This window comes from Oreochromis niloticus, linkage group LG11, assembly GCF_001858045.2.
Source record: "Oreochromis niloticus isolate F11D_XX linkage group LG11, O_niloticus_UMD_NMBU, whole genome shotgun sequence".
Classification (NCBI taxonomy): domain Eukaryota; kingdom Metazoa; phylum Chordata; class Actinopteri; order Cichliformes; family Cichlidae; genus Oreochromis; species Oreochromis niloticus.
Genome location: NC_031976.2, coordinates 17,209,982 through 17,346,343, shown reverse-complemented (window position 1 = coordinate 17,346,343; position 136,362 = coordinate 17,209,982). Strand labels below are relative to the sequence as shown.

At 39.7% G+C, this 136,362-nt stretch overlaps 5 protein-coding genes, 3 long non-coding RNA genes and 3 pseudogenes across 18 annotated transcripts in view; 4 read left to right on the top strand and 7 right to left on the bottom strand.

Annotated features, from left to right (window-relative positions):
• The window catches only part of kcnn4 (potassium intermediate/small conductance calcium-activated channel, subfamily N, member 4), a 22,434-nt gene extending 18,644 nt beyond the window's left edge, over positions 1-3,790 (bottom strand). Inside the window, exon 1 of one of the 2 annotated variants that reach the window (XM_025911463.1) lies at positions 3,103-3,790. In XM_025911463.1, the coding sequence (XP_025767248.1) occupies positions 3,103-3,390 (288 nt within the window). In that variant the 5' untranslated portion in view covers positions 3,391-3,790. The remainder of the gene's footprint in view (positions 1-3,102) is intronic. The other variant, XM_003458419.5, reaches the window with a different exon arrangement.
• A 661-nt stretch (positions 3,791-4,451) lies between these two features.
• On the bottom strand, positions 4,452-18,305 carry si:dkey-79d12.5 (maternal B9.15 protein). Of its 4 annotated transcripts, XM_019366159.2 has the most exons (7): positions 18,240-18,295; positions 16,326-16,395; positions 9,695-9,800; positions 7,385-7,562; positions 7,148-7,285; positions 6,627-6,969; positions 4,452-5,662 (listed from the first exon to the last, which is right to left on the bottom strand). In XM_019366159.2, the coding sequence occupies exons 1-7, from the start codon at positions 18,278-18,280 to the stop codon at positions 5,465-5,467; spliced, it is 1,074 nt and encodes a 357-aa protein (XP_019221704.1). In that variant the 5' UTR covers positions 18,281-18,295; the 3' UTR covers positions 4,452-5,464. The 4 variants fall into 4 exon arrangements, with proteins under 4 accessions (XP_019221704.1, XP_025767249.1, XP_019221705.1 ...); XM_025911464.1 differs by lacking the exon at positions 16,326-16,395 and having other exon boundaries at positions 18,240-18,305; XM_019366160.2 differs by lacking the exons at positions 16,326-16,395; positions 18,240-18,295 and adding an exon at positions 10,217-10,343.
• Positions 18,306-25,845: 7,540 nt separating this feature from the next.
• Positions 25,846-52,474, top strand: LOC102075973 (uncharacterized). Of its 6 annotated transcripts, XR_003222319.1 has the most exons (5): positions 29,012-29,363; positions 29,481-29,629; positions 41,234-41,295; positions 49,611-49,856; positions 50,414-52,474. It is a non-coding gene; the product is annotated as an uncharacterized LOC102075973 (long non-coding RNA). The 6 variants fall into 6 exon arrangements; XR_003222320.1 differs by lacking the exons at positions 29,012-29,363; positions 29,481-29,629 and adding an exon at positions 25,846-25,919; XR_003222318.1 differs by lacking the exons at positions 29,012-29,363; positions 29,481-29,629; positions 41,234-41,295 and adding an exon at positions 49,181-49,451.
• A 1,238-nt stretch (positions 52,475-53,712) lies between these two features.
• spaca6 (sperm acrosome associated 6) lies at positions 53,713-59,856 on the top strand. 2 transcript variants are annotated; one of them, XM_003458420.2, is made up of 9 exons: positions 53,713-53,989; positions 54,079-54,165; positions 54,350-54,421; positions 54,648-54,671; positions 54,778-54,855; positions 55,345-55,448; positions 55,713-55,869; positions 59,279-59,459; positions 59,618-59,856. In XM_003458420.2, exons 1-9 carry the CDS (start codon positions 53,776-53,778, stop codon positions 59,694-59,696), a joined length of 996 nt encoding a protein of 331 aa, XP_003458468.2. In that variant the 5' UTR covers positions 53,713-53,775; the 3' UTR covers positions 59,697-59,856. The 2 variants fall into 2 exon arrangements, with proteins under 2 accessions (XP_003458468.2, XP_025767142.1); XM_025911357.1 differs by lacking the exon at positions 59,618-59,856 and having other exon boundaries at positions 59,290-59,454.
• A 15,168-nt stretch (positions 59,857-75,024) lies between these two features.
• LOC109204392 (hyaluronan synthase 1-like) lies at positions 75,025-77,993 on the bottom strand (annotated as a pseudogene).
• A 2,895-nt stretch (positions 77,994-80,888) lies between these two features.
• Positions 80,889-82,020, bottom strand: LOC100704117 (trypsin-3-like; annotated as a pseudogene).
• Positions 82,021-87,205: 5,185 nt separating this feature from the next.
• Positions 87,206-89,449, top strand: LOC112848260 (uncharacterized). The gene is made up of 3 exons (XR_003222284.1): positions 87,206-88,048; positions 88,523-88,738; positions 88,940-89,449. It is a non-coding gene; the product is annotated as an uncharacterized LOC112848260 (long non-coding RNA).
• A 144-nt stretch (positions 89,450-89,593) lies between these two features.
• LOC109204397 (uncharacterized) lies at positions 89,594-94,798 on the bottom strand. The gene is made up of 11 exons (XM_019365228.2): positions 94,555-94,798; positions 93,758-93,894; positions 93,188-93,494; positions 92,458-92,540; positions 92,248-92,300; positions 91,865-92,025; positions 91,448-91,774; positions 91,154-91,332; positions 90,699-90,868; positions 89,953-90,167; positions 89,594-89,853 (listed from the first exon to the last, which is right to left on the bottom strand). The coding sequence occupies exons 1-11, from the start codon at positions 94,739-94,741 to the stop codon at positions 89,615-89,617; spliced, it is 2,058 nt and encodes a 685-aa protein (XP_019220773.1). The 5' UTR covers positions 94,742-94,798; the 3' UTR covers positions 89,594-89,614.
• Positions 94,799-95,630: 832 nt separating this feature from the next.
• Positions 95,631-96,637, top strand: LOC112848261 (uncharacterized). The gene is made up of 3 exons (XR_003222285.1): positions 95,631-95,784; positions 96,010-96,211; positions 96,323-96,637. It is a non-coding gene; the product is annotated as an uncharacterized LOC112848261 (long non-coding RNA).
• Positions 96,638-103,552: 6,915 nt separating this feature from the next.
• LOC100705460 (complement C1q-like protein 4) lies at positions 103,553-107,040 on the bottom strand. Its single transcript, XM_003458421.5, has 3 exons — positions 106,798-107,040; positions 104,669-104,800; positions 103,553-104,565 (listed from the first exon to the last, which is right to left on the bottom strand). Exons 1-3 carry the CDS (start codon positions 107,006-107,008, stop codon positions 104,288-104,290), a joined length of 621 nt encoding a protein of 206 aa, XP_003458469.2. The 5' UTR covers positions 107,009-107,040; the 3' UTR covers positions 103,553-104,287.
• Positions 107,041-130,661: 23,621 nt separating this feature from the next.
• LOC100703848 (hyaluronan synthase 1-like) lies at positions 130,662-135,867 on the bottom strand (annotated as a pseudogene).
• Positions 135,868-136,362: the final 495 nt, after the last annotated feature.

The window sequence follows — 136,362 nt, the reverse complement described above, 5'->3', positions numbered from 1 at the left end:
GAAAAGGTAAAAAAAAATAAAATCTTGCATTCTTAACATCAGAGAGATGTTGCTTTGTTTTTACTACCTCTTCATCCCATTTTTTTTTTACATTCCTGCTGTCTAGTTGGTGATATACATTGAAATCTCTCTGTTGTTCCATATGCCCATATGAGTTCAGAATATATTATTTAGAAACGGAAAATTATAAAGTGAATGTTTGCTGAGTAAGTCTTAAATCAAGAGTAGGTGAAAAATTAAAGCATTTGCTAACAAATGTTTAAAGAAATAATAGTAATTACCCCCAAAAATTCAACCAAATGAAGGGAAGCATCCATTTATCTTCTTTAACTTGTCCAGTTCAGGGTTGCAGACAATCATTCATGCTCACATTTATAACTACGGTTAATTTAGAGTCACCCTATGCCCACCCTGGATCTGAAGCCAGGACCTTGATGCCATGAGGCAACAGTACTAACCTCCAAACTACCATCCCACTAAAGGAAAGCAGTAAACGAAATAAAATCCATCTTAATCAAGCTGCCACCTTTGTTTGAGGTCTACATTATACCTACCAAGCCTCAGGCTCACCACCCATCCTGATGATATACGCATGCTGTGTGTTCATATTTTCAAAGAATGCCAGTGACTGCCCAAGTTTCTTAGTGCAAAGGGCATAACCATGCAAACCTATGTTCACTATCAGCAGCTAATTTGCAGGCAATGTAGATTCATAAAAATGAAACAGGAAAAGCAACCACCGAAACATTAAACTCATCACAGCAAAATAATCAGCAAAAATGGATCATCTAATCAAAGATCAAACAAAACGGGGGAGAAATTCTTTTTTCACACATGCAGGGCACCCACACTTGGTAGCCGTGACCCAATCCCCATAGTGGAAATGACTTCTGTGTGAGTTTTGCTTTTGATTGATATGGGTTAAAAGTGATGTAAAGCTTTCTCTTTTGAATTTTACTTATGTAAATGTAGGCTGTGCAAGCCAGCTGTGTGGGTGTGCTGCAAGTACTACACATCCTGTTCTTTAAAAAAAGTCAGTGTAGTTAGTGGATGAAATGTAGCCACGTTAAAGTTGCGATAATGATATTAACATTCATTATCAGGACTTTCACCTGCTTGGCACACGGGATGCTTTTTGACTAAGTTTAAATATAATCTGCAAAGTAATGATTAGTGAGAGGTGCTGTTTCTTACAACAATAGGATGCTATAAAAATGTATGGGCTGTCTAACCAAATGATGTTTCCTGTATGAGACAAAAATCTCCCATTTATGTTCAGGCGGACCAATCTGTCACCAACTCTGACTTTTTTTTTTGACCTGCAATCTCAGAATCACTCAAATGCGTGCAATAATGATCGAATGCTCACATTTTCAGTCTTGGTGCATGGAACTTGTTTCAAACTGTAAAAGCCAGTTAATTAAAAAAGCAGCAGAAAAGATGACACAAGGTCACATCCAAGTCAAAGTGCACCCCCCTGGCAACTAGAACAACCGAAGTCAAGACAGAGAGACCATTAGACTGGCCATGCAAACGCTGTAATTATACACTAAATGATGTGGAAAGATCGCCTGAAGTACCGTTAACAATCATGCTGCAGGGGAAGAGGAGAAATGTGGAAAAACGTTCCATAAATAGCCTTGTTTTTGTGCATAATCACGAAAAAGGTTTGCTTGAATATAACTTTGTAGACGATTGTTAACTTTAATAGGACTGTTCCAAATATATGCTGAAGCATACATAAAAATGACATAAAAACAAATAATAATATATGGCGCACTTCCAGGGAAAGATATAGATGCTATGTTTGATTAACGCTGCTGTTATATGATCAAAAAATCCCAACCCCTCCCCAAGAGTCCATGGTGCAGCTCACATTCATGACTTTGGCACTGTATGAAGCTACAAAAAAGTATGAATCCTGGCATGAGTTATATAAGCTATGGTTAAATCAGAACTAAAGCCTCTCCAAAATAATATGCTTTTACTGTGGGCAGAGAACACTTTTCCAATGCATCAGCATTTCCATCATACCAAAGCCGATGCCTGCTGTTAGGAGCAGTTGAACAGCACCTGTTCTTGGTTCATATTTGTAAACTGAAATTCTGAACTCATATTTATGCCAGTACATTTAGTTTCACCATCATAATTTCTCCAGATCAATCTCATTGAATGTAACAGACAGAGTGGTGTACCTGGTGTGTATTAGAAATGTGAGGCTCTCTGACAGCATGATCAATCCCTGACTTCACAGCATGGATGTGGTCTGATGTTCTGCAGCACACGTGGTAGCTTTTTTCCACATGTGGAACTGGCGTGTACTGGGGGAGGGGTCAATCATTTGCTGATTGTGTAGAGTGGCGTTGTTATCCACTGAGATCTGCATGTTAATGTCATGAGTCTGTGCTACCAAATAGACTGTCTGGAAATGAACTAACTAATCAGCAGGTCACAGAGGTTCAAAGACCAGGTGCAGATTATGCTGTTGAGCTGCAAACGGTTTGTGTTGTCTGCTAACCAAGAAATTAGTCATGAAAAGCTGTGTACTGGAATGTGCTTCTAAAAAAAATCTAATCTAGGTGTGTATTATTGTTTTTGACATTGATTTGAGGTGGTGCTTGCCTGCAGCAGAACAGGTATTTACAGGCTTTAGTTCCTCTGAATTAAGGTAGTAGTGTTCATTTGTTAATTTATCAACTGAGTATGAGTCCAAAGGCAAACAATAATAAAGCGAGCTCCTGAAAATAGAAAGTGGGCTTAATGTTGCTGTCAGAGGTTTGTCTGCTCTTTCCAGAGAAGGGCTGAACAAGAGGAGGACTAACTTTGCAAATGCAGAGTAGGTGCTATCATTTAAACGCTTTACAACATGCGCAAAAGAGCAATGTGTCACATCACTTCTAGCGTGGGCTTTAAGATCTTTTAAGAAAAATATTCACATGAATCCACATAATAAGAAGCTGACATAGACATGACGAAGGTAGCGAACTATACAAGATAAAGTTTTATGGTTAAACATTTAGTTTAATTTCAAATGTAAGCTTTGGATTTCGGTGTGGATATAATGTCTGAAAGACACTGGGGTGTTTCGTGTCTTAAACCTACCGGAGTGTAAACATAGGGACATATTTCTGCGTGGATTATCATGAGCAGTATCCCGAAGAGAGCGGTGCCCAGAGCCCACGCGCACAGACGCTTTTTATCCTCCAGTAATAATTTTCTGTCTCGAAGTCTGTAAAGGTCGTCTCCCTCCATGTGAGTTGTCCGTTTCCCGGGGAGTGTCAGTGGCACCGACACGTCTGCGGAGTCCCCACAGTTTCGGCTGATCAGGCCATCGCAGCTCACGCAGTCGACTTTGGAGTCGCCGTGTAGGCTGCGGTTTGTCATCTCCATCTCCGGAGCGCACACGAGACGCCCGCTTGCTCCCCTCTCCCTGTCGTCGCCTTGAGCTGTCCCGTCCTATGCTCTCCCTGTTGCTCTCCTCCAGAGGTGGGTAAGGCATAGTCCGATGGGAGAGTCGTGTAGCAGGCCCTTCTCACGTGCGTTCCTCATCCACGATGCGGGTTTACCAAAACTCTCGGGTCTACTCCACAATCACCGCTCCAGCCCAACCGGCGCGGAGCGGTTACGCGCACTGATCGCGCGCACCGCCATCAACACACTGCAGCGGACTTTGCGCTCTTATTTGCATGTCTTATTATTTAAGAGTGTGCGCTGATCTGATACAAACGCATTCTTTGTGCGCGGGTGGACGCGCTCGTCACGTGCGTGGCGCACTCTCTTTGCAGTGAAGCACAGGAAGGTTGCAGGTGCAGTGAAATGAGATAAACCTTCGTACATTTCTTTATTTGATGATGAGGGAGTGGAGAGAAAAAATCCAATGATTGTTATTTTAATTGAGATAAAACGGCAAATGTATGGAAATTCAGTTATGTAACCTGCGTGCTTTCATTTCAATCTTTTAATTTGATTCTGACGCAATGCAATCTGGAGTGCGCAAGTTTCACAATAGCTACAGAGCCATGGCGGGGATGAGTTGCACTAGGTTATATTATATTCTACTAGCAGTAGTCAAGGTTCACTAACATCGTTGCTGTCACTATTCCATTTCTACCTGATCATGTTTTTTTGTTTTTTTTTTTGTCATTTTGAAAACATTCCTGTAACTGTGCCCTTTGATTTCGATGTCTCCATATTTCCTAAACTGCACAGGTAAGTCCCCAAATAGACTACACAAAAAGTGAGAAAAAAGCCTTTCCCCTAAAACTCTTTCAACTGACTCTGGAGGAACAGCGTCATGACCTTGGGCAACGTGACGCATCCAACGCACCGGAGTACTTCCGCTAACCAGATCCTGCTGTTCCGCTGACGGTAGTAAGAGTTCTACCCGAGGATACACTTTATACAGGTGATTTCCCAGCCAAGTGAATAAAAAAGAAGAAACACAAACAGGATTTAAACGCAACAGCAAATACTTTACTGAAAAGTACAATTCATGTCAGAACAATGATTTCAGTAAAAGCTGTATCTTATGCAATAAAACAACCGGCTCAAGCAAGAACTAAGAACAAAATCAATAACGCGTAAGCGTGAAATGTAAATAAATAAAAAATGAAGCGTAACAATTCATGGTTTATAAAGCTGTAGCAGGACATCATAGCAAGCAAGGAACAATAAAAAAAAAAAGTCACGGCCTTAATAGCTTAAACGCTTTCTGCTGTAATATACAGAACGCTTATGTCACTGTTTTGTTTTTTTATTTGAAATAGGCTTGCTTAAATAAACATGTTCACGTTTGGAAAAGTGAAGTTTCTAAAGTACAACCAAAGTTTGAAATATATATATAACTGACTGTATGTGACTTGACTGCCATCCATTGGTGGCTGAATAAATTACAACAAATATACGATTATAAAGTGCTCATCAGATGTGGTAATATTTACAAGCAGCTTAGTAAAAAAAAAAAAAATAGCCTCTTCTACTTAATATACAGATATTGTCACTATTGCTACAGTAGTTTAAAAACCCTGAATCACATTTCACAGTGATTAACTGTGACTTTTACACCCTGCAAAGATTTACAGGTGGTAGAATATGGTTTTTTTTAAAAAAAAGACATACTTTGGCATTAAACATATTGCTGAGAATTCCTGAGTTCAACTTCAAGCACCCAGTGACTGATGTTGTTCTTGTTGAGTACAGCTCATCAATACAAAAGCAGCAGTGCAAACACAACAGATTCAAAGAGCAGTTTTCACTTGAGCTGTGGGGTATCCCTGTGCAGAGTAACAGCCGTCGTTGACAAAGGAAAATAAAGAAAAAAAATTCTGATTATAAAAGGAATAATTAAACTGTACAGCTAAACCTTTTGGTCCGAGTAGATCTGTACTCAGGCCTGACATCAGACGCTCAGCTTATAATGCTAATAATGCCCCCAAACTTGCCCTCCTCATAGTTCACGATTGGTCTACTCCTTCCCTGCTCGCCATGGTTGCAGGGGAGCCTGAGGGATGATGAACTGCGGAAAGGTGCGCGGCACAACGTAGTATCCAACAACCTGCTGGGCTGGAGGTGGTGGCACGGTGCTAAGGAAAACTGGAGCACGCTTCTTGTACTGAGGCCACGCTGGTGTAGGGTGGTAGATGACCTGAAGGTTAGGAGGCACCTGAACAGAGACAAAGATTGGATTGAGTGAAATTTGAAAGGATGGTAACAGACACATTTTTTCCATATGTGATGAATCCTTGTGTGAGCGTGAGTCAGTTAATCCAAAAGAGATAAGGCCAGTTTCAACAAAAACAAATCCAATAAATCACAACACTGGACCTATACGGTTGCTAACAACAAGGCCATAAATCCTTAAAACTGGATCATGTATAATTCACATACAAGTCACACTTATTTCATACAGAATTTTTCAGCTGCATAGGTTATTAAAGCCATTAATTCTATATAATAGGTGAATTAACTAAGAGGGAAAAAATAAAAAACAAAAAAAAACAAAATAGCCTCAGTGTCCTCATTCAACTCTCAGAGGTCGTTCCATTACTGGAAATCCTCATCAACAAGACCTCATGAATGGCCAGCTAAAATAATTTACAAAAGGTATGGAAACAGGTTCTTCCTGGGTTTTTCCTTCCCACTCTCACCAAGTGCTTGCTTAAAGTGGGGTCATCTAATTGTTGGGGTTGTCTCTTTATTATTGTGGGGTCTTTACGCTAGGTGTTTGCCTTGAGATGATCAACAGATGTTGATCACTGCTGATGGTGAAAGCGCTATATTAAACTGAATTGAACTGATATGTGATGAGAGTCTGTAAGTGTATGTTTGTGGCAGCTGGATGCTGCATGTGGGTTTTTCTGACTACAGACTACTGTACTCAGGTTCATTGTGACAAAGAAGTCATTTCCTACAGCACTATTGTTAATTAGTGTGCTTTTCTTTTACTAATGTAGACACGGGTTTGGCCACCTAGATAATTGCTCTAAGAAGCATTGTGGTAAACAGATGTCCAACAGATTGTTAAAAGAAAAGAAAAGAAAAGAAAAGAAAAGAAAAGGAAAGAAAAGGAAAGAAAAGAAAAGAAAAGAAAAGAAAAGAAAAGAAAAAAGAAAGCAAGAAAAACTTACCATATTTCTTGGGTATTTGACCCTGTTTGATCCATCTTCATGTGGCTTTCGAATCCTGGGCACCATGGTTATTTTGCAGCTTTCGTCCATCTTTCCCTTCTCGGCAACCCGCCCTTCTTTTTCTTTTTCTCCCTGCACATCCCCGTCTTTTGCCTCCTCCTCCGTGTCGCTCGATGCAGCTGAACCACAATCCGAAGATGTGGCAGAGTGGTAATCTGAAGTCTCCTGGCTTAGCGAGTCCAGCGAGGACACATCCAGGTCATCCTTCACACACTCTTCATTCTCATCTTCCTCCTCTTTGTCGAAAGAAGCAACTTTAAAGGGACTGTTGTTCTCTTTGGATCTGTGAAGAAGGGAGTAGATGATTTTTAAGTCATGCCACCCATTTTCCAGCCTGTGACTTCATACAAGTTTGCACTTATTTTTTCATATATTGCATCACAACTGTGACTCGTTCACAAGAGAACAGACTGAGAAACGGCTGCTTCTTTGTCTGCCTCTGCAGGCACCCGGTGACTCACCTTGCAGACACCTCCAGCGGATCAATCCACAGAGTCATCTCGGATGGAAATCCCAGGCTGGTGGGCATGATGTTAGTCTCTTTGCAGGCCTGCAACACCACTTCATCACAGGGTATGCTTCTGTTTATGCGAATGCATCTGTGAAAAGTTCAGGAATTAAAAGTTAGGCGCCTTCTTTCTTTGCAGGAAAAAGTCACTCACTGACCACTGTGTAAATGTTTAAACAGCGATGATTACCTAAATGCTTGGCCTTTGCTGGGACAGTCGGGGTACCAGTGGTCCTTGTATTTTTCACATAGAAGTTTTTGAAGATTTTCTGCAAACAACTCTGCTTTGGCCCCGTCTAAGTCACCACGTGTCACAGCCATTCGTTTGAGGAAGTCCACCCCGGCCTTGATCTCTTGCTTCATGGTGACTGTAGACAAAGAAGGAAGAAAACCACACAATTTATCCATGTGATTCTGTGCATGTGTTTTGCTATGACTTCAGTGTGGTGTGGAAGACCGTGAACTTCAGTTATCACACTTCCCTGTGCAGTTGTCCCTGAAGTGTATATTTATTTTTCTTTGCCTTCAGGGGAGTGTTGAGCGTGGGTGAGATCTCCTGAGTGAATTTTACATATATTGCCATGCTCCGTGCCGACAAAAAGATAAAGTTTGTACACGGGCAAATCAGATGCAAACTATTGCCGCCAAGTTGACATCCATGTAATTTGACAATGCAAATTCAATGAGGTCATTGTGCTGTTTATTTTCTGATAGCATGTCTGTTTTGGGTTGAGTGTCAGTGTCAACTTGACCAGAAAGAGAAAAAATGTGCTCAATTAGGCCAAGGCTTTGGCCAACTTTGCAGACAAACCAGCTGACTGTGCTAACATCTTCCTGTTATCCCTGACAAGAAAGTCCATCCTTGAACTTTTGAGGTGCAAACTGTACTTTGTTATTGCGGCTTGTAATGCGCCACTCTTCAGTCTGGGTAATGTGTTGTCACAGAAAATTATTATTTTCTCTACTACATGGAGCCACAGCCTTCCCTTACGGGTACCCGTGAGCCTGTGATGCAAACAGCAACTTTAAATCCCTAACAAATGTTTTGCTGTAGCATGAACTATGAGAGCATCGATGTGTTATCACCGTCAGATGATAAAACACCAGTTCGGACGTTCCAGTTTATAATTTGTCCGTGAGGTAAACAGGGGTAGGCCAGAATCTTTAGAACCGCAATGAAGAGTCAATATGGTTTGGGTGACCGTGCCTGGAGTAGACCCTTACCAGCGCTAAGAGACTTTAAGGCCATTAAAAACAGCATAATATCTTAAGAATTGCTTCAACGATTGTGGTACATGCCACCGCAACAGCTGTTTAAACCACACATCTGCAGATTTGAATATAAACATTGTTTTCTGGGGGGGTTTTTTTAGATCAAACCTCAACGATACACATTTTCCTTTTTATAGCAGGCCTACACCTTCATTTTTAGACACTTGAACCAGTGATTTTAGTTACTGTCGAACAATGAGTAAGTAATGCCTGTAATAACGCTTTGTTTTATTTATAAAAGGTTGTTTTAAAACTGATGTTCTTATTTTAAATCCATGGTTTATCTTGAACTTTTGTCCTTATAATTGGATGATTATTGACAAAATGTAACAGCATGCTACTGAAGACAGATGGTCTTACACGTTCATTTGGCATTATACAGATGAATGATTTACGTTTTGAAGGAACTTAAACGCGTCACTCGGGGTGTTTGTTTCTCTGATTACTTCTCTATAATCACAAGTTAGGTGAGCTCGAAAATGAGGTAGCTTCTCAGTCTGCACACCATGTTTACTGTGCTCGTTTAAAGGCGAGCGGCTGTCATTATCCGCAAAACTCTGATACAGTTTTGTTTGGAACAACTTGACCTATTTTCAGGCGCTGGCTTGTTCCAGCTGCTTATACTGCGGTCTTTAATGTTTAACTACGAGGGCGAAACTCTGTTAAAATGTTGCCCTGTTAAGGAAAGATTAGTTGAGCCATTTTTTAGGAGCGGTTTCGTCGATATTCTCCCCGCGCCCGCAGATGAGAACGCGGCGCAATGCGTGTTCACGTGCTTGTGGGCCGTTGGGACAGAAAATGAAAAAAGGCAGACAAAGAATATAAGAAAGCGAAAAATGTATATCCTCCAGCCAGCTGTGATGAAGGGAACGTCACACTACTTAGTGGAAATAACGCGCTTGAGTTTTCAGGCGGTGCGGAAACCCCCAAATGGAAATTCAGAAAGTTTGTGACGAGAAGCGTACAGCTGTAGGCAGCTCAGTTAAACGATGTACTAATTAACAATTAATAAACAATGTATTTTTTGGGTGGGGGTTATTTCCGGAGATGAGATTAGATAAATAAAATGTTTAAAAAAACATTAAGTGACCGGATAAAATACAATCAAATAAAATTTACAACAACAAACCGACTTAACACAGCCGACAAAACTTCACCACATTAAACAACTAAACGCGATAAAATTAGTTAGTGCCAATTAGTTAGAAGTACAGAAGTGAGTACTCACGTTTTAACCGAGTTATTGTCGGTGTCCTCCTGCTGTAGTTTTCTGCCCCTCCGTACTGATGCGCTGGAACTCTCGTGGCGGCACGTTCCTTCCTTGTTCTCTTCGGCTGTAAAGCAACAGAGACGTAGGATTACCGTCAGCGTGACTCACTTCCTTCGCTCTGTGTCGTGAGCAAGCAGTGACGAGTGCCCGCCCGGCCCAAATATGGAATACCGGAGTAAACAGCTGATGAGCGTGAAAGAGAGCGAAATCACTCATCCTGCTGCTTTTCTAGGCGGAAGAGGTGTGTATGGGGGGGGGGGGGGGGTACCTAATAGTGTCCTCACCTCTTAAAGGTGTGGTTTCACCCAAACTGTGAAGCGCTTAGCAACTATGTCCTATACAAACAAACCCAGGATTGTAATTAACTGTACCCCACAGCCACATACATGTCACATAGGGAATGCGTTCCTGTGAATCATATAATCATATATCATTATGAAGTTACTTTTTTATGGATTTACATGTTTGATTGTTACATACCTGAAGCTTCACTAGCAGCAGACTTAATTAACTGTTCGTAGGCTAATTATTACTTGTAACCGATTCTAACGGCGGGCTGCATTGCTATGGTGACCATTTGCATAAGTAGTACAGTACTCCCCCACGCCCACGCCTACCACCTCTCTCACCCTCTCTGTCTCGGGAAACTGGAACTGATTTTGGAACTGAAGGCCGTGCTACATTTGAAAATAACTTAATTAGTACAATGATGAGCTTATATAAGGTGAGATGAACTTGACGAGTAAATTTGAAAATCACCTTAATAACTGAGCCAGTCTCTGGGTTTCTTAAGTAAACGGGTCGCTTAAGACCGTTAAGGTGTTGTTGCTGTTAGAGGCTGATTTATCTTGTAAATTTGTAGAAATTTTAAGTGTGTGTTAAATTTAACTTACAGTTTAATGCCAATGAGGGGTAAAGGCTTGTGATTTTGGAGAGATTATTGTGGCTTTACATCTGAGATTTTTATATAATATAATTTTTATATATGTCACGGTCAAGTTTTACTGCGATTGAAATCCTGGACAAACCTGGATAAAAGGGCCGCAGTTTGTAACAAATATAAACACAAATAAGTTGGAATACATGTAGTAATTACCCTGGCCAACATAAGTACTGAAAATGGACTGGGACACCCCCATAATGACCAGTTCTGTCAATTTCAGGTCCTTACGGAAAGTGACATACCCATATAACATATAGAAAACCAAACGCGCATGTCTGAATGTGGCTAAGACTAAAAAGTCCGACAAAGTGTGAATGATAACGCAAATTAATGACTAAAGAGTTACAGGAACAGAGAAGAAGTAAAACTATTGGTCTCGTGCAAGACAGTAACCAGGGTTGCTGAGACGAATCTAAAAAACCTGTCTGATAGAACCGTGGATATAATGATAGTATATCCAGGTTCACACGGACATGAAAAGAGGACATTTTCAAAAGATAACCAAATGAAAGAAACCAATTAAAAGTGTTTATCACAACTAACGATGGAAATCAAAATTTTACTTACAATCGGGAGCAGAGATTTAGTTTGAGGTGAGCGCTGTTTGTCAGTGTTCCTCTGGTGGAAAGTGACTTGGCCGGTATCCTACAACTATTTAACTGCTCAAGAGGTTGATTTGCATAACTGTTACACACCAAATAAACTAGAATGGGTGGGTGGTGCTATTGTGCTGAACTCACTTTCACTGAAGTCAAACTTGGATATTTTTAATGGTCATTTACAGATTAAAAATGTGGGATGTTAACTTTTTCAACTTTTAATTACATAAAAATATAATTAAAACATTAGACTCACTGGTCTGAAGCAATTGTGGACCGATCTGAAAAATGTTAATGCCCAAAATGCTGACTTTAAGTAATTTCATCACATGTAGATCTTCTGTGAAAATTTGGTACATAAGTACAACGGGAAACATTAGATTTAATGTAATTGATCAAATGAAATGTATCATTCATTAATTTTATACCAAACATTTTCTTTGGTGACTAATTATTTAAGCAAATTAGTATTTTATACATTTTTCTTACACTTTAATTAAAAATTATTGGCTCAGGTCTATGACGGCCAAAAATCGTTGTTCTTTTTATTTTAGTTTATCTTTTAAAATTTCTTTATTATTTTTTTTTAAATTTTGCTTTAAAGGAACTCTGAGGAGGGAGATCTATACTAGAAATTTATTTATTTTTAGGGTGAAGTTGTCAGTAAAGTCATGCAAGCTTGGTTGGTTAAGCAGCATCTATAAAGTGACTGACAGATATAGATAGATGCTAATTAGTCCTAAGGGAAGTACAAATGTTAAACTATAAGCTTTAACAAAAATCAAAGTTTTAAGATTGATCTGGAGAAAAAACAGAGTTTCTGTCTCCCAAACCCCAAACTGGGAGTTGGTTTAGTGTGTGTGTGTAGGAGGGGGTCTTCATGAATTTTATACATTGAAGCCATTAAAACAAACAGGTTTCAGGTTTATTTAGGTCATTAGAACAGCTCATTCTAACAGCTTAAGGCTGGAAGGACGTCAGTGTATAAAATTCATGAAGACCCCCTGCTACACACACACACAACCAACTCAGTCATAGCATTTCTAGCTGCCAGTAAAACAGTTATCTCTTGAGTTTGTTTCAGTTCTAAAAGCTAATGGGAGGTCTCAGATATTTAGCCTTTAATGGGATAGTTGTCTTTAGAAATGGTCGTCTTGAGAGTCGTTGACCCACCCTGTCATCATTAGGGGTCACAAAGCCAGTTAAAGGGTGGGGTAGCATGAACCCAGGTGTGAATTATCCATGAGACAATTCACCACCCTGCCATCACTAAAGTCGCATAATTCAATGTGTGAATGGGGGTTATGAAACACATAGAAAGAGATCTCAGAATTGTTTTATAGGTGGCTGGTATTTGGTGTTGTAGACTATTAGCTTCAGTTAGTTCAAGTGGATATATAGTTGGGTCCATAATCCCTAAGACAAAGACACAGTTTATTTTTGCCTCTGCCCACCATCACAGTGGATTTTAAATCAGCTGTTGAACATGTGATTGAAGTGCAGATTTTCAGCTTTGATTATTGACAAGCAGTTTCATGGCCAGTTTCATGGAAGCAGCCATATCAATGAAAAGTGATGAATTAAAAACTACCATAGCGACAGCAAAAACTTAAGGAGTGGTCAAAATTACAAAAAAGAAGGCATGACCTGGTCATTTCAAAAACACCAAATGGCCGAAAGCTCACAAATGACAACTAAAATGGATAATGACAGAATGATTTCCAACATCTAATCGAGTTGAGAACTCAAGGAGGTTGAATTTATTTGTTGAATTTAAATGAAGAATTACAGCAAAGTGCAAATCACTGGTTACACTTAAGATCAAGAAGATTTTTTTTGCAGGTAAACATCAGAACATATCAGAAAAACATATTTGAAGACATTAAATCAGGATTAACTTGAGAAGAAAGAAGTACAAAGAAAGAATCAACCCAGAAAGAATCAAAGAATCAACCCAGTTGAATCAACCCACATATACCACATCATTTGGCAAACATGGTGGAGGCAATTTTATGTCATGGGCATGTATGTCTGCCAGTGAAAGTATTCACTGATAATAATGCTGTTGATAGAAGTAGCAGGATGAACTGTGACGTGTACAGGGTAATAGTCTCTGATCATACTCTGTGAAACGCAACAAAAATGACCAGATAGAGCTTCACAGTGGAAATATACAATAACCAGTGTTGGGACTAACGCGTTATTAAGTAACGCGTTACAGTAACTACGTTATTATTGTGGTAACGAGCACGGTAACTAGTTATTATGCCAAAACCAGGAACGCGTTACTCGTTACTGGGATTTAGATAGGCTCGTTACTCGTTACTTCGTGTGGTGGATATCGCGGAGCTTCCACAGATTCAATAACATTAGCAAGTGGTGGAGGCCAGCAGGTGGATGAAGGAAAAGGGAGGCAAGAGGAGAGACCCGAAGCGGCCGCCGGTCCGCGTGTCAGGTGAACTGAACTTCAGGTAAGAAGTTATGACCTGCAGTCTATCGGAGTCAGATATAAACCAAGTTTAGGTGGAGTTTATTTTCGGTATGCTGACATTTTCGTACTGCGTGCTAGCTAGCATGACGGAGTTTCTATACAGCTGGGTGGGTGCTATGTTACTGATGTTGAACTTTATTTTGTTCATACGGTTAATTATTAGAGTTGCCAACCGTCCAGTAAAAAACAGAATCGTCTGGTATTCAGAGAAAATATTACGCGTTTCGTACTGAGGTGAAAAGGAACACAGTTTGTCCCGGACTTCAGCTACAATGAAAAAGACACAAAGCTGAAGCTGCACAGCTGCCTCTTCTTCTCTCATTCTCTCCCGTTTCTACTTCAATCATGAAACTGATCAATGATCAGCTGATCGGCTTTTCTCTCTTGTTTATTTATCGCCCACTTTGCGCCAGAAAGAAGAAACCAGTGGATGTCGTGTTAAACAACAGCAGCACGTTTAAGCTTGATCAGCTGTTGTTAGAATTTATTTAATATTAATTTCTAGTATCAGCTGATGTTTGCTGGAGCCACAGCTGTAAAGCTGCTGGTCATGATATCAGTTTGGTTATCTGGTGAGAGGGAAACATGCAGATGAAACCAGGAGATGTCCTTACTGAATCATCAGAGCTGAACAGGTGATGGAGAAACAGGTTTACCTTTTAGGTGACATGAATGAGTTGAAGGGAAGTTATGAACTGTTTCTGAGAGACAAATAACACCAGGATCCTTTTCTACGTAGCTGACAGCTGGTAACTGTGCAGGGGCGGGTCTAGCAAAGTTTTGCCAGGGGGCCAGGTAGTGCATTAACAGGGAAAGGGGGGCACAAGGAAATACTTTTCTTTATTATTCTCATTTAAAATGTCTCTCTTTTAAAAAAATAATTATCTGAGTCTTGCAACAAACAATTGATAGATTGATACATATATACCATCAGAACAGTGTACATCACTGTCACAACAGTGTTTGTTTTCATTCAAAGGCTTTATGATTTTTCCTATAATGGTGGGCCGGTCTCTAGTCAAAATGCCCAGGATGATTTTTTTGTCTCAGTCCAGCTCTGTATGCAGCTCATCTGCAGTCTGGTGTTACCTACATCTTCCTATTCAGAAGGCAGAATTTCCAAGTTCTGAGTACAATCAAAAGCATCACGACTGCAGTTTTTGTGTTGGATGTAAAAAGTAGGCTAGAATCATGGCGGCGGTCAACGACGGTCCAGGCGTGGAATTTCTCTCGTGGAAATGTGCACATTATTTTTTCCTTTCTGTTGGTAGGTGGCACAGTGCACTTGTGGCAAGTAAGCAAGCTAGAAGACTGGCAATCTGGCTGGGTATCCAGTTACGGAAGCAACACATTAACAAGAGAATTCTGAGTAAAACCAAAGTTACTTTCCCTAGTAACTAGTTACTTTGAAAGTAACGAGTAACTTGAAGTAACTGAGTTACTTTTTTAGAGAAGTAACTAGTAATGTAACTAAGTTACTAATTTAAAGTAACTTACCCAACACTGACAATAACCCAAAGCATACTGCAAAAGCAACACAAGAGTTTTTTTTTAAGGGAATGAAATTGAATATTCATGAATGACTAAGTCACTCATTTGATCTCAACTCAAGAGAACATGGTTTTCAGTTATTGCATAGAAATCTGAGTGCAGATAAACAAGCATCAACTGAAGGTAAAGGCTTAGCAGAATATCTCAAGGTAGGAAACAGTATTTGATGTCCATGAGTTCAAAACTTCAGGCAGTCAGTGATTGCAAAGGATTTTCATTCAAGTGATAAAACAATATTTACATTTATATTGATGTTAGTTTGTCCAAATATGTTTGAGCCTCTGAGAATAAAGGACTATGAATAAAAATGACTAAAGACTTAAATCCTAAAGTCCTGAACTATTTTTTCTTACTTAACCCATTCAATTAAAGCAGAAAGTCAGCACTTCAACCACATTTTGATTGTTTTATACAGGCAAAACTACAAACATTGTCACTTTGTCTAACAAATTATGAACTGTAGATGGACTCCTTTACTCCTTTCTCAAACCACCTACCTTCTCTGTCCATGTGTCCCTTCTCCTTTAACCTTCAGCCTATCAACTGGGGTCTGTGCAAACCCCACAAGTACATTTTTCGTCATAATCTTCAAGGAGCTTTTTAAAATTCCAATTTAAATATCTTTGTTCCTAATCATGTCACAATATTGTTTTCTAGTTCTGCTTTGATTAGTACTTTAAAAATAAGCATTAATCAAAAAAGAAAAAAAAAAGCAAGTTCCATCCATGTAGCATTGATAAATTGAACTATTTATTCAGTTGAAGTTTACTATGGGTCCTAAAAGAAACCACTGAAAGTATATTGAAAGAGCTGTGGGAGTTGGGGAGAGTCCTCTGAAGTGATGACCAATAAGGGGGATGTCTAGACCTGTTGTATTATGAATGGTCAAGGTGGTGAAATGGGGACGTGGGTGAAAAGTACTGGGTGGAGGTTGGGAGTCTTTCAGTCTTTCACTGTGTTGACTAGATGTGAATTGTTGCTTGTGGAGTGGGGATTTAGGCTTACCTGCTTGAGGCCTTTCCAGACATGAGCGGAAGTCGTTTTCCGAGAACTGGTGTCGCTTCTTTGAGCAGGCCTAAAGATAACGATAGGATTAAACTGGACTGGCTGTACCTGTGTGTTCCCACTTCACAAAACTTTCTCCATTCCCAGTCTCTGCCTCCCCAGCTTAGCTGTGAACCAGTGCTTATTAATATTATAACTGATCCTTGTGTGTCATGGTATACAGCTTTCCAAACAGAATGTGATATATGATGTCATAGGATGACTGTTGGTAGCATTTCTGAAAACCTCTCAGTCAGTGCACTCTATGCATTGCAGTTCAACCTCCCAGTTTCTGTCTGAGGGTGTTACTGGGTCTTAAGCTCAGGACCACCACAAAGTAACAGCTTCATTAGAAGTTAAATACCCTGGATCAGTTTTCAGAACTGAAGAAGTCTTTTGGATATGGGATGAAGCATCTTCAAGAACCAGCTGCCTTCAGTTCAAGCATTCAAGACTCTTAAGATGACTATTATATCAACAGTGTTAGGCCTCAATTGTACTCCATTGTAGGCACAGACACAGCAGGAGACCCAGAAATCCTGTAGTCATTTCTGTTATACTTCCTTGAAGTACCTTTGAAGTAACCTGCCAGGGGTGCATGCATAGTTTGTTAATTTTAATGTAGATATGTCACGCAGACCCGAGTGGAGCCAGGGACACAGAAAATATAATCCCAGCCTTACTGAGAACCTGCACTGACACACAGCCACCTTGACAGTTTTTTTTAAATGAAATAAAATTCCTATCCCCTGAAATGCAGATACTTGCTTCAAAAACTAAATCTAAACATACATAGAAAATACATTAGTAAGTAAGTAAGGTTGCACTCTTAGAGCAAAAGCTGTGGAACAATACTATGTTACTATGAATCACAACTCAGAATGAACTCATTTTGTTTGACTTGTTGTTTCATGTTGTGAAAATGTATTTTTAGCTAGGCAACATGAAGAGGGCCACCCAGAGTGCTGTTTCCATTCCTAGCATGAAGCCTGATCAGTGTCTGCTCAAGCCTTGTGAAGACGAGCTGATCAGTGGGCTGACGATCACACAGCTTCTAATACAGAGGAAAATTCTTTAGTAAAATTCAAGAAGAGAGTATGAACAGAGGGGAACTGTAATGAAAAGTGCTTAATCGAACTTGTTCTTGCTGATGTATGCTGGCCATTATAAAAGTTCAGTAGGATTACAGAGAATACAGTTTTGTTTATTTTTTAATTTCAACATATCTGGATGATGCCTGTAGCAGTTAGGTGTTTTTGGACACACTGGTTGATTTGATTGAATCACTTGTTCAGCCTTGCACATGCATGATCCACAACAAAGTCAGCTACAGTGACTCTGCTTCAATAAGTTATACAGCTGTGTTACTAATTCTTAGTAATCTTCTTCATTCCATCTTATTACACATCTTCCTTTTCCTCATCTTTCTTCAGATATCCCCCTTTACTATTTGTCCAGAGTTATCCAGACAAAATGTTTGATTGGTAGGTAAAATCATGCTTTTACATATGGCAATGTGGAAGGAAAGGCCTGTAATTCTTGCAGTTTTTCTAAAACTGTAGGCATGGGCCAGCAGGGTTTTTAGTTTATACAGTCACTGCATAATTTGAGCTTCATGTGCTAAGTTCATGTCACAGTCGGGTGGAAGCTGACTGTGTGGAGTGAGGAGGATTATCCAAATGCAGTTATGCAAAAACAAAACTTGACTCTAACAGAAAATGCGCCGTTTATTATGGCTGATTAAGCAGTACAAAAATAAAAGGCGAAATCAATTTGAAGCAAAACAATAACCTAAGCTGGGGAAAACCAGAAAGATAACATGAAACATCCTAAACATGAAAAAACCTGGCGAGGAGAAAATAAACATGAAAAAACCTTAAATGTGACAACTTGACTACACAAAGACCTGGTAGCATGGCATGACATAGCAGACGACCGGACAAGGAATGAATGAAACTCACAGACTAAATGCACACAGGAGGTGATCAGCGGAAGTGAAAACACATGGTGAAACAGCTGATCCAAATGAACATGACATCACAGGGGAAGCAAAACTAAACGAGGGAACATGGGAACATGGATAAACACGATAGGCAGGAGACAAGGAATGAACATAAGGGGAACATGGGAACAGAAAAGGGACATATGCACATAAACACAGAGAGGGAAACAGGACAGAGACACAAGCGGAACCTAAATGGACAAGGAGATTACACAAGACAAACAGGGCAGACTGAATGAAACACAAACATGTAAACAAGAGGAGACGGCGGGAGGAAGACAAAGACATCATTGAAACACACGAAGGGCGAGGAAGACTTAAACACAGAGGACACTGCACTATAAACAACATAGTGGGGAGACAGACATGAGAGGAACCTAGATAGAAAAAACAGAACTCAAACAGAGCTAACTGAAGTTTCAACTATACAAACACAAACTTCATAATACAAAGGCATGAAACTCAACATGCTGGGTCAAAAGACCCAGCCCATGACAGTTTGTTTTTTACAACACATGCACAGTAACTGATACTGTGCATGTATAGTAAAAAACAAACAAACACATTTTTAGAAAGAGTTTGACACAAGAATTGCATATAAGAGCTGTAAAAGCTTTTCTCTGAAGTGCTAAAAGCCTTATCCAACAGTTGCTGCAATATTAAAAAAGTGAGTTATTGGGACAGTCTGCATAGAATAAAAAATATGTAACAAATTTATTCTTGGAGCCTCCAAAACAGACCGATGCTGACTCTACCACTGGGTGACAATCAGCCAACATCTTTGGCAAAGTATTTTAACCTCAAGAGGGTGCTAAAAGTTAAAAAGCCAGAGGCCCATACATAGGAAAACAACAGGAAAACTTTAATGAAATTATCAAAGAAAACAATCTGGAAGAAAAGACAAAAAAGGGAATTCTAAATTCATAGTAAATCAAACTAGAACATATTTCAACTGTTACAATGTTGAAAAGTAGACCTTTTTTCCTAAAATATGATGTATAATAAACTAACCATAAAACAAAATCTTTAGACTTTGAAAAACAGACCAAAGAATGTCATAAACTTTCCTTTTCCACATGAATCACAAATGGCAGAAAATCCACCACCCGATTCAATCTTGGTGGTTTAATGTTTTGTTTTTTTTCATCATTTTGATGTAATGCAGTGACTATTTTCAAAGCACTGAAGAAATTTTTGCATTTGTTTTTATATTGAATTAAAAAATATATATATTACAGAGAGAGCATGAAGTGTTAAAATTGAGATTTTTGTTTATTTTCTATGTATATACCAGCAATGCTAAAGAAAAAAAAACTACTAACAAAGATGAAACAAAAGACTTAGAATATGCATATAAAGGTTATATTAATGCTGAAAAATATATCAGTGAAGGTCTTGGTTATTCCAGCAATTTAAATAAAAATGTATATACAATGTTTTTGACTATAATGCCAAATTATGTGCAAAAAAGAAGATAAACTCAAGCAAGAAGTGCTTAAACACTCCAGTGTGTTTCTCTTTGTGACCAGGTGAGGGCAGTGTGGTATTTTCTTTCAAAAGAAGAGTCACTGGCCTGTTTTACAACACTGAGCCACATTTGAAATTTCTTGCCTTGCTTTCTTTATCTTCATTCTCACATATTACTTCCTGAATTATCCCCCTCAAACCTTATCCACCCATTTATCATTTTCAATTTTTTGTGCAACCACAGACTGGTACGCCCCACCCCCCAAACCACCCTTAATCAAATCAGATCAGGGTTGTTTTAAAAACAATCCGCTTTATAAGATGTGTGTCGGTGTGTGTGTGTGTGTGTGATGAGAGTTTGTCTCATTTGGGTTGATTTTTCTTCACTCCTGCCTTTAGTGGGTCGAACTCACTCACCCAGATACCATAACAAGAGTCAATTATTACTGTGAGTATGCACGAGAGAGAGATAGGCGAGGCAAGGCTGAGAGGAACAAATCTGCTGAGTGGGGGTTGTGTTTTGTATTGATTAGCATTGTTTTGACAATTGACTGGAATTCAATTCTCTCTTTGTTTTTCTTTGTTTTTCTTTCGCTGACCTCTGCCCCACTCCATATTCTCCCATTAAGCCATGCAGGCAATCCCTGAGACTAACTGAATTGTATCTTTAAAATTGACTTTTCTCCGACACTCACAGGTCATTTATCTTTTCCCTTCCCTCCCGTGTTTCTCACACACCTCACCTAGTATAACTTTATCCAACTGAAAACTATTGATTTTTCCCCCTGCCTGTGTGTCATCTGGGCTCTTCAAGCATTGAATGATATTCTGCTGTGATAACAGGAACCCAAACTGGGACTCTTCAGACACACTTTGCCACCTTTTCCCGTTATATGGCTCTCTCAGAAGCGTTGTCATTTTGTGGAAGTATTGGAAATGAGACCACTTGACCTCGAAATGTGATTCTTTTTCAGGAACAGCTTCCCCCTGAATGCATCTGGCCGTATCAATGAAGCCCACACGCATACGCCACATGCAGTCTGCCTTGCCTTTAAAAACATATTGATTTCTCTCTTTCACAGGGAGCTTAATGCCATCGATCGTCCAGGCTCTTTCAAGATCAGCGCCAGTATAAGGATCTCTTCTTATAACACACATGCTGGCTCTTTCCCTTCAGCTAATGATTGTCCTTGGCCTGAGGGAAGAGTTTGTCTGCATTAAGACAGAGAACTGTTTCTCTGGGCATCCATCCCCCTCCTCCTCCTTTCTCTGGTCCCCAGTAATGCGGATGAGTATGGAACTTTTAATTTCCTCTTTAACAAAAGGTATGGCAGATGCAGCACACACATGCTTTGACCTTTATCAATCCTCACCACACCCCACTCCTTCTCCCCACCTGTCAGTGGATCGATACCTCTTTGTATTTGCAATGCATTACACCCTTTCCCTCTTTTTAGATTAAAAAAGTTGGCCTTTCTCAAGTTCCCGTCTTACAGGCAGGTTTGATTTTAAATGAATGTTCAGAATTTCACCATTAAAATCAATTGGAAATTAAATAAATAAACAAATAAATATATTATACACCCTTACTGCCTCCATAGGAATTAAGACTTTAAGTAGCAGCCAGACGGTGCTAATCAAATGTTTTTTGATTAACTGATTATTGGGAAGTGTGAGCACTTCAGGCATGTGTTAACACAATGCCACAATCTCACCATGACAGTAAAATTAGAAAAAGACTGAACAAGCACGACTTGTTTGGAACGACTACCAGGAGAAAGCCTCTTTGAAAAAGTACATAGTAGCACAGTTTAAATCTGCAAAGCTGCATCTGAACAAACCACAAAACTTCTGGAACATTGTTTTTGGACAGGAGAGCAAAGTTGAGATGGTAATGCATGGTGTCATGTTTGGTGAAAGCCAAACACAGCACATCAACACAAACACCTCACAGTAGCTGTCAAGCATGGTGATGGGGGACTGACGATTTGGCAATAGATTCTCTGTATACCAAAAGTATTCTGGAGTCAAACGTGAGGCCGTGTGTCTGACAGCTGAAGTTTAGCAAAAACTCTATCATGCAACAGGAAAATGATCCCAAACACAGAAGCAACAGAATGGCTGAAAGTAAGAATCCGGGTGGTGCAATGGCCCAAACTCCAGATCTCAAACTGACTGAAAGGCTGTGGCAGAATCTTAAGTGATTAAGCAAGATGTGCTTAAACAAATGCCTGCAAACCTGAATGAAGCAATGCTGTAAAGAAGAGTGAGTCGAAATCCTTCCACAATGACGTGAGAGACTGATAAAAAGTCATGAAGAAAATTATAACTTCAAGTTACTGCTGCTAAAAGTGATTCTCAGCTGCTCGATCCTGGAGTGTACTTTGTTTTTCTCAGGACAGCGGTGTGAGGTCAACTGTGTTTGTTAATTTTTAGAATTAGAGTCTTCAAATATCGTGTCCTTGTAAGATTTTTGTGTTAAAAACTGTAAAAAATTGCTCTATTGCTTGAATGATTCATTCAGGTGTTGGGGGAACCAGGACACAGTGATGAGAAGTGGACTATTGGAACAAGAAGGCATAGATGGACAAGGGATGAGAACAGGATGCTGTTGAACTGCTACTATGCAAGGAACCCCAGCGGAAGAGCGCAGTCCTAGGAACAGCAAAGATACTGTGCAGGATCCTCAAACTCCCAGGCCTCTGGTGGAGGACCCGAGCTTGAAGGATGAACAGGTACTCCTCGACCGTCAAGAAAGGTAGGTCAGCAGAAATTTGGGGTTCCTAGAGATGAGCAATTTATTTACAGTGACCTCCATCATATGTGAAACTTTTTTTTTTTTTTTTTTTTTTGCCTGTCCCGTTTGGATCTTTGGCCATCAGAATTGTTGTCTGAAGGCCAAGAAAGATGCCAAGCAGATTTACTTTACTTTACCAACTGGATCATCAGGGCCTTGCCATATTGGTCCATTTGATTGACCTTTATTATAATTATAATATTTATTTTATTTGATTTTTCGGTTGTTACAGACGGGACAGACATGACTGGGGGATAGGACAGGGAGAAAAAATGAAAGAAGGAGAGGGAGAGAAAGAAAAATAGAGGGGAGAAGAGATGGTGAGAAAGGGGGGAAGAGAGAAAAAAAAGAAAGAAAAATGAACAAAACACCTGGATCACCTGTATGGGGATAAGAAAAAACACACGAAAAAACAAACAAAAAAGAGCAACATAATAAATACAACACCATCACAATAAACTAGCTAACAGTAGATAACAGTAGATACTAAATATTACATGTTATTGTGCAGTACGCAAGATCGACAGCGCACAATGTGCTTTGAGGTAGCAGCCAAGAAAGGTGTAGCTTGTGTCTGTGAAAACCCATGTGTACACCTGTGTGCACACCTGTGTGGATCAGCACGCTTGTATTCAAAAGGTTTCTCCATGTAATGATCTGCTAGGGAGTGTGGGGAGCCATAGCCCCGTCCCCCAGGGCATGAAGCAGGTATGGAGGAGATGCAGGCCCCAGACATCCAGAGGCCCCAGAATACGAGGACCCAAGGAGGACCATCGGGGGGTAACCGTGCCACCCTCCTGGGAAGAGCTGAGGAGAGCCCTAAACGAGTGGTCACCCAGCGGCCACGGAGCAGAGGCCAGAGGGGATTGCAGTGAGGTGCCCGCGGGCTCTGCCGGCAGCCAGCTGTGCCATCATATGTGAAACTTAACAAAACTCCCTCAAATTAACTTAAGTAACAAAACTCAAACGCACATGAATTCAGTAACACAGCTTACCTTTCCTTCCTCCTCCGAATCAGGCAGAGACTGACTATATGTAGGGCTGTCAATTTCCCTTCAGTTAGCTCCCCACTCTTCTGATTGACATCTTTACACAACTAAATGGCTCTATATAAGAAAAAATATTCAATAAATCCCCTTGTATCCTGAAACAAACAAAAGGAAGCATTCCTATGGTAAAAGAAACCCCTCCTCTTGGTTTAACCTGCTCATCTCAGAGATGACATCATCAGTACTTTTAAAAATCACCAAGACTGAAAACAAATAAAAAAAACAAAGTAAGTATGCACAAATGAGTTAATTATGCAACATAATAAATTATAAAGCAACATGTAACTGAGTATTTGCTTTCATTTGCTGAATGTTTGTTTTGCTGGCAACATAATGCTTACACAAACAAACCCGGGATAGTAAATGCAGCAATGTTACTTTGACAATAGCAGATCATAGCAAATAAATATATAGAGAATAATGTGCATAGTGTGCAAAAAGTCAATAAGTCAATACTTCTAGGACAAGTGGAGAGTATTACAACTGATCATCCACTTTGTCACAAGCCTCCGCAGGGTGAGATGGAACTTTTATATATATGTATACACATTACATATATGGGTAAATAATGTATATTTCAAACCTGTACTCCTTGTAGTGAGATTGGGCTGCAAAACTGGAAGTTTGACCTAAACTGAGAAATAATAGGATAAGAATGTGAAGGGAAGGCCAATCACTGTGTTTGGCAATAAAAGGGGTTTGTACCAAAATAGGTGCATGGAGTAATAATGTAGAAGACAAACTTGAACTCGCATTACTTCATCCCATTGATATTTTAACTGATTAATTATAAGTAAACACCATTTTTGCTTAAAGCATGCTAATTATCCTCTAATGCTTTGAAGAAGGCTCAGCGTCTCTGACGTGTTTGTGTTGCTGCTTCACTTCTGCTGTTCTGGGCATGTCCTGAGTCTGATGATGTAGTTATAATCATTACATTGTTCTCCAGCAGATGCTGAGACTTAAGCAGTAAAGCTCGATCTGTGCATGTGGGTTTCCGGTACCTCAAAGTTAGGCCTCTATCAGTGTTTGGTGAACAATGCAAGATAAAACATCTTCAGATTTTTTTATTTTTTTCTCTCTGTTGCATTGATGTTTTGATTGTGACCTAAATGACATACTCCTTTAAAAGGAGGTCAGGATTTTGCACTCTTCTTCCTACATACAGAAAATAACAAGTAGAAAAGACAAGTAGAGTTCACATGCTGAGCAAATCATGTTGGTATTTGTCTTATGTTTTTTCTGTAGCTAACACAGCTTTATCCCAACCCTCATTTCTTGCTTATCTCAGGTTTAGATAGTTTTAAATCAGCAAGAAAGTAGTTTTTAATGTATTGCCTTGTAATTCAGTCCCTCTCACTGGTTCACGTGGTTGTTTTTTAAACACGGCATACAATAAAGCTCCAGTCATACATTAATGGACAAACATTTCAATACAGAATATCATTTTGAAAAAACGAAAACCAAAATAACTGTTCGTTCAGTTTGACTTTCTGTTTGGAGAAAAGTTCTTCTATTCTGGTTCTGTTAGAAAAAGCTTGCAAAATATATTTCCTGTTTTTTAAAAATAATTTTCAAGAAACACCCTGTTGAATCCCCTAAAATTTCCTCCTGTACAGTAGCTCTCTGCTGATGGTTTGAAGCTCAAATGTGAATGTGAATCTTCAGTTCCCATGCCAACTTTAAGATTTCTGATGAGAGAGAAAGTAAGCTCTGGGATTTATACATGTGCATATGTTTACATATAAATGTATAAATTATTCTTGATTCCGGATAAATACAACATCAATAAACGAAAGGCTAAATTAAAAGTAAATATGATTTTTATTCAAAGCTTGTCCCTGTATCATGTAACTTCTTTTTCCCTGTTAATTATTTTTCAGGACACATAAGTTATAAACCTATATCCATGTAAAGTATAAAGGTTTAAGATGTAGTTTATGGTGACTCTTTTTTTTATTGTGTTTTATAATATTATAAAATGTCTCCATATACATAATTATTGACATACTGTGCAAATTGCAGTTGCTCTAGAAAGGTATTATGTAACCGACAATGTGAAAATTGAAAAATTCTCATATACTATTTACAAGAAATAGCAGCAATAGTTTAAACCTACCTTCTGTCGTCCACACGGGGGCGGTGCTAACACTCTCTTTCCATGGTAGAGTTGTTAGCCAAACCATGTACACGCGTTTATCTGTAACAGAGGACGGATGGATGTGGAGTCGTCATCTGAGGTAAGTCCAGCATTTACTTGTTTATTTGTTTGTTTGTTTTTTAAGCTCCTGTCATTTGCTTGTAGTTCTCCAGTAGTTTCACCAGCTGCTATTTGGAGATGACGGTGGGCTGTCTTTTTTTGAGAAGACCAGTGAGAGGAGAGTAAAGCAGTTGGGCAGAAAAAAAGCAAAAAGCGAAGAAGTAAAAAGACAAACCTATTAAAATGAGGGAAATTGTAGAGCCACATGTGCTTCATTAAAAAAAAGATAATTAGCGAGTTACAAGCTAAAATTGTCTGGAGCAGTAGTAATAAAGGGAGCACCTGATATTTTAGCAAATTAGCTAAGTCCATTACAACACTATGCTGAAAAATTCTGCCTGTTTCAAGTGACCTTCAGAGGCATTATTTTGGTTGTGCAAGTAGTGCGGAGCTTTGGGGAATTTGACAAGAAGTTTAAACTTTTCAGAATTTGTTGACATGTGCACAGCCAAAATGATGGAAAAAGTAATACTAAATAGAAAACAAATTTCCCCAGTGACGTAGAACAGTTAAAAAAATAGAAAGCCATCTTTTCTAATTTTCTAATTAAAGATAGGAGGTCAAGGAAGTCAAGCAAAAAAAAGAGAAGAGAATCCAGATTCCAGCCCGTCATAAATGATTTAAAGCTGTGGAAGAGCGAAACAAGCCTTCATCTTCTCCCTGAGGGAGGGGCTGTGTGGCTCTCAACCTGTGAGTGTAAAAGTTTTGGTCTTTGAGAGGTTTTTAAATGACTCGTGATTTGAGAAGGAATGACAAAAGAAAAATGCTCTTAAAATTTCGCTAAAGAAGACACGATACGTAATTAAACATACATTTGTAAGCCACAAGGGGGCAGTGGAAAGAAACTTACAAGAACGCCACCATTAAATTACGCGGTGAACTCGTTAGAAAAAGTTTGTTACCACATCTGACTTTAAGAGTGGAAATCACAAATGGCTCATTATCTGGTTAAGTCCAACGGTCCCCCTCTATTTATTCATTTTTAATAGAAGGGTCTTTCACAGCAATCCTTGATGGTGCTGTAGTGCTGTGCAGGTGTGTTAAACATAAGGCCCGGGGGCCAGAATCGGCCCAGCCAAGACTCCCACCTTGCCCACTAGACAGCTTTAGAAAGGATTTGCAGCTTTTACAACTACAACACCCCATCCTCTTAGTTCAAATCATACTACACAACATACTTAACTGATAGATTAACAACTAAATGACAGAAAATTTCAATTTTTTCCACTATTTAATATAAAATTATCTTTTTTTGTTTTGTTTTCTTACAGTGAGTCCAAGAAGGGAAAAATGAGATTTTAGGTGAATTAATCAAATCCCTGGGTTTGTACCAGGAAGGATATAAAAAATCAAACCTGTGGAGATATCTGCTCTTGGGAATAAGGAAGAAGGCGAAGTTAGCACCAGTTCTCCACAATATTTTCTAAGTGATTCCTCACTTTATTCCTTGTTTGTGGACAGATAGTGTTTAAGTTTCAATAGGTGTGGCAAATTAGGAGGATTAAAGGAGTCCAAAAGGAGTAAGCTGAAAGACAGTCCCGTTAAAAACGAGTGACCGATGATCAATAAATAAGTAATTCACACAAGAAACAATCTGAGAAGGGAAAATACTTCATAAATGAACATTTCCAGGTGGGAAATATGGTGGTTGGAAAACCTACCAGCCTGCAAACAGCACGATTCAAAAAGCTTGCAAATTGCATTTCCTGTTTTTTAAAAATAATTTTCAAGAAACACCCTCTAAATTTCCTCCAAGCGCTCTGCTAGATGGTTTTTAAATTTACATGTGAATGTGAAACTCCAAGGTCAGGGCTGAATTTCACAAACCTGAGAAGTGAGTTGATAAGCTTTGGGATTTCAACTGGTTTAAAGTTAGGAAGATAGGATTTACATATGGAGATTTGTCATTGTTTAGATTATGTTTATGCTATTGATTCTTAAATGAACCCTATAACTTCTAAAGCACCCTCTAGTCACAGGGTGTATTTAGAACCTGTTATGCAAACTGGAAAATGCTGAGGGACTGCTGTAGAGTAATTAAACATATGCAAGTCTGAGAGGCGGTGCGTAAGGTTCAGTTTACTGTGTGCCTCCATGGCCTACGATGGAGTCCATTATGTCCACCCCTTCCCCCTTTTTTGCTGTCTCAACAATTAAACCAGTCAAGGTGAGGTGACTGTACACTCTCTTTCTTTAAAAAAATGGGCAAGTGGATAAAAGCATAAGCTGGTATAATAGTCCACTCTATGACCCACAGCACAAATGAGTTTTCTTATTATGAAACATTTCACCTGTATGTCAGCAGTTGCCATGGAGATTTTGTGGAGATATGCAGGGCTCTGCTTAATGGTCTGACCTTAACCTTGCACTTTCTCCACTGTATGCTTCCATGATGTAACAATCACAGTGGAATACTTCATATTGTAAATCAATATTTCAAAAGGCAGCCTGTTCTCCCAGCTCTCCTTCACATCTTCACACATATCAATCGTTATTTTAATATCAGAGAAGCCCACGAAAATGAAAAGAGTGCTCGACCTCGTTTCATTTTCACGTCTGCACGCTTTACATGCTGTATTTCTCAAACTAAGTCTTCCATAGCCTTGAACCACCATTTAAAAATCCATTCCCATCCCCCATCTGCATTTGTCTTTCTGCCCCTTTCTGCCCCTCTGTCCTGCTCTCTCTCTCTCTCTGTCTCACTCTCTGTCTTTCTCTCTCGCTCTCTCCTGCAAGCTGTGTCTCTTTCCTGTGTGCTGGGGGCCAGCAGAGGGGAAGTACACAGAGAAAGAAAAGCACTCTCTGAGTTCAAGTGCACGGGCTTAAAGACACAGCTGGCCATAAACAAAGGGTTACAGGATGAGGAGAAAACAGGCGTGGAAAGGTGGAATAATAACCCTGCTGATAAGTTAGCCATGTACTCGAGGACAGTATAGGGCTCATTCGCAAATACACACACACACACATGCACAAAAAGAAATTTTAAAACATGTGAACAGGAAAAAGGGGGAAATATGTCTCCTCCCCTTTCCTCTTTCCACATACACTCCTCCTATTCCCCCCTACCTCCTTTCTCTCAATCTCCGTCCCTCCCTCTCGCTCTCCTTCATTCCTGCATGCACACACACACATACACACATATACACACACACACAGCTACACACACACACGATGACTGATGCCTTCTCCCTCCTCTTCGTGCGTTCTCCGTTTTCTCAGCTCTCTGTGGCACCTCTGAGACTTTTGGCTTTTTGTCCTCTGGTTAAAACCGTGCGGTGGAAGCCGTTCTGCACAGCTCCAGCACCATGCTGTCCCAGCTACAAACTGAGAAGCAGCCGCAGCAGGAGCGGATCAGCCTGCCTCTCACTTTACTGCCTGTGACTTTGTCGGCCGCCTTTCCGTCCTGCACTTTTTCCTCCTCATGGTTGGTGTTAATTTCCTTTGTCTGTAAGGCATGTTTCCCCTCACGTCCACAAAGGGATAAAAAAAGATTTTTTTTTTTTGTTGTTGTTTGTTTGTTTTTTAATGGTGTGTGTGAAAGACGAGGTGAGACAACAGTGGATAAAATGTGATGAGGCTGGAGTGACATAGAGATGCAGGGCTGCAAGTCAAGAGGCAAAGCACTAAGTCGAGAGTGAGGATGAGGGAACAGAGAGGAAGATTCAAGTTGGAAAATATACGTGGGAAAAGGTAAAAGAAAAATGGGTTTCCATCTTATTATAATATTTTCTTATTTCCTTCTTTCAGTGTTTTATTTGGAAAGTAATCATGTTTTGTTTTTTTCCCCTTTTTTTGCCTCTTTGATTCCTGTTCTCGGATCTGCTTTCATTTGCGCACATAAAGTCATTTTCCTTCCTCCCACTCCCATTTTCCCCATCTCCATCCTTCTCCAATCTCCAAAACATGCCTTTTATCACCTCTGTTTGCTTAGCAGAATTTGCATGTTTGCTTTAAAACCGTTTTTCCTTAAGTCTCGGTCAGTTACAGCTCAGGGCTGGTTTTGGGGCCCAGCTGGGAGGATAACGGGGAAGGAAGAACGGGGTTGGGGCACTCACTTTTGTGTCGTTTTTGTGTCTGTCGCTGTCTTTGTAAATCTTCAACATATTATGCGTTAATAATGATTGTGTTACTTAGTGAATGTGTCTTCGGCCCGTAATCAGATCTTCAGCTTCAGCTGATATGAAACTTAAAAGAATGTGGATTATTTGGTCATCATGCTCCCGACTTTGGGACCGACACGTCCCACCCTCTACTTCCCCTCACTGTTTGTTTGTGGTATCAGTATGCATCCCTCTCATCTCGTCCTCACCCCGCTGTTTTTTCATGGCTTCGCCTTCATTAGGTAGTTTTGACAAGTTACTGTCATATTGGAAATCTGTAATATAGCCTCGTCCTGATATATGTTCTTAACAATCCTGACCACCTTGAAGAAAATATGATCCAGGCTCTCATTCCAAAACGCACAGATAGTGAGTCTCTGTGCAAGGGTGTGCCATTTGACAAAGGGGAGTAAAAGGGTTTTCGTGACTAGGATTAGAGTTTGAATAGGGGGACGATCGCAGTTCTGAGCGTTGATCTGAATACATCTGATTTAAACCAAGACTTAGTGTTGGTACCAAAGTCACAGGCGGCCGACCTTGGTGTCTGGTTTGTACAGGGTGTAGCAACAGAACAATAAAGAGAAATACACAAATCACCATGCCCAGTTAAATTTGAGCAAACCTTTATTCATTTTACTTCTAAATTCATAGTTGGGAGATGGATATAGAGTAGTAGATATGAGAAATCCCTCTGAATAATCTGAAGAGGACCAAAATAGAGAATGTGCTAATGGTTGCACTAAAAACTCTATGCTAGATACCCGATTTAATGCTTTGGACTACCAGTTTACGTCCCGTGCATTATTGGCCAAAAGTATAAAATCGTTTGTATTATCACAAAATACCCCCGTATTCAGTCATTTGACTGCATAATGAGGCTTAGATTTAGTGCAAAAGGAACATAAGAGAATAGTAAATAGCTTATTTTCACATGAATTATTTTGAAAGGTGTTTTCCCAGTAGTGGATTGAAGTATCAAAGCATAGTCAAAATGTTGCATAAGCTGTCAACTGTATTGTGTGGCCGAACCATCTAAAACCGCAACATACTCAATTTGCTATAATTGAAAACTTCAGTAAACTCACAAATATTCATATCTAAGAAGTCTAATCGTTATCAGTGCAGTTACTGATTTAGTTTCTATTAAGCAGCAACAACTTCAACTCCAGTGTAACCGAAACGTACAGCAAAATCTCAGAAATAATTTGGATAATTGTACAGCTCATTGACCTTAATTCCTGCATTAGTGAGTGGCACTTCAGCTTGTACATCACAAAGTGTAGCTGTGCGGTGTACACGGTGCAAGGGGGATGATGATATTTGGGATCCGTGCGTCATTTTGAATTATTTTCTTTGTTGTTGTTGTTCTTGTCCTTTACGTAGGATTATTTAGACATTATTTACAGTAATGACAAATTCCTTGGAGTTTGATTTACCCACATTTTGAGTTTGGTTCTAATAAATAAGTGGGTTGTGTATTTTATTATTTTTTTAATCATGTTATGCCAAAATAAGGCAAAAAAAATAAGGCAACTGTAAAAAATTAAGCTAATTAAGCACTATCACTTTTCATCACTCAGAGCAAATGAGCAGTTTTGACACTGACTACACGGCCACAGAAGTGTCTTGCCATACTGAATCCTTTGGCAGAAATAATGGATTGCCATGGCTTTTTGAAGTGACAAAGAACCTATCAGTTATTTAAAACCTCTCAACTTGAGGCTGCCACTTACTGACCCGAGCACATCTAAACATTAGAGTGGAGAGGAAGCCATTCATGTGTTTCACTTTCTAAAACATAACTCGGCCTTCGCTATCAATTATGTAGTTCTGGTGTGAAAGAGATGGGGAAAAAGGGCCACACACAACAGGCAGCCAGGCCCAGCGTGAGAAAGCGCTGCACCACGTGACTGCTGTAGATGTACTAACGCTCTCTCACGGTCTGAGTGAGAGCTATTCCCCCTGGACTCAGTGTTCCAGTTGCATCAGTGTTTGTCTGCCTTCTCTAGGATATGGGGCTGAAACGGGGCAGGAGCTGAGAGAGCTCCATCTGGACATCCATAGGGCCCTCCTCCTTTATTGGCACGAAGCCGATAATGTTGCTCTCTGTTGCATAGGATGCAAAGTTTTTTGCACCAGTTTAAATCTCTAACTGACCTTGTAAAAAAAATTTTTTTCTACCTCTAAGAGATGCATGGCTTGAATTATTTTCAGCTGCCTAGCAATGTTTCATATATATTCAAGCTAGCTTATTACTGCAGATACTTTTGTCTCTGTTGAAATGTGTAAATATTCATGTTCAAATCTCGGCTATTGAATGCAATAAAAGGCCCAATCTTTTATACCATACACATTAACCAACTGCACGTTAATTACACATTAACACCTAAATATCCATCAGGCAATACTATACAAACTGATATAAATAAATACAACAAATTACACCACTTTGCATTAAGGAGTACTTTCACCCGTAACACTGTTAAAATATGTTGTACTTCCATGAAAGTAAAATCTTCAGTGCAGGGCTTTTTTATTAGTGTGGGGGTAGTGTGTGTTTATTAAGTGGGGTAGTGCATTTTCTGTTTGTATTCAATGCTTAACTGCAGCTGTTAAATAGCACTCCTTTGCTTTTATTTTTAATAGCTAACATTGATATTGGGCTTAGAAATAACAACAGATTAAAAAGATTATCTGAAGTACAGCTACAGTGAAAAAGCAATCATGGTGCCAGCATATATACTCATAGAACATAAAGTACCTTCTTGTATTTTAAGGGGAACCATGCCTTGTCACTCTGGTGGCATTCTTCATTGCATGCTTTTACTTATTTGTACCTCACAGAGCACAGTCTTCAGCCTCTGGTGGCAAATTTGTACCATAATGTAGCTGACCTTTAAAAATCTGCAGGTACAGGGGTTCTTTATTCCAGGGCTCACAAAATCGCTAGCCCGACGTCCCGGGGCTAGCAATTTTTCCAGTCGGGGTACCAAATTCTATCTCAGCCCTGCCCGTCGGGCTATCATAGGAAGGGAAAATATATGTCAGTGCTTTTGCATTCTTTTGAAAATGTAGCTGAGTAATTATGTCATTGGCATCGATGAGCCACTGCCAATATGTGACATATTGAAATCGCGTTTGAATTTGTGCTTGTTTTTTGCTTTCACTTTCACTTTGCGATCGCGCGAACGGTGTGTAGAGAGCGGCAGCACTGATTGGTGAGTGACGATTAATTGCGCACCAATTCCTCTGACATCGTCTTATCACTCATTAGCTTGTCAAACGTGACAAGTGAAATCTCCCACAGCAAGCTTAAACATGTGAGAGGTTGATTGCGCAGAGAATCGCTGACCGTTATGTAAGTACATGTGTAAAAGCAGATGGATTTACGCCGGTATTTTAGTTCTGCTGAGCCAAATAAGACAGGTCAGGGTGAAGAAGGGGCAGCCAATGAAAAGCCTACCACAAAACGGAAAAGTTATGACAAATCAGACTATGAGGCAAAAAGAAAGCTCAGCTTTTTTGGTTTCATGGACAAAAGAATTTCTGTGGTTGGAATATGACGAGCTAAATAACATGATGTTCTGCCGGGTGTGTTGTGAGTTTCATTTCATTTGAGTCGACAAGCGCCTTTGCAACTGGGACCAGTAATTTTAAGAAAGACCCCATCAGAACCCATGAGAAATGCAAGAAATGCATTATTGCTCAGTCTGCAATAGCTTTCCCAGAACAAACAGCAATTGCAAAAAACATACTAAAAATAAACCAAGCACAAGCAGAAGTCCTGAAAAATCTTTCAAAAGCGTACTATGTTGCAAAGAGTTCACTACCATTGTCAAAATTTAGCAGTCTTTGCAAACTTCAAAAAGCAAATGGCCTCGATCTTGGTTCCACTTACCTCTTACCCTTGACTTCAGTGGAAATTTCAGATTCAGGATCTGACACAGACTGATTCATGTTCTACACAGTTCTTACAAGTTCATAGAAATTTCTGTTCAATTAGAAACAAGTATTTGAGTTGATGACTGTGATTTTTATACAATTGTTGTGATTTGTGTTTTAACAACTTTCTGATTAATTTTTGTTTCCGTTACAATATTATACTTTGATGTATAATATTGTAACGGAAACAAAACATTAAAAAATTGCTCTCTTTTTTATTCGGGCTACTTAAATTTATTTTGGGCTACCAAAAACTGAAGAGTGCCTGCCCGAAGGGCTACCAGAGATTTTGAAATTTTGCGAGCCTTGTATTCATATATTTTATTATTATTGTTAATATTATTATTAATATTATTCATTCGTACACTTGAAAAGAAACAGGTACAGGAAGAATAAAAACTTCTTTGAACCCAGGAGCTTGGTACAGGCGATAGTGCTGTACCCAGTAAACAGTAAAGCCTTAACAAGGAGTGCAGTAGAGAGCTGTAGGCCTAGAAATTCACTCCTACTGCACTCCTGTTTCTGAGATGTGCAGATAGTTTAGAAGCATCATGATTGCATTTCTTTCTCGATTGTTTAGCACATATCTTAGTCACAGCTCTTTAAAAACGTACATTTGATTAATGTCAGAATCCATATCTGCCTCTAACTTCAGTGGCTACTGTTACACTCTTAGTGTTTGGTATAAGTCACCTCTTTAATGGCTTTTATCAAACACATTGAATTTAAGACAGTAAAAAATGATAATATGTAACATGACTCTTTCTCAGCTCAATGAGACTAACAGAAAAGTGTATACACTTAACATCTGTTTGCTTATTTAGCTCTTCTTTATATTCTGGTATTGTGAAATGAATCTTCTGGTACATTTGGGGTGGCTGTAGCTCAGGAGGTAGAGCTGGTCCCCTACTGATTGGAAGGTTGGTGGTTCGATCCCTGGCTCCTCCAGTCTGCATGTCAAGTATCCTTGGGCAAGATACTAACCCCAACTTGCTCTCCGATGCATCCATCGGAGTATGAATGAGTATGAATGTCGTTAGAAAGCACTAAGTGTAGATAAAGTGCTTGTGAGAATGGGTGTGATTGGGTGAATGAGGCATGTTGTATAGAGCGCTTTGAGTACTCCGTGAGAGTAGAAAAGCGCTATATAAGAATCAGACCATTTGCCTCCATGATTTTTGTCCACTGGAGTACAGAGAGGACAGTGAACCTCTGTCACGCTGGGTGGAGGTTGTTTTCATTTTTTCCTCCCACCTATTACTGTGTCAGAATCTTTTCTGAACCTGGTTGATGTGAATGAATAGTTTCCTCATATATGGGCCAGGTGGCTGCCTTGTGTGTTCAAAAGCAAGCAGAGGTGGTAAGGTGGGGGTTAATATTTGCAAGCTGTAGGAATGTGTTTGGAGTCAGCAGTGAGAATTCCTCAGTTCTGCATTAGTAGGTCACAGCATTGCTTCTTACCTCCCCTAACTGTCTCAATCCTCTCTTTCCCCCTCTTCCCCCTTGTCTGTCTCATTTTTCTTCCTATCCAACTCTGTCACGTCTTTATCAACACGTTCCTACCACTGTCTCATTCTTGATGCACATCTTTATCTGCTGTGTTCTGACTCAAGTTTTGATCCTCTGCACTTCTCCTCTCCGACTCTTTAGATGTGTGCGAGACATCTAAAGAGCCTCGGGAGTTGGGGGTTGGGTAAAAAGCAAGAGATAGTGAAACTGTGTGTGAGTGTTGATAATGCTATAGTGCAGGGCTCTCCTGCTGGCTCCTCTTCAGTACATCAGTCATGTATGATTTATGGAGTAGGTTCCTGAGGAACTGGCTTTGTTGATGTCATCCGGGATCATCTGTTCAAACAGTCATGTGAAAAAGAAAGTTTTCACAAGACTCTGTAAAAAAACAAAACAAAGTACACCCCATGATTCAATAGCTCACAGGACCACTTTTAGCTGCAATAAATCAAAGTAAGTGTTTGCTGCATGACTTTATCAGTCTCTCACGTCATTGTGGAGGAATTTTTGGCACACTCTTCTTTACAATGATACTTTAGTTCATTGAGGTTTGCAGGCATTTGTTTATACAAAGCTCTCTTAAGGTCCTGCCACAACATTTCAATCAGGTTAAGGACTTGACTTTGACTGGGTCATTACAACACCTTGATTCTTTTCTTTTTTCAGGCATTTTCTTATAGTAAGTAAGTAAGTAAAATTTATTTATATAGCACTTTTTAAGACAAAAAGCTGTTACAAAGTGCTTCACATGGGAATGAAGGCATGTCAAACAAACAACATAGCAGTATAGAAGCATATCAAACAAAGCAATAGTGCAGTATAAATATAGAATAAAACAACATATTTCACACGAACATTACCTAAATGCCTGTCTAAACAGATGTGTTTTAAGCTGATTTTTTAAAAGAAGCCACAGTGTCGATGGTGCGGGGGGGGGGACAGTTCCACAGTATTGGAGCCAGGGTTTGAAAAGCGAGATCCCCCTTCGTTTTCAAACGGGTCCGTGGAATAGATAGAAGGCCATTATCAGCGGATCTAAGAGTCCGCTTTGGAGAGTAGGGTTGGAGAAGCTCGTTGATATAGGTGGGGGCCTCACCTTGTAGAGACATAAACGTAAAGGTGAGGATTTTAAACTTATATCTATACCCAACCGGGAGCCAGTGCAGGGATTTTTAGTATAGGAGTGATATGGGAGAATTCTTATGAGCTTAGCATCACTGTCCTGTTGCATGACCTAGTTTTAACCAAGCTGTAGCTGTTGGACAGATGGCTTCACATTTGAGGCTAGGACACTATAGTGTACAGAAGAGTTCAGGGTCAACTCAGTGGCTGCAAGTTGCCCAGTTCATGTGGCTGCAAAACAAGCCTAAATCATCGCCACAGTGCTTGGTCATGGGGGATCATATGATTATTGGGGTTATCTCTGTATTATTGTAGGGTATTTGCCTTACAATATAAAAACCCTTTCGGCAACTGTTGTTGTCATTTGACAATAAATAAATACAATTGAAATTAAAATCCTTGCCTTGTCACAGCTGTGCCTAGCAGTTGGTATGTTATGCCTGGTTTTCCCCAAACATGGTGTCATGTCCTTTTAAAGAAAAGAGGCTTTTTTCTGTAACCTTTCCAAGCAAGCCACAGTTGTCAATCTTTTTCTAATTCTACTGCAATGAACTTCAAAATGTGACATGCTAAACTTGACTGCCGCTAGTCTGAGAGTCAGGGATTTAGCTTTTGGGTTTTTCACAAGTTCTCTGAGCATTGTACAACTTGACCTTGAAATGATTTTGCTTTCACAATCTTTCCTAGAAGATTGTGGCATTGCATTAGCACACACCTGAGAGCTGCAGACCAGTAAATTTGCCCAAAAGTCTTTTTTTTACAGAAGTGATGACACTTGCAGATGATCAGTTTATCTAATTCACTTGATTAGCATTCATCTGTTCATCCTATTCATCCATCCATCATTTCTCTTTACCACTTACCCAATTAAGGGTTGTGGAGGACTGTACCCTCTCCCAGCTATCATAGGGCAACAGGATAGGTAGAACCATGACATTTCTATAGTCTATTAAAATCTTAATTGTTATGGAAGCATTAAGGATGTACTTAGTTTTTTACAGAACTGTATGGAGTCATGTAAAAAATTTATTTTTCACATAACTGCATATCACATGAATTGATTCAACTACAAACCACGTTTAAAAAAGCATAGTTGCACATTTTTGAAAATATAATAGATATAATAGATATAATAAAAAAGATACTTTTTTCAAGAGATGACAAAACTGGCACCACTCTCATACCTGTCCATTATATATAATGCTAAAAAGTCTCGTCTGGCTCCTACCAGCACCTAATTGTATATAAATAAAATCAAATGGAACATTTTGTTTACTGAGCCCTGGTATTATCTTGTGTGCTGGTATGTAATCTTTCTAACAAAGCTCGATTAGCTGTTTCCACTCTGTTTTAAGTTAATTTAAGCTAGCTCCTGTTTCATACTGACAAGAACCATTTAAATTCAAGTAAAAAATATGCATGAGACACAAATGCTAAAAGCATATGTTGTTTATTGATAGTGGTTTAAAGGGTCACTGTGTATCCTCTGGAAGCATATTGATGGCATTCACAAGGCTCTTCGTTACACTTTGCAGTGATACACGCACTCTGCAATGAGGTGTCGTCACACAACGACTCCCTTGAGCGTGCCAGCTCTCTGGTGCCAGGCAGGGAAGAGGAGAGAATACAACAGGGAGGAGGGGAGAGTACATGAAGATAGAAGGCAAAAGAAAGATGAAGGTGTAAAGAAACATGCTGTCTGAGAGGTAGAGACAAGTGGGTGATAAAGCGAGACAGAAAGCGTCTGAGGGGGAAGAAAGGGTTTAATGCTAGACAATGGGAGGAGGTGCAGTCATTGAAGGGGTGGAAAACAAGGAAAAATTTCAGTGTTGCTCAATGTATCATTAGAAAATAAACCTTGTGATTTCTTAGCACAAAAGGTTGTCAGTTTAAGAGCCAAGTAGTAGTCAAACTAATATCCATACATTAAGAATTGTGTAAGAATGAAAAATGTTTAGGATCAAGGAGTCTGTAGCTGAGTTAAAACCTGCAGTCGCTGCCTGTTCTTTGGTCAGTAGGTCGTCAGGGTCACATCTGTAAGATGAAAGGAGAAGCTTTGGTTGGCTGCTTCCACAGAGAGATGGAAGGGTCAGGAAGTGGCCCCAGCACAAACACCAGACTTATTGTTCAAGTTCAAGGTAACGCTGAATAGGGTTTTCATTCACTTAGCTCAGCCCTCCATCCCCTGACAAGCTGCTGTTTTTCAAAAGGGTCGTAATTAGAGGAAATACTGCCTTTGGCATCATCTGACGTCGGTTTCTTGGTTATAATTGCAAACTAATTATGTCAGTTTTATTTATTTAAATAAGGGTTTTGGTGCCGACCTTTGGCTATTTTTAAAGAGTTATTGAAAGTGAATCGTTTAAAATATTGCTCTCACGTGGCTCATGTTGAGGGGTGCCCAGTCTCTGCCCTTTCAGACAGTGAACAAGGTCACAGCCAGAGGGTCAGATGTCGGGGCAGTGTTTGCCCCTCCTCCACATGTAGCTGCTTCCCCGCCTGCCTCCCGCTCTGTTGTGTCTGTTCACTCGACAGCTCCTCATTAACTCCTCACATGGGATTTCCTGTTCACCTCCTTCACTTTCCTGTTCATGTTCAAAATGGAACAGCATATTAGCTCTTTTTACAAAACATGAATAATTAAATCCTTCACAGTTATTGTGCTGACTCTGTGAACCAACGGCCAAAAGTTGTTACTGAACACTAGGAATGCAAAAGCTAGTTGGAGCGCAGCTAGACCAGTAATGGTGCCAAACCTTTGGGAAGTCGAAGTCTGTAATTGATGACTTTGTGCTTTCAATGAATACAGTAAAGCCACGCGCGCACACACACACATATAGGGACATAATTCAGAGTCTGACGCACTCCCTTTAACAGAAAGTCAATAACAATACAGGAATGATTAATCAGTCGCTCCATGGTCCCACCCTTTCTACTCACCACCTTCCACTCTCCCTTCGCAACCCCACTCACCCTCTCTCAGCTCAGTATTGATCTGAATGCATTTGCCTCCCATTTATCCGTTAGCACCCCTCCCCCATCACGTATACACTGCCACTGCATTGAGCGGTCACAAAGAACCTTTTACACAGGAATGTTTCCCATGCGCACAAATAACGCACACACTTACGAGCGTGTGCACGTGCAGTCCAACACATCACTGCAGCATGCGCGTCATGTCACACTTTGATAGGTACTACACTTAACTGCATTGCACTGGGGGATTTGGCTTGATTATTCCGGGCTGTGGAGTGCAAATTAGGAGGGTCCATTTCACAGTGCAGGTGCATTACGTGTTTGTATGTTGCCCACACATTAGCCTAAACACAAAGCTGCATTTTAAGAGGTTTAACTGACAGCCCATTTGATCCCCCTCCTCTCCCCCCACATTCTAGTTGGTGGCACACAGGTTGCCATGACACCAGACTGTTTTGTCTGCCCTTTGACCTCTTTAAGGGGCTCTGTGGTCAATCAGGCATTACATGTGAGGGGCAAATAGAAGAGAGGAGAGCAAAGGGGGGGGGGCTGCATTTCCTCTGTAAAAAATTAGGTCCAAAAGGTTCCTCTATACATCCGCTTTGTACTGAACAGAAGGTGGGGAGCCTCCAAGAGGCTTGCAGTGAAACAAAGACACATGTGCACATACTGACCTGGCAGCGCTCTGGAAGGGTAAATGAACTAGGCTGGAGCTCCCAGGAGGTGGGGAGTTATTATGCTCATTGTGCAGTCGGCCAGCTAAAGCTGTTTGGCTGCTTCTTTTGAAGTTATATTTATCAAACCAGAGCAGGAGGCTTAGCGCTCCAAGCTGGTGCATTGCTTTGTCCATACTGCAGAACGCATGTGTGCACCGAGATGGCTTTCAAACATCAAGGCTTGAGAACCTTGATATGTTTATTTAAAAAAATAAAAAATCTTAGAAAAATAAGCATAAAACACAATTTAGGTTACAGTGTTTCTAACAGTGATGCCTTTCCATGATAGCCGTAAGCAGTAAAACACTGATATGATAGCATCTAATAGCATTATCCCTTTCTGAGTAATTCCTCTCATAGCAAAAACTCACAGTAGGTAAATATCAAATCATTTATTAAATGGAAGCATTCAAAAAGCAATAAACAGTTTTCTTTTAAATTAGACTAAATATAATGAAATTAACTGAGATGCATAAAAAATTAGATACGGGTTCATGTCATGATGTTTTAAGTGGTAATAACTAATGATTTGATTGTGTCATTTTGTTTTTATTCTCTCAGTTTATGCACCTTTTGATTTCCTTTGAGCTGAATATTTGGATCACTTTTCCCTTGTTCTTTTTTTTCTAAATACTGACATTAAAATGCTTAATCAAAATTAAAACTGTGTCAACATACACAAAAATGGTGTTTTCCCTTTGTAGTTATTTTGTTTGAGTGGTGTAATTAAACAAAAATAATTTAATTACCTTTTTTCAGAATTTGTACTGCTGCAGTAGTGACCGTCGTCATTTCGTTTTAATCTCCTACATTAAATTGGTTGCTGACATTGAACCTGTGACCTACTGTGTAAACAGTCTTTTCATTCACAAGGTCAGTTTTACTCACTCTAACCTTGATACCATCTGTGTTATCTTTGTGTTTTTCAGTTACTTTTTGGTTCGAGTCTAAAGGAAGATCCAGAACACGTCGACATGACAGCAATCTCAAGGTAAAACCTCAGTAGGACATTTGACAGATTTCTGTGGAGAAATAAAGGCCTCTTGTGAATGGATGGCTTTCTCACACACATATTCATACTCATGTTTAAACAATATGTTATTGTACACATTTCATTTGTTTCTGTTCTTGTTCTTTTGTTATGCAGCCAAATTAAATATTGACAGATAATTAGTTGATACCTGTAGCAGGTTGTAATACAACTGTCAAAATATCAAAGAGAAAATAATCCACTTATTATCAGGCCTTTGATTATTCAGTCATACCAGGTAGTAGTCTCAAAGACAAGGACATTTCTTTTTTAATTTGCCCTGTTATGTTTTTCTGTAAAACAAAGCCCACACTTAACAAAATAAAAAGATGTTAACACTGCAGGAAAATGCAACAGAATTTCCTGTGTAAATTAAATTAAGGTTTTCAGCTCTGTTAATAGCAGTTTGCTTTAAAGAATACAAATAAAATAAAATAAAACGGCACACTGTCAGTGAAGGGTAAATTAATTAAAACAGGTGCAAACAGAGCCAAATAATTTGTGATCATGAATTCAAATTAATCTCTTTTATGATATTATCTGATGACGATAATGTGCAAAGTCCAATTGCATCTATTTGAGTACATGTGGGAATAGTTTAGATCTGATTGGTTTACACAGAGTAAAGCGGACACAGCTCTACCTCCTGCACGCTTCTATGACTAAGCCAGAGCAACATGTCCAGTAGTAGTAAAGTCAACCATCTCGGGTTGTGTGCTGTATGTGAGCAAAAGCATATTTTCATACAATGTCTCATCCTGACACTCCTGACATTTTTCTAAACTCATGTGAAAACAGCTGCAAAGTTACCAGTGAATTAATTTTTAGGGTGCGTTGCAAAGAGTTAAAGTGATAAACGAACTGAAAGATGTTTTTCAAAGCTCAGTATAGACTTGAGGGACTTAGTGAAAGCATCTTTGTCCAAAGCCTGAGTCATGTATAGTCCCACTGTAAAGTGTGCAGATTGAAATATCTGCACTCTGGCAGACTAATAGCTCTCTTTCATCATCTCTGTTATCTGTACAAAAATATAGATCCTCAATAGTCATTACATCTATTTTTTAATTTAGAAATGTATGGACCTTTAGTAAATTAAAGATCGCTTGGATGGCAGTGGCATTACTTACAAAATTAATTCATTATCGTCATATTTCAAATGACATTTAGAAAGGCTGTAAGCCAAAGGGCAGGCTTCACAGATATATTAACATACACGCAAGCCACTTTGTTTTACAAATTTTAGCCCAGAGGCACAGTGAATTGGGATAACTCCTTAGAGCTTTAAGAGTCTAAAATATTTGTCTTTGCCTTATTAGACATTAAATAATGCTTTTCCTGCAGTTCAGTTAAATTTAACCTGTGGTGCATTTTACCAACAGCTGAAAACCCAACATCAAAATATTTTGTGATGTCTAAAAAGTGATTTTAAACCAAAATGCAAAATAAAATCATGAAACCTTAAGATGCAATCAGATTTCAAACGAGGATGCTTTTGGGGGGAAAAAATGGACCAAGCTCATTTTCAGTTAAACACCCCTCTACCACCACAAAGCCACCCCCTTTAAAACTCAAGTACTTCATTTCCAATCAGATCCATTCTTTCATCAGGCATGTGATTGGAAACTTGGGATGGGAGGCATTATGAACAGCCACTCACACACCAATCCCAGTATACGTAGCTTGACAGCTGTGCCATAGCAACAGTTTGGCTATTTGCCAGGCTGTTAGAGTTGCCAGGCAAAAGGTTCCCATGGCAACATTCATTTTGCCATCTTGGTATATGTGGATGGCGTCAACCAAAGCAGATTACTTTAGGTTAGAACTGCTTTTACCTGGGGAAAAAACACACATTACATCAGATCACTGTCACTCTGTAACAGTAAAAATATCAACAACAGCGTGAAGATGCCTTCTGTCAGAGATAGTGTTGGAAATGCAAAGGGAGTGGCAGAAGTTGTATGCTAATACTTGATTTAGAAACCTGGTTGATAAAAATCAGATGGTACTGCACACTTTCACAGAAAACAGGTATTTTCCACTTTAGGTATTTTCCTAATTGCATCATCACCTACAGCAAGAAATCATTTACAGTAAACTTATCTTGTTGTATCGACTTGTAAATCAGGGAAGTTTTTTTTAAAGAGACTGAGTGATATCACATTCTGCGTCAGCATTCGTGGATGATGATCAAGTATGCTAGGAATTTTGAACTTGAAGTTACACCAACCCATTCGGGAATTACTGCACACATTTTTCATAGTGGAGTATTTTTTGTTTTTTACAGCCTGCTTAAGGGTGGAGCGAGCAAGACAAAGAGGGAGTGGGTGAATGATAGCTGACATTGGCACAATTACACTGCATTTCTGCGTGATTTGACTGTGAACTACTGCACACACGGAGTAAAGTAGAGGAGCTTGTTGGTATGTAAAAATGCCGGCATGTGTGTGTTCAAAGGGCAGGAGGGGGGTATGAAGACAGAGGGTGGCTAAAAGGGTAAGAGGCGGGAAATGGGGACCCATGAGGGATGAAGCAAAAAAAAAAAAAAAAAAAGCCAAAAAAGGTTGAGTGGGTGAGGGAAGGAGGAGTGGGGGTGCACTTTGGGACAGAAGATTGAAAGGGAGTGGCAGAAAAAGAGTGGTTTGGACTATAAATGCATACCAAGAAAGAAAAGAGGAAGAGGAGGAAGATGTGCACATATTCACCTAGCTTTTTTTTTCTTTAAGTTACACCAAACTGCAGCTCAATTGGCTCAAGGCTTTCAAGATAGGCTATTCAGTTTCTTCTTCTCTATGTCTTTAATGCTTCTTTGTTGGAAGTCAGATTCCTTAAATCCTACATACCAGCGAATGCTTTCATGCAGAGCTCCCACACATATAGCTCTCTTTTGTCAGTGCATCCAGAAACGTTTTAACTTCTTGATCGCAGAAGTGTTTACATTTCTGTAATCATCTTTACTTTGATATCATTTCATGTTACATTTCTGCCCCGATAAGGGTCTGCTGGAATCCTTTAAACGCCATTTGCACAGCATATCATCTTGCCCCAGTTATGTCTGAATGAGTGCTCAGAGTAGCCTATCACTCCTGGCTGGTCTTTGCTGGAATGTATCACTGTGCCAGCAAATGTAGCACCGCAGCACACAACAATTGCAATTTCTACAGAGAGCATCTACATCCACCTAAAAAGTTTCAGTTTAGCAATCATTTTGTGATGTGAAGGAAATTTCTGTTTGACTGTGAAGCAGAAGTCCCCCAGATTTAGATGTAACAGCTGACAGCAGAATTGATGCTTGTGACAGTGTTATGGCAGATGGCCTTTAACTCCCATGAAAACCTGTCAGCGCTTAAGCGGAATCGGACAGTTGATGTGGATGAAATGCTGCAGTCAGTGAATGTAGGAATTTGGTTCAACAACAGGTCGAAGAATAATATTGCTTGGTGACTTTTTTTTCTCCAAAGACAAAATTCAGGCTCTGATAGAATAGGAGACTGTGATTGTAATTCTTTGCATGTAGCTATTCTTAGACAGTCAACCCCTGGAATCGTATTTTGTAGCTGTCAGTGTCGCTCTATTGCAGACTAGTGGCACTGATAGAACAAGGGCCAGAAGGGGAAGTAAGCAGGAGTTTGCCCAGTCACCAGTAGAGGGCAACAAGCCCTAAGAAATGGTTGAAAATACTATGAATGAATGGATAAATTGAAGTTTTTGTAGTACTCACACTTGCATGAGAGGCTTAGATGTCAGGAAAAGGATTTTCATAGTTCTGTTCCAGCATTGTCAAATTTCAGACCAGCAAGGTTGTCTCCTTCCTACAGTACATTTGATTACATAAGCCATCCTCCAGCATCATACATATGCATGCCGAGAGTCTTTGTGCTTTTGTATACATGTGCTCTGTACAACATGTGCCACTGCAGCCACTTAACACTTTCCTTCCCGTGGCATCACTGCAGGACCGTAGGTGAATTTTTGTGTGGTTGCAGCCGCCTACAGTTCCCACGTTTCAATCATGATTGCAGGTTCAGTCCCCATTTATTACAGCTCAGAAGTAAAATGCATCTCTTATTCTTCTTTTCCTGCTATTCATAAAAAAGAAATAGAAAACACACCACTGAAAGAGCTCAATAGAACCCCCCCACACACAAAAAACAGCCCTTTGTAATGTCAGTGAATCGATTTTTTTGCCCAAATCCAAGAGCAAACAGAGACGTTCCATAGCACAATGAGAAGTGCACAAAAGGAAATCAAAGGATAAATTCCCATTTGAGTTTGTGCGACTCAGTCTCAACACTTGCTAAATTCTGTAGTGAAGAGGTCACTTACACTATGAATGTATTGCTGAAAGAGTAAAGCGGGGCATGGGGTAGGAGGCAGAAAGGTGAGTATGTACACAGACGCCTACGTCCTGCTGTTGAAATCTTGTCTGGAGTCTCTACAGTCTGTGCTCTGCAGTGTGAGGTAGTTGGTTGTATGGTTTCGCATAATAAATAGCACGGAGATAACTGTACAACCTTCTAGCTTTCCCTGCGGAGTCACTTCTAGCCACGTCTAGTGTACCACCAGCAGAGAGGTAAGTATGTTTTGTTACTCTGTGAGCGGATCTCCTAGTGTTTAATGACACGGCACGTCCTTTTCAACTGCAGCGCCTTTTATCCCCTCAAGGTCTTTATCATGATGCTCTCTCCTTTGGGCAAACCCTCATGAAGTCTCTTTCCCGGGTCTGTGTCATTTCATGGGCAATATTTGTGGCAGTTGGATTGTAGTTGTTGGGATGACTACCCACTGCTTGACAGGTTGTTGGCTGTAAAGCAATCAGTGGCTTATACTGCAGCAGAAATACCCTTAAGACAGGACGCCGAACGTCCATTTTTATCAAGCAGCTGACTCTGACTTTGAGTAGAAACTAATACCTAAAGAAAGAAAAACCCTAGAAAATAATCCAACTGCCCTATATTGTGAGGAAAGGGGCTGCTTAACAAGCTGTTTGCATATAACCACACAGGTTACTTTAGGTGTTTTTAAAGCACTAAATGATGAAATAAGACACAAAAGATGCAATTAATTAATATATGTAAGACTACACTCGTTAAATGAAAATAACCTACTACTCTCTCCCTCTTTCAGTTACCTCACATAAGTAACATTCATCATATACAGCTTCACTGTGACATTCATGAAATCCCTGCCTGTATTTTTGCAGCATTTCACAGTATCCACGCACTGCTGTATACTACCACAGGTTGAGAAGCCTTGCGTGTCTGCCGTTGTACTTATACCCGTTTCATTACCCTGAAACCTTCCCTGCCTCCTCCCCCTCTCCTTTACCCCTCAGCAAGTCAGACTGGTGGTTCAAACAGCAGCCATCTGCAGTGCGTTACAGTCACCCCCCCCCCACCGTGCCTCCTGGAAGGGGTGGAAAATAGGGGGCATATATCAGAAATGTGCTGATTCTGCACTGTCAGTCGTAGCCTTCTTTATCATCCGCCACGCAACACTGCTCTCTTGCCTGAGCAGACAGTTGAACATCAGACAACTGCTAGGTGTGTGGAGCAGTGATAATAATGTGCATGGGAGGAAGTGCGATTAACCTCGCACGTTCTTCTATCTCTGTCACATGTTGACATAGTAAAGACCGTTTGCGTTCGCGACCTCTTGTACCTGGTTTCCATCTCCGCATATACAGCAGACTGCGCATATGTGTGAGCAGATTGTTATGTGAACATATTTTCATGACGTCCGCATGCGCATATGCTGCTTAGAAAAATGCCTGCAGGAGTTGTTGGGACTGTGAGTAAAATGCTACAACCTCTATATGAAGTGCTGCGAGTTCCTTGAAGCGCCCGCTTGCTCAGGCAGAAATTCTTACATTACTCTGCCTACATCAGACTTTGCGCGATACTTTGTGAAAACCGGCGCTGCCACAAACAATGCCATGTGCAATCTCTTGGGGTGCATCGGCGAACTAGAGCATCCTGATCCTGAGACAGACAAGGCAGACATCATCCTAGACTGATGATGTCATCCCTGTGGAGCACTCCCAGTGCTTTGTCTGTCAGTGGCACTGCAGAGTGCAGCTGCAGGCACACACAGACACACACACACCTGTCCGTGACTGTGACGTTCTGCATTTGTGACTTGGGTTTGCTGTTCTGCTAGAGAGGGGCTTTTTCTTGGTTCTTCAGCCAAAATGGCGCCCACATTGCCTCTGTCTTGGAAAGAGATGCTTTAGTTTACTGGCAGAGGAGAGCAGGCACAGGCTCCTGCACTCTGAAATCCATCCACAGCCAGAATATGTGTGTTGTAAACGCCCAGGAGTTTGTCTGTGTGACATTAAAGCGGGATTAGGTGGATTATATGTGCTGCACAAGACGAGGAACTCGCATTCGGTGCAGAGGAATTGCGCCGACCACTGAATGCACACATCACAGCAGATTGTGTAAACACGTTCTGTAGTGCTGTTTCTATGCAAATTTAGGTGTCTTGCCATTACAGTATGATTGCAGCTACGGAGGAGGATGTTAAGAGTCTGAAGAGTGTAAATTCAGTATATGTATAGAATACAAGCGGCAAACTGACACAGACTACTATATAGCCTATATGAATGCAGCTTAATTAGCCGAGTGTTATTAGTGAATGCTCTTTTTCCTGCTTTGTGTATTTATGGAAAAATCCCTTTTGAAATAAGGTGAAGATGGATTCACTTCATTTGCTGTTGGTCAGTTCTTGCTTTTTAGTGAGAAGGCTTTTGAAACTTTCACCTAATGATACAAGCAATCAATGTGCTTCTATTTATTCCTGCTGTTTTCTTTATCTCCTCGCCTATTTTATTTTTATAGTTGCCAAGGTCTTAACTAGCTTTTCATTACATTGAGGTTTTTTATCAATTCATCACTGCAGCTACTTTGTGGCCAAAAGCAATGTGTTTTCGTAGTCAGTTTACCCCCATTTACTCTAAATGTGTGAGGCACTGGTGATACGCTGCGTTGTAAAACATGGTCAGAACACTTTAGAGCCATTAATGACGCTTACCCATCAAGTGTAGTGTTTATGCTCGCTCTCGCTGAAGAGCCAGCCAATCAGTGGGTCCAAATTGGATTTACTTTCATTTCTGAATTTCCCTGGGGGCTGTATGATTCTGTTACCCAACAAGCACAATGGCAACTCTCTTTCCTCCCGGAGACGAGCTCAAATATTAGAATCAAACTGCCTTAAGAGATGCGAGCTGATTGAACAAAGAGCGGAAATATTGAATGTATTTGTAGGTACGTGCAAAGCTGTTGCAGTTTTGTTACTTATGCATGCAACACGGGTGCAGGTTTTATGTTATTTCCTCATTGCTCCTTAAACAGCTCCCCACATTTCAGACTCATTTGGATGAATTCGGCTGTACAGGATGGCTAAATGCATGTTGTTCACCTCTGATGTCAAGCTGTATAATCAAGACGCATTTTACAATTAGCAGAGCTTTCCACCATGGCTTTATTTAGTGTGTTTGAAGTCACTCCAGCTGCAATTTACAGCAGTGTTGGAGCAACACCATAAATCCTGTAATCAATTTGATGACGGTATGATTGCTGTACACATATGAGGAGGCAGTAATGTCAGCCTCTCAGGTTCATGAGACTCCTGGGCTTCATATTTTCTCTCTATTCTCATCCTATTAGAGATTCTGACCCTCCCCCTCCATCCCCACTTTCTGCTAGCCTCCCTGCCCCCCCCCATCCCCACCTCCCCTCACACATACACACACACACGGAGTTCGTCTCGTTCACACACGCACACACACACACACTCACACACACACACACACGCTTGCATGCACTCACGGCACTCACATTCCCTCTCTCCTTCCCTCTCTCACACTTTCACATAGATATATGGAGCTCGCAGACTGGAGCGTGTGTGCGACTGTGTGCGTGTGTGCGTGCGTGCGTGTGAGCGTGTTGGGGAGGTTACCGGGTTTGTGCGAGACTCGGAAATACGTGTGAGGAAAAAGAGGGAGATGGAAGGATGACGACCAGAGAGTGTAAAAGAAGGAGAGAGAAAAGGAGGAGAGGAGACTTGGATAGAGGGAAAGGAAAAAGAGATGGCTGGAGACCACTTATGCAGCATGGAGGGTAAATGTGCGTGTGTGTGTGTGTGTGTGTCGTTTTTAAGTGTTGGATAGTATGTGCACCAGGCGGGTTGGTGTGTACACGAGAATGTGAGCGCACAAGTAAGCGAGCTCTTCTGTTTTTTTCACCCCTCTCTCTTCTTTATTTTTCCCTTGTTTGCAGCTCTGTGTGTTTGTGACAACAGCCCTGCAGAGACAAAAGGTGAAGCGTTGTATAGGTGCTGCTGTTAGTCAGGCAGGTAGGCAGTGAGAAGAAGAATAATGGAATCAATACTATTGTCTGTAACCTACCTGCCGCTGGGCTCCCTGTCTGGCCCCGACAGAGACCATCAGAAAGAGAGGGAGCTGAGAGGAAACACAGAAGCACTCTGACTGGGGGAAGAAAAGGAAAGAAGAGGCTGAGTGTAAGGTGAATTTCTTTCTTTTCTTTTCTTTTAAAGCATTCATGTCACAAGTTCAATGTAGAATAAGAATGGTATTTTTTTATGCTGCTTTTAAAATGATTTATAATACAAAACTTTTGTCATCACTAATTCACTTCACATTCTTCTCTTTGACTGTAATAAAACATGCTGCATGAATAAGCATGAGAGCCCTCCTGTAAGTGCCTGTATTTGTGGTATTTATTCTGCTCTTCTGTCTTTGTTGCCGTATGCTGAATAGCCTTTCAATTAGTATCTAGAATCTATGCTGCATGCTGTCGAGGTCATGTCTGCGTTTTGTGTCTAAGTTGCCCTTCATTTTAATTCACATTTTCTGTTTGCACCTTATTCGTGCATCTCTGTTTTAATTTATTCCCCTTCACAGCTGTCAATGAATTTCAGTGTTATGACAGGCAATAAAATGACACGCATTTTAATTAACCTGGATATAATCATTTCTGTGAGCTGCGTAATTAACTCAGAGTTTTGTTCTCTGGATACTGACAAGATTTTAAACAAACCTTCATTTCCACCTCTTTTGCAGTTATTCCAGTCATTCCGGCTGTTCCCTGTGGTCTGCCCCAGCTGCAACTGTTAACAAAGAAAGCCTCAAAAATCGCAGCTCTGTGTCCCAAAATGTGAAGGCCTGACGCTTATAAAGTTAACCTGTAGGTAATTCGTGATGCATTAATATGCATTAATGCAGTTCAGTTTAATGCAGCAAACTGATGTGGACACATTGCGGCTTTTTATTTTCAAATTCATGCAAATGTTTTAAAACAAGATGGAAACATTATTTCTCCACAGATGAGCTATGAAATACAAATATTTCCAATTTCGTTTTTAATTGTATGGTCATATGCAGTCTTCCCCAGTCAGTGTGTGTCATTCTGTCTGTCTACCAGTGGGTGGCGTTGCCTTCTAATACTTCTACGCAATGACATTTCTTTCTTTCTTTGAAGTGTTTTATAGTGATATCACCACAGTGACCAAGCAGTGCAATTATGTTATGTCATCTACAGGTGGATTGATAATTTGCATGCCGCCCGTGTCCTGCTGGGGTTCTTCTTTTTTCTTCATAATCTTTGAAAACTAATTTCTTCTTTTGCTGGTAAGTTAGAAGACAGACGCTGCCCTGCGTTCAGAAATGGATGGACAAAACACAGTGCAACGCCGTAATGATGAGAACTGCACGGAGACGTTGTCGATCCTGAAAGACGCTTTGAAATGAAAAAGTCTCAGACTGGATGGAGTAATCTGAAGTCCTCTTTACAGCGAGTTGTGGAAAATGTAACTTTCGTACCGCCACAGTTACTGAGAACAAAAAGAAAAGGTGACCTATGCAAAGTCTGCATACATATTTAAATGATTATTTGTCAGCTTTGACAACTTTAAGATTTCAGTGTATGTGTGTTAAGTTCCAGCGTGTAAAAGGTCTAGTAACATATTTCACATGAGCACAAATTGATTTTTAAAACCTCTTCAGCTCAGTGGGCTCAGAAAAGCTATTAGAAACTGTAATTTGTCCACGCTAGCTCAGAAATTATGTCCAAAACTCCTGTGGCATTCACCAACAGTTTAAAATTAATTGTTTCCCCTAAATTAATTGTGTCTCCTCCACAATGAGCTCTCAGCGGCTGCGTTTCTGAGATTATGTGTGCCTGCTGTGAAAAATGTTACTTTATATCTGATTTGATGCACTGCAGAACAAAAAGATTAGCATGGATAAAACGTGGACAAATCTGTCATGATTATGCGCCGATTACGCTTTAATTGAACTGATCAGCTTTGCTTCTAATCTGCAGCAAACCAGGAGCCCGGTTGGTGCCGCAGAATCCAAATGTCAGATGAGGTCATTTCTTTGTCTCGGTGCAGTGACTCTGCAGTTCTCTCATTTAACTCGAATGAGTTTAAACTCATTTAAACTCCGTTTTGGCATTTTTGTATAACAACTGGCTCCGTCTTTACACCCTCTCAGTGTATTTTAATTTTACAGTATGCCCCTCTGTCCCTGAGACCCTTAACCTGTGAGGTCAAAGCAGGTCACAGGTGAGGTCCTCGGGAACAGGGCTGCATTCAGTTTCAACATCCTGTAGAGGAGGGGATCATTTTAGCAAATATATTCAACATGATACACTCCTTCTCTTCTACAAAGTATATCTGATACCACTTGCAGTTAAAGTGGTTTCTTTAAAAGCACTTTAAGTGCAAGAAAAGTGACAGGCGATACCTGTCACTGTTTCTTCTGGATTTCATGCATCTCACTATCTGTAAGTGACCGTCAAGACTTTTCAGGTTGAAGAAGAGAATGGCTGCTTGTCCTGCAGCACAGACCGTCTCAGGGAGCCAACCCTTCTGGCTGACTTTGTGTTACAGACCCCAGTTGGGGTGCAAAATAAGAAGACAGCCAAGGGTTGTGACCCCGGCATATATGACATCTTCAAAAATCTGTGGCGTCATTTATTTTTTTTTGATCATGTACAAGTTTTCATACTTTCCTGTTTGTTTGTTTTTTAACAATTGTATGTTAATAAAATGTGAAAACGTACTCTGTGTAATTCTTTTTTTAAATAAAAGATGTTATTGGATGATTAAAAAAAATGCACTAAATATACCGTATCCCAGCTTTCCCCTAATTTTATCTAGACAGTCTCTGAGATTAGGGAATTCTCTGATCCTGCTCTATTTCCTTTTTTTTGTTTTGTTTTAAGTGTCAAATCTTCCATATACATAAAGTCTTCTTTTCTCACAGCCAGACATTTTGAAAGCTCTGAGTAAGTTTGGATATGTAGCAGCAAAAATGATCAAAGTGTCCTTGTCACTAGACACAATTAAATGCCCTCAAACATACACGCACACACTCATTTGGGATTTTCCATGTCCAACCATCTGACTAGCTGTCTGACTTTGGCAGTCCTGGAGCACACTCTTGCCTAATATTGATTGGCCTGTCTGTGTGGAGACAGATGAATGCATTAGTACCCAGCTCACCCTGCCACTGGAAATATATTAAGTTCATGTATTAGGCACCCTGTCTGGTTGCCATGGAGATGCACCAGGAGTGAGGGACAAGGGAGAAGGGGGGGTGGTGGTGGAGGGGATGAGGAGGCTGGGAGACGAGAGGGGGATACAGGATGCGATGAGGCAGTCGACTTGATTTGTAGTCCCGCTCCCTCTCTCCCTGCCTCTGCCTGTCACTTGCGTGTCCTCCCTCACCTCCTCTTGTCTCTTCTTTGTTTCTGTTTTCTTTCTCCCACGTTTTTGTTTTGCACCAATAAAATTTTTTCTAAACTGTGCACTGCCTCCTTCTCTCGCTCTGCTGCCCCATCGATTTTGTGGTCCCTTTTGTTCTTTATTTTCATATTTTGTTTTTTTTCATTCTCCGTCTCGCCGTCCACCCCCCCCACCCCCACCCCACACCGCCGGGTAGACTTTCATTTATCATATATTATGTGTTTCTCTTGGGTTTTCACGTCGGCACCCTTCCCACTCCATCCCCTACACGTACACAAGCATTTAACTCCATCTTCATCTGCCCCTCTCCCTCTCGCTGCTGCCACCTCCCTCCTTGGCTCGCTCCATCTCTGTGCTCTGCAGTAAAACTGGTGCATTGAGGCAGCAGGAAATGGGGACTGGAGACAATAGAATGGTGGGAAATACAGAGAGGAGTCTGTGATGCTCTCCTGTTGTGTCGAGAAAAGATGAGCGTGATACACTTTCAAGACTTTACTTTTATCCCCGTGTGGGATGTGCACACAAATACAGGGCTCTAATTCATCAAGCCCTAAAGAAAAAAGAAAACAAAAACCTTAGAATTTCCACATTTTTAGTCACTATGAGACCAGGATTCGAATCAAAACACCTACAGAGAAACATCAGTTTAGTTTTTAAAGCTCACATTGAAAGATGTACACATCTACTTTGAGGCTTGTGTGTGTGAGCCTGCTGTTGTGCCTGTCTCAAAGCTGCTATCAGTGTTTTGTGAATGTGGAAGACAGTCTCCGTCTGTGCTGGGGTCACGTTTTGACCGAGTACAATGTGAGAAACGTTGACGCCTGCTTCGAGAAGCTGGACCGCATATTCAACAATAATGAGACCGTGATTGAAGCTGGTAGAGTGGGTGCGAAAGACTTTCTTTTTTGCAGATTTTGGAACAGTTTGTGACAGCATGTAAAAATCTGCGTGATATGTGATTTCTTTATTTTTTAGGTAAAGGCTATGACATCCAACTGAAGGAAATTCTGGGTGCAGAGATCCTCCCGCTGGTGGAAGAGTTTGACCAAAAGCTGAATAACGGTAGCTAAACACCTGTAGACTGTATAGCTGCATCGATAAAAGAGTAATACATTTGCTAAGTGAGGTCAGGAAAAGGGAGAAGTTAGAAAAAACAAAAAACGATGCCCCCTAGCCACACAATTCCCCAGTATGCACTGAGCCAAATATTTCTGTCTTCCTCCTCCTCCTCCCCTCCATCTATCAGACACTGTGTACGAGCAAAGGTTGCAGACAGCAGCAGACAATTTCATCTCAGCTGCCTCCAAACTGCCTAGAGGTGAGCCACGGACTTCCCTTTTCCTCCATCTTTCTGTCCATAATAACTTATATTAGGTCATCACAGCTCACTGTGATCTCTGTACTCTCTCTAAGATGCCAGTTACATTTTTAGAGCCTTTCAAATACCATGAAGGATCCAGAAGGTGGTTTGCTTTAACTGGCTTTCACTCCTGGATGCTGTATCAGTAATATTTATTAATCAAAGTTTTTTATTCTCTTCACAGTCTCCGGATGTATCCCCCCATGTGGTTTGTCTTGATTTTATTGTATTTTTTTTGACTCTACAACATAACAATCATTGCTTTTAGAAACAAAATAATATTGTCATCAGTATCGGTTTCATTCACCCATCAGGTTTTCAGAGTGCAGGTGCAGTGTACAACTGTGTTACCTGCCAGTACGACTCCTGTGAATTTCCTCTCGACTGCCCAGGTGAGCACTGATATCCGTATTATACCCTCTAACACATTACTGATTCTGTTATGTCACAATTTCCAACTAAGAAAATATGTATTAATCCAGATGTGACATATCCTTAAATAGCTCTATTTTCACCTCCATAAGCATCCACTCTTGATCCTTGAAATGCTCTTAGCAAAAAGTGAGGATTTGAAAGAGAGACAGAGGAAAGGTTTTATTTCCACACATTATATCTTTTGCACAGAGCCCCCGAGGTACTCTTTAAGTCCTTGGTTTCTTTATGTAAGGTGACAGTTGACTCCCACACACATGGTATTCGTATCAAGCCTTTACAGCACCGCCACTCTTTAGAATATCATCACTTTTACTCGACTCCTCTGAGACTGGGCTTAAGTATTATCATTAAGGAGAGCTCAGGCTGCAGGAGCTGCCCCTGTGCGAATGTTATCTGAGTGTGTGCATTTGCCTGTGTGCATGTGGGTGGCTGTATGTTTATTTCAGTGGAAGAAATTAAAGTTATGGAAAACAGCGGGATTCGAATGTGGTGCGACGTGCCATTTGCCTTGCCAACTGATATTGAAGTGATCTGGAGGTTCGCAGAGGAGGTACGCTCAGCATATGGTGAATCATTCTGGGTCACTGCCATACTGTTAGAAGTAACAGTTCAACATTTTTGCAAAATACACACACTAGCTTACTAAAGTTAGAGTTAGACGAAATGAGCAACATGATTTCACGCCTTTCAAATATGAGGCTGGAGCTGGAAGAGAGTTAGCTCTGCCCTACAGACTATTATTAACACTTTATGCAATTGAAGGAAGTTTGTTTGTGTGAAGCAGAAAAAAACTGAGAAGATTTTAATCCTTCAGGTTGAAACGCAGCAATTGGATCAGTTTAAAGAAGTGACTGTGGGCGCTGACAGGCTCTACTCCATCCCCTCAGTGACTTTGCAGCATCAGGGCACCTACCAGTGTGAGGTGTACTCGGGCCAGCTCTCCCTTATCAGAGTATACTACTATATCTCAGGTAAAATATCTGATTTTAGAAGGATCTTTGGAAATTTTACTGATCAATGGGAGAGTCATTGTACCAGGAAAAAGGCATCTTCTTCACATTTAAAGCAACAATACTTTGTACCAGAGAAAGGTTTAAACACTAAACTGAAATAAGTAAATAGGTCCTAACTTTGACATGTAATGAAACTATTTTAAAGATATTATGTTATTTACAATGTTTTTTTACTTGTTTAAATGAGAAAGAACAGCTTAGAAATGTTTTTGAGGGTACATTGAACTTTCACATTCTTTTCTAAATTTGCCATTGCCAGTCAAATCTTCTCCCATAAATTTCCAGAGACGTGAGTGCTGGCTCCTGTTTGTCTTGCTCACCACTTGATTGCACTCAGAGACACTCTAAGTAGTTGGCTAGAAAGTCTCTAAAGTCTCCAGTAAGTGCATTTAATTGAAAGCCTTCTCTATCCAAAATTAACATCCTCTGGAAAATCACTGTAAATTAGCAACGCACCTTTCTAAATAAGCTGGCTACTGTGTGTCACAAGGAGGCCTGTGACCTCCAAACATACAGTGTTTATACTTCCATTGTGCTGTGCATGTCCTGGCACTTTGGGACTGCTTTTTATGGTCACCTTCCTAGAAGTGTGGTATGAAGGAGGGGGACTTTAGTCTGAAGTTTAAGAAATAAATAGATGATAAGTAAATATATCTACTTTTATTTTTTTACTCTTAACTTTTACCATCGTGTTTGACTGAGACACTGTGCACTACTATAAGTTTAATATAAGTTTAATATTTATTGGTATTTAAGTATTATTTCCTGGGGTGAGAGAAGTTATTAACTATATAGGCAGGAGTTTCTCTCAGGGATTGTTGCGTGTCAGGCTGTGATGCTGAGCAGGTCAGAGGGCTCTAAGGTCCCACTGAAAATGGGTTTAGCCTGTTGCAGAATTGTTCCTTAGAAGTTTGATTTAGTTTTGGATTATAATATTGAAGTTGGAAACACTAGTTGTTTTGTTTTCTCGAAAAAAAATATTTTCTTAGTTTGATTTTTCTTCAGTTTGTCTAACCAGTCTGCAATGTAGATACAGCACACTAATCCACTGAAGAAAAGGGGAATAAAAAGAGACTGGACTGTTGAGCTGCTGAAAAGCTCGTTATTTCTGAGTCTACTGCTCAGGTGCACTTCCAAACATGTTCACATCCAGTAAAATAAAATTATAATTATGATGAACCCAAGGTTTCTAAACACTATTCCACTACCACTGAGTGACCTTGCAAATAAAATATATTTGGAAAGTGTGTTGCTGAGAGGACGTGCTGCTGCAGGTATCTTAATACAGCTATTGGCTGGCAAAGCAAGCACTGGCTGTTTGGAGTCAAGAGGGAGTGATATGCATGAAAACAAAAGAGGAACATATTAACTAATCTAAAGGCTAGCCCATCTAAAGCACTAATAACTAACATTAAATACTAACTAATCTAAAGCACATCCAGTTTGACTATATCCTTGCTTTTTCTAGCCAAATTCTTCCTACAGGAAAATACATCAGACCTGCTGGGTGTATGCCTTTGGCAACAAAGTTGTTAACACATTTAAAGAAATGTGGAAGAATATATCAAAATGTAAATGAGCCCTGTGCAGACAATTCCCTGTGTACAGATTGTGTTTTACCGAAAAGTGGAATTAAAGGGGATTCTAGACAGGAGGAAAGAATAAAAATAACTGTTTGACTATATGAATGTATCTATTAGCATTCATGATTATGCATTTTTACACAGCTTAGCATGTGTAATTATGTATATGGGTATAATATTAAAAGCACATGTGCGTCTCACCTCCTGAACATTACATTATTTGAATAATTATTTTAGTTTTCTGGGTTGGCACATTTTTTCTTAAATTCTACAACTGTTGAATTGGTGGGTTTTAACTAGAGATGGACCGATCCGATATTACGTATCGGTATCGGTCGATACTGAAGTAAATTACTGGATCGGATATGAAGGGAAATAAAAAATGTAATCCGATCCATTAAATATCAAAAAAGCACCTCAAAAAACTTGCGACATGGCGTAACTCGGGTCGGAGCAGTATGCGTCAAGTGATAGAGCGGCTGTGTGTAGCCTCGCTAGCAATCCGGCAGTTCATCTCCGAGGAAGTTATCCCAGAGAGAAGTAAAGCAAGTGTGTAAGTTCATCTCTGAATGTTTATAAAGCGTTTTCACGTTAAGCTTAACAACCGATATATGGAGTGACTGCCTGTCATTCTCTCCCCCTCCCTCTGCTGCTGCTACTTCAATCATGAAACTGATCAATGATCAGCTGATCGGCTTTTCTGTTGCTAGTCCGTCTCTCTTGTTTGTTTATTGCCCACTTCGCGCCAGACAGAGGAAACCAGCGGCTGAACAACAGCAGCACGTTTAAGCTTGATAAGCTGTTGTTAGAATTTATTTAATATTACTTTCTACACCAGGTGCAGGGGCGGATCTAGCAAAATTTAGCCAGGGGGGCCGATAGGGCATGAACAGGGAAAAGGGGGGCACAAAGACATACTTTTCTTTCTTATTCTCATTTAAAATGTCTAGCTTTTAATGAATAATTATCCGAATCTTACACCCAAAGTTTTAATCTGATGTAAAATGTATAGAAGTCCATTACTGTATATAGTAACTGTTAAGTCTAATATACCCTAGTAAGCTATAGTACTTTTTCCTTTGGGAAGGTACCATCTGTGCAGTCTGCAATTCTGTTGAAGAAAGATGTTGAATCTATTTAATTATTCTTGAAAAATAATTGATTTCTGTGCATTTTTTTTCACACTGCATCAAATTAAAGTTGATTACATCGATTAAGCATCACGAGGTGGAGGGTGGGGGGTGGTTCTCTATTTTTTTAATTTTTTTTTTTTGCTGGGAGTTTTAGAACCCTATTAGTTAGGTTGCTTACTCTTTAAAATACCAGAATAGGAAGGATGGAGTTTAAGGGTTTAAGTTTATTAGATTGATCAGTGTTGCTGAACTATGAAATATTTTGGGTGCAGTGTATTTTTTGCATACAGGTATAACAGAATAGCTTTAGTGCTTGTTTTTTTTTAACTTGAGTATGAACTTATACAAAAAGCAGCAAGATATTTAAAAAACAGTTTTATTGATTAAAAAACACACTATATGGGATTCATATTGATATCGGCAGATATCCAAATTTATGATATCGGTATCGGACATAAAAAAGTGGTATCGTGCTATCTCTAGTTTTAACCCACTATTTTTTTGTATTTGTGCTTAATAAATGAGGAAAGTCCTACTAAGCAAATACAATTTCTCAAAAAACTGCAGACTTTCTTAACCATTATTTTTCACTTTATTCATGGTCGGTTCTCTTCTATATTCCCTGTCTTCATCCCTTCTTGTCTGTCTTAGTGACCCCCCAGGTTGTGGCAGGCCACACAGAGCTGCAGGAGACATTTGACCTGTCTCTGCTCCCAGGAGGGCAGTTTTTCTCCGCGTCTGGTGACTTTCTCCGCTCCTTCCTCGCCTCATTGTTACCGCTTCTCGCCGCCTGTTTAACCTCTTTACTGCTGCTGGTGTTTCTCTCCCTGGGGTAAAACAGAACTATTATTTGCACAGTATCAGCTTTAACAGATTTTAACCGCAAAGTCGCTTAGAAATTCACACCTGTCGTACGAATACATGATGCTCCAGGGCACATAGATCATGTGGTATTCATGCTTTTATTTTTTTTTTCTTTGGTTGTTTCAGGGTTCTGCATTGGTCATCCATACAAGAGCAAAGTCATGCTGAAGAAACACATCAGGCTGATGATTTAGGTTTATTCTAGAGTGTTTGGAAGATGTATCTGAAGCAACAAAGGCATTTCATCTGGTCTGCAGAGTGATACGTCATAGTCCAGACAACATGTGTGTCACTCCTTCCGCCACTAGAGGGCAGGATCCACCTCTTTATTAGTAGTAGTACCGAGTAAACATTTTACTACCACATAGTGTAGAGCAGCTGGGTTTGCTTTCATATTTGTGTGTGTGTGTGTGTGTTTGTGTATCCTTGTTAGAAAAAAAATATATGGTCCTCATCACTCGTCATGAGGCAGGAACCACTTTAAACTGACCTTAGGTTTAAGGTACTTTAAGGGCACTTTGACTTTGAGGGTTAGGCTTAGATTCTTTGGCTACTCCAGAAGGCAGCTGAGCTAAAAATATGAGACCTTAGGCCACTCGCTTTTGCAACTTCGTACTTTTGTGTTACTCGCAGCAACAACTCAACCTCATTGTTAGTCCATTTAAAAAACTCGGTGCTTTTCTTCGACATTTTGCTGCGACGTTTCAAAGAGCCGGAAAGTAAATAAACGGCTGACAGAAATGAAGCAGGTCGAATCGTCTCGCGTTTCACACATGCGCAGTACTGGAATGTAAGCGTTTTCAGCCGTTTCAATGTGGATGAACAACTGGATGAAAACGGGGGGGGGAAAGTGATGAGGTAAAACAGGTCATATGTAGACATTGTGACCATGATTACACTCTGAGTGGCTGATGGACTCAGTGCTGTCCAGACAGTTGTGCAGTCAAAAGGGTACAAGGAAAATCCTTTGTTTCATCATCCACAAGCAGAACACAGAAACAGAGAGGGGTGACCAGACAGACATAGCAACAAGCTACTGACTACAGTCAGTCTGAGTGAAACCACGAGAAGAAGGCAATCTTGACATGTTTAAATATATTTAAATATATATATTTAAATTATTTGTGGGCCAAGAAATATTTGGTTGCTTAAACAACAACAACAAAAAAGAAAACAGCAAAAAACAAAAACAACAACCCCCCCCCAATACCCGCAAATGCTGAATCACATATCATATGATGAAGAAACTCTGTTACAAAACATTGTTTTACAAAAGTCACTCATATGCTGGGACCAACCCTCAAAGCTGAAAACCCCAAACAAAAGCTTTTGATGTCAAAGTGTGTGATTATGGTTTGCACAGGAATGTGTACTTCAGGTTTGCTGAATGGCAGAGGAACAGGACCCAGTTGCAGGACTTTGTGAACAGTTACAGTGAGTTTATTTACAATGAAAAAACTAAGTGCAAAACAGTTCCAGCAAGATGCGATTTCCCCAGTGGTGATAGTCCCAGCTCCTGGTGCAGCGATTCCCCCAAAACACAATCTCCACAGTTCCTTCCAAAATATTTGCAAAAGCCTTAGTGCTCTCTCCAAAACACTCCACGGGTTTCCTGGACACAAAGAGGACATAGGGTTAGTTTCCTTCACTCAGAGAAACACGACAAGTTCACTTCTTTGCATGAAACAGGGTTCCACTGGCTATTGTTACCCAACGATCCAGCTTTGCCTAAAGCTCAGCCACTCTACTGAAGTGAGCCTTGATGGGATCAAGATCAAGGCAGGTGTGTGATTATCAGCAGGTGTGTGGCTCAAGAGCAGGAACTTCTTCAAGGTCCCAATGCTGCACAAAGACAAGAACAGCACACACACACACACACACAAACAAATACACACACAGAAGGGAGAGAAAGAGCTCGAGGTGGAGGAAAAAACAAAAGAAGAAATGACAGGTCAGGCAAGCAAGGAAGGAACATAACTGACGTCATTTAGCATTATGTAACCAATTCAGCCTATACTGTACTTTGATTAGTATGAAGACACGTCTTATGATGGATAAATGTTATAAATCACCAATAGCCTATGATGATAAAAGAGCAACTATCAACAAAAATAACAGCATGTAATTATTTTAGTAACTGCATTCTTTGTTTTGTTCTTTGAAAAAGCCACACCTGCCCTCAGTTTTATGCACACAGACATAAAAGCACATGACAACAATATAACCAGTGACCTTGATCCAATTAAAATGTATTTTTTTATATAATGACAATAAAGATAAAGCTCTTCTTAGGTGTGTGGACACTGAGTTTCTGAATGCGATATCTCACGAATGAGATGACATGGGAGCTTTAAATTAATACTATCAGTACAGCTACTAAAAATCTTGGATGAGTTCAAATCTAAGTGACTTTGACCTCAAGGTCTAAGGTCAGGTTTTATAAAAATCTTGTGAATGCGATAACTCTTAAATTCATAGGTAGATCTACTAAAATCTTGGATGACTTTCAATCTCAGCAATCTGGTCAGAGTAAGCTTTCTGAAAATCTTGAGAAATAACTCGAGAACAATGTGATGTAAGATTTGAACTGATAACACAGGTGTCTCTAATAGAAGCTGAGGATAGCACTGGCCAGCATTTTTCGTTTTGTTGTTTGTCTGCTTGGCAGTCTCCACTTAGGTCCAAATTTTGCAATTCTTGACACTCTTGAGGATTTTTGCATAGCTGAGCATGTAAAAGGAGTCCAATGATAGTCTAAAAGATGACTGTATAGTGAATATGAAGGCTTCCTGTTCTATAGAAGTCTTAAAAATGGCCACCAGACTTGACCTCAACAGGTTTATGGTCCCAGTCACTCACTTTACTTAATTAAAAAAAGGAGTCTAAAAAAGAAAAAAATGAAGCGCTCTGTTGTTGTTGTGATTTGTTGCTATATAAATAAAACTGAATTTATTTATTTATTTTTACTCATCCGCCAACTTCCGCACACAATTTAACAGGGAGATCCACCCTTCACTCGTAACATCGGTTTCTACTCATCAGGATGGAGATGGTGAAATTGTACATCTTCATGCGTCAGAATTCATAAACTGTGGCTGCACCTATCTTTTATTTGCTGTCGATGAGTCTCAAAACCTGCATGCAAAACATGACATTTGTCCACAGCAGGTCATCCGTGCATGCACATTTAACCATTTTTTTGATATTTTTACGTGCTCAAAGCTCTTTGAACATAAAAAGGATCAGATTTGTGAAACCAAAAAATGTTAAATTTCTGTGCAAATGATAAATATTCAAGTTCAAAGATATACAAAAGATATTTATATGATATAAGATGTATATGTCCTCATGGTTTTTAACTTATTAGTGAACTGAAGCATGCATTTGTGAGTACTCAATGTTACACAAAAATCACAAACATTTGTAGATTAAAGGGCCAGAGTCCATTTAAACCATCTATGACGCAAGGGAGAATGGGCCCACTGGATGTGAGTGTATGGGTAATTCTTCAAAAATATAAAAAAAAAAACAAGCATTTCTAGGCATGTAAATGAAATTAAATAATTTCTGCTGTTCATACACAAAAAATTCAACTCACATATGGTTTGCAATGTGTGCCAGATTTGGACACATTGCATAACGCCTGAATATTTATTTATTGGAAGTGCAGACACTTTTCACTGTTTCACTTCAGAAGCATAGATCTTTGCACAGGTGATGTTTATATGTTGTTTAATGATTTTCTGGATTAAAATGTGAACTAAAGCATATTTTTAAAGGGGTTATATGCTAAAAAAATAAATAAATAAATTAGGCAAGGATGATACCTAATTGGTATTGGTATTTTGATACCAAGAGTGTTTACACGGAGTTTGTTCAGAGACAGGAAAATAATGTGGAAGATGATTTTTTAACATGTAAGGCAAATATTTTCTGACATTTTAGAGGCTCATTATACTATAAAAAGATAAGATCTTACATTGAAGAGATTTTTGTCTCTTTTGTGTTAACATGTGCTCCTTAAACAGATTCACTGAGAGTCAATTTCTGAATCTCTTTCCAGCAATGCCAAATCTTTTTTTGGCAGTGATCGTTTAGCCAAACAGTGCCGTAACCTAGTGACACCTTATCTTTAATTACCATAATTTAGTAGGAGTTACCCTGATGGCTGGATCACACTGATATAAAAATTGTTTAATGCTTGTACAGCTTCAGCAAATTAGAATCACTGCACTAAAGATCATGCTACTCAATTTTAGGACATTATTCTGTAGATGCACAAGTCACAGCCACACTTTTTGCTCCATCTTTACAGAATTCAGCCACAAATTTTAATTCAGGATTCTTTTACTGCCATGTCTCAAGTCAAGTCCACCACCTCCCTACAGGGTCAGACTTAAGAATTACCTTTGTAAGTAAAGCTAAACTTTCAAAATCAAAGACCAAAGGTCAGGATCAACACGGATCTTCAAAAATTACTTCCTGTTTTGTTCACCAATAGTGGATAAAAGGATGAATTTGAAACTCATTATCATTATTCTCTAAAAATTCAGATAAAAGATTTTATTTCAGAAACAGGACTTTAACATGACATTTAAAAGACCTGTTGTTGTTTAAAATGTTCTATAACACACTTTTTAATTTTATTCTGTTAAATTTTGTTTTGGTTTTTTGGTTAATTGTTTTTGAGAGAAAGCTAGAGCAATGTTATTAAATCTAATTGTAAGATTATAACAATTGGGCCAAAAGAGAAATAAATCTGTTGAGTGTCTGGATTTTCCTGAAATGAAAAGTGTCCTGTTGGTGGAGAAAGGCAATATGAAGACAGCCTGCAATCTCTAACCCTTATAAAGCTCTTGTGGAGATTCTAAATTTAGCCACACATGACTCAACATTCATCATGTCATCTAACTGTCAGATCACTTGTATTTTTTTCCACTTCCTTGCCATGTTGCTATGCCAACATGTGATGCAATCAAAATGAGAACATAAGTTTTTACATTACTGTGCAAAAAAAAGGCTTTAGTCACCTCTGAAATCTTAATATTTTAGTTCCAAGGAGCAAGGTTTCTTTGCAATTTTGAAAGGGGTCTTTAGCAATAGCTGTCCAGATGTTTTTAAGGTCTTTCTTTTTTTTTATTTCTTTACTCAGTTTTAGTCCAGTTCTTGTACGTCACCATTTTCAGAGGATTTTTTGTTTGTTTGTTACAACACTTAACACTTATCTATCTAAGAAAAAAAAAGAAAAGAAAAAAGGCCCCTAACTTAAAGAACCTTTTTGTCTCTATACATAATAGACAACTTAGCAAAGAACCAATTTTAAATTGTATGTTCAGGCACTCTACTAATAGCAGTGCGTTGCAACACAGCACAATTTGTTTCCATTCCTCTGGTTTACTCTATGAAAAAAAAATAACACAAAAATAACACAAAACACATGGTACACACACAAGGTGTGCAATGTGTTCCTTAAAGGACAAATATGAAAGTCTGAGGAAACAAAATAAAAAACAAGTAGAATGAAGTGGCTGGCCTAAAATCTATCTACATAACATAAACAGTATTTGAAAAACAACCATGCAATGCCATCTGGAAAATATCTGACTGGCATCAGCTTCATTTTTCAGTGTGCCAGTGATTCTTAACACACCGCAAAAACAGCAAAAACATACCTGGATAGAAAAACATACAATGCAACGCACTCAGTCATGGATTTTCCTCCTCAGAATCAAAACTCAACATAAATGAAGCAATGTGTGATCCGGCCAACATCTAAAGAGGAGCTTTAAAATGTCCTGTAAGAAGCCTGGAGAACTATTCCTGAAGACAACGTAAGCTACCAATGAGAGTTCAGGCTGTAGAAGAATAAAGATGGTGACACCAAATATTGACTTTCAAGCTTGTTAAAGCTGTACCTACTCTGTTTTTGCCTTACATACTGTATATGCACGTTTACATATTTTTCATTAAATCACTGCATCTATTTCTCATTTGACTCAAGACTTTTGCACAGTACTGTATTTTGTTACTTATGCCAGATCATGAGAGAAAATGCATTCACTGTTGAATGGGCTTAGCCTTTTCTGGATTATCTTTTTCATTTTGACCCCAAAGTGAATCATATCTTTTGTCAGAGTCATGTGGTTGTTTGGGTCATTTAGACTCACTTCTCACTTCTCCTATCATCTCCTATCACTCACTATGTGGCCTTTAACAGCTAAAGGTCACATACATTTAACTTCATTGCCAGTCCTGTATCATTAAGGCTGAAATTTCCTTCAGCTATCGTAAAAGCTCCTTAGGCAGATCTCACTGTTGACAGAACCATAAATCTTTCTTTTCTTGTATAATTCTTTTATAACTTGGTGGCCCTGCGACAGACTGGTGACCAGTTCAGGGCGTACAATAGGCTCCAGCCTCCTTGTGACCCTGAAATGGGTCACAAGGGGAGAAAATGGGAGAAAATGGATGGATTTTCTGTGGATAAAGTGTAAAGTATAACTCCTTTTGTTAACTTGTCACTTTGAATATTTGAGGATTTATGTTTACACTGCACTCATAATAATTCTCAGAAACAAAAAAGCCATCTTATTTGAAATTTATCATCACTATGTAAAGAAGTAAATAAGCTATTACATTGAAGTGTATTATTTTTTTTACTGCAGCTGACCTTTGGCAAATATCTATAATTACTTAACCATTAGCTTGTTGCAATTTGTTGCCTTAGGCATATTTTTATGCACCGTATCGCTTATAGATATGGACTAATTTTGATGAGGACAATAACTTTGGTTACAGACAGATACAACAGAACAAGCACGTAAAACATTTTAGAGAAAAAATGATAGTGTAAGCATTTTAATTTAATGAGCACCCCGGAGTTAAGGAAAAAGACAATCTTTCTGCTTTTTACATTTTAATTACACAATATTGGGGACTGTATTAGAGATTTTTATAATCTCTCCTGCTTGCATTGCAATATTCATTTATTTAGGGTCCAAGCTTTATAATACAGTAGCCTAATCTTCCCTTCTTATATTGTAATTACACAGTACTTTTGAAATGCAAGCTGTGATACACTTCACCTGCATTTACAGAAGAAGCGGTAGGTTCCAAAGGGAAGAGCTCTGGCAAGCCCTCTCAGTGAGAAAGGTTGAAGGTGTATATGTCACACCTTAAAACAAAACTGAATTGAAACAGTGTCATAACCAGAAATGAGGAAATTTGATTTGCTTTGCTTTGATTTGATATACCTTTATTAATCCCACCATGGGAAATTTCATGTTAAGGCTGCCGACCTATTGCACGCAATGGCGGCGCCATCTTTCCCTCCGACCATACATACATTACACAAAAACATCACATGGGGGGATCTGAAGGTAACTTAACACAAAGTTGCCTGTCCTTGTTTTTCACTTTGATTTTAGCAGTAGTGTATGTGTGTGTGTGTGTGTGTGTAGATAGATTAAATTAGATTAGATGAAACTTTATTAATCCCTCGGGTGGGTTCCTCCGGGAAATTCGGTTTCCAATAGCACAGCACCGACAGAATGTGAGCAGAAATATACCATATATACACATATATGAATACAGAGACATATATAAATGCAGACTATACAAAAGGGATAAATAGAATAAATAGGAATAAGAATACAAGGGAATTGCACAGTTCAAGTATTGTGAGTCTATTGCACCGTTGGATATTAACAAAAAGTATTGCACAGTGAAAAGGCACTACAGCTTAGTTGTTCCCCCCTCCTTTGTCCTCCTGTTTCCCCTCCCTCTCCCCTCCAGAGAGGAGTTAAACATTTTGATGGCGTGTGGGACAAAGGAGTTTTTTAGTATCTGTGTGTGTGTGTGTGTGTGTGTGTGTGTGTGTGTGTGCGTGTGTGTGTGTGTGTTTTCCTTAAGGTATATAATCAAAAAGCTAGTGAAGACAAGGTCCTTATTGTTTGGCATCCATTTTTATCCTCAGCGATGAAAAGTTGATGTTGCAGGTGTAGCTGGTCATTACTACTGATTGTTTCATTTCCTTTTCTCTTTTGACTTTGAAGCTTATGTCATCAGAGTTGTCTCTCCTACATGAAGCTACCTGTAAAGAAAATAATTTTTCCCAGATGGATCCATTGCCGTCTTAAAGCAACTATTCCGTTCATCCAGGCTTGAGGCTGAGGCTGACTTTGTCTCATCCCAGTCTTGAACCAGGAATATTTTCCATATAAGCCAAATGTACTGCACCCCTTCTATCTCTCTCTTTATAAAACTAAATTACCAAGGCATATCCCAGTCTGCGCCTTAACAAATTAAGCATTTACAATGAAAGTTAGAATCTTTTTCATCTAGTTAAAAATACACGAAGTAGTCTTTACATACAAAAATTACAGTAAAATTTGTGTCTGCTTTCTTTTCTAAAACTATATTTTTGTTTCTTCTTTCTTTTAAAACTGCCCGTTGATACCCATTTGTTTTGCTGTTTTTTTAACAAAGGGGTAGCAACAGCTTTATATAATAAAAGGTTAATTTAACTGTTGTCTGACACAAGGAAATGTCTGGCTCTAACCAGACGCACCATGAACCCAAACCTTCACAGTGGAGCTGGAGCCTATCCCAGCTGCCACAGGAAGAAGCTGGAACACACTGCGAGAGAACGTGCTCCACAGAAAGGCCAGATGGTGGATTCAAACCTGGCACCTTCTTGCTGTGAAGCAATAACTGTGCTTTCTTACTTCATGAGAATTTTGATAGTCATTACGCTTGTTTTTTTGATGATCCAGTGTGACAAATGATTCTAAAGACCTCAGAGTAATCATTACGCTGTTTGTGTCATCATGAAAAAGAGGCTTTTTAAAAAAACTCACTGCTCCAGTAACTTGAAAAAATTTGGGGAACAATTGTGGGCACTGATTGGTGTTTCATGGTATGTTGCTTCAAGCTATGTGTTGTTGCGTAGTTTCCAGTATGTCACTGTTGCTCCACCAGCATGAGTATGCTTACTGCATACTCATGAGTATGCTTACTGCATACTCATGCTGCCAGATTAAAGCTGTCTCTGCAGATGGGGAAACACCCTCGGTTTAATTTGTTCATATACTGTGAGCCAGAAATAACAAAATGAGCTAACAGAGTTGTCCATTCTTATAAGAATGGACAACTCTGTTAGCTCATTTTGTTATTTAGAATATATTCTAAATAACGGTTCATTCTCCCAGCCCTTCTACTTTTTGTTTTCTTTCTTTTTTCCTTCTTTTTATTACAGGAAAGACTAGAATGGTAAAGAACTGGAGTCCATCAAGTTAATGTTTAAAATATTGGTAATTGCAATTTATCATCTTACTGTTGTAAGGAAAGTAATCATGTTATAACAATGTAACATAACATTAATCAACGTTATATCAGACCATACAAACCTTGTATGAATTATGCATTTTCAGTGTAGCAGCCACGTTGGAGGTTACACAGTCATGATCACCTTGCTGGTTTTCAGAGCAGTTTGGTGAGAAAGGTCGGTGGGACAGCTTCCTCTAAAGCAACGTGAGCTGCTCAGATGGAATGAGACCAGGGGGTGAAACACGACTTATGGTTCCCATTTCAGACAGACGGGAGGGAAGCTGAGACAGGGTGGGGGCGGACAAGTTAATTAAAAACAGACGCGAAGGGAAGTGATGTTTGGCTTCGTCATGCTTCTACACTTCTTTCTCTCCTTCTCCTTTCTCTGACTCATTAAAACTCAAGCCAAACTAAAACTGATTTCCTCCAGTAAATCACCTCACAGCTCTAATTCCCACATTGGCTGGAGACCACCATATCTTCACAAACTCTAATGACTAATGCAGTGGGATCGCTAGACACATTTACCGAACGTGAGAAAATGCTTTAGTCTGCGACCACTGGTCCTGGATAGCATCTACTGAAATATCCTGGCAATACACCAGGTGCGTTTCTTTGACGTCAAATCTCTGACACAGTTTTATTCTCTCCGTGAGATAGCTTCAAACCAAACAGAAGTGGAGCGTTTAGTCTACATGCGGTCTTTTATTTTTTAAGTTGACCAGATTTTCATTGCTATTCATTAGTGCTCATCCTTCCCTCCTTATGTGCTCTGCACACTATGATGTGAAAATTAGGCCATATTCGAAACTACACAGAGCTGAAATCCACTATGGCACCTCTGAAATGGGGCACCTGTTAGCATCATCATTAGTGATCAGCTCCTGTGGCCAATCGTGGAGCTAGAATGTTACACAGCCAGGCCCAGTGTATCAAGAGGCAAGAGGCTGGGGCTATACTTACAGCGCTTTTCAACTAGTATCTACTCCGCTCAACTCGACTCCACTCGGTTTCAGTTTTTACCACTAATGTCCGTGGAAAAACGTAGCAATGCAGCCTAAGGTCCCGTGACATCATTTGTATGCGACTCGAATGCCACAACAAAGGAGGATGGCGAGTCGATGGTCTACCAGCTGCTTTGGTCTGTGGCTTTTTGTCAGACTCAGGGAACGTGCTGTTGTGTTTTGTGCAGCCATTTCCTTTGTTGACAGGTTTCAAAAGTGGCAGTTCAGATTTTTATCTCATGATTTATCGAGTGACGTCACTGAACAGCCAGTTGGTGGCAAGCAGTCCATTGACGTCACATTTGGATCACTTGGAACCCCAGCCATGTAGATACTAAAAACGTACCAGGTATAATCGCCTAATAGAAAACCCTAAAAATAGAGTTAAACTGTGCCAAGCTGACCTGAGTAGGTACTAGTGGAAAAGGGCTATTAGATAAAAATGAATGCTAGCTTACCAGTTCTCCCTGGTTGCTTAGCATGTGTCAGATGTTACTGTTCAATTCAATGGCCGCCTGCCCTTCTGCATGACTTACAAGAGGTTAGAATCCAAGATGTATAAAATAAAAGTATTATCTCTGGGCAGAGCTACACTGTAATTTGTCTTCTTCATTAATGCTGGAATCAAGAGCAGACTTGATGCTATAAGGACTAAGTGGTGAATAAAATGTGGACAGGCTTAGTTAGCATACTAACTTTAATTTTTTTTTAATCTATTTTGTTTAATAAATATACAAAGCAACACAGAAGCTGTTACTATTACTATATCTTCCCACTGAGTTCATTTTTGAATGTTTTCCGTTAAAAATCTTACAAATTGTTTCTTTTACAAAAGCAGCTCTTCTTCGAGAATTAATGATACTATTTAGGACTAAGTCACCTGAGTCCACTCATTATTATTGTAATCTCATTGGTTTGTAGTTAGCCAGACATGAGTCAGGATATTTCCAGAAGGTCTCATGATAAAATGATAAAATTACCCTGAACTAAAAATTATTTAAAAGACAACATCTGTGTGGTCCTAGAGTTTGCAACATAGGACACCATCTTTTTCCAAAGATTCAATGTCCCAAAATTTTGTTTGTGGAGATAATATTGCCAGAGAAAATAATATCAAGTATCTGTTGAACTTGAAACTACTGTACATGATTCCTCCCACATTATCCTGTGCATTTCTTATCACAGGCTTTCCACTCTAATCACCCACACAGGCAATGAATGGGTCACTTTTGATTTATTTTTTTCCTCCTGCCTCTCAGATAGTAACAGAGATTTGTCAGTTCCTTTTAGTGAACACCTTCTTTTAATCACTTTAAAGTGAAACTATGTAATGTGGTGTGGCCCCAAGTTCTCTGTTACAAATCTTTCTTATTATATTGCTGTATTTTAATATGATAAATTTGTTCATGTAGTTCACTGTGTACATGAGTGGTTGCGTAAAGAGAATCCCACTTATCTACACCCACCATCAGAATGCACACAGTGATAAAGGTGTACCTGACACAAATATTAATAATGCTATTTGTGTGTTGATTTGTCAGTAGCGTTTTCATATTTGTACAAGGAGAAACACCTACCTTTATGATGATTCTCTTCTACTAAACACAAAGAATCGCCTGTTTAATTCATCCCAAGTGTTGATCATCAATAGGATAGTTCCCCACTTCAGAACTGAGTGACAGGTCACAATCCTCATGTTCTTTAAAAAGAATAAACAGGTACTGTATCCTGCCCTGAATGTTATGTAAAACAAGTCATCTGTCAATTTGTCAGTTTGACTGAATTATATAACTTGAGAATGAAGTTCTCAAGTTATATAATTCTTGAAATGCTGGAATCAAGAGTAGACTGGATAATATAGGGACTAAGTGGTATAGAGGAATGTTTCTGCATTGTAAATAAACAGATATAATGCCATAAAGTTATCCATCCATCTGTCCTTCTACATTGGCAGGGCTGGAGCCTTCGGCAGCTATCTTAGAGTGGGTGAGGAGCAGGTCACGCTCTTACATACTGCTAGTCTATCTAAGCGCAATGTCTTAAAAAACAAAAACTTATGTAATACTATTTAAAAAGAATATTGATTTATTTGAACATTTTAAGCCCCATGAATAAACATTTTGTTATTTTCATGGGATATGAGGAGCAATAAAGCAATTCTAACTAACTTTACCACTAAAATTTACAATGTCATGCAAATAAAACTTCCCTTCCTTTGAGGATAAAGCCTGTAATGTCATTCATTCCTAAACATAGGCTGGATTTTTAAAAGTGTCAAACAACCCATGAATAGCTACTTTATCACAGCTACACACCTTTTGTTCAATTCGTTTTAACGAGTTTCACCTCTGAGTTTGTGTTTACGTCAGTGTTTACGGTGCTGTGCAAAGGTCTTGAGCCACCCTTCATTTCTTAATATTTGGAAAATAGGTGCAGAGATTAATTAAAATCCATTTTGAGTAGTTTTTACTGTATTTTCTCATCTACTTTCACTACATCTAATCCTTGCATCTTACTGATACACCTGTTCACTTTCCAGCTCCATATCTCTGCCTAGCCATCTGATACAAGCCCTGTTCTCCTTCCTCAGTTTCCAGCCTCACAAACAACTCACTATAAGCCTTTCTTTTCTTTTGTTACCTCTCTCTTTGCCATACACTTAGCCTTCCAGTACTTTGCCTCTCCCACTTTTTCTTTGCTAACCGCTTTTTTGAATACCTTCTTGTAATTTTTAAAGTGGTCTTAAGCAATAGGTCTCCAGGCTTTCTGAAGGTATTTCAGTGCTTTTCTTTGGACATTGGCTACTTTATTTTAAATTAATTTTTGGTCTAGTTCTGTTCATGACCATTTGTGTTTGTTGGTGGTCTGTAGGATCACTCTGGAATTCGTGAAAAGGAAGCGACTGACAAAGATAAAAAGATGGAATTTAAATAAGGAAGAATAAGGAAGAATGCTGCACAGGGTTCAGGGAGGAGGTGGGACAGGGACTGTGCGGTAGGGAAATGTTACTATAAATAACTGGAAAAGTACAGCTGTAGTGTTGTTGCATGAAGGTGTTTGGTGTAACCTCTGAACAGAGGAAAAAAGACAGGAAATACAGTAAAGACTGTCTCCTTGGAAGCAAAATATAAAGAAACAAGGGGTGTTTCCAGACTTGTACTGTACACTGCTAATCTAATTTCCAGTCCAGGAATGAATCTATGAAAAAATATATATACTACCTAGCCATATTTGGAAAAACTTTGTTTGATTTATAGTCCTAAATGTACTTTGCACCATAATCTGTCACTGTGTGAATGACTGATTTTTGTCCCCTATAGTCGCACCCTGGATTCATGCATTTCCAGCACAGATGTTTGAAGACTTTGGTTTGGTGCTTTGTGAATTATGTGGGAATGTTGGAAATGTTCTTGTGTTATGTAACTTTATATCCACGTTTCTTTGATTTACCAAGTCAGCATTTCTATAGTTTTCCATTGGTAACATGATTTAACACAAGACAAAAGTGTCCATTATAAAACAAATTTATTTCGTCATTTCTTTTTCACATTTTCCTAAAAATTCCAGCCATTACAAACAATTGCTAAGATGATTCATAAAAAATATATATGTTTTCTCAAATTTTCTCTCCAATAAAGCATTGAATAAAGTGCACTGTACAAAGTACATCCCAACTTCACTTTTCTCGATACAGCAAACAATGTGATACATTATTTAATCAAGTCCTTCTTGATTCATCCTGCAGTAATTTAACAGTTTTAATTTCATACTGCAGTATATTATAACATTTATTTTCAAGTAAGCTTGCAGTGCTGCAGAAAGTTGCATCCAGGATCCAGTGCAATGAAACCAACAATGCTGTAGAAACCTTACACACCTCTGGACTTGTGTTGGTCAAATTAAAGTTAAATTAAATTATCAGCATAGACATACACAAACATTCAAAGAAACACAATTCTGTTTATGTGTGTATATATATATATATATATATATATGTACAGATATCAGAAATAAATATTATGCAAACCCATCTCCTCCATTAACATCTGACAAAGAGAACCTGAGACAACAAAACATCTCAGTGTAATTTAAAAAAGAATACGTAACACCATCTCCATATAAATAAATTGTTTGTCTCTATATAGAAATTTTTCATATTTTATTATTTTCACTCTGATTTGCATGTTTTTCACTGATTCTTTTTCTTTGATTCTACTCTTTTTTCTCCAAAAGTTGATTCTGTTCATCTGGACGTAGCGTTCAGATAACGTTCACATCCAAGAGACTTCTTCAGTCTCCAATCTTATAAACAGTACTGTTCTTTTTTTTTGAGTTACCATTTTATTTCTTTAGCAGCGTTGTAGAACATCCCTGTCCTTCAATAATGTGACACAAAATAAATACACACATGAGGTTTGAATTTCAATAAATTACTTTTGCTCTTCAGACTTAAGCTGAGGATACACTGTGTGATTTTTGGCCCCATATTGAGACGAATTTTCAGTTTTGGGGATCGGCCCAAATTTCGCCTTAATCGTGTGTCGTGCATCATGTAGTAAATGACAGGCGATTAACACGACTAACACGACCAGCTCACGATCAGCAATCATATGGTCGCAAGAAAATCAAACCTGTTTGAAATCCTGTCACGCCTTGTGAGGGTATTGTGCTGTTGAAGCAGTGCCACGAGCAGATTTCGCGCAACCTCTCACACTCTGCACGCACAAACACAGAAACTGAAGTGAAAATGACAGAGTAGCGTAGCAGTGCAGCGTGTGATCTGGACACAAGCGATGGATACCCAACTTTGGCAAGCTCATCTGAGCCTTTTCGATGTGGCCTCACAAAGTTATCACGACCACAACAGCCGTGAAAATAGTTGGATGGACATTGCTGCTCAATTACAGCTGACTGGTCAATGTGTGTCATTAGCAATTTAGAAAAGTTGATGGTGGTGGTGTGTGTGTCTGTGTGAGTGAAAGACAGAGAGCGAGAGACAGATTTTGTGTTATAAGCTTCATGTTATCACTTCATGTTATGGACGCACAGTGTGAGCACTTAGGTCGCATCAGAGCATCGGGGCGTATAGTGTGAAACCCTGCATCGTGACCTACAAACTTCTAACCCCTGCGATTCAATCGTACAGTTTGAGCAGGAGCTGAATAACGCGACTGAAAAAAATCGCACAGTGTATGCCCAGCTTTATACGCTCACGTTGTAACTTCCAGAACGCTTTCTACATGCTCTGTGGAACCACACAAAATAGAGGAACATCATAAGAACCCAGTAGCATACATAGGCTACACAGCCATAAATAAGAAATCTAGTTTCCATTTTTTAGCCTCAGTTGACCAGTCCTCTTTGCTCTCTTTGTAGATGGTGTAACCGAGTCCACTTAATAAAATTGCAGCCCACACCGACAGGGGAAGGAGTGGAATATAGTTACCAACAATCTTACGCCTGCCTGATGTTCCCCAGCTGCTTTTGTTCATCGTGAGAATGGCAAAGTACTTAGCAGGCAGCAAACTGGTCATGTAGAGAGCTGAGTAAAGTGACATAAACACCATCACCATGTTTCTCCGCAGGATGCAGGCATAGGCTGCTTTCACCAGCCCGATAAGCTGGATGCAGCACAGAACCCAGAGGATGTCCCACAGAGTGCCTGTCCAAAACAGCTGGATTATGGTGGCCGTGACAAAGAAGGGGAAAATACCTGACACGATGGACTCATAGGTCATCCAGAGATGGTGCTTGTGCCACCACATTGCATTGTAGAGCCACTCCCGGAAGTAAGATTTTGTCCAGCGAGTCTGTTGGTTGAGCCAGCGAAGGAACTGAGCGGGTGTTTCTGTGTAGCATTTTGAGCGAGCAGTGTATCTGAAGGAAAAGGGTAAAAAAACAGACCTTTAGAACCTGCTTGTTTGATGTTGTAGAATCATTATTGTAGCTACTGAGCTTTGTTGAGCCCTATTATGTAATTTTTGTGCCTAATAATATCTAGAAAATACATACTTAGTGGCATATCCCATGCTCAGCATACGGTTGGTGAGATGTCTGTCGTCACCAAATGTACAATGAGTTCCCAGAAACTTCTGATTGTACCACGACTCCAGAAACTGCTGAAGGATATCATTTCTATACAGACCTGCATGAACAAGTACAAGAAATGACAAATTCAAAAGATGTTGGTTACAATGAGTTACATCAACGCTTTTAAGCCTTTAATATAATAATATTTTGCAAAACAAACAAACAAAAAAAATCCCCTTACCTAAAGGGCCACTAATGCAGGACACACAGTTGAAGAAGGACTGGCAGGACCTTTCGATATTGAAAGCCATCCAGTACCTGAGACTGCTCATGAAGCTGATGTAAGAGTCTTTAAGGTTGAGTATCATCACATCCCCTCCTACAGCCCCATACTTGGGGTTACTCTCCAATACCTTGCACAATTCCACTGTGGCCAAAGGGTCCAGCTTAGTATCTGAATCACACACCTGAAAAATGAGACATAACGTCATTGAAAATTGGAAACATTTCATTTTTATTTTCATAAAAGAATAAGAAAGGAAACACTTAAGTAAAAGTAGATACCTGTATGTAATCAACCGATGGCCCCAGGGCTTTAAATGCTGTGTACATCACCTCCCGCTTGCCTCCCCACTTCTGCATGATGCACACACATCTCTTGGTCTGGATCAGGCGCTCTACTTCTTTTCTCTGTGGATCCTCTCCTACCACATAATCAGCATCCCCTTCCATTGCTGAGCCAATTTCTTCATCATGTTGGACCTGGGTGGGATCCCAGGTATGATAGTTGTTATTCCATACATAGTAGCCCGGATCCTGGTCTGCAAACACCTCTTTGAACATGTCCATCATATACTGGTCATCATCTGAATTCCCATCTATCACCATGATGATGCGCAGCAGCTCAGGGGATACTTGAGGGCCCTGACTGAGTTTAAGCACTCTCTGAGATAAACAGGGTCCTCCTGGTAAGCCGATATAGTGAAGCCGATTGTTTTGGTATAGGAGCATGGTTTTGTTCGAGATTTCATTCGCTGGTGCTCAACAAAGGCAAACAAGCTCTGGACCAACACATGGAGTGAGAGTAGGAGTCCATAAATGCCAAAGGAAATGATTCCATACATGGACGACAGCAGCTGATAGCCCTGAACGTAGGCCCACACCATCACACCCAGGACGGCCAAAGCAAAGACAAAAGTGAGGATGGCGCGGATTATTGAACCCAGCTTCTTCAATAAAGGTTTTAGCTCCATTTATTTCACCTAAGGAGATACAGACAACACATATCAGTAAAACTTTAAATAGAGTCAGGACAGCTTGTCAATCAAAATGTCTACACATTGCAGTGAAAGATGTTTTCTGTTTAGCAGCACATGACAAAAATCTGTTAAAGACTGAAAGTTTTCTGAGCAGATCTCTTTGTCATACTATTAAATTTAGCCATTGGAATATACACAGACACTCAGACTGGGAGAAAAAGAATTAAGTGAAAATATATGTTTTTTGCAAAATGCTTGTGGGACTCATTATCAAACTACAGTCAGGGGAAAAAAATACACCACAGAATTTATCTATAATTCCACGGTATTAACCAGTGATCAAGTTATCATGGCTGACAATCCTAGGTGTTATCATAAGAACTGTGCCCTACTGAGCGAAAGCATACGAAAAATTAACTGATCATATTTTATTTTTTTAATTTTGGTGTATCTAATTCTATTTTATATATAAAAATTTCAATATAGGATAATACTATATACTATTATTAAACCCCTTAGGTCAAATGTTATTGTAATTTCCAACCAAAAACAAATAATAATAATAATAATAATAATACTACTACTACTACTACTACTAATGATAATAATAATAATAATAATACACAGTCATTAGCAGTTTAGAAAAGTTGATAATATAATAATAATAATAACAATAATAACAATAATAATAATAATAATAATAATAATAATAATAATGAATTTTAGCCATGTGTTAATAGGCTAAAACAATTTATAATAATAAGAGCATGAATAAAATAATGAAAGCACACATTTTTAACCCTACCTGATGTTAACACTGGCTGCATGTAGAATTATGTGATATCCACCAGGAGTTCTCCTTGTCTCAGAACTTGGTTTGAAATGCATGAGTTTTAAAGTGTACTCGTTTTAGGAGAGGAGGGGGGACCTCCTATATTTTCACGCTCACGCAACCTCGCTGAGTCAGTCGTGCGTCAGGAGCAAGGCGGTGGTCCATTTAACATGAGGGCATCACTGTGCAGATTTCATACAGCTGTTTTGTTTTCTTTCTTTACCATGGAGATGTGTAGAGAGTGACCTCCGACCAGTCTGCCGTTTGCTGTAAAGAAGGGAGTTCCCAAGCTTCCCATTATAGGGGCTTTTCACAGGAGCCGACGTTGTTAAAGGCTGGTCGCGGAGTCCCGAACATTATTTATCTGTTTGCTTATTGTTGTTGTTTTTTAAAATATGTATTTAACTCTTTTTTATTGTTAATGTGTCATACGTGTTATAAGTATGACAAATCTCTACCCGTTTTTTTGTTAATGACAATCAACTGATAAATGTAAACAGTCAAAGTCTATCAGTGAGACCGAACTTAATGCCAGTTACAGTGACAATTGATCTTACAATGATTTGTAGCGTGCAGATGTAAGCTTTCCATCCACTAACAGTGTAAGAACCATATCAGGCTGTTCGAAGCTGTAAGTACTGAAGCTGAAAACCCTTATTAAGTTTTTATGTTTTACAGAAGCTATTGTGACCGTGTGTGCAGGAGTTTCGCTCAATTTAGGTTTTGTTCACAGTTAGATGTTGCCCTCTTGTGGCTCTTTTCTGAAACTCCACAAGCCAAGTTAAAAAAAAAAAAAAAGGTCGAGGCTGTGATTTAAAAAAAAATGTATATGATACCGGTTACATTGCGCTATGTTTTCATATTAAAAGAACCCAAAATACTAAAAAACAAAACAAACAAAGGAAAGAAAACAGCATATGGGATCATAAAATACAGCTGCTGTTGGGCTTTAACAAGACTACAAATGATGAAGATTTGCAACATATTGACCTCCTCTGAAAATGAGGCTCCAAGGTGAGGATGTCTAATTTTGGTAAATGCTGCTGCCTCGACTCCTCCGCACATCTCTGACTGGAGGGCTAAAAATGTGATGACAGGGGTCAAGGATAGCGTTTGAAGGAGTGGGCAGACTGTGTGTGTGTGTGTGTGTGTGTGTGTGTGTGTGTGTGTGTGTGTTCGGTGCTGGTGTCACAACTGAAAACAAAGCTTGTCTGCTCTCTCTGAAGAAGAAAACTCTCCCAGATGATTTACTCCACAGCTGCCTACAACTCTTGATTTAAACATGATCACATCCCTGGAGAGTTTCTTTAAGGGAACTCTGTTGACCACTGATGATGGTCCACACCCTCTGAGCTGGCCATAGCCATCAATATGCTCAAATAGCAGCCACGGGGAAGTTGATGTCACGCAGGGAGCCCATGCGTGCTATGGGGTGGTGAACAGGCTTGACTTAGTGGTTATGTTTTGAATCTTTCCAACAATGTGCTGCAGATTTATTGGTTCAAACAGAAACTTCTTCAAACAATGCTCCCGATTTAAACTTCTCCTGAAGTCCAGCTGTGTGCCAATGTCTCATATGATACTGATTTCTGATATCAGTGTATACATTAAGCTGTGTTTTTATGGTTTTATCAGTTCAATTTATCGTCTCTATTAAATGTTTTGTTATTATATATTAAGATGCACACATTTAGTGTTCATGAAAGCTTTTCACATGTTACTTTTATTCCACTCAGCTCCTCAGTTTTTTCCTTTGCTTCCCATCCCTTTCATAACTGAGTTTATATGAAAAGATCATGGCTAAACTGGTTTCTTCTATCATATGCCTGACTAATCCTTACAGTTACTGATGGTTAAACTGCATTAGTTGTGGTCACGTCAAGAAAGTGTCCTCTAAAGCGCACTGCAGATGGATGAAGATGCCTTTACCAACCTGCCATAACCTCTAAGTAGCTCATAAACATGGTTTGTGGAATTCCAGATGGATTCAAAACACAGACAGCTGTGTTGCCAGAATAAACATCTTGGCCAGGATCATGTTTTCTAAAAAACATGTCAGCCTCCACATGCCGTACAGCATTTGGTTTTTTGTTTTAGTAGGGAGGCTATGAGGAGGATAAAAGTCCTCAGAAACTTTGTTAGGTCCCGGTCTTTATGTGGTGGTCAAGCAAGTGCCTGGTGACTCACTCAGCTGCTCTGCGCCACACCCAGGAAACCAAAATCCACTTAAATCATTTCAGGATTTTCTAATCGAGCATTCCCATGTGTGCACCTGGTGCTGTGCTGCTGTGACAGATGCTTACTTCTTTAGTTGATTGGTTAACATTAACGCTAAACCGATACATCATGAAACTGACTGTACCACATTTGCAGCAGCACTCTACTATAATCAGTGATTATGGAGAGTCGCCCTATGTGCAACATGCTTCACAGTTTCAACCCACAGAGAGGAGTGTGGCAGCATATTTTGCTCTTTGTGATTTTTTGTTGCCTGACTTTAAGTGCTCGGTTTGCTCCTTAACTACTAAGACATCCCTGAGCGTGAAACTTGTGTGCCGATTCATTGTAAAGCCATTTTGAGTCAGGGCTTGTAACTGCAAATGCTGTGATGGCATGGGAGGCTGCTACATGTGTCACACACTGTATAAAATTCCTGCGTGACATCTTGATTTACAGTCTTACATACTAAAGTTTGAATTACACACAAGTGGGCTTTTCAAAGCCAAATACTTTGTACACACTTATTTTAGCACATTGCCTGTCACTTTACTGCAAGGTAAGGTCTAAAAGAGAACTCGCGTGTGTGGGAAAATATTAAGCACAAGGCAGACACGTGTTCTCTTTTTAGAAACTTCAAATGACGCACAAACAGACATGTATGTACACACCACACATCATGTAGATGACTTTACTAAAGTTAACCAGCTGGCATGAATCTTTTCTGTTCATCCAGATGCCATTGTGTTCTTAATCCAGGAAACATAATTGCAAACTTTGTGTGCACCCCGGGCTTGTTCCTCTGTGCACAGCCGTGCCCCCACGACACAACTCCCTGGAGCTCTCCGTCACACATCAATGGGCCCCCAGAGTCACCCTGGAATTAAAATAAATGATTTTTCAGTGGTTCATCTTTTTTATCATGGTGCATAAACATTTCCTGTTTTGATGTTACCTGGCAGGAGTCCTTCCCTCCCTCCAGATATCCAGCACAGATCATGTTTTCAGTAATTTGGAAAGGATATGCATTAAAGCAGGTGTCATCACTCAGGAGAGGGACCTCCAGGCACTGCAGGGTATCTGGGTATCTTGCTGCAAAGACACAAACAGATCAATATCTTTAAAAATACCTGAGTTGACTGCCTGTTCAAGCAATCTAACACAGACAGGCCGTATAGCACAGTTTAACTTACAGCCCTCATCGCTGGGACGAAGATTCCCCCATCCTGAGACCTGGCACACCTTGAAGGAAGCACAGCAGGACGCACGTAGCTGTTCAGAGCGGCAGGTCGACTCAGTTTGATCAGCATGATGTCGCTGTCCTGTGTGCGGGAATCGTAGTCAGGGTGGCGAATAAACTCAGCAGACATGATGTGCTGTTCAGTCCCGTCAGGTTCCCAGATGTCGTGTTCCCCCAGACGAATTTCTAGATTTGAGCTGAAAGAACCAAGCCCACTTTGAGAGTTTGTTTCTACACTAAAAAAAGACATTTTAAAGTTTAAAGCTGCTTGCATTCAGGCTTGATGGTGATTGTGTGCCTTACTTTGGTTTGCAGTGTGCAGCAGAGAGCACCCACTCATCAGAGATAAGAACCCCCCACAGAAGTTGTACCCAGTGAAGAGTGACACTTGGTAGGGCACAGAGTTCTTGGGACACTCATATCCTCCAACAATCTTGTTATCTCCTTTCAGCACACCTGTAAATAAGTAAATAAGTCGCAAAATAAAATTAATTATTTTATCAGTGGATTGGCGTCCTATCCTTAATCACTGGTGGCACTTGAGTGCCCATCATCTGAATCTATAAATTAGATTTTATACCTGCCCCTCCAGAGAGAATCAGGAGAAGGAAAAGCTGCATGCCTTCTGTTTTTCTCGCTGGCAGATCAATGTACCCTAATTCTCCTGGTTTCAGGTATTTCAGTCCCTCTTATCTGTCTTTTCTCAAGGCCACCGGAGGCACGCCTCAGACACTAACATGTGTTACATTTCCCCAGTGATGCTGTGCTTGATGTAAACTATATAGGAGGAAAAACAGCAGTTCAATAACAAGTTACTACATAACTTGGATTAGGAAACAATTTGAGTGCCATGCTTACAGTCTGCATATTCTTGTTTAAAGCTCACTTTTGCCTCAATACATTTTCTTCACAGAACAGTCATGTGACATTATACTTTTATTGCAAGTTTATCATAAAATTCATTACTTTACATGACATGCACTGCCTTCAAGTGACCCACAGAGTGACGTCAATGGAAGTTATGACTGTGCATGTGGGTGAAACTCATGTGGTTACAGATGCTCTCGTACCATTTTTCAGCACAAAGACAGCAAAAATGCATTTAAAGAGAACTAAGGTGGCAATATTTAACCTATAAATGTTATCCTTTTTCATTTAAGGTAGAATTTCAGCTTCAGAAAATTGCTGCCTGGAGATGAGTCTCAGGCGTGATTGTGACTGAATGACAGCAGAAAAGGGAAGAAAGGGAAGGTTTACAAGATGGTAGTGATATTAGTAGTGGTATTGCATCAGAATCAGAATCAGAATACTTTATTGATCCCTAGGGGAAATTATTTTGGTTACAGTGCTCCAGTACAAACAGTAACAAAGACAGACAGTACACTAAGTAAGAAATCTCAGTCACTCACTGAACGTGCTCCTGTGACTGACCGGCATGTCATGGAGTGGGTGGGAGGTATTATCCAACATTGTCTTATCTTGGACAACATCCGCCTCTCCAACACCACCTTAAGGGAGTCCAGCTCCATCCCACAACATTACTGGCCTTACTGATCAGTTTATTGAGTCTGTTGGCATCTGCGACCCTCAGCCTGCTCCCCCAGCATGCAATAGCATAGAGGATCGCACTGGCCACAACAGACTCGTAGAAAATCCTTAGCACTGTCCGGCAGATGTTGAAGGACCTCACTCGCCTCAAAAAATAGAGACAACTCTGGCCCTTCCTGTAAAGTGCTGTGGTGTTTTTAGCCCAGTCCAGTTTATTGTCAATGTATAACCCGAGGTATTTATAGTCATCCGCAATGTCAACATTGACCCCTGGATTGAAACAGGGGTCCAGTGTTTCCTGGTCTTCCTGAAGTCCAAGATCAATTCCTTGGTCTTTGCCATGTTGAGCTGCAGATGATTCTTCTCACACCACGTGACAAAGGAGTCGACCACAGGCCGGTACTCTGTTTCATCATCCCTGCTGATGCACCCAACCACTGCAGAGTCATCAGAAAACTTCTGAAGATGGCAGGTCTCTGTGCAGTGACTGAAGTCTGTGGTGTAGAGGGTGAAATGGACGTTTCCACAGTGACAATCGCTTTGAAGTCTCTTTGAGCTGCTTTTCAACTTTTTTTTTTTTTGGCAGTTTTGTGGTCACACATAGACCCCAATAAAGATCAAAGGTGTGTCCTCATTAGAAAACAGATTTGTGTTTGGCTTGTGCGACTGGTTATTATGTGACAATGCATTTCAGGTCATGTTACAGAATACAGAAGGTAAAAGTAATCTAATAGGTAGTTTACCAAGTAACTTTCTCTGGGGAGTAATTAAGCAACAATTTCCATTACTTTTAAGAAAAGTATAAGGAATGTGTAATGCACAACTTTTATTGAATAATGACCCCAATGTTGGTAGTGAAGGAGGACATGCAGAAGGTTGGTGGACAGAGAAAGATTCTAGGGATCGGGTGTAATGTGGGCGGATGGCCCCTAAAGGGAGCAGAAAAAGGAAGAAGAAAAGAAGAAGAAGGACTGAAATGTCGCCTTTTGACCTCGAAAGTATTTCTTGCATTGGTTCTTTTTAGTAATATCTACTAACACGCCGAAAATTAAAGAAATAAATCCAGAAAATGACCTGTAAAGTAATCCTGTCTTGATATTGTACAGAGTAAAATTTCTGGCACAACTTCACCTACTTCCATCAAGAGACACAACTACAAGTGCTGCTGGAGTATTAAGCCCTTGATACACAGTCTGTCTGGTACCTTGGGAAATCAGTGAATCATTTTAATCTCTCCGGTTTAAAATATTAAAGAAAAATATCAAGCCAACACTGCTAAATTATTGCTGAGTCATAATTTCACAATAGAGATATACTGAAAAACACAAACCTCTGTTACTCATGTGTGAGCGTAGGTGTTTATCAGCACTAGACAAGAAAACACTGAAATGTTAGGGCCCATTTACCCAAACCCTGTGATTATACACTTAAGGTTAAAATATAACGCATTCCCATCCAGCACAGGCAAGTTCTTCACCCTGTTATTGCTATGAGACACTCACATAGTCTGCTTCACTCCTCCTCCAACCTGTATCTTCTGTTCTTCTTAACCCTAACCCTTCTTCCTTCCTTCCGTATTTGCTACTCTAATGCTTGCTTAGATTATATGGAAAGCATAAAAACTTCTGTATGATCTGTATGACTTATGCAGTGCCATGCTTGTTTTCTGTCAGACAGAGCTGAGGTTGAGTATTCATATTCACTAGGTCTGCTGAGGGGGACTGCGGTTTAAAGTAGGGACAAATGTAAGGAAGTGGTTTGGGTTACTGAGGTGCAGCTTTTTTCCCTGTGTGTGGTTTATTCGTGGAAAAAAAATAACATTTCCTACCCTTATGAGCAAAAACGGTTGGCAGTTTTGACTTGAAAAACTAAATTCCTGACCTCTCCGCACAAGTGAGACGCGGGTTTGATTTCCAGTCAGCGCCGCAATAAGATCAACAAACCTTTGAAGTTGCAAGACACAGCAGATTCCCACTGCTTGTGACTTTATGGCAGTGTAACGGAGGTGTAGAAGTTTCAACACTTATGTTCCCCCATGAAATGACTCGGGGATTTACACATTCCTTTTTAGAGTTTCGAAAAGTTGCAAGGTCACACTGTTTTGCACTCAAAAGCAAAATACTGGGTGTATTACAGTGACGCTGGAAGCTGCAGTATGTCATTAGTACTTCACACTTATGTTCCCCCATGAAATGACTCGGGGATTTACACATTACTACTGTGAATATTTCTGTCAACATTATTTGCATCATTAAAACATTTTTGGCTTTATTGCTTTTCCACTGATAATGTTGACCTACTTCTCATTTCATTATCAAAACATGAATGCAGAAAACAACTTCATTCCCTCTACTGAAAATTTATAGGATAATTTGTGCTACTGAGAAACACGGCAGTTATTAAAATATCTATAGCTTTGATGAGAAGTATCACAACAGTGTTGAATTTAAAAAGAAAAATTGCTTGGACACTGTTATCATAATGGACAGGTTTTTTGACGGGGCTCCCACACAAACGCAGAGCAGAGGCTGAAGCATCACCAAATATGCTTCCAAACCAACTTCCTTCCAAGCCAAAGACTAGAACATATGATGAAGCATATCTTGCCTTTGGCTTCACCTGCACAACAGCTGTCGTTCGGATCCCCGACAGAATTTGTTTCCCCTGCGTCGGGAGCACATGCTGCGCTCTCCAAATCACGGACAAACAGTATCCCACATTCTTGATTTTTAGTTCACAAACACTTCTTATAACGACTAACTGCTCCTTAAACTTTGGAGGTTTTCGCTCTTTATACAGTAAAGTTACAGGAGGATAAAAATAATTATCAGGCAAAATGTACTACGTTTGTTAAAATAATCCCGTTCTCCGATGAGAACAATAAATATATAATTTTCTGTTGTAACCCTCAAACTGAATGGTAATGTAACGACACCCATTTTTCACTTTTTCACCTCCACGATTAATTGTCTGTAATGGAGGCGGAGTAAACTGGATCTGCACTCCGTTCCCAATGCTCGCGACGCAGGGGGAACAAATTTTGTCGGTGACACCTACCTTGGCACAGCAGAGTGAAGCTGACCCCCCACCCACTTGAAACGTAAAGGCAGTTAGTGCTTTGTTTGTGCTGATTTGTGCAGGTAAAATTATCATTTGTGCTGCTACGGTTTCTGAGATATAACGATTTTAATTCTTACGGCCTACGCTATAACACCAATGTCTGTGGTAGTGAGTTTCAGCAGCTGTGGAGTTATGCACTTTTATAGAAGACTGTCCACTTTTTTAGGCTTGCTGTGTATTTATTTTTAAGAATGTTTTGTGTGTTTCCGTACATTTTAGTAAACCAATTTAGTCAGCGGAAAGGTCGATATTTCTGATGCTACCAGAAACGTACACAAGGTAGGCTAAAGTTTTTATTTTTTTCTGTGGAAAACTATGAGTTACATGTGAAATGATTCATGTATACCGAAATTATTTTTGTCTCAATGATTTTGTTTTTAATTATATATGTTGATTAGTATCAATGTAGCTGTCTCAGAAAATAAATATGTGTTTGCTTTCACATTAATTTCAAGTGCTATTTTGAGTATGCTTTTTGATAGGTTGCCACCTACATGTAGAAAATTGAATATTCCACAGCACCTAGGCGAGGGATCATCAACCTGTGGCTCTAAAGCCACATGTGGCTCTCTGGCCCCTCCACTGTGGCTCTTATAAGAGCAAGTAAGTTATGTTTTATTATAAAGACAACAAGAAGGTACGGTGGCCCTGAAGTGCAAACCACAAAAACAAATCACAAAACGCACAACAAATTGAAAAGCGCAACAACAAATTGAAAAGCGCAAAAACAAATTGAAAAGCGCAAAAACAAATTCACTAAACGCAAAAACAAATTGAAAAGCGCAAAAACAAATTCACTAAACGCAAAAACAAATTGAAAAACGCAAAACAAATTGAAAAACGCAAAACAAATTGAAAAGCGCAACAACAAATTGAAAAGCGCAACAACAAATTGAAAAGCGCAAAAACAAATTGAAAAGCGCAAAAACAAATTCACTAAACGCAAAAACAAATTGAAAAGCGCAAAAACAAATCACAAACCGCACAACAAATTGAAAAGCGCAAAAACAAATTCACTAAAAGCAAAAACAAATTGAAAAACGCAAAACAAATTGAAAAGCGCAACAACAAATTGAAAAGCGCAAAAACAAATTGAGAATCACAAAAACAAATTGAGAAGCACAATTACGTTAAGAAAACCGGAAAGGGTAGGTACCAGTCGGCAACAGGAGACATCACTGATTGGATGTCCGCGCTGTTCGTCTTTGGAACCGGAAGTTACTCTGCCTGTAGCGCATTATTTTCAAACATGAACATTAGCGGTGACCCAAACATAGCTGTCACTATTCGAGAATATTTTTGATTCAGGACATACATACGAGGTGATACTGGATATGCTCAAGTGTAATCATGACATTTCAATTAGTATGCGTACACTGAAACTACATTTAAAAGAATCTGGACTGTACAGACGAGGCAACTATTCTCCACTTCCTGAGGTGAGGCGTGCCATTTTGTCCGAGCTTCGAGGACCAGGACAATTGTTTGGATATCGGACCATGTGGCAAGTTCTCAAACAAAAACACAAGCTGCGTGTCAAGCGTGATGTAGTTATGAGGCTGTTGAGACAACTAAATCCTCAAGGAATCGCTTTGAGAACTCGAAGGAGGTTCACAAGACGCACGTATCACTCCATGGGGCCCAATTACATATGGCATGTAGATGGCTATGATAAACTGAAACCCTGTCAGGATGTATAGATGGCTTTTCAAGAAGACTGATGTGGCTTGTGTGTGGAGCAACAAACAACAACCCGGCTGTTATAGCTCACAATTATATAAACTGTGTAAAGAGTCTTGGTGTGATACCAATGAGATTACGAACAGACTTCGGGACTGAGAATGGGACTATGGCAGCAATACAGTGTACCCTCCGTCACGCGCACACGGACTATTATGCTGGATCGTCAAGCCACAGTTACGGATCATCTACTGGGAATCAGCGCATCGAGTCATGGTGGTCTTATTTCAGAAGAGGAAGGTGGGTACATTTGTGTCTGGTAGGTGTAAGCTACAGTGAAAGCTGATCAGATTGTTGTTTTTTTTACATGCATTTAAGAAAATAGAGTAGCGTCCTGCTGGACGTGTTGAAAAGTTGGATGAGATAGACGTTAACAGCCGTCACTTTATTGCAGGAACTCAAAATGGTCATTGTCAGCTGTTGTGCCGAAATGAGCATGCTTGCCTAGATTTAACGACGCCAATACAAAATGAAAAACTCAGACCAAACTCTCCACTCCTCACAATCAACACACAGAACAGAGTGAAAAGAATACAGCATTTTTAACAAGAACATTACTGCAGGGTCGCTACAATATTTATGGAAAACTAATATGCATTACTTTGTTTGACATCCATTTGTGGCATGTTTTAAATGGGACCAAAATGTAACAAACCCTATAAAATGACCAAGAACAAAGCTAAATTGATTCTTAAATATTAATTATATACCCAGGTCTCAGTTTTGGATGGACTTTTTGGAGACCTAAGAGACTCTGGAAACTTCAGTGGAAGCCACGAACGCCAATGCTTGCTGAGATTCTGCTTCACAGGGGTTCTACAGAAAGACCTGGATGAATGCAAAGACCTCTGGAACAAACACAGGATCCGGCCAAGAAGACTTGCATCGTGTCCAGGGGGGATTCCAAACAAACTCTCTCTTGCCTCACAGGTATTTGAGTTCTTAACAAAATTAACCTTTTGCATCAAACTAAATGCAAGGTGTTGTTATTGCTTAAGTTGGTTAATATATATTCATAATTTTACACATAAGTATGATAGAGCAGTTTATAACATGTCACTGCATGCGTTGATTTATATAGTTCCATATTGTCAGCAAAAAATCCTTCACTGTTCTATTTTCATTTTGCAGATATGGTTCAAGAGACTGTGGATTTGCTGTTGAGGAGAGGGAACTGGATGCGTTTCCCGAGGAGGGGCTACTGGTTGGATTGTGTGGTGATCCAAACATTGGGGAATATTTACAACAGGCTGTACAACAAAACACACTGCAGCAGCCACAAGACTGGGAATCGGCCACAGAACTGTATTTGGCCCTGAAGGACATAGCTGGGTTTTAGATACCAACTGAACTTCAGTTTGTAATGACATTTGTCAGAGTTACTCTGATGAAGACACACACGGTGTCGAAACGTTAGTTTCTTTCCTTTTTTTGCACCTAATAAAACCTTTGGACTTACTTGAGTGCTCCAGCCCTTCTGTTTTTCCTTCATTTTTTAATGTTAGTAGTGTTTCCTTTCCCTCTTGCTAAATTGAATATAATATTGTTCATAATATACAGCAACTGGCATGGATTTAAATATTAACATTTAACCACAAGGAAACATTTAAAATGTTCTTTAATAAAACCATTTACAAATAGTGTCCAGCATTTCTGTCACTTTTCCAACATACACAATATTCAGAAAAAACAACTAAATGTTTAACAATATGGAAGTTGCTTGTCACATGAATGTGTTAAGTAGTATGCCAACGGCAGCTGAACCTAACAGGGTAACTCTAACTGTAACTTGATGACCTTGCTGATTTAAGAACATCCAAATCCTGGAGCATTTTGAATTCCAAAGTCCATGTTGGCCTTAAAGATGCTGTATGAGTCACAGATGGGTAGCTTCAGAGTATTTGCACAGGTGTTTGAAACTGGAAAAGGCGAAACACTTAAAAACTGGATGCGTGGTGGTGGTGGTGTCATTCCTGCCGGTGGAACTGCCGTCAGCCCTGTGGCAAACATCATCAAATCTTCCAGACACACTGCTGTTGCCTTCTCTGAAAGAAGAAAGTAAACACTGTAGTACATTACAGAAAATTTATTTCCTCACCTCTCCTTTCATAAAACTATAAACAAATAAAAATGGTCATTCAAACCTTCACAATCAAGGAGATAATCTGCCCAAAAGCCAAGTGTTAGGACCTCCTTATGCCGCTTGTTGCTTCCTGCTGGGCTGAGATCTGGTCTGAACATGCTCTCCAGTTCTGAAGCAGTCAGGGCCTTGGCAGAGAAGCATAGGAGTGGGGCCAGCACACTGGAATTTTGTTGCAGTGCACTTAAAAAATTCAGACTTTCCAGTCCATCTTTAAATCTGCAAAGGATAGACAAATAACTAATAATTGGTTTATAGCTATAACTATTGCAGTCTTCTAAATTGTGTTTAAATGTCTTTACCTACTAGATCTTTCATTATAAATTTGGACAGATTTCAAATGCATAGAATCACTCATACACAAAAACAATTCATAGCGCTCAGAAATTAACTGTGACAGCAAAAAAAGAAGAGCTCATTGGGATTTTAGCATTTAAAAAAAATAGTGCTTTCACACTGGAATAAACAAGTGTGTCAAACAAGGGATCACCTCTTTTTATAAATAACTGAAAAATTAATCATGTTGCATGACTATGATTATTATGGGTCATTGTGAACAATAAATGTATACTAAATTAGAGTTCTAGTGTCAAAAGGTTAATAGCGTGCGACAGTGGCTCAGGAATTAACTAGTTGTTCATCAGATCACTGATGCTACTGAATCAGTTTTTTCATATACATCTGAAAATGTCAGTGGCTGCTGTGATGAGCAACTGGCCATCCTGAATTTAAAAGGAGTAATGAGTTTACCGTTGAATGACACTTTGGTTTCTTTCAAGGATGTACCATCTGAGGTACTCCTCCACAAATGCTTGTTTCTCAAAAGGCTTGACGTTTCTGAGGCATCCAGCAGTTTGGAAGATTGTGCTGTTTTGCAAAATAAGATTATGCAAAGACTCCTCTGATTCAGCTTTCAGGACCTATAAAAAAAAAAAAAAAAAAAGGTTTACTGTAAGAAAAACAAAAATATAATTTTCACTACTTTTACGATTCATTCAAACATTGGATTAAAAAAATAATCAATTTGTTATTTCACTTGTGTTGTTGGGAGTTGGAAATCCGTCCTTTCAGATTACAGAATCTACCTTGAACCTACTTTCAAGATATGATCCAACCCGGATAACTTTTATCCCGATTAAATCTTTTAAACTGGCCCCAAGTGTCTTCTAAGTAAACCCATTCCCTGAGCCTAGGTAATTTTCTACCTGATGTAAAATTTTTGTGATCTCCTCATCTTGCACATCTTCTACAGTGGCGCTGAAACTCTGATTCCCTGTGATGTGGTTGACCAGGTTCTTGGAGAGGAAATGTGGTGCTGGTCCCCCATGCACAATGGATACAGCGATCATCTTTCCTGCTAAAAAGTACTCATCTTGCCTGGCAGCTGTTATACAGGGCACATAATTATCATGGTTAATTGCTATTAAATATGCTAATGAAAAAAATACGCCAATTTTTATTAAAATTTCCATTGTAATAATTACGGAGAAAACATCCACCTCTTGAATTATATACAAGATAACGGCTCTCTGGAGGTCCATCAAAGATGGGGCGATTTCGCAGACTGCCCATAAGAAGTGTGAGGAATTCACGCCTCGGGCCACCTGTATCCAAACCTTCTTCAAAGCTGCCAGCATCATCATTAAACTTGATGAACATGTCGTAGTTGTCAGAGTATGTGCTGCGTCGAAATCCTCTAACAGCTCCATCCCATACAGCTGACCTTGATATATTGAACCTGCTGACCTTCTTGTGGTCAAGTTCCAGTGCCAAATTTGCAATAATTCCATGTGCCTGCAAATTGGTGTCTCTAAAAAAAAGGGAAACTTTTTTTTTTTAAAGGTATATATACTTCTCTCATGATTGCATGATGTCTTGTATAGAACAAGATGGCGGTTAATTGGATTCAAATGTTTAAATTACTAACACAGGTTCTTCTGGGGGCTCAGCAAACAGTGAATCGTTATCTAATTGCAAAGTAAAGGCGGTGGAGATTGTCTGCTGCACTGTTTTACTAATAAAATAGTTTTTTACCTGTTGTACTTCATTAGCAAGCACAAGATCCCCAGCACCCTTCCTTAGAGAACAAAGAAAAGCATTTTTGTTGTGTACTGTGAAAATATTAATTGACACTTTGAAAATATTTAAGCATCTTGATTAACAAACAAGCAATACAAGTATTATGTAGTCCATGTTCCAAAAACCATATACAGAATGAATGACAAAAGTGTATATCTCATTAATACAAAGTGTAGGCAAAAAACAGTAAAAGATTACATGTTCTTCAAATATCACTTACTCATATTCTGCTGCTTTCTGTAAAGGACTGCTTTCATGTTGAAGTTCCCATGGCTGAAACAAACAAACAAACACACGCACGCACGCGAGGACGCACACACACACACAAAATGTATTTCACATATAACTATTAACTGTTTTACTGAACTGAGGCAAATGGTGGTGGCTAAACAACAAGAAAACTCTATTAAAAATTTTAAATTGTACTTACCAGTGTATCAGCAAGATCAAACTCAGAGGGCCTTTTAATAACAATCTCTGGGTCAGAGTCAGACAAGTCTGAGTTTTCTCCAACTACAAAACATGAAAACAAATTAAGCTAAGCTAACTAAATTCATACTAATGTATGAAACTTTATTTGATCATCAATAATAGATTAATACGAAAGGCATAAAGTTAGCATTTAAAACTCATGACTCAGTAGATCCAAAAATGGCTGAATTTCATGTTTCCAGGAAGAAACATAACATATACAAGCTAATTTAGGGAGCAATGGTGGCAGAGGAGTTAAAAGCCCGCCCTGTAATCAAAAGGTTGAAGGTTTTAGCCCTGCTCAGTCTGTCACAGTCGTTGTGTCCTTGGGCAAGACACTTCACCCTCCATGCCAGGTGGTGGTAGTGGGAGGGATAGGTGGCATCTGTGTACAGCAGCCTTGCTTCAATCAGTGAGTCCCAGGACAGGTGTGTCCACATTGTAGCTAATCACCAGCAGTGTGTGAATGTGTGTGGGTGAATGACTGGTTTTGTTGTGAAGTGTCTTGGGGGGGGTTGTAGAACCCTAGAAGGTGCTATATCAAATACAGGCCATTCACCATTTTAATGTAGGTATGCTATTGACTTGGGTGCTTTATGCGTAATGTTATCATTTCACAATTTCAAAATTAGCATTTGTTGAAACTAAGGGAATGTGTGTCAAAATCCAAACAAACATTAGCAGCTTACCATCTTCAAAGTCACTCTTCAAGCAGATGAAAACAGTGATTCTTTGATAAGGCTTGCCAACTTCAGCCTTATAAGCCTCAAGTGTAAATGGTCTTTGTGTTCCAGGGACAGTAATGACCTCAGTGCCATCCGGATACAGAAGAAGGAAAGGTCCATCTTTTAGATCTTTGTTAAAGTCCTTCATTTTTTTAACAGCTTGATTGAGCAGACTTGTGGCAGTAGCGTCAGGGTCTGTTGTTAGGAAAATAGTTTTTCCACGGTATGGCTTCAAACCACCCTTTTTAATGGTCATCAAGCCGACATTTATCTGTAAGGAAAAAGACATGAACAATGGGCCAAGTAGATACTAATATGACTCTAAGCAGATCTATTCAAACTTGAATATTTATTAACTGCAAAAGAGGGATCTTCCTGACAACCTAAATGTACAATTACTCGTAAACAATTGTTCTTATTCTGGATAGCTTTACTACACTGAACATTTTTTACACAACTCCCCTAAGGAATAACAAAAGAATGTCATTAGAAAATTAACCTCAACTTGTTTTCAGACAGAGCTAGCCAAACTACCTGAACCTTTCTTTTTTCCTTTTTCTTTAAGCCCTTCCTCCCTTCAGAAAACTTTTGCCTCTCTTCATTTTTCTTTTTTCTGTATTCTAAGAAGGTGCTGAAGGTTGGAGTTGGGCAGTTTGAGGTAGTCTGTGATGCTAAAGGGAAACAAAGGAAAAATGTACTACAATGTCACACATTAAAGACATTCATTCATGTGACATTCCATTGTCCACACAACACGCAAATAAGGACAACACTGAATAATCTCACTAGAAAATTTCTACCAAGGAATGACAGTGTAACTGATACTATTGACCAATACAATTCTACACCAGTAAGTTTTAATGTATAGACACATAATAGTGTTAGTTCCTAAAGTTAACCAAACATAATAAATGAACTAATTTATTATCGTTTCAGTTGTGGAAATGCTCAGAGGACTGTTCCACGAAGCAAGCTAATCCCAAAAGCCAGGCTCACTCTGAAAATCCAGGCTCGATTGCCCCAAATTCGGTTCCAGGAACGAGGCTAACCTGCAGTCTTTCTGCTCATTCATTATGCAATATGCTTGTGGACAAGTCTGGTCCGTGGCACCCTAGCTGCGAGGTTTGTTAACACTAGAACTGCCCTCAAACCTTCACTACTAGAAAGGTCTTGAGCAGTCATTTTGACACCTGCGTGCATTTTCAAATGAGCCTCGATTTTCTGAGCTCGCTTAGTGGAACAGCCCTCTGGTCTGCTATGGTCTGGAAACAGCTAACGCTAGGCTAATAAATCAATAAATAACAAACATTTTGTTATGCTTATTAACTTACTCAATGGGAGTGAAGTGTCTCCGATGCAAGATGCGTGATAAAGCCTCTCGCCACAGCCGCTGCAAAAGTTTGGTGACTCCTCAACCAGCTTTTTCCCATAGCTAGGACAAAACATTCCGCCGTTTTTCAAACGAAATGCGCTACAGGCAGAGTAACTTCCGGTTCCAAAGACGAACAGCGCGGACATCCAATCAGTGATGTCTCCTGTTGCCGACTGGTACCTACCCTTTCCGGTTTTCTTAATGTAATTGCGCTTCTCAATTTGTTTTTGTGATTCTTCTTTTGTTTTTGCGCTTTTCAATTTGTTGTTGCGCTTTTCAATTTGTTGTTGCGTTTAGTGAATTTGTTGTTGCGCTTTTCAATTTGTTTTTGCGCTTTTCAATTTGTTTTGCGCTTTTCAATTTGTTTTTGCGTTTAGTGAATTTGTTTTGCGCTTTTCAATTTGTTTTTGCGTTTAGTGAATTTGTTTTTGCGCTTTTCAATTTGTTTTTGCGCTTTTCAATTTGTTGTTGCGCTTTTCAATTTGTTGTGCGTTTTCTGAATTTGTTTTTGCGCTTTTCAATTTGTTTTTGCGTTTAGTGAATTTGTTTTTGCGCTTTCCAATTTGTTTTTGCGTTTAGTGAATTTGTTTTTGCGCTTTTCAATTTGTTTTTGCGCTTTTCAATTTGTTGTTGCGCTTTTCAATTTGTTGTGCGTTTTGTGATTTGTTTTTGTGGTTTGCACTTCAGGGCCACCGTAAGAAGGGGCTCTGTTAGCAGTTTGTTTTTTATGAAATATCTGCATTGGCTATTCATAGAATGTACAAGGCTTTTAGAAGTGATTTAATGTTTCTTAGCTTCAAAACTATTTGCTGTAAATTTCAGGTTGGTTGCCCATCTTTCCTAATTTTGCATTTTTATGGAAAGGACTCACTTAGCTGGCTTCATTTTAACAAATACTTTTTGCCATTAAAGGTTAGATGATTCATTTTGTTCTAAATTCTAAAGATAAACATTTTTATTTACATTTCCAAAGCTTTCACGATACAACAACTCATTTTCTAGATATTTATCAGCTCTTTCTTCTTTTAGGCTCTAGACACGTTTTGTAGGGGAAAAGGGGCACTTTGAACTGAAAAGGATGTTGACCCCTGACCTAAGCCATGAGGTCAACACAAAACAAATACAGAAAAAATTATTGACAGAAAAATGGAACGGTTACTTTCAAGAGGCTACAGGTGAAGGTGAATGGGTGTGTAAAAGCAAATATACATCAGACTGACAAAGAAAAGAGTGTAAAAAGATTTTTAATTTTGAAATTTAACTTTATTATTATGAAAAACTGAACTTACTGATAAAAGAAACTAGCCATATTGAACGCATGTAACTGTAATGAACCAAATAAAACAGAAAAATGCATGCAACACTCATTATACTGTGTATAACACAGCATGGGGTTGTATTTTCTTCTTTTCAGATGCTCCTGTCACTCCATTTCCCAGGTCATCATAGAACTCCGACACAGATGGAGCTCTCCTGCAGTATGCAGTGTAATGCCCCAAACCACCACTAGTCATCTTTACATGTAAAGCAATTAATGCCCTCAAAGTGAACGACTTTCCTTGGAGAACCAGGTTGGAGGGAAATTCACTTAATGGAAATTCTGTTTGGTTTGCAAAGTCAGTATCAATCCACACGATATCTCCAATGTTGTAGCTGTGAGTAATTGTCCCTGCACAGTGCTCATTTCCTGTGGTGCTGTCTTCTGTTTTGAATTCTGATGGACACAGAGATTGATTGGAGAGTGGCCTGAGGCAGGTAGACTCAGGTAGGCCAAGTCCTGCTTCCACAGCAGTGCCAAGATGAGCCATACCAGACTCTTTGAGGACACAGATAGCAGGACAAACAAATGGCTCTTCCCTTTTCATCCCTTTTCTGAGGTAGCAGTGCTGTGAAGAGCAGTGTTTTGTAAAATAAACACTTGATATGTTCCTCATTGCCTTAGCAATTACAGCGGAGACATTGCACTGAGCATCGATTTGGATTTCACCAGACATCAACTGGACAGCTTCAAACATTACACTAAGCAGCTCTGCCCTCCTGTATGTTTGTTGGGTCACACCATCTGTGGCAATGGCTTTCACCAGCTGCAAGACTTGGTTTTCAATGTCTTTCAGAACAGCATTGTGAAATGTGTAGCTGTCACAGAAGGCACAACACAAGCACTGAAAAAATGCATCAAATGCACAGGTATTGAGCACAGAGATCGTTGATTCCCCTAATCTAATAGGCTGATGATGGTTTCCATTTTTTAATAATCCCACCTTCACTCTTTTGGCCCCAAAAGATTCATCTGTATGGAGCTATTCGGTACATGGAGAGAGGTAGGAAGTCGTCTTCCTTTTTTGGGTGGAACAGCCCCTCCAGTTCTCAACTGCATCTTCATCAGCCGGAGGAATGTTTGTGGCAGCATCAGATCCCACAAATGGGTGAGCATCCATTTTTATTTTGTCTTCTGCACTGTGAGTCGTCATGGATCCAGAATTGGCATCTGTGACTTTCAGTGATCCCACTGTTTCCTCGTCTTTGGTCTTTTCTTTTGCAGAACAAATCTGCATATTTCCCTCGATGAAGGAAAGATGACGAGCAATAAAGCAATCGACTCGAACAGGCAAGTTTTCATGTTTGAAAAGGCCCTGTTTTATGTTTTTGAACTCAGCTTCTGTGGTGGATTTTTGTATGATATGTATAACTATGTAGCTATATACACTATATATCTATGTGCACTGAACATATATATTTTAACTTTCATGTAGAGTGTTAAGCACAAGACATTTTGCTTCACCGAGGTTTATTAAGGTGGTACAGTAACAGGGCAGTTAATGTAAGGGGAGAGTTCTCCTGAATAATTTACTCTCCGGTAACTAACCTTCCCTAATACACGCTCAACGTCTTTCATGCAGCACAACCAAAACAGTAACATTGTAACAGAGATCCTGAACACATCACAATAAAATATCATACGATATAATCACTCACACACACACACACACATACTTTGAACCCACACTGAAGTGTTTTTATATATGAGAAAGCATGTAACCTATGTATTATATGTTATAAGATTGTGCCACTTGCTGTATAAGATGTAATAATTAGGATTAATGTGTGATGTTTGACCGTGTCATGACCTATTGTGATAAGCCAGAGCAAGGGGTAGTCAGAGTCCTGACTGGCCTTTGGCCAAAACCTTGGCCGCTGCCTGACCCCTGCAGCTGTGTTTGGGCGCGTGGGAAAGTTACCCAGCAGCAGGGGGCGGGGATACTGGTCCTCTGGTCCCTAGAGGACCAGAGGACACCCCCAGCTCTTTTTCTCCTGCTGCTACTTCCTGTCCGTCTCTGTGTTGCTCTACTGTCTGTGCTTAAGGCTGTACACCCCGGGGTTTTGCTTTGCTTGCTTTCTGCTATGTAATTTTCTTGCTAAATGTCTGTATGTATTTTTTCTGCTGTTCATATGATTCAGTGTATTAAACTCTGTTCCAAGAATTCTACTCTTTTACAGAGCATCTTTTTGAGTGTATTGATTTTAATTGGATCTAAAAGGGTTGGATCTCCACATCGTTGGTGGGAGAAGGTTATCAGGATGGCTTCAAAAATGTGCGACCACACTTCTACAGTGGCTGAACTTGCTGTGATCCTGGTGCTTTGGAAGAGAGGGACCATTATTCCTGTCCAGAGTGGCAAGTAACTTGCCAGTATTATTATATGGGGAATAAGCTCAGGGAAAAGTGAATATTATCTCTATCCCTGTTTGCTGCAGCAAGTGACCTGCTCTCCTCACATATTTCTGTTACCCACTGTCATAGGTCAGTCTGGATCTCATCAACTGAATCCACTTTTTCACTTTCCTCTGTCTGTTCATCTGGAGTGATGATGGAGTCTTGAGCGATTTGGGATTTCAGGTATTTTTTGCACCTTTCTGAAGGAAGAGGGGCTCCAGAACTGTCATCACCTAACCAGCATTTGCACCACTGGGACACTGGAGCAATTGTTTTCTGTCAGAATACCTTGATAAAGTAAGATATGGCCAGATTTGCCATTTGGTCTCAGCAGTTTTTTCACAACTGAACTGGTTGCATCAAAAAACACAGTTGGGGGAGATTTTTTTTGACAATGTCTTGTAAACATGTGGGATCTCTGTGTAGTGTCTTCTCTGGTCTGCATTCACAACAAAAAGGCAACAAATTAGAAAGTTCTTTGTTTTTTGTCGTGGGCAGTCAGCGTGAGACCTCACAGGAATCCTCCATTACTCTGAGGATTACCTAGAATCCCTTGCCCTTTGTAAATGTTGCAGGGTGACTTTTACAACAGTAGGTGGTGCCAATGTCCCATTTAGCAGGATTTAACTTCAACTCTATTTAACTATGTTACACATGCAGCTGAGTTTGACTCCAGTAGTGACAGAAAAAACAGTCCAATATCTCGTATGCTACCACTGTTAGGAACACTATATTTTAATAATTGCAGAGATGCAATGGGGTCCTTGTCGCCTAATTCCAAATCTTTTCTCTCTTGTTTGGCTTTTTACAGAGTGGCCAAATTTGGAAGTTGGCTTGGCAGCTTATCAGCTCACAGTCCGACACATACCAGCACAACAGCATAGATAGCACAGACGTTAAGGCGGCGAGGCGTGATTGCGGGTGCCGCTCAGGTGCGTCTGCCTCCCCTGCAGCGGCGCTGCAGACCACGCCCCGCCACACACATTAACCACGTAAAATAAATATTTAGGCAGAATTTTGCAAATATCTATTTTTCATTTTTTAGCAGCATAGTGCTTTTTTTTCCCCAATTATTTTTTAAAAGTCAGGTCAAGGCTCCAAAAGCCCAAAGGCGATATAAGGGTGGCGGCTCACAACAGTTTTTGTTTGCTACATGGATCATTTTAGTTCAGCTGGGTGTCTTTCCTTTTGTTATATTTCTTTAAGAGTTCAAAATGTGTTAATTACATAAATAAAATGTAATTTTCTCTGTAGCACTTCATGGATTTCATAAGCAACACAACTTAGTTGTTCACACAAAGCATAAAGGTAAAAAACAATATATACAGTGTTATCTTCATTTTAGATGTCAAAAAGTATTTGCGGCTCCCAGTGTTTTCTTTTGCGTGGAAACCGGGTCCAAATGGCTCTTTGGGTGTTAAAGGTTGCCGACCCCTGCTCTAAACCAACTGAGAACTAGGAGCAAACCTAAACACACTAAAGAACATGAAGTGAATGTACAGGGAGTGCAGAATTATTAGGCAAGTTGTATTTTTGAGGAATAATTTTATTATTGAACAACAACCATGTTCTCAATGAACCCAAAAAACTCATTAATATCAAAGCTGAATGTTTTTGGAAGTAGTTTTTAGTTTTAGCTATTTTAGGGGGATATCTGTGTGTGCAGGTGACTATTACTGTGCATAATTATTAGGCAACTTAACAAAAAACAAATATATACCCATTTCAATTATTTATTTTTACCAGTGAAACCAATATAACATCTCCACATTCACAAATATACATTTCTGACATTCAAAAACAAAACAAAAACAAATCAGCGACCAATATAGCCACCTTTCTTTGCAAGGACACTCAAAAGCCTGCCATCCATGGATTCTGTCAGTGTTTTGGTCTGTTCACCATCAACATTGCGTGCAGCAGCAACCACAGCCTCCCAGACACTGTTCAGAGAGGTGTACTGTTTTCCCTCCTTGTAAATGTCACATTTGATGATGGACCACAGGTTCTCAATGGGGTTCAGATCAGGTGAACAAGGAGGCCATGTCATTAGTTTTTCTTCTTTTATACCCTTTCTTGCCAGCCACGCTGTGGAGTACTTGGACGCGTGTGACGGAGCATTGTCCTGCATGAAAATCATGTTTTTCTTGAAGGATGCAGACTTCTTCCTGTACCACTGCTTGAAGAAGGTGTCTTCCAGAAACTGGCAGTAGGACTGGGAGTTGAGCTTGACTCCATCCTCAACCCGAAAAGGCCCCACAAGCTCATCTTTGATGATACCAGCCCAAACCAGTACTCCACCTCCACCTTGCTGGCGTCTGAGTGGGACTGGAGCTCTCTGCCCTTTACCAATCCAGCCACGGGCCCATCCATCTGGCCCATCAAGACTCACTCTCATTTCATCAGTCCATAAAACCTTAGAAAAATCAGTCTTGAGATATTTCTTGGCCCAGTCTTGACGTTTCAGCTTGTGTGTCTTGTTCAGTGGTGGTCGTCTTTCAGCCTTTCTTACCTTGGCCATGTCTCTGAGTATTGCACACCTTGTGCTTTTGGGCACTCCAGTGATGTTGCAGCTCTGAAATATGGCCAAACTGGTGGCAAGTGGCATCTTGGCAGCTGCACGCTTGACTTTTCTCAGTTCATGGGCAGTTATTTTGCGCCTTGGTTTTTCCACACGCTTCTTGCGACCCTGTTGACTATTTTGAATGAAACGCTTGATTGTTCGATGATCATGCTTCAGAAGCTTTGCAATTTTAAGACTGCTGCATCCCTCTGCAAGATATCTCACTATTTTTGACTTTTCTGAGCCTGTCAAGTCCTTCTTTTGACCCATTTTGCCAAAGGAAAGGAAGTTGCCTAATAATTATGCACACCTGATATAGGGTGTTGATGTCATTAGACCACACCCCTTCTGATTAGAGAGATGCACATCACCTAATATGCTTAATTGGTAGTAGGCTTTCGAGCCTATACAGCTTGGATTAAGACAACATGCATGAAGAGGATGATGTGGACAAAATACTCATTTGCCTAATAATTCTGCACTCCCTGTAAACCTTAAACCAGGGGTGTCCAAACTTTTTTCACTGAGGGCCACATACATAAAAATATAGGAGCGGCTGGGCCACTTACTAGAAATTAGGTATATAACCTTAACTTTAGTGTATTAAAGTTAGAAAAATCACTTAAAAGTGGTCAAATGTGTTATATTGTTGAATATAATTAAAGACAAAACTGCCTTCATCACAGCTTCCATAAATGGATTTTTATTGATTTATTCAGAAAAAGCTTTGGCAGCTCATTCTCAGAACAGCAGCCTCAGATTTCTTCTTAGACAGAAGATTTACAGTACAGAGAAAAAACAATAAAGGGGAAAATGGGACGGGTACATTTCAAGCTTATTTTTCTTCCTGTTAAAAAGGAGTTTTTGTCATGGGCTGGGTCGTGTGACCCAGTGTTTGAGGTTATGTATCTTTTTTTATTCATTTGTGCCCTGGTTTATTTTGAGATTGCTGTTTAGTCCTTTGTTCCTTAGTTGTTTGTCATCTCTCCCTCTACTAAGTCTCCCTGGTTTATGCGTCATTATGTTTAGTTCATGTCATGTCTAATCTCCATGTTTCCTGTTTTACTTTGAAAGTCTGTATTCAATGTCAGTGTATTTGGTTTCACCTCTCCTGTTCTGTCGTTAGGTTCATGTGTGTCAGGTGTGCTCCCTTGTGTGGCCACTTCCCCTAATCATCCCTCATGTGTATTTAGTCTCTGTGTTTCATGCAGTCCATGTCGCGTCGTCCGTGTTCTCACCTCCATGTTTTCACGGTCAGTCTTTGCCGTGATCATCATAGTCTCTGAGTCTTCTTAGTTTGTCACAGTATTAGTTTTCCCAGTTTAGTTATGGTCTAGTTTAGTCACTCTATCCCTGCTTTGTTTGTACACTTTGTCTTCAGCCATAATAAAGGCTCGCTTTCTGTTAAATTCACTCCCGTCTACTAACTTGTGTACGCACCTGGGTCCATCACACACACCACCGCACGGCCTGTCTCCGCAGACCGTGACAGTTTTTCCTTCCCACTGTCGCCAAAGTGCTTACTCATAGGGGATCATATGATTGTTAGGTTTTTCTCTGTACCTATGAAGCGCCTTGAGGCGACTTTTATTGTGATTTGGCGCTATATAAATAAAATTGAATTGAAAAATTGTAGCCACAGCTGCCCTGGGGTGCACTGTCAGAGGCGAGGCGGCCATATCGTGACACTGACCCTTCTGACCACTACCAGTAGGTGGCAACGGGTGAAATGTCTTGCCCAAAGACACAATGACCGAGACTCTTCAAGCTGAGGCTTGAACTGGCAACCTTCTGTTTACAAGACAAACTGCCAACTCTTGAGCCACGATCGCCTGAACAGAGAGACCTGCAGGCTGACGTCACTCTGAGCAGCTGCATGGTTTCATGTTTATTACAAACCTGATGTTCTTCATGACTTTGTCACGAGAAAATGTGACAGAGTGTGAGACGTGTGAGTCTCTGGCTCAGTGTGTCAGCACTCACCTGTAACAGGAAACACTGTTGAAGCACTGAGAGCCTCTGACTCTCTGATATGAGTTTGTATCTGAACCAGCAGCAGGCAGCTCCTTCTCCACCTCCTCTCGCCTCACCTGTGTCCTCCTCATTCCTCTTAAAAAGGCTTCTTATAACCACTGTTGAAGTGTTGTTTCAGAGGTGACTGTGCCCGTGATAACAGTGACAAACAGATGCCTGAATACACCTGCTCTTTAATAAATAATTCTTTTAGGAGATCCAGGCTTTTCAACTCTCTGTCTGTCCCTGCTGAGAATCTGTATCTCTCATGCAGAACATCATCAGGAAAGCCCAATTGATCACGTCGGCCTCTGAAGGTTCTCTCCATCCAAACTGATCCTCTCATTCTGAACACCTAAATCTGCAGGATTTTCTAAATGTGGTGACACCATTTCCAAAGCAGCTGAGAAACACTATAAAGCTTCCACAAGATTTTAAGCCAAAGCTCAGGACATAATCAGCTCCTGACCAGGTTGTGTTCACCAGACGTTACCATGGTTATTTAGCCAGAAAAACTCTGAGTTTCAGCTCGACGTAGCTCGCTAAACCACTAATTTCACACCATAGGTCACCCCTCAGGTGTCACTTTATCTGTGATAGTAACTCCCAGCATGTGTAGGTTTGATATCTGCTCCATGTATGAAACACATAAAGAAATCAACAGCATTGTTTCAACGATGCTTTTATTTTGAAAGTAAAGAATAGAAAGAAATAAACCCGAGTAAGTTTACAGTCAGTTATCTGTGTCTGGATCTGGATTCAGATGAAAAATAAGGAAACATTTCAGCTTCTACAAATTCCTCCACAGCACTGACACACATTTTTATATCAAACTAAATCAGCTGTTTACATTTTTATCATGATAGTCAGATTAAGTTTAACATCTGTTAAGTGTTTAAGAAAAATACCTGCATGATTATCAAAGAAGAGAAAAAAGAGGAACTGTTGGATTTTGCTCAACTTAACAGGAAAGACTCCAGTTAAAAGCAAACATGTGGGCCAGCAGTCACCAAAATAACAGACTGACCAACACAGGACAGTGGAGCCAATAAAAAAATAATGCAGTTTACCAACTTATAGAAAATACTCATGACCTAATGGAGGAGCAGCACTTTATGAAGAGCCGACTCAAAGAAAGGAGAAAGAGAAGAGAATCACTGAGCATTTAAACTGGATTTATTTGAATCAAAGATAAGAAGAAGAAGTAAATTATCTGAGTCAGTGGAATCAGAGGAGAAGTAGAAACAAATAAACACAAAACTAGAACCCAACCAGAGAGAGAGAGAGAGAGCAAGAAACTGATTACAGCAGGTGATTTACTTTCTGTTTTACTTCTAAAAATGGCTAAGCTCCGCCCACACAAGACAGTCCAAACAGGAAGTGTTGGAGCTGTCACACCTCTCACATGGTGAAAATCAGATGACCACTGAAGGTGGTATGATGGTTTTGATTTTCATGAATACTTGAACCAATCGGGAGACGTACAGACACCTGATCTCCAACCTCTAGAAGCAGTGAGACTCCATTAGAGGCGCTCACACTGCCAGATTTTGGATGTTCATATGCAGTGCAAATGAGGTCTCCATTCCTGAACAATGAACCACCTGCACGAATGCCTGCTGTTCCAAATATGTGAAACTCAAAGTGGTAGACTCCTCTCACTGGTGCAGTGAAAATACCTGTGGGACATTTGTTTTTGATAAATGGAAAATCAGCTGTTAGAACATCTGGAACATCAGCCTGACATCAACATAGATGAGAAGTGACATTCCGAGTTATTACCTGTGGATTGGTTGTAGGCATTTCCAATGTTTGTGATGACATGTTCGAAGATCAGAGTAGTCTCTGTGGTAAAGGGTCCAGTATCTGTAGGGCTTTGTTTCCCCAGAGAGGCTGAGAAAGCCACCTGTTTGACTGAGAGAGAGAGAAATGTCATTATTTTAAACTTTCTGTTTTAGAGTTAGACTCTTCCCAAAAAAGTGACCATGACAAAAACTTTAATCTCCAATGAAAGAAATGTTCGACAGCTGAAAGTGTTTCATTGTCACAGAAGAAATCAAACTCTGTGATTGGAAACTAAAATTTGATTAAATCTATTTTTGAGGATCCCAAACTCGTCCTTTAGATCAGACAGACTAATTGTCACGGCCTTTTATGTTCCAAACACCAAAACGTCCAAGAAAAGGCCGTGGGTGGGAACAGGAGGTTTGTTTTAGAACGCACTTCTGACTCCATTGTTTAAAAATCATATGGCGTTTATTTCGTGGGAAAATTATAAACAAAAGTCAGCCAAATAACTTCTTACAACTTAAAATTAAACGAAAGTTAACTTAATTTGCTTTAACAACTTTGAAAGTGGTCAAAAAAATCATATTCTAACCCTCCCATCTGACATTTGGCAAACAAAAAACAAAACATTTACCACACCCCTCCAGGGTGCTCTTAATCCCCTGATTAATGGGATAAGCTAATAAACCAATCACTTTCCAAAAACTTTTCCAACAATTAATTACAAATTTACATAACAAAACTAGGTCAGTATATTCTTACAACTTTAAAGAAAAAACTAAAATGAATACAAATGACATTTTATAAACATTCAACAAAAATGGCCACAACACTAATCATTTTAAAGCTCAGTTTTTACTGCCATCCATAAATAAAGCTGCAGCCGGCTGAGTTGATTGTATTGCTGTGACGTGTCTCCAATAATCCATACAGAGTCTTAATCTTATTTTGTGTATTTATTTTAAGAACAAAACAAGATACTTTGGGCTTTTAATCAAAACAAATATTGCATGCATTAACTGATGTGCTAAAATGACGGTCAACAGAAAAGTTTGCCCACCAACCACTCACCCAACGACCTCTTGCGAACACCTGCGTCAGGTAAATAACATATGACCACACCCCCATGCAGTCACCTGAGATGTAGGAAAATCTAAACACCTTTGCCACCATAACAAATAAAGTAAACACAAACATTGACTTTGGCTCTTACACTGCTGTTTAGTTTCCAGTCTTCATTTATGTTGGAAGTGATAGCAGAGCTGTACCTTTTAATTTGTTTCAGAAATCTCTCAGTGAGAACATGCTATAATATATTTAAAAGGAATTTAAAAGGAACTTCTAACTCCGTTAAATTTCATAAATTCTTTTTTCATGGATGCCTGGATGTTAAACTTAATTGTTACACCTGGTAAAGCAGCAACACTGATCATTTCATTACACATGAAAGAATTTAGACAGTTTTTCAACTCTCAGTTAAGTCGCAGTGTTTGTTTGACTTGCAGCAGAGTTTGGCCCACATGACTACTGACGTCAGACTTAAAGACCAGCTATCCAAGGTACATCTAATGTAGCAGCTAGCATGACACAACATCCTCTTCAAAATTTTATATGGCATGTTAAAGTTCGCCAGAAACTGAAAACTCGTTCACAGCCTGCACGACTTAATGAACAGTTGGACACACACACAGAGACACAAGCAGCAGTCAACTGTGCATGTAATGAAGTCCAGAATCAGGAGACTACAGCATGGCTGAACATGTTATAACTGTTCCAAGAGCACTAAACAGTCCGTGACTGCCCCCTTGTGGAAACCTGGCAAAAAAAGGCCCCACTACATCTTCAAAATAAATTAGCGTCAATTAGTGTCAAATACAGAAATAGTTCAGCATTTATATTTTCAGCTGATCAGTCTCAGTTTTCTGTCTCCACCTCTTCAAGCTTCTTTACCTGCTCTTTAATACATTTTGTTTCCTTGCATCATTAATCTCTGAAGATTGCTCCAATATTCCTGTGATAAAAATATTCAGTCTCATAAGAAAACACATAACCATGAATGTTGGTCATTCCTGTTTCTGATGTTCTGGATATTTCTGAAGTCACATTGATGTATGAAACTGTACCTTGATTCTCTCTCTGTAGGACAGTGATCTGCTCATTCTGCAAAGCCAATGAGGCGGTCAGCTCTCTCAGCACAGCATGGATGTCCTGTGTATTGGATTGTTGGACTGGAGTCTCAGTCTGATCTGCTGAAACAGAGCAGACCAGAAGCAAAAGTGAGAAAAACATGATGATCTTCATTCTGTCACCAGAAACCTGCTGTATAACTGTCATCTGTTAATCTGAGAGTTTTATAATGAGGGGGAAAGAGGCGTGAATGAGGAGCTTACTCCCCCGCATGTCCCCTCATCCTCCACCTCATACACTGCAGAGCCACAGGACCACACCTCCTACAGGTGCTGCTGATGAATGACTCAATAATAAGACTCAGACTCAATAAAAATATTTACCTGAAGGCTGAACCGTTGATGCCGTAGATCTTTCAGAATAACTCACTCACTCAAGGCCTTTTCACACAGGAAGCAGATATTTATTTGAAAACTGTCATAAAAAGATGAAACCATTTTTTGAATGTTGGTTTGATCGTGTCAGCTTCACAAACAGAGCAGATGTTTGTTTGTCGAGCTTGTTGAAAGAACCAAAGTACAATTCAACAATACGAAGAACTCCAACACACTGACCTCAGCTCCTCTATGGTTACAGGAAATCAACTGCACATCTTCCCGACACACACACACACACACACACACACACACACACACACACACACACACACACAAATATCTGAAAACAGTGAAGCTTCACTGTTAGATATAAATGATGTCACAGCTCTGCAGACTGCCAAATGTTTACTGTGTCATTTCTCATAAGTAGAAATTTTGTACACGTACGATTCCCATCACTGTTACACAACCACTGGTCTGTGTGTGCAGGAGTGATGGGCGCTGTTTACTCTCCTTCACAAACACAAATCACTCAGTGAAAAAAGTCAGAAAAACTGAAGTGAATTAATTTTCTCTCTTTTTTAAAATGTTTCATTTCAGCCGTGTGTTGATAAAGAGAGCAAACATTTGTTTGTCAAGCTTGTTAATGTGATCAAAGTAGAGTTTGAAAACACATCAAGAATAAAAGCCAGAGTATGAGCTAACTTCCTCCCGTCACGAAAAAAAAAATTAACAGCCAGCCTGAGTTGAAGAAAGAGTTTCTCATGAAGGAAAGGGAAAGATGGAGAAATAAAAAATAATAAAGAGGGGAAAAAATAAAGAACATCAGTGATCTGAAAGAAAGAGAAAAAGGGCAAAAGAGAAGGTTTTGGAAACAAGCACAGAGAGACAAAAGGAGAGAAAGTACAGCAGGGTCTAAACACACAACCACAGAGTACTTTAGACATTAATTCTGAGGACTCAAGGAGTAGTAGGCAGCTACTTGCTGGTGAACTATTAAGATGTAGAACTTGATATGTGCAAAAACAGAATTGTTATGAAGTGTCTTTTGATATTACATAAGTTGTTAAGGTTTAATGGTCATTTGGAAAGAAATAATATCTTGTTTTCTGCTAGTGTGTCACCACCGTCAGCAGTGTTACTTTTTTCAGTAACGAGTAATCTAACTAATTACTATTCCTATCGTTACAACGCCGTTACAGTTACTAACAAGGAAAAGAGGTCCGTTACTATTTTTCAACAAACAGACGGTTGAAACTGTGTTCAGCTTACCGCATCTTGTATCAGTTGCATGGAAGTAGCTGTAAGTAATCTGGATGCTACAGCTTTAAGCAGCTGCGCGCTCCCGCGGACGGCAATCACGATCACTGTCTAGCACAACACCTGAGTGAGGAAGAATAAAGTAGTCGTGGTAAGTCAATCACGTGACCACTTAAAGACAAAGCAACAAGGTGATATATACCAGTTTTTAAATTGTGTCGATAGGCCACGTAAAACCAGAGTCGTGATAAACAAGATATACGCGGCGTTTTTTCCTCAATAGTTTTGCCAGTTAGCGCTAGCAAGCACTCTGCTTATGAGCAAAAAAAACAAAAAACAGGGGAAGTTTTAGGAGTGACGGAGAGAGAGAGAGCAGAAAAAGAGAGAGAGCGGGTTTTGAGATGTGAGATTTGTGACGTTTAGCGTGTTTGGAGTGTGTAGTTAATCTGTTGTCTTGTGTAGTTAGTGTGTAGTGTTGTGGATAGTTTTGTGTTGTGTGTCAGAACAATGAGGCGACTGCTGTCTCCAGGTAGAAAACAGGAGTGATACACCTGCTGCTGTCAGACCTGCAGGTATCAGGCTGTGATGTTCTCCTTTGTAGTGGACACAAAATAGTTTTTTTAGAGTGGCACAAATAATATGTGTGGCATCTTATTGAAGAACAGCTGATTGTTCTGTAAATAGTTTGAAATGGTTATTTAAAAAATCAAGGTAAATGGATGCAAATAAATTTGTTGTTTGCAAAACGTGTGCATATAGGATTTTAAAATTGACAATTAATATTTGCATTTGAAGTTATGAAATATGATTCATTAAACATGTTTGTGGTTGTTACAGTAAAAATATAACTTTTTCTACTCTGATTTTATGGTTTTTGTCTGATTTTAGATCAATTCTGGTTATACAGTATGACAAAATGAGAACATAACTGTAAATTCAGGCACGCGAGGTTGTGCTAAAAAGAATGATACCAAACAAGGCAAAGCAAGTAGTTTTTAAAGGTAAAATGTGGAGGGAAAATCAAGAGTAGTAAAAAAATGGCCAATTATACCCTGGACCCCAGGGGGTTAAACGTTCTTTGTTTTTTTTTAAGTAACGCAATAAGCTTTTCCAAGTAATTAATTACTTTTAGAATATTGTAACTCAGTTACTAACTCAGTTACTTTTTTGAAGAAGTAACTAGTAACTATAATTGAATTACTTTTTCAAAGTAACTTGCCCAACACTGACCGTCAGCACCTTGTCAACTTCGTAATATTGATTTTTTGTTTTGTTTGTTCTCTTTTGAAGAACCATTCTTATTCCTATTTATTCTATTTATCCCTTTTGTATACTCTGTATTTATATATGTCTCTGTATCTATGTATTTATATATGTGTATATATGGTATATTTCTGCTCACGTCTGTAACTTCTGTCGGTGCTGTGCTATTGGAATTTCCCAGATGGATTAATAAAGTTTTATCTAATCTATCTAATCTAATCTAATCTATTTTCCTCCCTCATGATCTTCCAATAAAAATACTTAATTTTCTCAATAAATGTGTCATTTGCATGCTGCTAAATATGATTAGTTCTTATAGAGAATAAATACAAGCTTCTGAAAATATGTATGACTGTAACTCTAATAATAAAAAGCCAAAAAAAATCTTACTTTGAAAAGTGGTATAATTAGTTTGAAAACTTATGTGCATAAACAGTAGATCAGAGAAGCTGCTCACAGTCAAAATAGCTGAAACAACTTAATTTAAAATATTTATTTTTACATTTCTATGTGTCTGACGGTGTTGACAAAAACCTTGCACTTCTCCAGCAAAAACATAAATTATTAAAAAATGTTAGACCTGGGAGATTGTACCAAAACATGGTGAGACAGTGACTACACTTTCTGTAACAATTATATGTTAATATGTTTTTGAAAAATAAAAAAAATAATTGTTAGAAAATTAAAACCTGTTTTGTCCCTAATCTCAGGAATCACTCATTTTTTTCCTTTGTCGTATGACCTGGGATAGAAAGAGATAACAGAGATCATGAAACAGAAATCCTGTTACAATGAATGTCCATGTGAAAATATGCAAAACACAAAACTAACAAAAGTAGAATTATATAAAACTGAATGAAACATGAACTCAATTATTTATGTTAGAATAACAAAGATAATGTGATAAAGTTTAAAGATTTTAAAGTTTAAACTTTGTGTTACGTCGTGTAAATCAGACAGAGACAGATGGGTGGACATCAGATGATTAAATGTCAACAACTTTATTGGATGTTTAGAGTGTGAAGATGTAGGATTCAGGGTTCTTCCCTTTTCTCATCTGTGAGATGAGCAGGTCAGATGTTTGGATCTAAGTGGTTCATGTTAAGAAAGAGAACCACAGTCCAAACTGTGAACTGGTTTTGTGATTTTTGGCTTTTCATCTGCTCATTGTTGCCGTGTTAGATGGCTCATTCAGAAGGATTTCAAGTTCAAGTTCAAGTTTTATTCGCCACATGCAGGTTGCCCTGCAGTGGAATGAACCCCCCCCCCCCCCCCCCCCCCCGACCTTACACAGACATCACATGGGGATACAGGTCGGAGATCTGTAATATTACAGAAAGCCACTGAAATGTACACTACAATGGGAAAGTACAAGAGGAAAAAAAGAGACCTCTACTCATGCTGGGCTCCTATGGGAGGACAGCATGAGAACAGGAAACAAAAAACTCCTCTGCACAGAAAGAACATAAATGTCCACAACACAACATTATGGAGCATGTGACAAGCAACAGGGTTGGGTAGGGGGTGAGGAGTAATCCCAAGCAAACACAGCAGCCATCCTGCCACTGCGCCATCTCTCCAGCGTGGGCCCAGACCCGCTGTGTTCTCCAGGAGGGAACAAGCATCGAAGGCGTTTGGAAGGGGAGGAGGGCATGAGTGAGTGCTTATCAGTGTATGTGTATGTGTGTGCGTGTCCAGAGTTCAGCTGAGACAGTGTCCTTCAGGGCTGCAAGGCTAAGTAAACAGTCTGCCAGCCAACCCAGGTGGCCTTGCATAGAATGGGAAGAACAGTCTAAACACAGTCGTTATCAGGGAGTTTTTGTTCAGCTCCAACCTTGAGCCCGCAGCTGGCGCCGAAGGGATAGTGTTTTTTTCTTTAGTGCGAACAACTCATGAGAATTTCAAAGCAATTTTGATTGCCATCATACGTCCACTGAATGCAGCTGTCCTGTTGGGTGATGATCATCAACACGGGACTCGGGGATAATAGCATCTTTAGACCTGGCTGTGCTCATCCTTCCTCCAACCTCTCCTCACCAAAGATAAGAACAAACTCAGCTCAGAGTAGGTTAATTAGAAAGTAGAGTTCAGATGATTTGATTTTTGTTCTGTGATTTTTACTATATAATTTTGCTTTGCTCTCCTAAATTTCTTTAAACCAATTTCCTGAAGATAAGTCTAAATTGTGGACATTCACTTTTCAACCTTTAGTGAAACAGTAAAGTTAAAGTCTGAGTATTATTCTATATTAGTGCCAATAGCTCTTACAGGTTAGCCTAGCCTTAATAATAAAATAATGTGTCCTTGGAGCCTGCTAGCCAGGCAGCTGAAACCATCCCAGATATAACAAATGCCACGATCAATAGAAGAGCTACTGTTAACATGTTGACTGATAGGATTTGACCTGCAAGGCTACTCAGGTTTCTTCTTATCAGGGTTTGCAGGGAAGACACCTGGATGATTGCAAAGTACTTAGTACTGGGCGAGTCCACATCGGCTCCAGAAATCTACATTATGTACTGGGTAAAACTCATAGGACAAAATCAACTACAGGAGTTTTTGTGGGACTTCATAGAGATCAACACCTTCCCACAGTGTTTGTTCATCGGGGGTTATATGTTTGTTAATGTTCTCTCTGTATTATTGTAGGATCTTTACCTTACAGTATAAAGCACCTTGAGGCCCCTGAATTAAGCACCAGTTTGTTTGAAGTCTTGAACAAATAAAACAGGAATCCAGAAAATTTGACAGCAGGTGACACTAAGGAGGACGGGAGAGACAAAGGGAGAAAGAAGAAGACGTAGTAAAGACACGACTCCAACACACACATGCTCACAGACATTACTTATTATGTCATCAAGTCTTCAAAGAAACCACCAAAGCTCTCCTCTGCAGCGCCCTGTGCTTCATACTTTACACTCCATTTAACCTCTTAAGCCCCAAAGGCGTTTCTGAGCTTCTTGCTTGAAAATGTAATGCCCAAATTTAATTGATTATTTCTCTGCAATTACAAACTCTGTCCTTACAATCTTGGTATCAAACTAAAGCTAACACTTGCGAGATTTCATCAGAGGTGTAAATAAAATCAGAGGTGTAAATATTGAAGCAGATATTACTGTGTCAAAGTTACTGAGACTGGAACACAGAAAAAGTAAGTATATTTTATCCTCGCCTGATTTTTTTTTTTTTTTTTTAAATTTTTAGCATATAACCCTTTTAAAAATATGCCTCAGATCACATTTGGTTCCTGGATTTCAGTAACCAATATATAAACATCATCTGTGCAAAGATTTATGTTTCTAAAGTGAAACAGTGAAAAATTACAGCCCTGTCAATACATGAATATCCAGACATTGTACAAAAATGTCCATTTTTGAATTTTTTAGGTATTAAAGAACAGAAATTAATAAATTTTATTAACAGGCGAAAAAAATGCTTTTTTTAAATATATTTTTGAAGAATTAACCACACATTTACATGGTAATGGCCCTTTTCTGCCGTGCGCATGAAGCGTTTAATTGGTCTCTGGCCCTTTAAACTCTGAGGGGCTGTAACTTTGGTTTCTTTTGGTCAATTTGCATGATTGACATCTCTTTTTAATCGTTTTAGCCAATAGAATCACAGTAATGATGCCACGTTCACGTCACTTCAACCAATCAGACGTTGCAATGCCAAAACCCACGTGGGACCAAATTTGCTGCATGTGGCGTCTGTCCACTCACGTGTCTGTAGGTGGGCCTAAAATGGAGGTTGTTGACGGAAAACGGCTCTGATACGGCTAGGTAGGCGTGGTAACTTCTGATAATCACGTGGCTACCACCTACCAGCTACCGGCGAAAATAACGGAGAAAATCGGGACGATAAGCCAATCTCTGTCTTAGCGCATTTGCGCCGCTGTGTGTTTTTCTGGTCTTCTTTTGCGGCTCATTCAGTGAATTTTGGTCTGATCGTGGTGAAACTGATAACTCTGGAAGCTAACCAGCCTGTCTTTAGCCGGTTACATGAAGTCTGGAGAATTTCCGGTTCGGTTTTGTTTGTTTAGCGGTCTTCTGCGCATTTACGTAACTGCTCGTTTAATCATAGCTTGTTTTTGATGTGTTTGGTGGTTGTAAAAATGATTTATATGACATTTTAGCTGAGGTTCAGAGGTTTCTATGGATACCACACGTCTGGACTTATATTTCTCACCCCGTGTTATAACCGATTAAACGTGATCTCCTCCTTTTTGCCCCCGGTACCGGGGGCGTGGGGCTTAAGTTTAAACCAGAGGAGGACAGCAGGACTCGACGTGCTCTACAGTGTATACAGAACGATCAGGGCACCCTCACTGAGTACTGTTGAACAGAAGGTCGTAGCTTCAGTATCAGCTTTACATTTCACAGATGAAAAAGAGGAATCACTGCTAGTCCTCAGGATTTCAGTCGTGACATTTGTTATGAGGAAAGTTTAGAACAGCTGAAGTTTCAGGTTCTGGCCTCACACTTCATGTTGCTGCAAACAGCTTCGTGGTTTTAACTGCTGAGATAGATTTATCCTCTCAGATGGCTTCTACCTGCACACCCTTAAAGAAGAGAAGGAAAGAAACACCTGCACGCTCCTGCAGATCAGCATATGACCAGCAAACAGATATATTCTAATAAAGTTCTTTTTAGTCAACAAAAAAATATATCAATCAACATTAAAAACATTGAAACAATAAAGTCTGTGAGTGTAAGAAGTGAGCTTTGAAGCACTTTCCCTCCATTTAAACACTGTGAACAGGACTCACACTGACTCACCTCTCCTCAGCAGGAAGTGACATCCACAGAAGGCCAAGTGTCACACAAAGAAAAAAAAAGCTCCCAAAAATATGAAGACACAAAATAAATATGCAGCAAGAACAGAAGATGGAGAAAATGTATCATTTTAATTCTGCTGTCATACTGTCTGGATCATAATCACACAAACATTTATTGTTATGGTTCTTATAGTTGATTTGCAGCTGAACGGGTGTTTGAAACATTGTCAGAAAAGTCCAGCGAAATAAACCCAGGTGTCATATTCAGGAGGACTCGTAGGGTTTGAACACCAACAGAAGGCATCAAGCAGCAGCTAAAAAACAACAATCATTACTACAGAGGATCCAGATCCAGGATCTGATCCAGTCATCATCTTTGCATTTATATGTTAAAATTGTCTGTGTTGAAAATGTTTCGGCCCAGAATCATAGCTACAAGATGAGCCTGTAATGTTTGGAAAAGGAGACTTTTCAGATGCTATAAACAGTTTTTAACCAGGATTTTTAAAAATAGGTTCTTCTTGTTGGTCTTTTTTTTTTTCTTCTTTGGATTCATTTATGTTATTTACTTTATTACTCGACCTAAGGGGCAGGTTGGCAAAAGAGATGAGAAGTGATAAGGAAAGAGAAGGAGGTGCCTGAGAACTGCCCGGTACCCAGCAGATCCACATCGAGTGCCAAAGAGTTGTAAGCCACCCAGGACCAAAGGCCCCAAGGAAGCAGGTCAGCAAGCAAACCAAAACAGCCTCCATGACCATATCCCACAAGGGCGAAGACTCAGCAAGCCCCAGGCCCACTCATAAACACACACCCACAGACACATACTGGCTCAGACACACAAAGAGAAATTGCACAAAGACATACATCTGCCAAAATCAACTCCACGCTTCAAAGTGCGTATCTGGAGAGAAGGTGTGCCTTTTGAGGAGGCACCCCTTTCTCTTTAGACTCACTCAGACTCATGACCTTTGAAAGTTTGCACAAAATGCACTTTTTGAAGTTTTCTCCAGGGAATTTTCACAAAACTGTCAACTTATTCAGGGAACCAATGCTTCTTTCTGCTCCTGTGTGTCACAGACATTAAACAGGTGAAGATTTGCTGCTTGTACTCTGAAATATTGCATCACATTGTTGGCAACAGAAGAACAAACTCTGCAATCCTTTCTGAGAGGAAAGAAAAAGCATAAAAGAGATTAAAGGAGAAACCGGCTCAGTCCAGTGTACGTCTGTTTCTACACAACACACGTAAAGTCATGCTTCCCAACAATAGTGCGCTCTCTTTCTCTCTCACACACAGTGCAAGCACCACCTCATTTGCCCCTCTCTTCTTCTACAAGTCAGGTAGTTAAACTACAGCATGACTTAAAGACATAAAGGTCTGGATGACCTCTGATATCCTGCTTCTAAATTCAGAGAAAACTGAAGTTATTATAAAATCTTAGAAACGTGGTGTTGAGACCCTGACTTTAGATTGTACAGTTTGAATATTAGCTTTGCTTTAAATGGTGTTTTCATTCTGAGTTTTGGATTCATAGTTTTCTTTGTTAAAGTTCAAGTTTTTCCTGTCCTATGTGTCCCATACCTAGTCTGTGTTTCTGTCAGGTCGCCCATGTTTAGTCATTTTTTTAAATCAAGTTTTATCAAGTTTATGTGTTTTAGTCTCAGTGTTAAAGTTTATTTCCCACGGCAGTCTGACGTAGTTCAGCTGTTTCTTGTTTGTGTTTCGTGTTTCCCTAATTAGCTTGTGTGTATTTAAGTCCTCAGTTTCCCTTTGATCTTTGTGTAGCCTGGCTAAATCAACCAGCTCAGAACACACATTATCTTTGGGGTTCCTTTTAATTTGAATTGTAAAGTAAGTGTTCAGAAGAAAATAAAAAGGTTGTAAAAATAAGGAAATACAATTGTTACAGACAGTTCTCATCCAGTAACAGCTTTGTGCACTGGTAACCCACTGCTACTGCAGGTTATTATCTCAACTTTTTCAGGGTCTGGAACTGAAAAATGTCTAGCGTCAATTTGTAAATGATAGAAGTCTATTCAGAAACGAAACAAACTGCCAAAATAACTGTAGTGGCTTCTCCTGCTAAAATACAGAGCAAAGATAAAACAGTTAACAATACGCTTTACCTCTTACACACGGAGATATTATAATACAGGTGTGAACTCAAATACATACAGTGCATTATTCCAGCAGAAAAACACAATACAGATCCCTCTGAGATGAACGGCGAAGTCGGTCGCAGCAACTCCTGGTGCCTTAACTGTTCCACGTCGCACTTAAACAGACAGTTGAGCAGATGACAGAGCTAAAGACTGAACTAGGGGGGACTGCACAGGAGACTGAACTGCTAAGGGCGACTGAACAGGTAAAACAGGTGGCTGAGATGCAGACTGTAGTGATGGTTAGAGTGGATGTAGGACAGTTGGTGGTGTTTGTTCCCCTGCGCCCCCAGAACCCGAGTTAACCAGCTGGACGGGCTCACCAGAGCCTCCAGCAAACACCGACACGGGTGCAGGCCCCTGCTGAACCTCAACCACTCCCACCCGAGGAGTGAGTACAGATGCGGAGGTTAGCTGTGTCCTGGCGGACCTCAACTCGGGGGTCGGCGCAGGTTTTGGCAGCGACTGGGCAGCTGCTGTCCCCAACCGAGAAGCTGATATGGGTGCAGGGACCAGCAGAGCCTCAGCCGGCCCGGAAACCGGCGCGGGGACCAACTGGGCCCCAGCCCCCCTCACCTGCAAAACTGAGACAGGTGCAGGGGAGTGCTGGACCGCAACTGTGCTAAGAACTTGGGCACAAGGATTCTGAAGGAAAGGCTCAGTAAAAATAAGCTTTGAGCTATTTGCTCCCTGGTCTGAGTAAGCAGCTAAAAAACAGTCCATTGAAGGCTGGCTGGGCTTGCCTGAGCTACCGGCAGAAACAGGAGTCCGAGACAGCTCGGCTGATCTGCCAGCAGATGGTGGACTAGGCTGCACTAGCTCCTAACCTCCAGGGGCCCAGAATCGGCTGAGGTCAGCAACTCAACCTCTAGGGAAGCTGACTTTTTTCTCAGAATTCAGGAAAAGAAGAAAAAAAATACTTTTTTTTTTTCAGTGGCCCTAATCGTCTTCCGTAATTTACAGAACAATCAGGTGTTCTGCATTCAATGATGCCACACTAATTATTTGTGCCACTCCAAAAAAACAATTTCTGTCCACTATAAAGGAGAACATCACAGCCTGATACCTGCAGGTCTGACAGCAGCAGGTGTATCACTGTTCCTCCTTTCATTCAGCAGTCGCCTCATTGTTCTGACACACAACACAAAACTATCCACAACACTACACACTCTAAACACACTAAACGTCACAAATCTCTCACATCTCAAAACTCGCTCTCTCTCTTTTTCTGCTGTCTGTCTTTCTCTCTCTCTCTCTCTCTCTCTCACCGTCACTCCTAAAACTTCCCCCTCTTCCTAAACAACCAAATGTCATGTTTGTCAGGCTCCTGGGTGCTTTGAGTTTCCTGTGTTTTTTGTCACTTTGTATTGGGAATTATGTTCTCATTGTTGGTCTTTAGTTACTCCCTTGAGTCTAGTTTCTTGTGTTCTGTGCCTAGTATTTCCCTCTGTGTATTATTTATCATCTCTAGCATTTTGGTTCTTTGAGTTCTCTGCCTTATGGTTTATGTCTCTGTGTTTCTTAGTTGCTCTGTCTCCACCGTGTCTAGTCCGCATCTCAGTGTTATACTTCCTGTTTTACATTGAAGGTCTGTGTCTCATGTGAATGTATCATGCTTTGCTTCCTTGTCTCATCAGTTCTGATTTCTCCAAGCTGTGCCCTCCTTCTGTGTCTCATTCCTTCATTATTCCCCAGTGTATTTAATCATTGTCCCTCAAGCTGTGTGTTCCCTCGTGTGCCTCTGTGTAAAGTTTAGTTTATATTTTCCCAGTTTACTTTTGTATTGTTGTTTGTGCCCCACCACGCCAGCAATAAAGCTGTGATTCTGTGTTCACCCCTTGTGTCTGAGAGCCTGCATTTTGGGTCCAACTCCTGCCTGCCACACAGCGATTCTTGACAGAAGGACGCGACCAGACATGGACCCAACGGCACTCAACCTGTCAGAAGATCTGCACCAGGACATTATTTACTCTCTGGAGTAACTCCTTCAACTGTGACTTGAACATGAGGGGAGGGAGTTTCATCACGCTGTGGAAACAAAGCTACAGCGGTTAATGTCCAGTCTTCCTTGGCTACTAGGTGCACTCCACCCGCTCGAACAGGATTTAATCCTAAACGAGCTCCACCTTCATCGTCTAGCTGCTACTGCTCACCTGCCCGATTCGCCGGACGTGGAGCTGCCCAGTAGAGCAGGGCGATATGGCCAAAAATATTTATCACGATATATATTTGAAAATTTGCGATAACAATATAACTGACGATATAATTGATGCGAGACAAAATACAACTCCACAACTTTACTAGCGCAAAAAAAACCCATCTATTTATTTTCACTTAAACAAGCAGCTGTTTTTTTATATGCACTAAAGCTATATAAAAATTTAACAGTTCAAATGCAAATTCCTTGCTGAAAGTTTAACCAAAAGGCATTTCCAGTAGAAATGGGCTGACATATCTTGAGGATAACCATGTATAATATCCACTGAAGTTAAAAAGAGGTGCTTTGCAACATTAAACTGCAGTGTGCCAAATAAAAAAGCCAAATATGTATTTTTCGGACCATAAGGTGCACAGGATTATAAGGTACATTAAACGAAACAAAGCAGTCAGATAAATCAAACTTTATTCAACTCATTCTTCTTGCTTCCTCCACTTCTGTACCATTGATTCATTAATGCTGTATTCTATCACAGCTGCTCTATTCCCATGTTGTTGCAGTATATTAATGACTAACCTCATATTGTGGATGGATTATCTCAGTTGTTCTCCTGACTGAAGTTTGGTCCGTTTACAGCATCCTGCCATGCGAATACATTTGTCCCTAACCACCAGGAACCCTCACGTTAACGTTTATCGAGTGGAAAAGTGTTAGCCTTCATCCTGCAGCTTCACTGTTTATGTTATGCTAACATAGCTGTGTCGCTAGCGATCACGTAGCGCATCATTATATACCAGCTAGCCCAACTTCAGTAACCCTACAAACGTCACTGCTGTTTAGTTTTCTGTCTTCATTTGTGTTGGAAGTGATAGCAGAGCAGTACGTTTGAATTTTTTCAGAAATATCTCAGTCAGAACATGCTATATCATGCTTAGGTAACTAGCGAAACTAGCGAGCTAACTTCCGCTAGCTTCCTGCTAACTTCTAACTCCGTTAAATGTAATAAATTCTGTTTTCATGGATGCCTGGATGTTAAACACCTTGTAAAGCAGCAATGCTGATCGTTTTATTAAAGATGAAAGAATTTAGACAGTTTTTAACTCTCAGTGATGCTGTGTTCGTTTGACTTTGGGACCTGAAGAGGACGGCGTTTAGGATCCAGATTACTCCCATATTTACGAGCACCTTAGTCCGACAAGTACGGCAATAACAACGGCCCGCTTGTATGTTCTACAAAAAAATGTGCTTTGTTGTGTATCTGACGGACAAACACCAAACTAGTTCCACATCACTGAAGTTGCAGCATTTTTACAAACCAATTCTGGTTCATCCGTTTCACTCAACAATCGGCCATGTGCGTATGAAAACAAAGGCACTGCGCATGCGCGTTTTACCCATATTCTATCGCGATATTTCATTTTCTTATCGTTGCCTAACATTGTACCGGTATTACCGTGAACGGTATAATATGGCCCAGCCCTACTGCCCAGCCCATCGGAGCCATCATCAAAAGGGAAGTGGCAATCACGCTTCCCTTTTGACTTCTGAGTTGCCGGCTGTGGTGAGTGAAAGAGACAATACCTAAGAGTTTTCCGACTTAGGGACTGTTTATTCCGGGGCCGTGTTTCTTGAGTTAGCTGCCCAGCCTCAAGCTCAGTCATCTTCTCCGCCACTGCCTCAGTCTCCAGTGTCCCCGTTAGCTCAGTCTGTAGTGTTTCCCACTACTCAGTCATCTACTCCGCCACTTGTGCAGTCCATAGCTCACCTGCCTGTTCAGTCCATAGCTCAGTTCCCCGTAGCAGCTCAGTCTCCTGTTCAGCAGCCCGTAGCTCACCCATTAGCTCAATTGCCCTCAGTCCAGTCACTCACCCACCTGGTCAGCTAGACATTCAGCCAGGGGTCCCAATACCCTCTGGCCCTGCATCAGCTCCTGCTGGAAGCTCGGGTGAGCCCATCCAGCACTTCCACGCCGCTACCTGCCTCATCCAATGGGGGTTCTGGAGAGCCCGGCCAGCAATTCTTCGTGTCGGCTGGAGGGTGCGAGGGGCCTGTTCAGCAACCTGTCTCTGCTGGAGGGTCTGAGGGGCCGCTTCATCCGTCACCAGCACTTCCTCATGTCCGCTCGAGGGTCTGATGGGCCTGTTCAAGAAGGCAAGCTGTCCAAGAAGGCAAGCTGCACGTAGCTCCAAAACTTTATAGGCATCACCTCTCAGACACCAACTGACATTTAGACACATGTGCACGCTGATGAGGACGATGCTGACGATGTTCACGGAGTGTTGCAGGATGCAGAGCCCACGGTGCAGCTTAGGACTGGATAAATGATCACATGTTAACCTCAGTTATGATTGTTAGCTTCCATCACTCATGAACACAAGATCATTGGAATAAAATGATTCTTTTTGCATTATCAGTCATTATGAAGTTCTTATGAATCAAGTACACCTCTTTCCTTTGTAGAAGCTTGTGCTGTACCTCAGATGGTGAATACAGATACTAATAAACCAGAATATTGACACAATTCTACATTCTTGCCAAGAGTGTTTACAAACAAACACAAACATTTGAAATTCACCATCTCATCAACAGCAGTGATCTACTGTTTACTATGTGAGAGAGAAACAGTCCATTTCATCTTCAGCTACATGATAACAAGCTTTTATTGTGTTGAACCATTTCTTAGATCTTAAAGTGAAGCTGATTACACTCAGACACTGAAGCAAACCTCTCACTGTACTTTATATGGAAGCTGGATGACTGCAGAACAACAGTTTGTAACATGTAGAAAATGTTCTGATAGTTTTCATTTGTACCTCGACCCAGATTTTTTAAACATCGCCCTAACCTTGCAATGCTTCATATCAACGTTTTAGTGGAGATATCATCTGAATTTCAGGAGCGGGACCACTCCTTCTTCACTCCTCCTCTGGCCACAGGCTATAACCCCCCCCCCCTTCTCCCCGCTGTTCTCATTTCATGCCCCACCCTGCCCCCCTTTTTCTTTCCTCTCTTCTCCTGTCTTCTTCTCTCTTCCTTTCCTCCCTTTATTTCTCGTTAGTACAGGGGGATCTGCCCGGCCCAAGAGCCGTCGCCAGTCCTCTTCAAGGCCTTCCCCAAACCGCAGCACTAATCACACTTCCTCATCTCTCATTGCCTGTTGTTACCAAGGAAGTGGTCCCTGCTATTGAATTATTCAATGTCCACTAAGATAAAATGAATCCAGTTTATAGGAAAAAAAGTCCTTGTGACTGATCCTTCTTTAAGGGGTCCAGACTGATAGCAGGTCTATTTCATGGACCATTTTAACAAAACAGTTATCAGGCTATCACTGCTTCCTGTGAACACTTTAAACTTTGGACCTAAATGGCACAATTAGCCTTGGGCAACACGTGCATGATATTTGTTTGTGAAGGAGTGATGGGAACTGATGACACTGTATTTCCTCATACTTCTGGAGCTTTGACAAACTGAGTGATGTTTGTTGTTGTAGATCTGCAGCATCCTGATACAGGAAGTCTGGTTCGGCTCTCTGATAAAAAGAAAAGTCCTCCTCTCTGGTCCTCCGAGTCTTACAGTAGATAACACAGAGGTCACATGGAGTGTAGAGCTGGGCGATAGAACGATAACGATATGTATTGCGAAATAACTTTTTCTCGATAGAAAAATTAAACTATTGCGATAGGCCACATCTCTCTTGTCCTCTTAAAAAAAAGAAGAACAGCCAATCCAAATTAAGTAGCGCAGAGCCAAACCAATCAAAACCGCAGCGTCACGTAACGTGACTTGTTACGTACAGCACAAGTGCCAAGCCGCACATGTGTATTTGTTTGGGAAGCAGCGAGCCGCCGTGTCGCTCGGGTAATGGAGGAAATGAGTGTGCCGACTAGAGAAAAATCAACCGAGAGCGTGACCGAAGGTTACCGAAGAGAAAACAGATGATGGTTCCAATGCCGGAGAGATTGTCGAACGGAAGGGCCATAGAAGTTGGGACCAGGAAGCAGAGTTGCAGTCTTACACGCCTCTCTGCAGCTGCTCTCCTCCTGCTACCCCCCCAAAAACCCATCTCCATTGAGACTGTGTCAGCTCCCAAACAGACAAAAAACAAACTAAAAACCAGCAATAAACAATTTAAACATAAAAAAAATCACAAAGAAAGAACAATACAGTATCCACATCTGAACCAAAGAGTAAAACAGTGAAATGTGGATTATTAAATATTAGGTCTCTCTCCTCCAAGTCTCTGTTAGTACATGACTTAATAATTGATCAACAAATCGATTTACTCTGCCTTACAGAAACCTGGTTGCAGCCGGATGATTATGTTAGTTTAAATGAATCAACACCCCCGAGTCATTCTAACTACCAGATTCCTCGAAGCACAGGCCGAGGGGGCGGTGTGGCAGCAATTTTTCACACCAGCCTATTAATTAACGAAAGACCAAGACAGACTTTTAATTCATTTGAAAGCCTGATGCTTAACCTTGTCCACCCCAGCTATAAAACTCAGAAACCAGTCTTAATTGTTATCATCTATCGTCCACCTGGGCCTTACACAGAGTTTCTCTCTGATTTCTCAGACTTTTTATCTGATTTAGTGCTCAGCTCAGATAAAATAATTATTGTGGGTGATTTTAACATCCATGTAGATGCTAAAAATGACAGCCTCAACATTGCATTTAATCTGTTATTAGACTCAATTGGATTCTCTCAAAATGTAAAAGAACCCATCCACCACTTTAATCACACTCTAGATCTCATTTTAACATATGGCATAGAAACTGAACATTTAACTGTTTCCTGAAAACCCTCTGCTGTCTGATCATTTCCTGATAACATTTACATTTACAATAATTGATTACACAGCAGTGGAGAGTAGACTTTATCACAGTAGATGTCTTTCTGAAAGTGCTGTAACTAAGTTTAAGAATATAATCCACCCACTGTTATCATCTTCAATGCCCTGTACCAACATAGAGCAGAGAAGCTATCTGAACGCTACTCCAACAGAGGTTGATTATCTTGTTAATAATTTTACCTCCTCACTACGCACGACTCTGGATACTGTAGCTCCTGTGAAAACTAAAGCCTCAAATCCGAAGTACCTGACTCTGTGGTATAATTCTCAAACACGTAGCCTAAAGCAGATGACTCGTAAGCTGGAGAGGAAATGGCGTGTCACAAATTTAGAGGATCATCATTTAGCCTGGAGAAATAGTTTGCTGCTTTATAAGAAAGCCCTCCGCAAAGCCAGAACATCTTACTATTCGTCACTGATTGAAGAAAATAAGAACAACCCCAGGTTTCTCTTCAGCACTGTAGCCAGGCTGACAAAAAGTCAGAGCTCTACTGAGCCAACAATCCCTTTAACGTTAACTAGTAATGACTTCATGAACTTCTTCACAAATAAAATTTTTATCATTAGAGAAAAAATTACCAATAATCATCCCACAGATGTAATATTATCTACAGCTACTCTTAGTACCATCGATGTTAAGTTAGACTCTTTTTCTCCAATTGATCTTTCTGAGTTAACTTCAATAATTACTTCCTCCAAACCATCAACGTGTCTTTTAGACCCCATTCCTACAAAACTGCTCAAAGAAGTCCTGCCATTAATTAATGCTTCAACCTTAAATATGATCAACCTATCTCTAATAATCGGCTATGTACCACAGGCCTTCAAGGTGGCTGTAGTTAAACCTTTACTTAAAAAGCCATCTCTAGACCCAGCTTAGCTAATTATAGGCCAATCTCCAACCTTCCTTTCATATCAAAAATCCTTGAAAGAGTAGTTGTCAAACAGCTAACAGATCATCTGCAGAGGAATGGCTTATTTGAAGAGTTTCAGTCAGGTTTCAGAGCTCATCACAGCACAGAAACAGCTTTAGTGAAGGTTACAAATGATCTTCTTATGGCCTCTGACAGTGGACTCATCTCTGTGCTTGTCCTGCTAGACCTTAGTGCAGCGTTCGATACTGTTGACCATAATATCCTATTAGAGCGATTAGAACATGCTGTAGGTATTAAAGGTACTGCACTGCAGTGGTTTGTATCATATCTATCTAATAGACTCCAATTTGTATATGTAAATGGAGAGTCCTCTTCACCCACTAAGGTCAATTATGGAGTTCCACAGGGTTCAGTGCTAGGACCATTTCTGTTTACATTATACATGCTTCCCTTAGGCAGCATCATTAGAAGACATAGCATAAATTTTCACTGCTATGCAGATGACACGCAGCTCTATCTATCCATGAAGCCAGGTAACACACACCAATTAGTTAAACTGCAGGAATGCCTTAAAGACATAAAGACCTGGATGGCCGCTAACTTTCTGCTTCTTAATTCAGATAAAACTGAGGTTATTGTACTCGGCCCTGAAAATCTTAAAAATATGGTATCTAACCAGATTCTTACTATGGATGGCATTACCTTGGCCTCCAGTAATGCTGTGAGGAACCTTGGAGTCATTTTTGACCAGGATATATCCTTCAACGCACATATTAAACAAATATGTAAGACTGCTTTCTTCCATTTGCGCAACATCTCTAAAATTAGAAATATCCTGTCTCAGAGTGATGCTGAAAAACTAGTTCATGCATTTATTACTTCCAGGCTGGACTACTCTAATTCTTTATTATTAGGATGTCCTAAAAACTCGCTGAAAAGTCTTCAGCTAATCCAAAATGCTGCAGCAAGAGTACTGACAGGGACTAGAAAGAGAGAGCATATTTCTCCTGTTTTGGCTTCCCTTCATTGGCTTCCTGTTAAATCCAGAATTGAATTCAAAATCCTGCTCCTCACATACAAGGTCTTAAATAATCAGGCCCCATCTTATCTTAATGACCTTGTAGTACCATATCACCCTATTAGAGCACTTTGCTCTCGCTGTGGAGGCCTACTTGCTGTTCCTAGAGTATTTAAAAGTAGAATGGGAGGGAGAGCCTTCAGTTTTCAGGCCCCTCTTCTGTGGAACCAGCTTCCAGTTTGGATTCGGGAGACAGACACTATCTCTACTTTCAAGATTAGGCTTCAAACTTTCCTTTTTTGCTAAAGCATATAGTTAGGGCTGGACCAGGTGACCCTGAATCCTCCCTTAGTTATGCTGCAATAGACGTAGGATTCCCATGATGCACTGAATTTTTCCTTTCCAGTCACCTTTCTCACTTACTATGTGTTAATAGACCTCTCTGCATCAAATCATACCTGTTATTAATCTCTGTCTCTCTTCCACAGCATGTCTTTATCCTGTTTTCCTTCTCTCACCCCAACCGGTCGCAGCAGATGGCCGCCCCTCCCTGACCCTGGTTCTGTCGGAGGTTTCTTCCTGTTAAAAGGGAGTTTTTCCTTCCCACTGTCGCCAAAGTGCTTGCTCATAGGGGGTCATATGATTGTTGGGCTTTTCTCTGTATGTATTATTGTGCGATCTACTGTAAAACATAAAGCGCCTTGAGGCGACTTCTGTTGTGATTTGGCGATATATAGATAAAATTGAATTGAATTGAATAGAAGTTCCGTAGTGTGAAGGTATTTTGGCTATTTCAAGTCTGACAAAAAACAGAGTAGCGCGCACTGTAAATTGTGCCGAAAGCAAGTCTGGAAATACAATAAACCGGTGCATGCTCAATCTCTGACTAAAAGCGCTAATTCGTTATTCGGCTTTTGTCAGACCAAAGTAACTGTTTGAAAAGCTAAGCTGTACAACAAGGAGAGATTGAGAATTTCCTTTGAGTTCTCAGTTTATTTGATATTGACAAAAGTTAGTCAATTTTGTCTGTTCTTCTGTAAAACAAACTAAGATTTATTTTTAGAATTAATATTTTGTTTCTAAGTGGAATTGACAATTTAGTAGTCTGTTTTGTTTGTTCTATTTTGAAACTTCAGCGCTTTAGCGGCTGCCTTTTGTGTAGTTTGCAATATTTGCCTTTATTTATCTGAAAAAGTCTCATGTTCCTTAAGTACATCTACCCTGTTGAACTTATTATGGGAAATAAATATTTAAATCAAAACAAGCTGCTGATTATTTCACATTTTACTTGTGAGCAACGGCACATTTAAATCTTACAAATATACTTATTTGGCTTATATCGTGATATATATCGTTATCGCCTGAAATGAAAAAAACATATCGTGATATGAAAAAATCTTATATCGCCCAGCTCTAATGGAGTGTATGTTAGAGTTAACATAAACTCCATCTTTTAAATGTTAAAGTTTACTAACACTAGTAAGGTGTTATTGCCATCAACTATTGATGGTGTTATTGGCAATAAGAATGTTGCTGAAATATGGAGAAAATATTACAGCAAAATTCTTAACTGTTTAAAGAGCGAAAGATTTAATTTGTCTGATATTGGTTTCAATAATGGCGTGACTATTCAAGCTGAAAAAGTACAACTTGCCATTAAGAAGATGCCTCCAAATAAAGCTGGTGGTTTAGACCCATTATCAGCAGCTGTCAAGTTAAATGAATGTAAAACTGGGTGTATGCTGGGTAATCTTGTTTATCATTTAATGTACACTGAGGATTTGGTCATTTTGTCTCCTTACAGTGCTGGTTAGTGTTTGTGCTAGTTATGGTGCCCAGTATGATTTTGCTTTTAACCCTAAAAAGAGTTTTATTGTGATTGCTACAACTGAGGAGGAATTTTCCTTAAACTTCCAAGACGGACATCTGCAAGTCAAATGTTTTTTCAGGAGTAACGTCCCAACTTTTCGTGCCTTACTGAAGAACTGAGTACAAATTTATGTGCCGTTTGAATAAGTCAAGACGTTCAACAGTATAAGTTTTGCCACTTCTAACACAAGGTGGCACAAAGTATGTGTCAAGTTTTTATAAACTTTGGAATAAGTGTCCGTATATTCTGTGAGTTTTGTCTTTGTTGTTTATTTTTAATGATATAATGACTCACTCTGTCTGAAATCGAATCAAATATGATATAACTGTTACTTTAAAAGGCTGGAGGAACCTGAGATGTTTCCACCAAAACTAATTATATATTTTTTTAAATTGTAACTAATTAAAAAAATAATATCCAAATCACCTGAACTCTACTTTCTAACTAACCTACTGTGAGCTGAGTTTGTTCTTATCTTTGGTGAGGAGAGGTTGGAGGAAGGATGAGCGCAGCCAGGTCTAAAGATGCTCTTATCCCCGAGTCCCGTGTTGATGATCATCACCCAACAGTACAGCAGCATCCAGTGGACGTATGATGTCAGTCAAAATCCTTCTGAAAGAACCATCTGACATGGCAACAATGAGCAGGTGAAAAGCCAAAAATTCAATCCAAACTTCTGACCTGCTCATCTCACAGATGACAAAAGGGAAGAAGCCCAAATCTCTTCTTCACCTCACTTTTACACCTGCTCACCCTTTCTCTCCTACTGGACGTCACAGCTTCACACTTTAAACATCCAATCAAGTTGTTGATATCAAATCATGTGATGTCCACCCTCACCTTATCTGTCTCCATCTGTCTGACTTTCTCCACAGACATGATTTAAAACACAATTTAAACTTTAAAATCACTTCATTACATTTTCTTGTTTTCTGAAAAAGAAACTCGACTACATTTGAGATACAGATATTTGTTTAAAATGTAGAGCATGAAAGTAAAGAGTAGTCAGAAAAAAACTACTGATACCTGTAAATTGTACTTAAGTACAGTAACAAAGTATTTGTACTTAGTACTTTTGGTAGTCTCACATGTCTGTGTCAAATTTTCCACCAACTGAAAACTGGACAGAAAGCCTGAACTTTCCTTCTACCTCTGGATACTCATTAGGATTCTCATTACCTTCAGTGGTGTAATGTTTTGTTTCAGCAGGAAACAGCATCTTTGAAAAGAAGTTTTTAATTGTAAATCCTAGGGCTGTTCGATATAACGATATATATCGGATGACGATATAAAAACGTCTATCATTTCATTTTACGCTGTCGTTTGTTTCGTGGTGTCACAAAATAAACTGTTTATGGCAATATTTTTTCATCATTTTGATGGTCACTGTAGTGGCTATATTAATTTCTTAAAGTTCTCTCTTTCTCTTATATTTAATATAACAACACTACAGACAGACAAGCACTTGTTTTTATGCGTTGTCGTTGGCAACAATGACGGTAAAACCACGGCGTGTCCACTTGTTTATTTTTCCACATAAACCTTTCACAATAAAGCTCAAGATCCTGTTGAGACTTTTCAAAATAAACTGAATCACGTGAAAGACGCAGAGTATTTACGGATGAGAAACAAAAAAGAGCCGTCAGGTGCTAAAAAAACAAACCTTAGACTCAAACGTTAGAACACGCTTTTCCCCGCAGCACGCCGTGTAATAAATACTCACAAAGAAAACGGCGGCCATTAAAACTTATGTCTAAAAATGTATCGTTTCATGCATCAGTTAAAACACTCGACTCCAGGTACATGACGCCCAGCTGGAAACACTTCATGCAAGTCGAGCTGCCCGAGATTCACAGAATTTACAGAAAATGTTGCATTTTTGTGATTTATATCGTTATCGGACGATAGATGTCTTAATATCTATCTATCTATAAATGAGATTTTGGTCATATCGCACAGCCCTAGTAAATCCTCCTCCTCACTAATGTCCGGGTGTCAGACACAAACAGGAGAGTGGGGATCAAACTCTGGCTGTTGTGGTTCCTCCAAGTCTGTTTAACACCAGCAAGAGTGAACCTGATGTGAGGAGGGAAATCACTCAGGTCTAAATGGTCCCATTCACCCACGGAGACGACCTGAAGAGGAACATAGAAGAAGTCATCACTGACAGCAGATCGCTGCATAACTTAAATCTACATGTAGAAGACAGATTTGATGTTATACTTATCTTCATGCAGAAATGTAGAAAATGTTGACTGATACTGGGAGACTGAACACTGGGAAGGATGGGATACTTTAAGTAGTGCAAAGCTGGAAAAGGAAGACAGTCTGTGCTCATATCCTGAAGTCCAGTCAACTAACTGCTCTTATTTATTTTAAATATTTTTCAGTTAAGTTTCATCTGAGCAGCACATTTATTTAGCATTTAAATAAATACTGCTTTATGTTTGAGACAACACCACATCCATGTACATCTAGAGACACTTCACTGTCAGGCTGTTAGCTAACCATCACATGTGTTGCACTCAAATGCTGCAAAACCTGTTTAAATAAAAAAATCACACTGAACTGTTTTATTACAATAACTTTAGTGTATTTAATGAAGCTACAGCGACGTAAAGAAGATGCAGGTGAGTGTGAACATGTGTGATCCTGAATAACTCCACAGGTACATGAGATCCTCATATGAAATATGCAAGACTGAGAAACACATTTGACCTGATCAGCAGCAGGATGTTCGTCTGTAAACAGATGATCAAGTAAATTCAAAGCTGTGAACACCACATGGAACAACAGCTGGAACTCATCAAAATACAACGAACAGAAACAGTGTTTAAGTGGAAACTGCATGAAGGCAGAGCTGAGTGAGTTTTCAAAGAAATGATGGTTTAAACGAACCAGGGATTAAAAAGGATAAATAACCTAAATAAATAAATAATTAATAAACCAAAAAAATCAATTTAAAATATATATATCAAAAGAATAAATAATTAAGTAAATAAAAACTTCTACCCAAAATATATAGACTGGGTAAACTGACCCAGGACTGTCACAGTCAAGTCTATTCATGCATTTCCAGTACAGATGTTTGAAGACTTTAGTTTGGTGCTTTGTGAATTATGGTAGCTATGTGGGAATGCTAGAAATGTTCTTGTGTTATGTAACTGTGTTCACTTTTCTTTGATTTACCAAGTCAGCATTTCTATAGTTTTCCATTAGTAACATGATTTGACCCGAGACAAAAGAGTCCATGTTAAAACAAATTTATTTCTTGAGCAGTTCCTCAAATCATCATTTCTTTTTCACATTTTCCTAAAAAATTCCAGCCATTACAAGCAATTGCTAAGATGATTCATAAAAAATATATGTTTTCTTACATTTTCTCTCCAATAAAGCATTGAATAAAGTGCACTGTACAAAGTACATCCCTACTTCACTTTTCTTGATACAGCAAACAATGTGATACATTATTTTATGACGTGCTTCTTGATTCATGTCGCAGTAATTTAACATTTTTCTGCTTGTTTATTATTATATTTATTTTCAAGTAAGCTTGCAGTGCTGCAGAAAGTGGCATCCAGGATCCAGTGCAATGAAACCAACAATGCTGTAGAAACCTTACACACCTCTGGACTTGTGTTGGTCAAATTAAAATTAAATTAAATTATCAGCATAGACATACACAAACATTTAAAAAATATGCCATTCTGTTTATATATCTATATATATCTATCTATATATATATATATACAGATATCAGATATAAATATTATGCAAACCCATCTCCTCCTTTAATGTCTCACAAAGAGTAACCTGAGAAGCATCTACACAACAAAACACATCAGTGTAATTTAAAAAAGAATACGTAACACCATCTCCATATAAAAAAATTGTTTGTCTTTATATGCAAATGTTTCATATTTTATTATTATTACCATAATTTGCATGTTTTTCACTGGTACATTATCGACAATGTCTATTCTTTTATTCAGTTTCCAGTTTATTTCTTTGGCAGAATTGTAGAACATCCCTGTCCTTCAGTAATGTGACACAAAATAAGTACACACATAGTAAGGTTTGAATTTGAATAAGTTACCTTTGCTCTTCAGACCTATACGTTCACTTTGTAAACTTTACAACGCTTTCTACATACTCTGTGGAACCACACAAAATAGAGGAACATCATAAGAACCCAGTAGCATACATAGGCTACACAGCCATAAATAAGAAATCTAGTTTCCATTTTTTTAGCCTCAGTTGACCAGTCCTCTTTGCTCTCTTCGTAGATGGTGTAACAGAGTCCACTTAATAAAATTGCAGCCCACACCGACAGGGGAAGGAGTGGAATATAGTTACCAACAATCTTACGCCTGCCTGATGTTCCCCAGCTGCATTTGTTCATTGTGAGAATGGCAAAGTACTTAGCAGGCAGCAAACTGGTGATGTAGAGAGCTGAGTAAAGTGACATAAACACCATCACCATGTTTCTCCGCAGGATGCAGGCATAGACTGCTTTCACCAGCCCGATAAGCTGGATGCAGCACAGAACCCAGAGGATGTCCCACAGAGTGCCTGTCCAAAACAACCGGATTATGGTGGCTGTGACAAAGAAGGGGAAAATACCTGACACGACGGACTCATAGGTCATCCAGAGATAGTGCTTGTGCCACCACATTGCATTGTAGAGCCACTCCCGGAAGTAAGATTTTGTCCAGCGAGTCTGTTGGTTGAGCCAGCGAAGGAACTGAGCGGGTGTTTCTGTGTAGCATTTTGAGCGAGCAGTGTATCTGAAGGAAAAGGGTAAAAAACAGACCTTTAGAACCTGCTTGTTTGATGTTGTAGAATCATTATTGTAGCTACTGAGCTTTGTTGAGCCCTATTATGTAATTTTTGTGCCTAATAATATCTAGAAAATACATACTTAGTGGCATATCCCATGCTCAGCATACGGTTGGTGAGATGTCTGTCGTCACCAAATGTACAATGAGTTCCCAGAAACTTCTGAATGTACCACTTCTCCAGAAACTGCTGAAGGATATCATTTCTATACAGACCTGCATGAACAAGTACAAGAAATGACAAATTCAAAAGATGTTGGTTACAATGAGTTACATCAACGCTTTTAAGCCTTTAATATAATAATATTTTGCCAGAAAAGAGTTCCCTTACCTAAAGGGCCACTAATGCAGGACACACAGTTGAAGAAGGACTGGCAGCCCCTTTCGATGTTGAAAGCCATCCAGTACCTGAGACTGCTCATGAAGCTGATGTAGGATTCTTCAAGGTTGAGGATCCTCACATCCCCTCCTACAGCCCCATACTTGGGATTACTCTCCAATACCTTGCACAGTTCCACCGTGGCCAAAGGGTCCAACATAGTATCTGAATCACACACCTGAGAAAGGAGCAATAACATCATTGACAATAGGAAACACTTCATTTTTTTTAAAAGAATAAGAAAGGAAACACTTAAGTAAAAGTAGATACCTGTATGTAATCAACCGATGATCCCAGGGCTTTAAATGCTGTGTACATCACCTCCCGCTTGCCTCCCCACTTCTGCATGATGCACACACATCTCTTGGTCTGGATCAGGCGCTCTACTTCTTTTCTCTGTGGATCCTCTCCTACCACATAATCAGCATCCCCTTCCATTGCTGAGCCAATTTCTTCATCATGTTGGACCTGGGTGGGATCCCAGGTATGATAGTTGTTATTCCATACATAGTAGCCCGGATCCTGGTCTGCAAACACCTCTTTGAACATATCCATCATATACTGGTCATCATCTGAATTCCCATCTATCACCATGATGATGCGCAGCAGCTCAGGGGGATACTCAAGGGCCTTGACTGACTTCAAGCACTTCAAGAGATAAACAGGGTCCTCCTGGTAAGCCGATATAGTGAAACCGATTGTTTTGGTATAGGAGCATGGTTTTGTTCGAGATTTCATTCGCTGGTGCTCAACAAAGGCAAACAAGCCCTGGACCAACACATGGAGTGAGAGTAGGAGTCCATAAATGCCAAAGGAGATGATTCCAAACATGGACGACAGCAGCTGATGGCCCTGAATGTAGGCCCACACCATCACACCCAGGACGGCCAAAGCAAAGAGGAAAGTGAGGATGGTGCGGATTATTGAACCCAGCTTCTTCAATAAAGGTTTTAGCTCCATTTATTTCACCTAAGGAGATACAGACAACACATATCAGTAAAACTTTAAATAGAGTCAAGAAAGCTTGTTAATCAAAATGTCTACACATTGGAGTAAAAGATGTTTCCTGTTTAGCAGAACATGACAAAAATCTGTTAAAGACTGAAACTTTTCTGGGTATATCTCTTTGTCATAGCTAATATATTTAGCCATTAGAATATACACAGACAATCAGACTGGGAGAAAAGGAATTAAGTGAAAACAACTGTTGCAAAACATTTATGGGACTCATTACCAAGCTAGGGGAAGAAATACAGCTTAGAATTTATCTATAATTGCACTGTAGTAATCAGCGATCAAGCTATCATGGCTGATAACGGGGCTTGACTGGGACAAAAAATCAGCCTGGGCATTTTGACTAGAGACCGGCCCACCAGGTATTATAGGAAAAGCTATAATGCCATTGAATGAAAACAAATGCTGTTGTGACAGTGATGTGCACTGTCTTGTTGGTATATGTATGATTTCTATACATTTTACATCAGATAAAAACTTTGTTTGTAAGATTCAGATAATTATTTATTAAAAGCGAGACATTTTAAATTAGAATAAGAAAGAAAAGTATTTATTTGTGCCCCCCTTTCCCTGTTAATGCGCTACCGGGCCCCCTGGCAAAACTTTACTAGACCCGCCCCTGCATAGTTACCAGCTAGAAAAGGATCATGGTGTGATTTGTCTCTCAGAAACAGTTCATAACTTCCCTTCAACTCATTCATGTCACCTAAAAGGTAAACCTGTTTCTCCATCAGCTGTTCAGCTCTGATGATTCAGTAAGGACATCTCTAGTTTCATCTTCATGTTTCCCTCTCACCAGATATCCAAACCGACATCATGGTAAGGCTGCTGCTCCTACAAACATCAGCTGATACTAGAAATTAATATTAAATAAATTCTAACAACAGCTTATCAAGCTTAAACATGCTGCTGTTGTTTAATGCGACATCCACTGGTTTCCTCTTTCTGTGCAAAGTGAGCGATAAACAAGAGAGACGGGACTTGCGACAGAAATACCGATCAGCTGATCATTGATCAGTTTCATGATTGAAGTAGCAACAGGAGAGGGAGGGGGAGAGAATGAAAGAGGAAGAGGCAGCTGACAGCGTAAAGACGCAGAATTATTCCAGCTGTGTGTCTTTTTTTTCATCCTAGCTGAAGTATGGGACAAACTGTGTTCCTTTTCCAACACTTTTCAGCTCAATACCAAACGTGTAATATTTTCTCTGAATACAGGACAATTCCGTTTTTTACGGGAGGGTTGGCAACTCTACTAACTAACCTTAAGAATAAAATAAAGTTCACTATCAGTAACATCATAGCACCCACACAGCTGTATAGAAACTCCGTCATGTTAGCTAGTACGCTGTAGGAGTTATTGTAACTGACTGTAAAAAGTTAGCACAGCGAAAATAAACTCCACCTAAACTTGTTTTATATCTGACCCAGATAGACTGCAGGTCATAACTTCTCACCTAAAGTTCAGTTCACCTGACAGTCGCATCGGCGGCTGCGTCGGGCCTCTCCTCCTCCTGCCTCCCTTTCCCTCATCCACCTGCTGGCCTCTGTGGAAGCTCCGCCATTGTCACCATCAAACAACTTAGTTATTTTTACACATCGGCCAGCATCTGGCCAATACACCACCTTTCATTGTTTATACCATTACAAAAGAAAAAAGAAAAAAAGAAGAAAAAAACATTGGCCCATAAAAACGAAGGCCCACCGGACAAATGCCCGGTATGCCCATTGGCCAGTCCAGCTATGGCTGATAATCCAAGAATGCGTTATCAGAAGAACTGTGCCCTACTGTGCAAAAGTATACGAAAAAAGTGATGCAACATTCAACTTTCAATATAGGATAATATTTTAAACCATTATTAAACCCCTTAGGTCGAATGTTATCATATTTTTCCAAACAAAAACTAATAAAATAAAATAAAATAAAATAAAATAAAATAATAATAATAATAACAACAACAACAATGCGCTTGTTTTTTAAATGGCATAATATTTAACACGCTTATTCTGGAAAATTCTTGAATAAATTAGTGATTTTAGTCATGTATGAATAGGCTAAAAAAATTATAATAATAATAAGAGCATGAATAAAATAATGAAAGCACGCATTTTAACCCTACCTGATGTCAAAAGTGGCTGCATGTAGAATTATGTGATATCCACAAGGACTTCTTCTTGTCTTAGAACTTGGTTTGAAACGCATGGGTTTTAAAGTGTACTCTGTTGAGGAGCAGAGTGGGACCTCCTCTTATATTTTCACGCTCGCGTGCCCTCGCTGAGTCAGTCGTGCGTCAGGAGCAAGGCGGTGGTCCATCTGACACGAAAGCATCACTGTACGGAGTGCATACAGCTGTTTTGTTTTCTTTCTTTCTTTATCACGGAGATGTGTAGAGTTTGACCTCCGACCAGTCTGCCGTTTGCTGTAAAGAATGGAGTTCCAAAGCTTCTCATAGTTGCTGTGAGGAGCAAACAACCGACGTGGTTGAAGGCTGGTCGCGGAGTCCCGAACATTATGTATCTGTTTACTTATTGTTGTTTTTTTATTATAGATATTTTTTTTATTGTTTATATGTTATAAGTGTAATCCAAAATGTCATGCCATAAATGATCTCTAGCCGTTTTATTGTTGATGACAATCAACTAATAAACGTAATCAAAATCTATCATGAGACCAATCCCTTCACTGGAAATGACAATTAATCTTTCAATGACCTGCAGCT

Coding starts and splice junctions, on each gene's coding strand:
- LOC100705460 (XM_003458421.5), bottom strand. CDS start 107,008: ATGACAGTTATACAGCAGGTTTCTGGTGACAGAATGAAGATCATCATG. Junction 104,801..106,797: donor CCTACAGAGAGAGAATCAAG/GTACAGTTTCAT, acceptor TCTCTCTCTCAG/TCAAACAGGTGGCTTTCTCA. Junction 104,566..104,668: donor TGCCTACAACCAATCCACAG/GTAATAACTCGG, acceptor AATGTCCCACAG/GTATTTTCACTGCACCAGTG.
- spaca6 (XM_003458420.2), top strand. CDS start 53,776: ATGTACACATCTACTTTGAGGCTTGTGTGTGTGAGCCTGCTGTTGTGC. Junction 53,990..54,078: donor GATTGAAGCTGGTAGAGTGG/GTGCGAAAGACT, acceptor TTTATTTTTTAG/GTAAAGGCTATGACATCCAA. Junction 54,856..55,344: donor ATTTCCTCTCGACTGCCCAG/GTGAGCACTGAT, acceptor TGTTTATTTCAG/TGGAAGAAATTAAAGTTATG.
- LOC109204397 (XM_019365228.2), bottom strand. CDS start 94,741: ATGTCCGCGCTGTTCGTCTTTGGAACCGGAAGTTACTCTGCCTGTAGC. Junction 93,495..93,757: donor AGGAAAAAAGAAAGGTTCAG/GTAGTTTGGCTA, acceptor TTTTCCTTACAG/ATAAATGTCGGCTTGATGAC. Junction 92,541..93,187: donor GAAGAGTGACTTTGAAGATG/GTAAGCTGCTAA, acceptor CATGTTTTGTAG/TTGGAGAAAACTCAGACTTG.
- si:dkey-79d12.5 (XM_019366159.2), bottom strand. CDS start 18,280: ATGCTACCAGGTCTTTGTGTAGTCAAGTTGTCACATTTAAG. Junction 7,286..7,384: donor AGCAAAGGCCAAGCATTTAG/GTAATCATCGCT, acceptor AACTTTTCACAG/ATGCATTCGCATAAACAGAA. Junction 5,663..6,626: donor TCAAATACCCAAGAAATATG/GTAAGTTTTTCT, acceptor GTCTCTGTTCAG/GTGCCTCCTAACCTTCAGGT.